This window comes from Notolepis coatsorum (assembly GCF_963971535.1).
Source record: "Notolepis coatsorum genome assembly, chromosome: 18".
NCBI lineage: Eukaryota > Metazoa > Chordata > Actinopteri > Aulopiformes > Paralepididae > Notolepis > Notolepis coatsorum.
The window spans coordinates 45219903-45364081 of NC_140182.1; the positions used below are offsets into that span (position 1 = coordinate 45219903).

Below are 144179 nucleotides of genomic sequence, written 5' to 3' on the forward strand. Positions count from 1 at the left end.
TGGTATCCTAATTCATAAATTATGAATTGGCACTGAGATCAGCCAATCAGCTGCTGCTGGTTGTCTCTAGGACTAGGCTGAAGACTAGAGGCGACCGATCCTTTGGATCGGCTGCCCCTAGGCTCTAGAATAGCCTGCCCTGGCACATTAGATCTGCTCAGACGCTAGTCTTCCTCTCCCTGGCTTTCAACTCCGGTTGAGCTGGGCACCCAATTTTAACATGTATCTATTGTTGTATTGTGCTGTATACCATGGTATTTATTTGTGCCACATTGCATTGCCTGTGTTAGCCTTGTATTGGCCTGTACAGCACTTTGGTCAACTGCAGTTGTTTTAAATGTGCTTCATAAATAAGCTTTGAGTTGAGTAAATAAATAGATGGTGTCAATAAGTGGATGGCTCAATAATAGGCAAAATTTTTTACATTTGTCTATAAGGCGAGCACACGATTCTCTGTGTGTGGTTCAGTGATATAATGTAAGTCAACGTTCTCAAGTACTGCAACAGAAACATGTCTGTGTGTCCGTCCCCCAGTTCTTCAGATGAGGGAGAAGATCAACACCAACTGTTACAAGTTCAAGATCAAAGACGGCTCCTTCATCACGCTGAGGAGCCGCTGGTTCAGCTTCATGAACCCCTGGACCAAGGAGGTGGAGTACATCGTCTCCACCAACACTGTCGTCTCGTGAGTCTCTCTCCTCCTAATGAAACTGTCTGGAATAAACTTGTTACACTTTTAACTCATTCAGCGCCAGGGATTAGCTGTGTCCTGTTGTAGCTATGCCACGCTTTAAAGTTAGGAGTATGTCACTTTGTTTGTAGAGCTATATATCTATATTATAGCTATGGGGACAATACTATGGTCATTTGACACTGACTTTCTTCTGTCCAAGATGCAAAAAAGAGATAATTTTTTCATGCATACGTTCACGCGTTATCCCGTGGTGAATATAAGTATAATTTTGGAGTGATCCGGGATCATTCCTGGGAAGCGAGTAATAGGGCGCAACGTGAATTCTACTATAAGCATTGGCGTTTCTTGCCTGGACACGCTACTATTTCCAAATCAAATGTATATAATGGGTATTATGTTTCATCATGAATGCATGAAAGGGGCGGGGGGGGTAGTTTTTTTACTCTTTGATGGCCAGTAACGGCATTCGTGTTGAACACTACAGAAGCTGATCAGCTGGATAGATATGAAAACATTGTTGGATCAAGCTGAAATTGATGTCAGATAGTCCTTACCTGTGGTCAGGGGTATTCCAAAAAGAATATTCCAATTGTCTGATCGCGATTTCCAGTATTGGTGTCCATCTGGTCCCGGACATAATTTGGCACAACTTATGGATAGAGTGTGCCAGATGCGTTTCAAAGTGCTCGGATGAAGCGACTTACTTGGCTCCGTCTAAATATAGAGCCCGGAGACATTTGAGTGTAACACAGAGTTGGATATTAGGTTTCAAAGGGTGGGCGACACTGCCATCTGGCAGGATGCGGCCGGTATTGCACTTTGGCAATCTCAAAATCCCTTCCTATGGCAACACCAAGGTCAATGGATGAATAATGAATAAAAATAGCGAATAAAAGAAAAAGCGACCAAAACCCGAGATATCTCTGGTCTGGCAATTAACTCAATGGACGCCAACCACGTTTATATACATGTTTGGCAAACAACCGTTGAACGCCAACCACGTATATATACGTTATTAGATCGTTTTTCCTTTTTTCCGATTTTAATATCCTATTCAATGTCAGGGACCCGCATGTTGCCGGTAGAAGGCATACTGCGACGCTGAGGGTGCAGTACCGGCCAGATCCTCTCAGGCGCCGGTATCGAGCACCCTTTGAAACATTGTATCTTGGCCTGTGGGTCGATCTAATGGGTCCGGGTCGTTTTAATTTTTTTGCTCAAGCTCAGCGTTTATAACGGTCGGATTGAGAAGAATCAAATACTCCCGATGCATGATGTGTGGTGGATTATGTTGGCGACACGATGGACATCAATACTTGGAATGGCGATCAGATAATTGGAATATTCTTTTTGGGGTACATCCTAGTCAAGGTGTAAGGGCTATATGATATCAATCTTGCGTTGATCCAAGCATGTATTCAATGCGATCCGACCGTGTGAGTGTAACGTTAGTCCACAACGTATGCCATTGGTGGCGATCAAAGCATAACCCCCCCCCCCCCTTTCATGCATTCATGATTAAACATAATACCTATGATATAGATTTGATTTGAGAATAATAGCGGGTCCAGGCAAGAAACGGAAACGGTTTTAGTGTAATACACGCATAAGGCTATTGCTCAGCATTTCGGGAATTACCCCAGACCAATCTAAAACCATACTCATATTCACCACGGTATAAAACGGGAATGTATGGATGAATCTTTTTTTCTTTTTCACATATTGAACGATAGACTCGATGTCAAATGGGCCATAGTATTGTATCCATAGCTATAATATAGAATATAGTTATAGCTCTACAAACAAGGTGACTCACTCCTATCTTTTAAAGCGTGGCAGTGCTACCAGTGCCTACCACAGGGCCAAGGAGTTAAAGTGAGTTAAAGAGTTAAAGTGAGTTGATGGGGGGTGTTGTTGTTGTTGTTGTGGTTATTGTTTGGAAAATGTTGGTCCCCCGTAGGGGCTGGACGATGCAAGTAACCCAAGATACTGTGTTTGGCCCTCGATAGCGATAATATTACGATAATATCTGTGATAATCGATATATTGCAAGAAATGGAATCTATGATACATCACTATCTGTAACTGAAGAAGAAGAAATGCCCATAAAAAGGCAAAAAGCAGGAATTGTGTATTTATTCACAGAATTCACATGAAAGCTTATCAGATTATTTAGTGTGCATCACAAACTGGACAATTGTACATGAAACAATGTACAACAAATTGCATAGTGGCTCTTTAATACACACTGACTACAACTTGATTATTAACTGGGTTGGAACTTGATATTGATTATTAACTAGTAATTATGTCCCCAACAGAAATCTTTGTTACCATCTGCAATAATAATATATATATATACATCACCTGCTTTATCTAATAAGACAACGTTTTCAGTCTGTTCACATCATTCAAAAAAATAAAAATAAAATAAATGTATATCGATACACTGGCACCAAGTGTCGCAAGAGGAAGTATGACAATATACTGTATCACAGTATCAACTTTTTGTCCCACCCCTAGTCTCCCACAGAAATGTCGCCTAATATGATGTCATGTGTCTGGTCGTGTCTGCAGGTGTCCTATGATGGAAGGTTCAGAATACCCCCAGTCAGCCGCCTCGCCTCAAAGCATGGACAGCGCTCTTAATTCAGAAGGTAAAACCCCATCAAATACATCCCAGCCCTCCACCTTTTTATTATTATCATTTCTTTGGTTGAATAGGAAAATAGTTTCCCAGGCAGTTTGTCTCCGTTTGTCCTAACCTGAGAGATATCTATGTCGTCTGCGTGTTGATTGGTCGGTAGGGGGCGGAAGGCGGGCGCTTCAGACGGTGCCTGGCATCCCCGGCGGCACGAGGGCGGGAGCCGGCAAGATTGGACGCATGATAGCAGAGGAGGTGATGGAGATCCAGAGGTAGGGAGCAGAACCCATCTTTGCCATAATATGTAACGTATGTAAAGTGCAATGGAACGTGGGCTTCTCCACTCACTCCCACTGCATGGAAGAATCAGCCGGTCACATTAAAGGTGATGCAAGTGGTGTTTTCTTTGTTAAAATAAGTGTTAAATAGCGCTACATTCCGACAGCCATCACTGATATAGTGTTTGGTCGGTAACATCCAAAGCGACTTACAAGTTCATGTAACAGGGGTCTCCCAGTCCCTCCGCTCTGCGGTAAACAGGAAATACATTCCCACTGCATCCAATCAGGAGAGAGAACCCTAGTTATTTTTACTTATTTCAAGAAATCTTGCAAAGACAGGTTTGCTTACTGCACTGGCAGATTATGCGACTTGTTTCAAGCACATGTTTGCTTAAAACTAGTTCTTATTTATTATCATTTCTGCAGTGTAGAGTTCTCTCTCCTGATTGGATAAAGTGGGAAGGGATAACGGAACATTTATTTTCTGTTTACTGCAGAGCGGAGGGACTGGGAGACCCATGTTACTGACAAACACTCTATATCAGTGGTGGCTGTTGGAATGTAGAGCTATTATCTTAACACTTAATCACTTATTTTAACAAACAAAAATCCACGTACAGCAAATGTTTTACTTACATTTTTTAAGTACCACACCTAAAGCCTGCAATGCTTGGTGTCTATGACACCATGTGTCCTTGTTCCTTTCAGGATCCGAGGCTCATCTCCCTCTAGCTGCGGGTCCAGCCCACTGAACATCACTAGCACCCCTCCCCGAGACACCTGCTCCCCAGGGGGCAAGAAGGTAACACACACACACACCGGCGCGCCGGTCTAAACAACATTGCATGCGTGCACGATGAAGGACAATAATGATGATCTAGCGTTGATTTCAGGAAGATTCGATAATCAGCCGGAAAATGACAACGTGTTGTGTATTCCACTAAAGGGCTATTATCGCGTCTTTCTCTGGAATTACTAGAAATCACCATAACTATACTCGTATTCAAAGCGGTAAAAAAACGGAAATGTACAGATGAAAAAAACAATACGTTTTGTACATGTTGACTGCAAGCAATAATCGACGAGTGTATTAGACCCATAGCCATAATTTAAGATATATTTTAAGCACTCGCAAATCTCCCACTCCTCCCATTGATTAAAGCGGTGGCGCTCTACCGCCCTCTGGCGCACTTAAGCGGTGGCGTCCAATGAGTTAAGCGATGGCGCAGAATGAGTTAACATCATAAATGCCTTTGTTTCAATTAACATGTTTGTTTACCCATGATAGTACACAGAGAAGACCTTTTTTATGTGCATACAAAGAAGTGAAAGACTTTTGGCATGCAGATAAATGTAAATGCAGTGAAGGTGGAATGACCCTAGCTTTGTGCCTCCCCTTTCAAGATCCTGACTCGACTATTTTTATAAATGTTTTATTCATTGGCAATCTTCTCTTAAGAGAAAGACGATTTCTGATTTAAGAGGCTGTACTATCTATCTATTAAATGCCATGCACACAGTGACAACACAATTTCTCTCACAATACCCGCAAGTTACTAGTGGTATGACACAGATTATTCCTTTTTGGTACGGATCTACTCGCGTTTCTCATGGAAAGATAAAACTGGAAACTGATGTGTGTCTAGATCCAGAACGGAGGGACACCTGAGCTACCGACAGCTGGTATCATCCCTGGACCTGACTCCATAGGATACCCCTACTCCAACCAGTCTATTATGAGTGAGTATAACACACACATTTGAATACTTTATTTGGTTCCACAAATTATATTACTTAAACGGGGAATCAAATATATCTGGGCCAAGCAGCACTGAACACTTAAGGGTACACATAGCACCTCCTTCTCTATAGCTGAGACAGCAATATTTGGCAATTTGTTTGGCTTTTCTCTTTGAGATTTCAAGCAATTCTCAGACTGCTCATGGTGCATTTATATACATGGCCAAGACTTCCGAATATAAGTATACTATATCTACACTTGTACCCAAGGCTGGTTATTACATCGAGCAATGGTTGGTATTTTATATACTTGTCCTGGAAAGCCTGGTCCATGTACAGGTCAAAGGCACAGCCTACTTCTAAGATTAGCACCTCCTTGTGGCTGGTGTCAACAAAAACAACATCAGGTGTATTTGGGATGTTAGCAAAGACATCATTGGTAAAACCAAACCATTCTGGTAGCACTCTAGTATGCTTGTACATTGCTGCACTAGATGGTAAGAGGTTTTGTACCGCATCAGACACAATGTCCACAATATGGTCATGACGAGCTATGTACAGGTGTTTGTATGCATTACATCCATTTGTTATGTGTGCAATGGATTCTAGGTGTTGTTGTGAATCCTGATGGTTTAAACAGAATGGACTGTGAATGTGAGGCTACCAGGTGGACAGCTTGTACTTAGTAGGTAATACCTGCAGTCTTGCTTTGATGGTAAATTTCAAAACATCCTCACCAACAGCGGCGTTCTTAAACACTGAGTGTGAGACTGAATAGTCAGCTAACTCTAAACAGGCTAGCTTTCCCTGTAATCTGAGTCCACACCAGTGCTGCCTGATCTCAGACTGCTTCATGCTAAGCAGAACCCTCCTTGCAGGGTCTGTGATAAGTTAATCAGAGACAGGGACTTCAGTCTGTGTGTTGAGTCTTGTCCATTTCAGCTGAACTCCAGTCTGGTTGCAGAGGTCATTGAGATCTGGCCAGTCAGACCAGACCACGAAGCCTGAGAGTCCAGTTTCCCAGAGTCTTTCCTCCTGAAGCCGAGGAAGTTATTCTGGTCTGCGCTGGCCAGGGGGATCTTCCTTCTGCGTAGATCCAGCAGGAGAGAGGCCCTGGCCATTTTTCTGACGGTGACATCATCATTATTAAGCATGTAGAGCAGGTGGGCTAGTCTTGTGACTATGTAGGTCCACTTGACATTGGGGACTCCCAACCATCCCTCTCCACATGGGAGAAAGACACACACACACACACACTAAATGCTTCATCTGACTCAATACATAGGATTCAAATATGGATTTTATTGAATAAATGAAGGATTTAAGTGTATATGTGTAAATGACTAACTTATCTCTTGTCCAGGTGACAACTCTCACCTGAGTATAGACATCATGGATGAGGCTGGCTCCAGCAGCCCCAGTAATGACGAGGCGGCCATGGCTGTCATCATGTCCCTGCTGGAGGCTGACGCGGGCCTGGGGGGACCCGTTGACTTCAGCGACCTGCCTTGGCCCTTGTGAAGGACAACTACAGAAGGATCTCCCTCTTGGGTTTCCACAGAGCCGTTGGCTGCATTTATACAGGAGCATAAAATCAGTTTTTAACCATCTAGATTGCATGTTTTATCCCCATGCTCAGTCTGCAATGGGAAGATGAGATCTGGTGACCTACCTGTTGGGTTAAAAACACGCTTTTCTGTCCCTGGGTGAATCCAGCCTCTGAAGGGAAGAGTTTGGCCAGATCGCTGCCTCTCTGGGACGAAGAAGCATTGGCTGCAAATATCTTAACGGTACCTCCATAACATAACCATGGTTAGGCCCAGTATTCTGTCACCCGGCCGACGTAGAATAACAAGTTACTTAGCGATTCCCACGGAGGAAGATTTTGGAACCAACATGGCCGCCACTGAAAACTTCAGTGACCAAACTGTCTATCAGCGGCTCTGCCCCCCCCCAGACACACACGCGCGCGCACACACACACACACACACACACACACACACACACACACACACACACACACACACACACGCACAGACTGGCTCAACTGACTCAACAGACACCTTGAAGCTTCTGTTTCCTGGACACTCCAACAACATGGCATGGTGGCTATGTTGATTTCGTGGGGGACCCAGTTGACTTTGCCGACTTGCCGTCGTCGTGGTGAGACCTGGGACCTGATATATGTATCTCGTCAGAGCTGAGGCGAAGACTGTTTTACATGAACATTGCTGCAGCTCCTGTGTTGTCCGGCTGGTCTCCTGAGGGAAGCACACGAGAAGGTCATGCCTTAGGTAGTCCATTCCCTTTTACAGGATGTATTGGATGAAAGATTGACTTCTTGATTCAAAGAACTCACAAGTACTGTAGTTCTCAAAATACAAAGGAACAGTAGAGCGCTCACTTATAGTCACAGACTGATGTTGGCAACATGGATAGATGAAAGACGTAATATTTTGTAAGCACATTAAACTGCCATATCCACCGTTTAAAACATTTATTGTGGCTCATAGGAGGGATTTCACACTGCGTTCTAAGTTCTCTGGCTTGATTTGATGAAATCTTGTAAATCCTTTATGGTGGTGCTTTCCGGGAAGAGGGGTAAATGTCAGCTTGAACACTGATCCCAGAGCAGCTTTCAGGACGCAAATGATCAGAAGATCGGGTCACCCTTAGCAGGTGGAACTGGCAGCTTAAAGTGCAGGTGGTTTCGTCTGGGCCTCTGGTTGTGTTCAGAACTCTCTGCTGGGGGTCCACACGCCTCATTGTTCATTTGCGGTGCTGACCACGGGAAACTTTGTCAATCAATCCACAACGGATCCCATGCTCTCTTGATCAAGGCCAAGGACATGAAGGTGTTTGGACCTAGTAGCGCCGAAACTATAACCCCCCACCCACAGACCCGGGACTGAACTACATTCAAAATGCTTTCACATTGTACAACGTACTTGGATTTTCCAAACCCTCAGCCTCAAAGCGGAACATGTCACTTGTAAGATATGATACATCAAGCACCTCGTATTGCCCAGGCCTGCCCTTCCAGCAAAGCCTCATACCCAGTGGTGTAGTTGATGCTGTTCACAGGCCCCTCTTCCTCTGGTGGTGAAGAGGCTCCCAAGCAGCTTCCAGTACCTGCTAACAGAAGACTCCTCCTTCACACCACGGCTCAGACCTGTGCACAACTGTCTGGAACGTTTCTGGACACACATTTAACTTTTTATTTTATATATTTATTTTTTCCCCTTTTGTGGCACAGATCTACCTGCTATCTGAGGTTCCTGTTAAGACTGCCTCAAGAAATTCAGATCTGTGCCTCAAGAGTTAAGAATGAAATCCTCTGTGCCTGTGTTAATCCAGCCTAGAGCTTCACCAAGTAGTAATGGCACTAATCTTGTATCACTCATGATCAATCTTACTTAATTAAAAAATGAAATTGTATCCCAGATCAGCACTTAGTGTCTGCAGACCCTGAGCTAGATGTGTTGCACTGCTTCTGAGACCTGAAATAAGGCTAGATAGAACAGACGTGCTAGAGTTCCAATATTATGTCTTGGGCTTGGATTCAGTCAGCTGCCCAGGGAGCCTTTAGACTGTAATGGATACTCCTTCGCTTTGCTAGGCCAGGATTAAAAAGACGAAATAACAATAATAATAACTTACCCATTACAGAACACTTAAGAGCTTTTAAGTTGATTCTAGTTCTTGTTGAACCCAGAGCCATTGATAGAAAACTGCAATGTCCAAACTATTTTAATCACTGGCTCAGATTGCCCATCATGTACTGTGTATATGACATTTTAACCACCAATGGAAATTACCTTTTTAAGGTGAGAGGGCTACATGTGATCTAGAGGGGAGTGGGGATGACGTGTATAGAAGCGGACTGACCAATTTTGGAGTCATGGAATCAACGCAACAATAATCAGCTGGAAGATCCTGAATTTGCGATGGGTTTAGGTCTGATCTAGTTGCTCAAATTGCCTCCCATGGGAACACAGGGTCCAAGAGTTCCCATGAGAACACAGGGTCCAGAGTTCCCATGAGAACACAGGGTCCAAGTGTTCCCATGAGAACACAGGGTCCCAAGAGTTCCCATGAGAACACAGGGTCCAAGAGTTCCCATGAGAACACAGGGTCCAAGAGTTCCCATGAGAACACAGGGTCCAGAGTTCCCATGAGAACACAGGGTCCCAAGAGTTCCCATGAGAACACAGGGTCCAAGAGTTCCCATGAAAACACAGGGTCTGGAGTTCCCATGAGAACACAGGGTCCCAAGAGTTCCCATGAGAACACAGGGTCCAAGAGTTCCCATGAGAACACAGGGTCCCAAGAGTTCCCATGAGAACACAGGGTCCCAAGAGTTCCCATGAGAACACAGGGTCCCAAGAGTTCCCATGAGAACACATGGTCCCAAGAGTTCCCATGAGAACACAGGGTCCCAAGAGTTCCCATGAGAACACAGGGTCCAGAGTTCCCATGAGAACACAGGGTCCCAAGAGTTCCCATGAGAACACAGGGTCCCAAGAGTTCCCATGAGAACACAGGGTCCCAAGAGTTCCCATGAGAACACAGGGTCCAGAGTTCCCATGAGAACACAGGGTCCCAAGAGTTCCCATGAGAACACAGGGTCTGGAGTTCCCATGAGAACACAGGGTCTGGAGTTCCCATGAGAACACAGGGTCCCAAGAGTTCCCATGAGGTCCCAAGAGTTCCCATGAGAACACAGGGTCCAAGAGTTCCCATGAGGTCCCAAGAGTTCCCATGAGAACACAGGGTCCCAAGAGTTCCCATGAGAACACAGGGTCCAAGAGTTCCCATGAGAACACAGGGTCCCAAGAGTTCCCATGAGAACACAGGGTCCCAAGAGTTCCCATGAGAACACAGGTCCAGAGGGTTATTGTTGTTGTATCTGAATGCAGTTCTTGGGTCAGCAGCTCAGTCTGGCAGGCTGTCGTTAGAGGAGGCCATTTTAATCAGAATCCCAGGCTGAAGGCTTTTCTTTCACCAATCCAATTGCATTGGAACAATTTAAAGGTCCCCTATCTTATAAATGGCATTTTCCAGTGGTTTGCATTGTTTTCTAGCAATGTGGGGTTGTACCAACACTGACTAGATGTGAAATCTCTACCCAGTCCCATTTCTCCAGTTCAGCTGAGACAAGAACCTCTCCCACTAAACCAAGCCATTCTGAATTTACGCGGATATGTGATGTGAGAATTCTGATCTGCCACCACCCGCCCACAATCAACTGTGATTGGAGGATTAGCGTAACGTTGAAAGTATGAGCAAAACCAAGCGAGTGGAAATAATGTGGAAGCGGTTTCCCTGTCAGCACTTCCTCAAAAGTGTTCGACAATGTTCCTAATAGTTTCCTAATGATATCGTGCTCCACAAGCAATGAACCAGGGCAGTGGCAGTTTTTGGACTACACACTGTTGTTCTCTCCCTCTCTCTCAGAATGCAGTGAGCTCCGAGACTTGCGCCGCGCGTGTATGAGCCTCTCTCTGTCTCTCGAACGCAGTGAGCGCTCCGTAGTATGATCATGATCATTATGATCGACTGGAATAAGAAAAAATAGGTTTACTACTTACATACTGTATTTGTCTTCTTTGTTCAATAATGTTACCTAAATGTCATAAGTGAATTGTATAGAAACAACTCACCAAAATGGACTATTGCACAACTGATTTGACAACAAAAATCCACCAAGGTATCTGCCAGTGCAGGTGGGTGACTGTCACTCAAAGCGCATTGCGAGTATGGGCGGAGCCCAGCCTAAAACAGCTTGGATTTTGTAAGGGGAAAAACTGGTGCACCGAAGTACTTGATTAAAAATACAAAACAATGAATCTTATTGAAAAAAAACCTTACAGATGTGTTCCATAGACTCACAGGAATTGTGTAAAATCGCCCAAATAGTGAAAAATAGGGGACCTTTAACACTTTGAGTGCCACAGACGTGTTATGTCGTCATTTCATGCCCCCCGTTGAGTGCCACCGACGCAAATTGTCGTTTGATTTTTTTATTAGCGATCTGAATTCATATTTCATCAACCGAGTCTCCCGTTGGTACAGCAGCCCCTCTAGGAGCTCCGATGGGAAAATACCGCCCCCTATCGTCTATCCCTGTGTAACTGCAGGCCATTCGATTATACTGGTGGATCTGTGGAGGGGGAGCCTCCTTGCTCCACTATGCTGGCGAGGGATCTGATGAACATGGAAGTGATCGCGAGATGGAAAGCAGCCTGGAATATATATTTACAGCAGCCAATAATCAATCAATAAACGCGATCGATATTTGGAATGGCGATCAGGAATTGGAATAATCTTTTTAGAGAACATCTGATCTAAGGTAAGGTATGTTACCAGTTTTAGGAGAATCAGAGCTGTATTCACTGAGATAACAGCGTGTCCCGTATGTGTATATGTGTGTGTGTGTGCTGTTGAGGAAATTAGATAATCGATTTCTCAGCTCGCTTCTATAGCGTGCATAAGTACACATATACTATCTATAATCTAGCGTTTATTTGAAAACTATTTATAAATAGGCCGACAAATGACAACGTGTCTAGTGTATTCGAGAATATTCCAATAAATGCCGTTTGAGAGAATCTTTCTATTTTCCGGAAATTTGAGAAAACGATAGCTTTTCGGAATGCTATAAAAAGGATATGAACCGATTTTTTAAAAAAAACAATCCGTTTCGACAATGTTTACTGCAAACAAGTCATTGATAAGCGACGGGCAGATTAGACAATTTAAAACATAGATTATGCGTTTTTAACGCTATCATTGAAGTGGATGATGGCACTCAAGGACATTAAGCAACGTTATGGCTGGCACTGAAAGTGTTAATAATATTCCTAATACTCTTGATATTCTAACCCCGCCTGGCTGGCAGCAATTCCTGTGCCACAAAGTACATTTGTAAGAAATACACACAGTTGGAAGGGATGGAAGTCCAGTTGACCTATCTCATACCATACCATATTTAAAAAAAGGGCAGGGCTTGATATAGGTCAATTGAGACTTGCAGTATTGAGACGGGAAAATGTGAGGGACATTTAGTGTACATGCTTTTTCCTGCACTGGCATACAGTGTGGAGAGAAGGTCTGGCAGACTGGCACACAGTGCTAACATAGTGTGGGGAGAAGGTCTGGCAGACTGGCACACAGTGCTAACATAGTGTGGAGAGAAGGTCTGGCAGACTGGCACACAGTGCTAACATAGTGTGGAGAGAAGGTCTGGCAGACTGGCACACAGTGCTAACATAGTGTGGAGAGAAGGTCTGGCAGACTGGCACACAATGCTAACATAGTGTGGCGAGAAGGTCTGGCAGACTGGCACACAGTGCTAACATAGTGTGGAGAGAAGGTCTGGCAGACTGCGACACCTTTCTCTGCATCTCATCCTCGACCGGCATTATCCGGCTTTCAATTGAAACATATTAGCCAACGCAAAAGCTGCCCCCAGCTTGCTAAAGAGAACTCTTTTGATCACGTCGGGATTTGCCTGAGGCAGCACAATTAACCCTTTTCAACCTTTCCTTTTGTTATTCGTGTGCGTCAGTGATTTAAGATGAGAATCTACTTGTGTCTCTTTAACTGTAGAACATACATACCTTTTGTGTATTTCCCAGTTTGTGTTTATAAAACAAATTGATGAGCCGAGGTGCGCTAGCTTACATTGCGAGTAAACGGTTGTTTACTTGTAAGTTAACAACCTCTGTTCTCTGAATACCACCTGTACTAAGGGGGGGGGGGTCTTATAATGGTACAAGTATCGACCATGCCCAGCAATCGGGGCCATCTACGCAGAAGAAATGATAATTTTCCCCTTTAAGCATCGTGGTGGGTCCTTCGCAAATAGACAGATATTATATATATAATTATATATAGGCCTACCACCATATTTCCCTTTGTGTAACACTTGGTTTGAAGTCATATTATTTGATGTATTTTTGTTTGTCATTACTGAAATGTTACAAAACTACATATTTGATTAAAAATCCATGTTTTCTACCCACCACCTAAATTTGTTGCATTGATCTCAAAAGCTACAGAGAAGAAAGGCTCCCTGGGATGGGGAATTGCCACCTGTCATTTGTGAAAACGTACGTAGAGGTCAAGTTTATTTTCAACGTTTTAGCAAGGAGCAAGTTGTCTTGAGCAAATGGATAATAAGTCAGCAGCATTATGTTCAGCTCAACCCAAACACAAGAGGAGGAAGGAGCGAGAGGAGTGAGTGTACAGCTGCCAAATCCACAAAATTTTGATTTATTAAAAATGTTTCTACTCAAACCGCTGTTACTTCATTGAATGCACTGTGGATGTGCAGCCGGGGGCAAAGGTTAACGTTAGCTCACCATCGCCATCATCTAGAGCCACAAGTGAAGTTGTATCGACTCGTACGCCTATCCTGGCCGCGTGTAGGTTTTTACCAATGCACTTTCAGTTCCACGTTCGGGTTCCGCGATCTGATTGGCCACTGACGTTTCTCTCGCCGCCAATCGCGTTATGCCTAGTTCTATCACTGGTTAAGCTTGGCGACTCTTTCGAAGTTGGTTAAGGTTAGAGTTTGTCTTAGAGCAGGGCGATAGACCACCAGCCCTTATTCCAAACTCTAACCTTAACCAACTTCGAAAGAGTCGCCAAGCTTAACCAGTGATAGAACTAGGCGTTATCTAGCTAGCAGGCTGTTAGAGGCAGAACTAGGCGTAACGCGATTGGCACTGAGAGAAACATCAGTGGCCAATCAGATTGCGGAACCCGAACGCGGAACTGAAAGTGCGTTGGTAAAAACCTACACGCATCCTGGCCAGTAGCTCTACTTCTGAAGAGGACAACAGAACACAGATCAGCTGTGCTTCCCGCGCTCACGTGGTCCGATAGGACCGGTCCACAGATAGACTCTATGATGGTACTGTCATCCTCTCAATAGAGAACAGCAGGAGTATTGTTCATCTGTAATGCCGTCAAACAGCGACCTCTAAGCGAAAGAGCCCCGCTTGGTATTGCGCTTTGTTTACTTTTTTTTTTTTGGTCTGACATGTGATTTGGGAATTGAGTAACTTATTATACTGTGAATTTCTCCAGACCTCTCTTGGCAGAGCCTGATGTGTGACCAGCAGTGGCACCCCCCCCCCTCCCTATCCCTGCTGAAATCCAACCCACACAACAAACAAGAACTAAACGAAGCACAGTACCATTGTCATCTTTTGCCTAGAAGTCGCTGTAATTATATCTCATAGGCTATGTCAGAAAAATGCGCATCTACTGTAATCTGCCAATGATTCATGATTCATGATAATTATATAAATGCGAATGATTGTGGGATTAGATGCCGTCATCTTTCATACTGGCGTTACCTGTGCTTCTTTTGGTGGCTATTTGTTCTATTGGTCCATACAAATCTCCCCACCCTCTAGCAGCCACAGGTTTCACCCTAGGAGGCTGAAATTGAGCTTGGAGGTCAAGCGTGTGTGTTAACCAATTCATGCCAATTGGTCAAAAGAGGGCCTGGCAATGGGAGTGCCTATGACAAAAAAGTTGCAGTGAATTCCACCTGTTAAAGGAACACGCCAACTTTTTGGGAAATTCGCTTATTTGCCATTGGCATCTACCCTGGAGTTAGACAAGCAGATACATACCCTTTTCTTCTCTGTGCATGCATTAGGCTTAGGGAACAGCCGCACGTTAGCCTAGCTTAGCATCATTCACTGGAAGTATGTGTGCCAGTGTAGCCTAGACACAAAATACACTCCAAATACAACTCCAAAACTTTCCTGTAAACATGTAAACACAATTTTTTGCCAAACCACTGCTGCCTGGTGGACACAGTGATTTCATCACCTCAAAACCCTGTTGCTTTTTTGAAAAATTACGTGGTAAATAAATACAGAGGTCACAACATGTTTAAAGGAACGTTTTGGAGTGTATTTCGTGACTGTTCGGAACCAGGCTACACTGGCACACCTACTTCCAGTGAATGACGCTAAGCTAGGCTAACGGTGCGGCTGTTCCCTAAGCCTAATGCATGCACAGAGAAGAAAAGGGTATGTATCTGCTTGTCTAACTCCAGGGTAGATGGCTAATTTCCCAAAAAGTTGGCGTGTTCCTTTAAGCTACATTTGTGTTTATCTTGATTTGATTGCTGTGTTTATTTGTATTTGTTAGTGTATGCTGGCTAAAGCTATTCCTGAGATAAGATAATGAGGCTGTGGTTGTTTGAGTCCAGGGCTGTTGAATGTGGTGCTTGGCTACTGTCCATGGTGCTGATCTACGGATGGTCACTGTTTGCAGGATGGGAGTTCCATGGTTGGTCTCCATGGTGACAATAATAAGCAGTTGTCTGCTTTTGCAATTGTCTGGAGTGGTTGTGTGTGTCAGTCAGTGTGTGTGCGTGCACGCTCGTCTTTTATGGGGAGGGCCCATGGAAAATATTTGCTAGTGGCTCTAAGGTTTGGAGGTGTCCCAGTAAAGACACCATTACTTTGGAGCTATATTTAGCCCATTTCCTGCGCTAGCTTAAAAACTGGTACGGCTTTCCAAAAGACGGCAAAGGCGCAAGATTGGGTGATATTATGGGCTGCTAGCATTAGCAAGTATGTGTAACTTTAACCAAACAACTTTCACATTCCACACCTGGCAGCGCCAACACATTGTTAATTGCGCCGTGGGATGGTTTCGTGCTTGTTACACTACACACTACAATAAAATGGTCTCCTTGTTGATATACCCCACCCCCAACAATAATGTATCAAATCTTTCAATATTATCATGTTAAGAGTATACTTTATGCAAATATATATGAGTATGATGAGTGTATTGTATGTATCTTATAAGCAGTGAAATATTTTTAAAATAAAATGATTTGTTTCCGTCATTGTCGACTTAATGGTTTGGAACCCCCCACACACAGGTCAGTGGGCACAGCCTACTACACCATCAGTGTACATTTTACATTGTGAAGAATTGCACTGATGTCCTGCATGATTTAGGCACTGAGGAAGATTAAGGGAATTCAAAGAAAACCTTGTACACAATGTAACGGAACATAAATCAAATGCTGGCTCATCATGCAGAGGTCCATGTGGGTTTCAAGTTTGGTTTAAAGCTGTGTGCACATCCAGCCTCCTCTTTTAGGCCAGGTGCAGGATCAAGACATCTGTGAAGACTGAAGGAAAGCTGCCAACACTTCCTAGTGGATGACCCCGTTGGGTTGAAATTTAGCTTTTATTTGGTCAAAAGTATTGCAAACTAATCCAGTGTGTTAGATACTTCAGTTTTCACCTTTAGTTTCCCACAGACCCACCAGTCTCACCTGCAGTGTTGAGGAATAGTTAACTAGTTGAACTACAGTAGTTGTTGACTTTCACAGTAGTTGGGGCAGGAGTTAAACTAAATAGAAATGTCTACTTTTTCCCCCATTAACACTTTCAGCGCCAGGGGTCCCTATGGGCGTTGGGCCGTTGTTTGCCAGCGCTCTGTTCAATGCGAATATATTCCGGTGTTTGCAGTGCTAAAACTATATTAAATATTATACCTATGGATCTAATAACATTGTCGATTGTCAGTGAGTTTCTTCTGGTCAACATGCAAAAAACAGAATTTTTTCATCCATGCATTGCCGTTTTATACCGTGGTGAATATGAGTATAGTTTTTTAGAGTGATTATGTGTAATCCCGGGAAACAACACGAAACAGTGTTTTACTGCATCTCATTATAAATCGTGCCATTTCTCGACTGGATCAATAATCAATCTGAAATCAACGCTAGATTATCGGTATTATGTTTCATCATGCATGCACGAAAGGGTGGGGGGTGGGGAGGTCGTTTTTCTATGCCTCGATCGCCACCAACGGCATACTGTACACCGTACATTACAGACACATGCTGCGATCGCGGGGAAAGAATTATCGGATCAACGCAAGATTGATATCATATAGTCCTTACCTTGTCTATGATGTACTGCAAAAAGAATAATACAATTATCTGATCGGCATTCTAAATACTGATCGCGATCGTGTGTCCAACGTTATGCAGCATTGCACATGAACGGGGGGGCGGGGACCCTCGTCGATGCCATCCCTATAAGCGCTTGTCTTGCCGGAGTATTTAGACCCCACCCGCCCGCACCAGCTCGGCCCAGAAAACAAACCACATTGTTTCAAATGGAGTGCAATAGCGGCCGTTAGGCGGCGGTATTGGCCGTTTGCGATCTCAGAGCCATTCCCAATGATAACATCAGGCTGGATGGATGAATTATGAATGGATATAGCAAATAAAAGAAATAACGATTAAAACCGGGTTTGGCGCTCAAGCGATGGCGTTAACCAGACTTATCTCGGGTCTGGCGTCCGTTGTTTAAAGGTGCTATATTCTGCATCTTTCTAAAAGCTCTGTGGATGCGTCTTTTTGTTTGTTTGAAATGATTACTCCTCAATATTTGTTCTTTGTCTCTCACACCCTCAGCCATGGTCACTAAATCAAACACACCCACACTTGGCGTCAGTTTAGTTGTTGCTCCTTGTACATGTCATTGCAGAATTGGATTTGATTATTCTCTGCATATTGTTTGGATGTAGTTGACAAAGTCGTGTTTTTAACTTGTGTCATTGAGAAGTAGTTTGGTCAACTACAGCTTCAGAGTTGTTTCAGCAACAGTGTCACCTGTACCTTACTTGGCTACCTACCCTGATCTCAAATGTGCCTGAATGAATGAGCAAAAGCACCTGCTTATATTAAAGTAAGCCTATCCAACCATACATAAATGACTTAAGACATGAAAATAAGGAAGAACACTGAAGAGATGAAGAGCAAGTGCGCTTCAAAATGCTCAAAAATGCTTTGTATTTCAGTCAACCTTCAAAAGGTTAGGGAGTCAAAGAATCGGGGGCCACATTTATAAAAGGTTATTACACACAAATGCGTAATAACCATAAACTATAGGACCAAATCCAAGCTGAAGTTGTGATTTAGTTGTCAGAATAAATCTGTCTGATTTAGTCATCCTGATTTGGTTTATTTGAACTTTCAAATTTCTATCATTACCAAAATGATACATGATAAAGGCATAATTCTAGCATATTCTACACATATTCTTTTAAAGTCTGGGGAAAGCAAAATCTGACATTTGTTTCAAATTCCAACACATTCTACATGTTTAGAAAATAGTTGCTGAAAACATGTGAAAAGACTTTGGCCGTGCCTAACATCTTGGCTTGTTGACACACTGGAGCCATCCTTAGCATAACCCCTCCCCTAACACTATACAAACTAGCCCTTTCCTAATGCAATAATGGAAGGCAAGCAGCAGCAGCCCTGTAACCAAAATGAGCTCTATGTAAAAAATATACCGTGGCAGTGGCAGCTTTACCAACATCGGGGTGTTGCTCCCTCAAGTGCTCGGGAACGAAACAAGATTGGTAGTGTGAAAGCTGACCAGCGGGGGAGTGGGGACTATCGTTCTCGGGAACGGAACGGAGGCAACCGTTCCTAATGTGAAAACGCCCAGCGTTAGCGATCCGTTCTGCATGTTTTCCATTGGATTTATCTCTTTGTTGGTGGGGGACCCTTGCGAGCATGGGGAGAACATGCAAACTCCACACAGAATTGGCCCGGGCCGGGAGATACCCCACCTGGGTACCTGGCAAACCGGCAACCTGGTCCCCAAGCGGGAATCTAACTGAGGCAACAGTGTTAACCACTACACCACCGTGCCGCAGCCCGCAGTATCATTCTGAATCAATGGGCTAAAATGTTCTTAGTGCTAAGACACTTTTGGGAAACTAAGGACACATTTATTTATATTATGCAAGTAATTTATATTGCAGATAGTTGCTAGAACTCACATCTTTGCCACAAAAGGTGAACCATCATATTAAGTGGCTTTTGTATTCTCATTAACATCCAAAAAGGGATTAACCCAAATTGACACATTCTTCCCTGTGGGCATTTATGAGAAGATTAGATGTCAAAAAAGGTTAACAAATGCATAAACTAAAACATATTCTACTCTCTGATCCTTAGTAAGTACAACCCTATAGAGCCAGATAGATTTCAATCTACTGCAGTGACTAGAAACCACATGAGCCATCCATTCAACCTATCACTGCAACTCGGGATATTTTTACACCATGTTGCCATCCTGCAGCAGAGAGTCTGCCGGAGAGATAAAAGAGTGAGGCTTGATAAAAGTGATTTGCACTCAAAGGAGGAGAGCGAGTTAAGTGCACAAGGTGCTGCTGCCACTAAACGGAGAACCCAGAATAAAATCCTCAATAGCAAATGGAAATGTGTTTCTCAGAGGCGGTCAGATTGGGCACATTATCTGGTGTCAAAGGCTTGTGGCTATATTACCAGATATAACCACAGCCTTTACAAGTCCGTGCAATGCAGACCACATTGAAATCTGTCGGTTAGTACTTTATTATTAACTTATTATGTTAGTAGCCTAAGATTTATAAACTATACCCTGTTAGCCTGCGCATTAAAGCAGCTGTAAGTGGTATTTTGTTCAAATAAGTGTTAAATAGCTCTACATTCTGACAGCCATCGCTCATATAGAGTGTTTGGTCAGTAACATGGGTCCCAGTCCCTCCGCTCTGCAGTAATAGTCTATGAGCCAGGACCCCACATTTGGGCCACCGGTACCATCTGGGAGGATTAAGTCTCAGTGATTTTTGGTAAGGTATATACCCCTAGTACTAGAACATATTTTGATAGCATTGCAGTGGTGGTAGCTAAATGTGTGTTATCACTCAATTTATAACCCCATGCCAAAACATACCTTTCAAAACGATACATAGAATAGAATAAAGCATTTGTCTTCAAACTGATTGTTCTCTCTTATTATTGACTTTCTCTTTGAGACTTAGTATAAATATAGCTCAGACTATATATATTTTTAGAGAAGTTGTTAAAGTCAGCATTTTGTGACGGTACAGTTACTACCCAATAGGCTACATACGATGCATTTCTGTTTTCATGACGGATAACAAAAGGGTTTCTCCTGTACATACTTTTAAGCAATGTTTTGCTGCAACAACACATTCCAACTGTGCCAGAGGCTGTGACAGCTGTTTAGGAGGTAAGTGACAGAACATTTGAGTTCGTATTAGCGTACTTTCTCATTTAATTTAAGCCTTCTAAAATGTGCTAACTAATGTTAGCTGACATTGCCCATACCATCAATATTGAATACAAAACCTTTTTAAAAGCTAACTAACGTAATGCCCACTGGTTATATTGTCAAAGCATTATAATTATATTGTTATTGGCTATGCTATTAGCTGTTATTGGCTAGCTATGCTCCAAATTGAAGAAACCATTACATTGATATCAGAAATAATATTTAAGCATTACATCACGCGCAGGAGTGGTTTGTGAACAATAAACCATGCCTAGGGGTGGTCGTTAGACCCCCCTAGGCATGGTTTATTGTTCACAAATCACGACTGCAAGTGGTGTAAAGCTTTTATACAACTGCCAGATTCATCCAAACTTATTTCTATACAATAAACACACATTAATCGAAGATTTATTGAAAAAACCATCCGCCAGAAAAAGTAGTTCCCACAACTACAAAAAAGACAAGTTGCCTCCATGTGGAAGCAGCTTGAAGTGCATCCAACCAAACTAACACATCCAACTGTGTATTATTGGAATGATTGAGAGAAGTTGCCTCATGTGGAAGCAGCTTGAAGTGCATCCAACCAACTAACACATCCAACTGTGTATTATTGGAATGATTGATTGAACATTTTATTACCAGATGCAGAATGGGTACAATACAGTACGGCTCAATACACACAATTGTTAAGGGAATGCAGACCTACTTTCCATAGAACTTCATTCTTAGATGCTTCTATATAAAGTAGGTAAAACAAATTAAAAAGTTTTCTTTGCCCTATAGGAAAAAAACGTTTTCTTCGCCCTATTCTTTTATTTATTTTTTTTAAACCTACTGTAGAGGGCCTAAACATAACCAGTTGGAAACCAAGTGTACAGTAATAAAATTAGCAATCAATCAATCAATCAACTCAATAGGCCATGCTCACTTAGAACAGCGCAGCACCCAGCTCTCTCAGTCTGACTATCCCCCGCGTTGCAGGCAGAGTGTGTGTGTGTGTGTGTGCGTGTGTGTGCGTGCGTGTGTGTGTGTGTGTGTGTGTGGGGGGGTGTGTGGCGGTGGGTGGAGACTAGAGCGAGCGCTGACAGTCGAACGGAAAAATAAATTGAAAATAAATTGAAAATTAATCAATCAATCAAACCGCGATTTTTCTTTTGTTACAGAATGATTCAAGACCCATCAATTACATCATCCAACATTGTTTAAATGACTAAGACATTCGCTGTGACAGAATCGCTTGATATTTAGTCGTTTAGTCGCTATCAACATATCCATTTGTAAAGATTATTGTCCACCTTGTGATCCGGCGGAGTGATGTGATGTGGGTCGGTTGTGGGCGGGTCCTGGGCCAGCAGCGTGGAATTGTTGCCAATAAAGACGTGTAAAATGACTGTTTCAGCCAATCAGAATCGAGAAATTTGCATGCCGTTGTATAAATTACATTATTACTATTACATTTTTAACATGCTTGCTCATAAACCTGTAATGTTTACATCACCACCTGGGTGTGATTTATTTCTTCTGTTTTACGTACTGTGTGATGGTGGGATAGTTATTTAGATCTGGGGTATCTGAATCACTTTGCTTCAGAATGGAGAGCCTTAAACACAAATAATCTAAAGAGTGCATCATACACCAGAAAACAACAAAAGAAGACGATGACCTCATTAGTCCTCAAGACTGAATCCTGGAAAACATTGCTTGAAGCAGTCAAAGTGAGAAACTAAGCCCCTATAGTAGATGTTGCTAAAGAAAAAAAGAAACACACAGGAAACTCTGCCACAGTGGTTGGTGGAATGAACTTAGTCCAAAGGGTGAAAGGTGATCAAGTTACTTTCAGGGATGTGGCCACAACAATCCTGGGTATGGCTCTCTGAGGGAAGGCAGTCAGAGTAGCAGAATATTTGTTGTGTTCGACACATACAAGGAGAACTCTATCAAGAATAGTGAAAGATCTCTACGGGGTGAAGAGACTGGCCATGAGTTGCAAGGTATCAAAGGCTCACAGATGGTGAGGCAGTGGAGGAGCTTCCTGACCAAAGTCAGTAACAAAACTAGTCTCATTAGCTTCATTGTCCATGAATGGAGGAAGCCAGAGTACAGAGCAAAGCTACAGGAGAAGATTCTATGCAACTGTGAATGACAAATGTTACAGAATCACATCTCAAGACTGTGAGCAGGTGGGTAGCACTTTATAATAACACCCTGTTATAATACATTTATAAGGTATTTGTAGATAATGAACTAATCATGAACAAACCATTTATATACATTCATAAATTATTATTAAATCATTTATAACTTTGTATAACATTTACAAAGTATTTATAACGCATTAGTGGATAATGAACTAATCATGAACAAACCATTTATATACATTCATAAATGATTATTAAATCATTTATAACTATATTTGTATAACATTTACAAATGAGTTCTACATTATTTATAACTCATCAACATTGTTTGTACTTGATTTGTTCATCATTAAATAATGTTGTTTAATGTGTAGTAACACATTTGTAGACTCTTTGAAAAATGGATATGAAAAAACGACTATACTGTATCTCCATTTATTTGTTCATGTTTAACAAATAATTTGTTAAGACATTCATAAAACATCTATAAATCATTTGCAGATGCTATTGTGTGCCCTAATCTGAAGTGAAGCCTATTAATCATTAACAAATGTCTAATACAGTTAATTATTTGTTTACTTTTTCATCACATGTTACAAATGTTGTAGACAGCTTTCGGATACACCCTTCTGTGTGACATCAAACAGTGACAGAATTAGGACTAAAGATAAATGCAATTTTATTAACAAATAAAATACTTGTGCATGACATATAGTGTAAAATGGGGGCACTAGGACCCAGGAGTACGCACCCTGGCCAGGCTTGCTTGTCATTAAGCAACAGGCGGCCAGCCTGAGTATCTAGAGAGGAAGTCTCACGCGAGTGAGACTTGACTTCACGTGTGTTGATGTCTGTTTGAATGGAAGCACGATACATGTAGGCTAGATGGAAATAGGGGTCCACGCGCACCCCCCGGAACTTTTTATGCCACCTGATTTTTCTTAATCCTTAAAGTGTCTACTTTCAGAATCTGCCAGGTGCCAAGCTGAAATAATGTCCGAAAGGCTCCATTTTTAACCCTTTATTGCACCTAACCCAAAACCGAAACATTAAAATTTGATGTAGTAAGAGGCATAACCTTTGAAGTAAACAACATACAGAGACAAATGAAAACATTTTTCCATACAATTCTGACCCTAGGAATTCAATGGAATGGTTATTTTTTACATTTGACAACATTTTGACTGTATTTCTGGACAAAAACAGCAAACAAATGCAAAAAACGTGTGTCTGACCAACTACTTTTTTATTTTATTTAACGCATAGAGTGAATATTTGTTGACAAACAAATTTTTTTTCAATCCTCCAACTGTTTATTTTGAGATTATATTGGGTACCAAGCTGAAATAATGTCCCAAAGGCTAGTTTTAACCCTTTATAGCACCTAACCCAAAAATCTAAAAATGAAAATATAATGTAGAAGAGGCATAACTTTTGAAGTAGACAATTTACAGAGCGAAATTAATAAAATTTCCCACACAATTTTGATCCTAGGAATTCAATGGGATGGTTATTGTTGACATTTGACAACAGTTTGACTGTATTTCTGGACAAAAACAGCTAGAAATGGCAAATAATTTGTGTATGACCAACTACCTTTTCAACACCTACCTTTTTGAATATAATGTTCACAATCAGTTTTTCTCTAATCCTTAAATGAAATGAAATTATTAAATACAATCTTGTTGGGTTTATTTTTAACTCTTTATTGCACCAAAATCAAACATGAAAGATTATGTAAAGTGTGATATAATTACAACTTGAACAATGAATACATTTACCTTTTCATGTCACTACCAACTTGCTGACCTAAACTACTCATCAACCTCATTGTCACTGAAGAGATCTTCTAATTCAATTTCTTCCATCTCCAGCTCTTCATCCTCATGCTCGTACTCTCCATCCACTTCACCCACAGACAAGTTATTGTTGGCGTAATCGGTCACCTTGTCAAGGGCTGCATGCTCTTCTGACTCTGCTCTCTGAGCCAGTACCTCAACAAGAGAAGGAGGGAGGATGGGTCCAATTGCCCAGACCGGTTCCAACACCTCCTCTTCTTCTGTCTTCTCCCAGCCCATGCCTGGATCATGTGGTTTTGGGCTCTCGATTATTGCCTTGTCTGCTCTCTTATAGAAGGCGACTGTAGTTGGCTTGCTCGACATGTGGAATGAGACAGACCTTGGGGGGAGGCAGGCGTTCCAGATAGAGTCCAGGGCCCTCATTCATCAAGTTTTCTTGAAAAATTTTCTATTTCCACACGTAAGCACAGAATTTTGAATGTGTGCACGCACAAAAAAAATGGGATTTATCACACGTGCGTACACAGGTCCTACGCACACCTGTCATGATAAATATCACCTTGGTCCTACGCCGAGGCTCGTGCACACTTTCACGTATTTGCATACCAAAACCGCCCCGATTAACCATATACGGTAATGGAACACCCCCATGAAATGTGGAAAAATGGACTAAACCGAGGGAAGCGTGTTATGAGACAGGCTGACAGACGTGTACACGTACGGTGATGTGGGATATGATATCTATTAACCATTGCTGCCTGGGCAGCGCAAACACTAATAAAGACCGTGCTGGAATATGACTGCCTTTTTCCGTTTTGTTTGATTAATACCCAGGGATTAAAGTTCTCCTCAATTTTATTCCAAATCGCGACGGATTTTCCGTCAATTTTCTACCTGCTGCATATGATTTCTAGAGGCATACAATCTATTTTGATGTCAGTATTGGGTAGCCTATATAAACAATAATACGAGAGCATATACAAGAACAATGAATCTCACTGCCATGTATGATGTAGCCTGCCTATGTGATCAATACAAACTGAATTCCATCATGTTTGTGTGCGGGAGCTCACAAGGCTGTTGTCACAATGGGTGGTACAGTAATAACAGTCTACACAATATCACGATGGACCATGCCATGTAGCCTATGTTCTATTATGACATGATCTGTGACGACAAATGTTCTAGAATGTTTGATTATGAGTCGTAATTTATGACATCATACTCTGACAGCATGCCTATGATCAATAAAAACGCTGGTACAGTCCTCCCCAGTAAAGACGTAGAATCCCAGCAGTGTGCTACAGTAGTCAGGGCCCAGTAATTCCTCAGCAGCAGGGGTAAAGTTGGCATTCTTGGGGAATTTGGGGCCAACTCTTTTGAATGCCAGTTCTCTGTCATCTTGGATGACCTGTCATAGAGAGGAAGGGTCCTTTTCTTGGTGCTCACATGGCTCTCCTTCACTTCTTGAATCATGATTCCCCCCGCGCTGTTTACCACATTTGAACCATAAACGTTGGTGGTGATTCTGTTCAGGTTGTCCCACTCGCCGTGAAAAACAGTGTCCCTCGCCAGTGAGGATTTGAGGGGTCAGGTTGGTGGACATCTCATCAAAAGCATTGGCCATGGCTGTCTCAAGTTACATACTGAAGTCATATGTCTCCTAGTCGTGAAAGGATGGTTGTACGCTGTAAAGATAAACAAATGTTTTTTTGTATCAATATCAAATACCTGTATGAAGCATAGTTGAGCAATGACAATGTAGGACCTCATAAGCAATAAGTTAGCTGATCACTCACCTGTTTGCTTCGATAGAGGTGCCGAAGTGTGGCACACAGGAGGATGTGCTTTGGTAGTTTACACTTGCTGTTAGTTGCTGCTCGACACACATCTTGTGTAATTGAATAGACCAGCCTCTGCATCTTCTCACACTTTTCTTCATCAAGTGTCCCAGTCACCACTGAGCTCAGAAATTGTACAAGATGCTCTGGGAGCAGTTCATCCATTTTCACAGCATCCAGTTCCTGTGCAGTTGGGGGCCATGGTAGCTCCTTTGACTCTTTGAATGCCTCTTTTTTTTAATTTTTTTTTTAGCATTTTTACAGCTTTATTGGTCACGCAGGACCAACAGAGGAGAGGGCGAACGGGAGGAGAGGTGAGGGAGACATGCGACAAATAACGACGGGAGCTGGGATCGAACCCGGGTCGGCCGCGTAGGTGCGCGAGGCACTATGGTATGCGCCACAAGGGCGCCCCTTTGAATGCCTTTTTAATGTGAGAATTGAGGGTGAGTGCTGCTTCTTGTAGTTAATCAGATGTTCCAAGTTTGTACGCACATTTAACTGCTTCATCTACAGTAATGCTTGAGCTGTATATAAGGTTCAACTCAAGACAACCATGGTGTGGTACCTTTGAGAATGTGAGTTCATGAGATATGTCTTTGTCTCCTTGTAAACGTCTTGCCAATTTCTCACTGCGATATTCAGGATTAGGAAAACCTTCACCTTCCAGTGTCTTCCTGTACAAGTTGCACATGGATCTTAGCTGGACGACTTCTTTGTGTTCAATCACATTCCTAAGAATGTAATCCTTTACTACACAATAGGACTTGTCATGTGCTGCCATTTTCCGGGCCTGCGGGCTGTCAATGTTGTCTGCTGCCTTTTTTCCTCTCTTCCTTCCATGCTCATGGTTTTGGTACTAATTTTTTAAGTTATTTCTGCATATTGGATGATACTGAGCTGCCATAGCAAAGAGGTCCTTGCCCTGCACCTTGTGATAAAGATCCTCTTTCTTCAATTCCTGTGCCCTAGGTTCGATAACTTTCCAGGCTGGTTCTTTGTGTTTCCAACTCTGAAACTTTTTTAGCTCTTCAGTATTCCCCTTGAACTTGGTTGTTGTTTTGTCACAGAAGATACACTGATTTGGGAACAAGAAGGAACACCGAGCCCCTTCAGTTTGACTTGAGAGACATTTGAGATGGCGTAGGGAGTCCTTTATCGATGACGATGATTCACCAGATGTAGAAGCCTTTGACACTTGTAAATGATCCAATTTCCCTGTGAAGGTTTTGTAGCAGTTTTGATGATAGCCAGTTTTATCCAAAGGCAAGCCTTCTAACGTCAATGGTATTTGGTCACAAATATCCTTCATGCGGTATGGTGAGGTGGCTGTTTCGCAGAGTCTCATATCACGAACACTGTGTAGATACGATAGCTTCTTGCTTGCCCCCCCTTGCATTTGCAGAGCGTGATAAAATTACCATACTTAGATGTTGAGACATGTAAAATACATGTTATCGATCTAATCCTCTTTGAAGGCACTTCAGCTGTGTTACAATGTTTCCTTTTTCCCATTGTCAGCAGTTTATGAAGTAATCAGCCTGAATAAAGAAATTAGAAACATTAGATAGCTACCAACACTCTGAGGAGGACCAAATGATGAAGTATACAATGTTTCCTTTTTCCTATGGTTAGTATGAGTAATCAAACTGAAAATAAAGACAAACATTATCTAGCTACTAACTTAGCTAGCTACCAACACTATAGTCAAGAATGCAATGTTTTTTCCTTTTCCCTATTGTTAGTAGTGAGTAATCAGCCTGAAAATGCTGAAAAACATTAGCTAGCTATCAACTCAGCTAGCTACCAACTTAGCTAGCTACCAATTTAGCTAGCTACCAACACTACTTAGTCAAGATTACAGATGTGATTTCTGTAGACCTTTTGTTGAAGAATTACTTATAATAATTATTAATAATACTTACTAAGAAAATCCTTGAGATTGTTCCCAAAGAAAGCAGTAGGAGACCATCTGCAGGTAGCCAGGTACCAGGTAACCAACGGCAACCAACTGTCAACCAACTGCCGAGCCATCATCAGCTTGGTACCCAATATTATGCAAAAATTAACACTTCTAAAGTATTAGAAAAAAACTGATTGTGAACGAATATTCACTATGCGCTTTAAAAAATGAAAAGGTAGTTGGTCATACACAAATTTTTGGCAATTTCTTGCTGTTTTTGTCCAGAAATACAGTCAAAATGTTGTCAAATGTCAACAATAACCATCCCCTTGAATTCCTAGTATCAAAATTGTGTGATAAAATGTATTAATTTCGCTCTGTAAGTTGTCTACTTCAAAAGTTATGACTCTTCTACATTATATTAAAATTTTAACATTTTTGGGTTAGGTGCTATAAAGGGTTAAAAGTAACTAGCCTTTGAGACATTATTTCACTTTGGTACCCAATATAATCTCAAAATAAACACTTGGAGGATTGAAAGAAAAACTGACTGTCAACAAATATTCACTCTATGCGTTTGAAAAAAGAAAAAAGTAATTGGTCAGACACACGTTTTGCATTTTTTTGCAGTTTTTGTCCAGAAATATAGTCAAAATGTTGTCAAATGTAAAAAATAACCATCCCATTGAATTCCTAGGGTCAGAATTGTATGGAAAAATGTATTCATTTGTCTCTGTATGTTGTTTACTTCAAAGGTTATGCCTCTTACTACATCAAATTTTAATGTTTCGGTTTTGGGTTAGGTGCAATAAAGGGTTAAAAATGGAGCCTTTCGGACATTATTTCAGCTTGGCACCTGGCAGATTCTGAAAGTAGACACTTTAAGGATTAAGAAAAATCAGGTGGCATAAAAAGTTCCGGGGGGTGCGCGTGGACCCCTATTTCCATCTAGACTAATGCAGAACCAAGTTATCTGTGCTGCTCCTGCCCCACGCTTTTAATAAGGTATGAGCAGTGTTGTGAAGGGCCAGATTAAACTGAATATATATATGTATCGTTTGATATACTTTGTATATTATTTATATATATATACGGAATATCCCTTTACCTGCGTTCAGACCAGAGTAATATTCGCTCTCCTATTGGACAGCGCCCCCAGGCGCCAGCGCGCAAGCCCCCAACGGCAAGTTCAAAGACAACTGCAGGCATGTCAGAACATGCCCAGAGTCAGCGTAGTAATACGAGACAAGGACTGAGGTTGGGACTAGATATTCACTTAAGTATAAATACAGCGCAAGGTGCGCACACCGTGCTTAGTCACTTAGTTCAATTCAGTTACGTTCAGTACCTTACCCACCTTCACCACGAGTCAACGTGCAGTGAAGTGAGCAACCTTGCGTCTAAATAGAGCATTGAGAACCGCGTGCGAATAGAATGTTAAAGTGTCAGAGTTTAATGAAGTAACGTTGAGTTCGACTTAATCTAATGTGAAGTAAATAGTCGATCATTTATTGTATATCGTGCGGCCACAGTTCTTCCGTGTGTAGCATTACCCATCGGTTCGTCGTGTCTTTAGCTAGTGCACTTAACCAGGCTGTGTGGCCTAAATACGTCGCCCACACCCGAGGAGTCCTAGGCGGAGAACCGTTGGACATGTACACAGGAGAATCGGCGTCGGCGATTGCAGAACCATTCCTGGTTGGATTATATTGCTTTGGGACGTGACTACCGGAGAAGAGCATCGTTGATTTCCACTATCGTTTGGGATTTAACCTCGTGAGGATTACCACTCGGGCCTGCCTCGTGGACGGGGCTGGCTAGCTGTCATCAATGCTGTCGAGCATTTTGGATTACAACTATTGCTTTTGCTGCTGATCAAGGGAGTTTACAAGCACCGACTCCTGTACCTGGAGTCTCTTTATTCCCCATTGAATCAGACGGAGTACCCGAACATTCCTCTACCCTCCAGGCCTTACACCCCGGAGGGAACCCATTGTCTCCAGTTGGTACCAGTGTTGCCCTATATAATTGCTACTATACAACAGGTGGCGTCAGCTTAGACCCATCGTAGGATTCCTGCTATTCTTAGTGACTTATGCTCTTGACTGACTTTACGTATATTCTTCGCCATACAAGCGCGACCCTAATTCTCATTCTGTAACCTAACGTTGCCTAATAATAATAAATTACCCTCCAATAGTATTTCTGTGTCAATGCCGTGTTCTTGTGGGTGTTCACCATCTATATTTGATGTACTGTCTGGCCAGTAATTAAAGTACATAACTAGCAGTGGTTTAATCTATCACAATCTTTAATACAGTCAGGGTTTTGTAACCCCTCAGTTACAAGCAGGTTAAACACCTTTTTTGTTGGTAAATCTATTCCATCATTTCCGACCTACAAACAACTCTTATATGTTGTGTAGACGTACTTGATGTGGTGGGTGCTAACGTTACATTTGTTCCTAATGTGTGCTCAGTATATTGCGGTATGTGATGATGACACGACAAACAAGAGTAATAATTATTTGTATTTTCAGGCTGTATCGGCGCTTATACAGTCTGAAAATACAAATAATTATTACCATTGTGTTCATCACATACCGCAAATTGCGGTCCGCAATATACTGAGCACTGAGCACACATTCGGAACAAATGTAACGTTAGCACCCACCACATCAAGTACGTCTACACAACATATAAGAGTTGTTTGTAGGTCGGAAATGATGGAATAGATTTACCAACAAAAAAGGTGTTTAACCTGCTCATACCTTAATAAAAGTGTGGGGCAGGAGCAGCACGGATAACTTGGTTCTGCATGTATCGTGCTTCCATTCAAACAGACGGCAACACACGTGACGTCAAGTCTCACTCGCGTGAGACTTCCCCTCTAGATACTCTACCTGACCAGGGTACTCCTGGGTCCTAGTGCCCCCCCATGTTACACTATATGTCATGCACATGTTAATATGTTAATAAAATTGCATTTATCTTTAGTCCTAATTCTGTCACTGTTTGATGTCACAAAGAAGGGTGTATCCGAAAGCTGTCTACAACATTTGTAACATGTGATGAAAAAGTAAACATTATTAACTGTATTAGACATTTGTTAATGATTAATAGGCTTCACTTCAGATTAGGGCACACAATAGCATCTGCAAATGATTTATAGATGTTTTATGAATGTCTTAGCAAATCATTTGTTGAACATGAAAAATAAATGGAGATACAGTATAGTCGTTTTTTCATATCCATTTTTCAAAGCATCTACAAATGTAAACAACATTATTTAATGATGAACAAATCAAGTACAAACAATGTTGATAATGAGTTATAAATAATGTAGAACTAATTTGTAAATGTTATACAAATATAGTTGTAAATGATTTAATAATAATTTATGAATGTATATAAATGATTTGTTCATGATTAGTTCATTATCTACAAATACCTTATAAATGTATTATAACAGGGTGTTATTATAAAGTGCTACCAGCAGGTGTCAACTCTTCAATGTGAACAAGAAGAAGCAGATGGCTGACTACTTCTCCATGCTGCCCATCACACAAGAGAGGGATTCAAATCTGCAGTTATCTGCTCAGAAGACACAGATGTCTTTGTCATGTCTTTAGCCTTCTGTGACAAGATTGAGGCCCCATTGTTCCTGAAGTGTGGCACAAGAACCCGTACAACTTGACTTGACTTAATCCTCTTTACCCCGTTTGGGGGCATAGGGCGGCCACCAGAGCTCTCCATCTCACTCTCTTCTGGGCCAGGGCCTTTGCTTCTTGCCAGCTCACTCTGATGTTCTTTAGGTCTTGGAGTGTGGAACATCTCCAGGTGTTTCTCGGCCTACCGGCTTTCCTGTTCCCCTGCGGGTTGTTTGGTTTGAGTCCTTCCTAAGGGTATGCCCTATCCAGTTCCACTTTCTCCTATGCTGTCCTGGTTTGTTATCCTCCACAGCTCTTCATTTGTGGTTTTGATGGGCCACCACAGCTTGAGGATGTAGCGCAGGCATTTGTTGACAAACACCTGGATCTTGCTTGTGAGGCCCTCTGTAGTCTTCCACGTTCCAGAGCCGTAGAGCAGGACAGTCTTCACATTGGTATTGAAGATCCGTAGCTTGGTGTTGTTGGAGAGTTGCTTGGACAACCAGATTGGCATGAGTATCTTGAATGCTACCTGTGCTTTGCTGATGCGTGCCTCTACTGTATGTCCCTGTCTGCTCCTCCATCCCTGCTGATGTTACTCCCTAGGTAGGTGAAGTGCTCCACGTCCTCTATGTGTTTTCGGATTTAACCTCATGGTGTTGGTTTTTCCGGTGTTGATCTTGAGTCCAAGCTGGTCACTGTTAGTCTGTAACCTATCTGTCTTCAGTTGCATGTGTGTGGTTTTCAGAGACTAGTGCAATGTCGTCTCCGAAATCCAGGTCCTCGAGCTGGGTAAACAAGGTCCACTGGATTCCTGTCCGTTGAATTTCAGTTGTTCTTCTCATGATCAATGAGGAAAATCAAAGGAGAATGAAGACAACCCTGCCGCACCCCTGTTGTGATGGCAAAGGTGTCTGAGAGTTTGCCCTTGCAGATCACCCGGCCATTGAAATCCTGGTACATGTTCTTTATTAGGTTGATGATCTTAGAGGGTAGGCCATAGTGACCTAGGAGTTTCCAAAGCACTTCCCTATCTAGGCTGTCAAAGGCTTTTTCAAAGTCTACAAAATTCATGTACAGGGAGTTTTGCCACTCACCACACTGCTTGATGATAATTCTTAAAATAAGAATATGGTCTGTGCATGACTTATACTTCCTAAAACATGCTTGCTCTTTCCTCAACTGACCATCTAAGGCTGCTTGTATCCTATCTAGGATAATCCTACAAAGAATAATAATTATAATTATAATAATAATAATTAATAATAATAATAATAATTTAGGACCTGCTCAGAGGTCATCAATCGGCACACATGCGATGCATGCATGCAATTCGTATCTGCGATTAACCCATCCCGTCGTCCTTCCCCCCCAAGGGCAGCCGGGAGCAGACAGGCGTCAACGTGAGCCGCGCCGGGGGACCAATCCAAGTGCTCCTGTCCGTCTTCGTCAAGGACGCCACAGCGTTAGCGATCTATTGTTGTGCATGTTTTTCCATTGGGTTTATCTTATCGGGGGGGAAACCCTTGCGAGCACGGGGAGAACATGCAAACTCCACACAGAAAGGCCTGGGAGATACCCCACCTGGGTAACTGGCATCATGGAAACCTGGTCCCCAAGCGGGAATCGAACCCTGGACCTTCTTGCTGTGAGGCGACAGTGTTAACCACTACACCACCACAAAGAACCTTGCTAGGGACGGATAGGGGCATTATGCCTCTCCTGTTGTTGCATTCACTGAGGTTTCCTCTTTTAGGAATGGTGACCATTAAGTTTTCCATTATATTGGGATTACCTCTGTATCCCAGATCATGTTGAGGAGGTGGCATAGAACATCTGTGGTCGCTTTGGGATCAGCTTTCAGAATATCAGGGGGGATGTTGTCAACTCCTGGTGCTTTTCAAGCCTTCATCTTTTGATGGCTCTGGTTATTTCATCCTTAGATATCCTCCCACAGTTGACCTTCAAGGTTTATGATGGTACACTGCTGATCTCTGGTGTTATGTCTGGGGGAGGTCTATTTGTGAGGGCTGTGGGTGTGTGTGTGGGTCATGAGCAGATAATAGGGATTCTTAAAGTTATACGTAAAACGAATAACCACTAACTGCTTACGCAGGCGTTTTAGGAGAAGAGGGGAAAATAAACAACACAAAACAACCTTTACAGGTGGAAGCCTCAAAGTGAGTGTTCAAGAAAATAAGTAATGTCCAAAAAAACAGGACGACACTCATTAAAGAGGTATTGTAGAGAAAATAAATAAGCCACAAAGGCAACTCCTAAAAACAGAGTTTATATTGCAAACATAAAACAATAAACCTCCACCAAGGGAGTTTATGTGCAAAGGGCAGTTCCAAAAGAACAAAAGAAAACACTACCATAAAGGACTCAGCCTTTATAAAATAAAGTGTAAACTAAGCCAGTAGATGAAAACGAGTATAGCTACAAAAGAAGGCTAAATGCTGAATAGGGCAGCACTACACTTAAATATAAGAAGCCTGACAAAGTATAGCCAGCACAAGGAAAATGAAAAAGCAGTTGACACTGCAATCTCCAAACTTAGTTAGACTCCACATGGCCATAGGCACAGCTGCACTGCATCAGGTGCAATCAAGCCCACACACCTGCCGACCCATGAGGCAATTAACCACAGGGAACAGGGATTAACGATAGGTTATGTAGATAACCTAGTTATATTAGTATTGGCTGAGCGTCCCGCTCTGAGCCTTATGAGATACCCCTTATCTCCTATGATACCTATTGTATCTCCAACGAAAACAACTACATGCACCCCACCTGTATGGGGCCCCGCCCCTATGGTGGCACCGCCCATATAACCGTGACTCTGGTCACCAAAACACCCTTCCTCGCCAAATCCCGTCCGAGGAAAAGATCCCTCAAGAGGGAACTCAGGGCCGCGCAGAGCGGGACGCTCAGCCAATACTAATATAACTAGGTTATCTACATAACCTATCGTTATATATCGTATTTGCTTTCGCGTCCCGCTCTGAGCCTTATGAGATATGGGGAAGAGCGGACGCAAGACCCGACAAATGTACCCCCTGAGGACCCGTAAGCCCACATCAAGGGGTGCGGGTAGCCCTGTCACCCCATCCTTCCTAATGAAGGGGGGGCGCAGTCAACTCCACCTGAATGTGAACAAGAGGGAACTAGAACCCCTTGAACACACCGTACAGGCGGAACCACGTGTGACTCAACACACTGTGGCCCATACCCATACACTCCTGCTACCCGACCAAAGGACGGGAAGCAGGAAAGGCCACAGACCACAGAACCGCCTGGGAGACAGAACCCCCGGTCATGTCCATGAGGTAAAACCTTACAAAGGGACCCAGGGAGGACCATGAAGCTGCAGCACAGATGTCCTCCACCGAGGCCCCACCCAGGAGAGCGGCAGAAGCAGCCACCCCACGAGTGGAGTGCGCCCTGACGCCCCCAGGGGGATCCTGCCCAGCCAACGTGTAGCAGAGGGTAATGCCCTCGCACAACCAATGGGACAGGCGCTGCTCCGACAGTGCCTTACCAGCACGAGCCCCACCGTAACAGACAAAAAGCTGGTCGGTAACCCTGAAGTCCTGAGTACGGCTGAGGTAAATCCCCAAGCACGGACTGGACATGACAGGTGAAGGCCCGCATCTAACTCACTAGTGTGAGGAGGAGGACAAAATGCCTGAACCACAATATCCCGGGAGCGGAAGGAACTCCGGATATTCTTAGGCACGAAAGCAGGATTAGGTCGCAGAGTGGCACCGCAATCGGTCCGAAAAGACAGGCACTCTGGACGTACCGAGAGAGCACAGAGCTCACCTACGCGTTTAGCGGAAGTGACAGCCAGTAGGAACGCGGTCTTGAAGGACAGCTGTCCCAACGGCGCCTGCTCGAGCGGCTCAAACGGGGCCAAGGACAACCGACCGAGGACCAATTGAAGATCCCAAGTCGGAGCCAAGGAGCGTTGCACCGGCTTAGCGCGTCGAGCGCCAAGCAGGAAACGCTTCACAAGAGGGTGGCTGAACAAGACATCCCCTCAAACCCCTCATGATATAGCTGCTGCATATACCCTCACCGTCGAAACCGACAGTCTATCAAGGAGAGACTGGAGGTAACTAAGGACAGCATCCAGGGGGCAGGAGACTGAGTCCCGGCCCCCCGCCTTACACCACACTTGGAACATACGTCATCTGCCCGCGTAAGCGCGACAGTGGAGGGAGCATGCGCATTCCAGATGGTAACACCATCAGTATCAAGAACCTGCGCCCCTCAACGTACCCGTCCCAACAACTGACCTAACAGATGTATGGGGAAGAATCCCTGGCGGCACGGCATCGGTCCCAGACCCGCCTGGCCATGTCCAGACGTAATCCTCACCCGTCAGGATGAGGACTGCCCCGCGACAGTACACCTGCACCCACATTCTCCCTGCCGGGGACGTGGGGAGCCCTCAGGCCGCGCAGATGGAGGACGCCCATAGCCAGCCGCCCGCCGCCTGGTGCAGACAGGGGAAGCGTACTCCTCCCTGTCTGTCGATACACGACACTGACGTCGTATCGTCCGTCCTGATCAACACCATTTGTGGACCAGAAGGACCGCTTTCAACACCAACACATTGAACGTAGCGCAGACCGGGCAGCATGGTTTGCCAGCTGCCCCCTACTGCGTTGGCCCGACCCGTCACCAGCGAGGGAGGCGTCGGTGAAAACGCGACGTGAGACAGCGCCGTAACCGTCCTAGGACGGAACCTCCCGAGCGTGTTGACAACACGCTCTGAGATGGATGCCCATAGCCCTCCAACCGTTGACTGGGAAGAGGAGTACTCTACATCCAGTCTACAGCAACCCCAGGCTGGTAGAGACCTGACGATCCACCTTGACCGCGAAGGACCAGAACGTCATCAGGGCAGAACACTCCGTAACCCCTGACGACGCAGAGGCCCCAGTGCGGCCTCCACGCACTTGGTGAAGATGCGGGGAGCCAGAGAAAACCGAACGGCAGCCTCTGGTACTCATACGCTAACCCTGCAAAGGAAGCGTAGGTAAGCCCTAGGATGGAAGATCGGAGATGCGCATACGCATCCTACAGGTCTATGGAGGAGAACCAGACCCTCACCTGACAGTGTTCAACAGGTAGGAGATGATCCAAAAAATGCTGAACCTTCCCATGGGACAGGTCCAGCCTGGGTCTTACACCCCTCCCTTCCGACTTCTCAGGCAGAGAACACCGGGAGGAGAACGCCACGACGATGGCTTGCTTCGTCCACAGAGATTGGATCTCGTTGACCAGAGCTGTCACTGCTGGAGACCCTGACAATAGGGTCTGTACCAAACCTGAAAACGGGTGGGGTTGTGTAAACACAAGTCCCCGCCTCAGCGTTCTCTCCATCCACCTCGACATATGGTACTGCCGTAGTCATATGTGACAACACTCCCAACGCACCCGCCGTCACGTGGCGCAGGTCCGCCAGGAACTGTAGATAGTTGGCCTGGTCCCCCCGCTGTGCGTAGCCAACCCTGGAACCGTGCGATCAGCGCGTTCCGTGTCGGAACATCTGACCCTGACACCACCCACGAGGCAATCGCACCCAAGGGGGAACCCCGACAGAAAGGGCCGGTCTGATACGGGGGGCTTCCGATGAAAAAAGCCCCCCCACTGAACACCCCTCCAGAACATGCTGAGGAGTTGTTCTGCAGCCGGACATGCAAGGTGTAAGGCCCCCATGGGTTCCTACACACCGTAGCCCTGCAGTGATATTACTACCACCCCAAATCATGTGAGCTGCGACCACTTGCCAATATTTCAGGAGTGGGAGGCACCAACATGATACCTGGCCTGGCGAAGGCGAGGCCGGGGAAGCCCGCACTGTGTGCCTCAAAAGGTTTCGAGCCCCCCTGCTGACAACACTTAAGTTGACAGACATAACACCAGGCTCAACCAACACAGTTCAAGGTGTGGGAGCCGCTTGACAGCACAACATTCTCACGGACAGACCCAGGCTCAGCCATCAACTGGGTGTCAGCCCCTGTCCCCATGAGAAGCGAAAGGGGGGCTGCCCGTGCATCAACGAAGGCACGCGGCCCGCAGCCAAAGGAAACAATCAGAGCCCACTTTTTCCGCTGGTGTTGGGGAAGGGAGTGATCGGAGAGCGGGCTGCTCGCGGCAGGACGGTGACGACTTGTTTGTTCAAGCCGAACCCATCCTACATGGCCGATCCCTCGGCCGCCAAGGCTGTCGGCCTTGTGGACACCTGTCGAATCAACACCCAGGATACCTCCGGCGGGGGAAAACATGGCCGCCTGTCGAGGGCCTCGTCATCGCCGCTGACGAGGCCGTGCTCTCTCCTCTTCTGGCTGCGCGGTGTGAGGCGGTGTAGGGCCTAGGACAATTGAGAGGAGAGAAAACTGTAGCAAGACAGACCTTCTCATAGCAGAGTGACAGAACGAAACAATAGCCCACTACACAGGGCCGCCTCATGGGGTGGGGGGCCTCGCGTTTAAATTCGCCCAGGGCCTCACATTTCTCCCAGGCGGCCCTGCCCCTATACTACTACAGCCTAGCGTGAGGCGATGTGGGACCCAGATCGACAACGCCTGCGCACAGACACGCAACATGTTTACCATGTCGGCTGGACCCATAGCCCCACTACCCGACGCCAATGTGGATAGGAACTAGCCAGCTGAGCCATAACCCGCCGTTATGTCCCATCCTGCAGTAATATAGCTCTACGGCTACACCGCCGAGCTCACGCATCGCCCCAGATGGGGACACCGTTCCATAGACCCCGCCGGAACACAAGGTAACATACCTGGCTAGGAAACCTAGCCACGGCCTACCCTGTTGTCAACCCATTTACCCGAAAAAAGGTAAATAGGACTCAGCAAAAAAACCCACAACAGCTACCGACTGACCTTCATTGATGAACCGGGCAAGAGGAGGGAGAAGTGACAACATCTCACGGCGGAGACATTAGAACAGCGTAGCAGTTAGCAGTAGCAATAGCATGTGGCATTAGCGATAGCATGTAGCATAGCATTAGATGTTTAGTAGCACGCCCAAGACAGCTTGGAAACCGTTCCCTGCAGTGAACGTTCACCAAACCATCCTGCCCCCGGCGCCAACACACAACATGGTTGTGTAACAAAACAAACCAGCATTACTAACACTAATACCCATGCCTGAAGACACAGGGCCTACCTGAGTACAAGCTGGCCCGACAGCCAATCTTGTACAGCTGAACCTCGATCTGCTGTCATTAGACGAGGAACATCAACATAGGCCCGTCGTGTCGCCGAAAACATGCGTCGAAGATGCCAGGGGCCAGCAACCTCCGGTAAGCTTCCAACATTATGACTCTGATCTTTTTCATCCTGCTAGTTAACATATGGTGCACGCAGCCAGCACGCTGGGACGAAAATAGAGGAAGGGTGTTTTGGTGACCAGAGTCACGGTTATATGGGCGGTGCCACCATAGGGGCGGGGCCCCATACAGGTGGGGTGCATGTAGTTGTTTTCGTTGGAGATACAATAGGTATCATAGGAGATAAGGGGTATCTCATAAGGCTCAGAGCGGGACGCGAAAGCAAATACGATATATAACAGCTATCCCTCACAGAGGTGAAATAAAGCAAAAATAGACAGCTGTCCCTCACAGAAAGGTGAAATAAGGCAAAAACCATGACACTATTTAGGAGTTCCTGGAAGTGTTCCCTCCAGCGGTCCAGCTGTTGGGCTTCCTGTGTGATGAGTTGTCCCTGTTTATTCTTCACTGGTCGGCTAATGGTTCTGTTCTTCCCCACTAGTTGAACCCGTACAAGGCTTAGCTTACCCCCTAAGCAAAAAATTTATATTTTAATAGATATCACTATGAAACTTTCCCAGTTTGTTATGTACATAATAACTAAGAAAAATTTATTGCAAGTTTTCTGAGATTTTATGTGTACATGCAAATGAGGGTTACCTAATTAAATATGCGCTAATTTGCATATAGTCAGGATAGACATCACACATTGGATGATGCCAGATTCAAAATGTTTGTTTCATTATGTTGATAACACAATGAACGTTTGGGATTGTGGCTATGTCTTTTTATCATCCCATAAAACAGGAAATGCTGTCGTCATAATTATTTTTTATTATATATATATAAATCAGGCTGTGAATGATATAACAAACCCCTTTGTAAAAAGATGCAGGGTATAGATAGGAAGACATTGGAAAGTGTGTGTGCTAGGGAAATGGGACATTTCATCTATTGTGTGTAAGAAAACTCATTTTTGGGAAAACGCCCTCAAAGTTCTGTATTGTAATTGTGATGAAGTAAAATAAACAACTATTGTGTGTTTTCGATATTTTATTGCCACAAAAATGCGATTTCGGGGGTAATGCCTCGCCTTAATGGCAGCAAAACTGAGGCCCTGCTCATCGGCTCCAAATCCACCCTCACCAAATCACAAAACACCCTAGTTCCGAACATCACCATCGACGGCTTCCCTGTACCCTTCTCTTTCTCCCCCCAAGTTAAAAGCCTCGGTGTCACTCATTCTGGACGGCTCCCTCTCATTTGTACCACACATTGAAAACATCACCAGGACCTTTCTTTCACCTCCGTAACATCTCCAGACTCCGCCCATCTCTGTCCCGATCAAACACTGAAACAAAACAATACCACTTACAGCCAGGGGTGTAGCTCCATATTCTGGGCCCCATGAAAGAATGTATTTGTAGGCCCCCAGTGAATGCGAGCGCGCGTAAGCGGATTTTTTTTTGGCAATTTTTTTATTGATGAAAACGCATAATATGGTTTTCACCTATACATTCGGATCAGCAGTTCAGCACCTGCACTGTTGGTGGGTGAGCCTAGTAAAGGATGTCGCATTGCGTTCATCTTCAATGAATGGACCAATGCAATAGTCTACCAAAGCCCCCCTCTCTCTCTATATATCTCACACACACACACACACACACTTCAGAAAGAAACATAGTATCAATGAGAGCATCAATAATACACCTGAGTGATGTCTATTAAATTTTTTTTTTTTTTGGGCCCCCCCCTCCCAGTGCTGGGCCCTTGGAATCATCCTAAGCTACCCCCCCCCCCAGCTACGCCCCTGCTTACAGCACCTAAGTGTGCAGAAATATGCGTCTGTTTCCCATTGTGTTCTTGTACATTAGATATCCTCATATCTGTTTCCCCATTGTCTTCTTGTACATTAGATATCCTCATATCTGTTTCCCATTGTGTTCTTGTACATTAGATATCCTCATATGTTTCCCCATTGTGTTCTTGTACATTAGATATCCTGTTTCCCATTGTGTTCTTGTACATTAGATATCCTCATATATGTTTCCCCATTGTGTTCTTGTACATTAGATATCCTGTTTCCCATTGTGTTCTTGTACATTAGATATCCTCATATCTGTTTCCCCATTGTGTTCTTGTACATTAGATATCCTCATGTTTCCCCATTGTGTTCTTGTACATTAGATAATATCCTCATATCTGTTTCACCATTGTATTCTTGTACATTAGATATCCTCATATCTGTTTCCCCATTGTGTTCTTGTACATTAGATATCCTCATATCTGTTTCACATTGTGTTCTTGTACATTAGATATCTTCAGATCTGTTTCCCATTGTGTTCTTGTACATTATATATCCTCATGTTTCCCATTGTGTTCTTGTACATTAGATATCCTCATATCTGTTTCCCCATTGTGTTCTTGTACATTAGATATCTTCATGTTTCCCATTGTGTTCTTGTACATTATATATCCTCATGTTTCCCATTGTGTTCTTGTACATTAGACATCTTCATATCTGTTTCCCATTGTGTTCTTGTACATTATATATCCTCATATCTGTTTCACATTGTATTCTTGTACATTAGATATCCTCATATCTGTTTTCCATGGTGGTCTTGTACATTGGATTTTGCTCTGAGTGAGGGGATGCTCATTCCAGTGAGACCTCTTTTTACTCTATTAGACTGGCTCTGGGTTTCCTCAGAGGACGTGTCACACAAGTCTTCTAGGTCATCAAAGGAAGGCTGGGAGAGCTGCATTGAGAGGTTTCAGACTCAGAATCAGGACCAAGGATTGCCTCCTCGTCTTCCTCATCCTGTTTTTCATGCAGCATAACTGACCATTTCAGCAGTAAATCTGCAACGACTGGGACCAGCCATACTAACACCCTGGATAATCTTAAACACAAGAATATTTTCAAATGCACATCAATATATTGTTATTTAAGTGTGCAGAATTGTTTTACGGTCACAAGGAAAATGGTTTAAAAACTGTGTCCCCAAACAATGAACCAGTAGGCCTACTACTCACCATTACACGATTTACAAAGTGATTTGTTTCAGTACACATTATGGTGCATCTATTTCAAATGAAAGAAGGAGAGCCATCAGAGAGGAAAGTGTAGTGAATCATATTTATTATAAAAAGGATGCGTTTATCACGACGCCCTGCACAGTGGCAATAGCAGGCCCCTCAGTGTGCGTGGTAACCCTTGCATTTCCACTGCCGGTCAGCAGGGGGGGCAAGCAGGAGTTAAAAAAAAAAAAAAAAAAAAAAAAAAATGGTAAAACATGATGATAACTGTTACACAGGAAACACTTTTGAGGCAATGGAGGACGATACACGATAAAGCCTTCTATTGCAGGCATGTGCACAGGTAGGGTTCAGACAGGGCTCAGGCCTGCCCCCTGGTGCTGCCAAACAAAAAGTGCCCTCTTAGAAAGTGTTTATTCATGTTTTTATTTTTTTATTTACCATACTCTTCCCTTAAAACAGATCAGGACCATCCATCAAAAAGGACAGATAATGTAATAATGGAAAAAAGGGCTCCTTGTAAAGATATTCTGTGGGAATGCCCTTTATTGATTTGAGCTTGAACCGCTACTCCACAAAGCCATTTTAACTGGCGCAAAAATTATTCAAACTTGCCCATCTACACTGCCTGAAAACATTGTCCCGTGTATCATTGCCTTTATTTATGCAGGGAAAGTGAATGTTGGACGTCTTTTAATCTGCTCCTCATCCCACTGAACTGAACCCAGAAGGATCTCTTGCTGGACCGTCATGTGCAACGAAACATTACTTGACAGATTTGTATTCAGATAGTTGCTGTGGTGATTCACTTTCTGAAGGTTGAGTATGAAGAGGGACTGTTCAAATGAACCTTCCCGGCACAGTGAGGTACAGTACTGCACAGCAGAAACACACACACACCCTGTCAACCACACATACAACCTGTCAACCACACACAACCTGTCAACCACACACACACACACACACACAACCTGTCAACCACACGCACACACACAACCTGTCAACCACACGCACACACACAACCTGTCAACCACACGCACACAATCTGTCAACCACACACACACAACATGTCAATCACACACAACCTGTCAACCACACACAATCTGTGAACCACACACACACACACACACACAACCTGTCAACCACACACAATCTGTGAACCACACACACAACCTGTCATACTTCAATATAACTCCATTATGATACAATCTACAGTACTTTTTTCATTCTTGTTTTTTAAGTAAACAGAATACTGATAAAGTGAAAAAAAACAACCTTTGGTAAAAAAAATAAACGAAACAATAGAAGGACAAAGGAATCAGTGAATAGAGTTGAACAAGGAGGCGTAGTGCTTTACTCTGTGTGCTTCGTACATACTGGCTTCTGTTAAACTAGTCGATTTTACCAGTACGTTTTCTCTTTCTGAGGCTGTAGACTGAAGGCTGTAGCAGAGGTGCAAAGAAAGGCAAAGTGGTCTGTCTGCTTCTCAGGACTGTGTTCTGGAACGAGGAGGAGGAGAGAGGAGTGTAAGGAGGTTTTAGGGAGATGGAATAATGCTGCGGAAGGAGCTTAGAATGAGAAGAGGAGGAGGAGCAATGGAGTCAAAGGTGAAAGAAGAGGAGAGAAGAGGGAGGGGGTGAGAGGAAGAAGGGGACAGGACAGAGAAGAGAGAGAGGGCAGTAGAGCGATGGAGGGGGGAGAGGGCAGTAGAGCGATGGAGGGGGAGAGGGCAGTAGAGCGATGGAGGAGGAGAGGGCAATAGAGTGATGGAGGGGGAGAGGGCAGTAGAGCGATGGAGGGGGAGAGGGCAGTAGAGCGATGGAGGGGGAGAGGGCAATAGAGTGATGGAGGGGGAGAGGGCAGTAGAGCGATGGAGGGGGGAGAGGGCAGTAGAGCGATGGAGGGGGAGAGGGCAATAGAGTGATGGAGGGGGAGAGGGCAATAGAGTGATGGAGGGGGAGAGGGCAGTAGAGAGATGGAGGAGGGAGAGGGCAATAGAGACGGAGGGGGAGAGGGGGGTCAGGTCTCATGCAGAGGGTGATGGTGTATCTGGGTCTGGCTCATAGTGGTAACTGGGTGGGCTGGGCAGAGGGGGGGTGCTGGGCTGTTGCTGCTGGTTACTGTGGGCCTGGCTGAGGGGGTGGAGCTCGTGACCCTGTGGTTGGTGGTGGAGGCCTCCCTCGTGTGTCGGCTGTTGGTTAACGACATTGTGTCCCTGACCAACATTCTCCTGCCCCTGGTGACGGTTACCACCATCGAGCCCTGGTGACAGCTGGTGACCAACATTCTCCTGCCCCTGAAGATCGAGCCCTGGTGACAGCTGGTGACCAACATTCTCCTGCCCCTGAAGATGGTTACCACCATCGAGCCCCGGCGACAGCTGGTGACCAACATTCTCCTGCCCCTGATGAAGAATACCACCATCAAGCCCCGGCGACAGCTGGTGACCAACATTCTCCTGCCCCTGATGAAGAATACCACCATCAAGCCCCGGCGACAGCTGGTGACCAACATTCTCCTGCCCCTGATGAAGAATACCACCATCGAGCCCCGGCGACAGCTGGTGACCAACATTCTCCTGCCCCTGATGAAGAATACCACCATCGAGCCCCGGTGACAGCTGGTGGCCGGCGTTCTCTTGGCCTTGTGCTGGTTGGTGGGCGTCGCCCTGCTGGGGCAGAGTGTCTAACTCGTCCACCTGAGGTCCAGGAGGCTGCAGGACCACCAGCTGGTCCTGAGGTATGTCTGCGGCGGCGGCCGCCAGGTTGGTGGTGGACTTGGACTTGACACACTGGAAGTCCACGTGGCGGCTCTTCCCCTCCTCCTTCTCCCAGGACATGCGGATGAACGGACGCTGGACGTAGTTGTAGATGACCTCCGGACGTCCGCCGGGCCGCCTCTTCACCTTCTCCTTGTACGTGGGGTAGCCTGGACGGGGGCAAAGGTCGGAGGATAAAGGGACGTCCAGGTTCAATGATGAGGAAACACATCTACAGTCTTAGGGTTGGAGTTACTACTTTATTGATTATATTTAGCTGTTTTAGGAGAAGAGGTCTTTCTCAGTTCATACCTTTACTACAATAACGTTACTGAAATACTTGGTTGAAGATGAAAGTGAGCCAGACGGTACCTTCTATTCCCAGACGGATCTTCTTCAGTCCTCTGTCTTTCAGCACAGACTTGGCCACATCTCTGTTCTCGATGTACTTGAAGAAGCGGTACAGCTTGGTGCTGTAGATGACTGTTGACAAAAAGAGGAGGTAGTATTCAAATCCATCTACCTCAAGCCAACATACAGTACAGTGGGTAACTTTTAATGTAAGGACACACACACACACACCGTGTCACAGATGGGGAGGCATTTTCGCATAGATTGAACTGATCTTACACATGATGCCATCCATGTGAGCCGCCACTAGGGGCAGAGTGGCTAAGTGAGAGTGAATTAATGACATTGCTACACTAAGGGCGGGATCCACAAAGGGTTTGCTAGGCTTTTTCCGACAGAAAGCTGGTGCAAACAGAAACTCTGTTTGGTATCCACAGAGGATGTGCAATGGGTGAAATGAGGTGGCGCATGCGTTCCGTCACGTATTTAAATGAGGTAATATGGGTGGAACATGTCCCCTTTCTATGTAAATGAGCCTCGTCGGAATCTGCTCGGTATCCAGAAAGGCCGGCGTCAATTGCACTGACCAGTTAACGCGATGCACCAACCGTCTTCACAGACATGGTGGTAAATAAGTGCAGATCCCTAAGCGCTATAATAAGAGGCATCATGCCAGCGTTACAGGTGATCATGGCAGCAGTAATTGTTGCCAGACGCAGGCATCGTAATGCCAGGCGTGCCCGTGAAAGAATATGTCGAAGGAGAATATCACCTTTTTTATTTAAAGGTCCCATATTTTGCTTTATTTTTCACTTTTTGGGCAATTTTACACAATTCCAGTGAGTCTATGGAACACATCTGTAAGATTTTCTTAAATACATTTCATTGTTTTGTATTTTTAATCAAGTACTGTGGAGCACCACTTTCTGCCCTTCCAATGTCCAAGCTGTTTTTGGCTGGGCTCCGCCATACTCGCAATGCGCTTTGAGTGACAGTCACCCACCTGCACTAGCAGATACGAGAGAGAGAGAGATCGAGAGAGAGAGCCCCCTATGTTGTCAACACTTTTGAGGAAGTGCTAAGAGTGGAACAGCTGAAGGTCTCTGCTGTCGAAACTGCTTCCGCATTATTTCCACTCGCTGCTCATATAAACGTATCACAGTTGATTGTGGGAGGGCGGTGGCAGATCAGAATTCATAATCAATGTCATAGATCCGAGTAAATTCAGAATGGCTTAATTCAGTGGGGGAGGTTCCTGCCTCAGCTATACTGAAGAAACGGGACTGGGTAGAGATTTCACATCTAGTCAGTGTTGGTACAACCCCACATTGCTAGAAAACAATGCAAACCACTGGAAAATGCCATTTATAAGATAGGGGACCTTTAATTGAGACCGAAATCATCCGGAGACACACAGGTTGCCAGCTCAATCAACCTTGATCTACTGGATGAAATAAAGGATGACATTGAAGAGTATAGACGCTGGAAGCAGGCCAATGAAACGTTTATTCTGGAGGATAATGCTGAGGTTCTATTATCCTAACTAAACACTAAATACAACTTGCTCCCTCAAAATATTCATCAATTATAAAATATCTTCACTGGCACAGTGCCTAAATTGTCAAGAGGGGTGTGTTGTCACGGGAAAGGTTACAGTAATACAGTAATTATGCAATAAGGACGCTCCCTTACATTTCGTCCTGTACAGCCAGAATCTATGGACGGATTTTGTTGATTGAGGTTTCGTTGGAAGTGGCGTATAAATATAATAATTATGAAATCAAATAGGCCAGGGCTTTACAACTTAATAAAGAGATTGAATACAATTAAATGGGATATAAACTAAATTAAATATAGCACAATAGAATACAATTATAAGTGACAAATGTAATTGGAATAGGACATTACAAACATGCAATGAGGAAAGATAGTGACAAAAACACAGGACGCAATGTGTCATGAAAATACAAATTAAGCAAGCTCTATACATTACGAAGTAAACGAAATACAATACGAAATGAACGGAATACTAATGGTGAAAAATACAACGTATAAAATACATCGTATTTGATAATGATGATCATATTATCCCCCCGGGGCCAGCTCCTCCTCTCTTCTAACGTAGGGTGCCTTCTTCTCTCCACACACCTCATCACCCCTGAACATCCCTATCTTTACCCTGTGCCTCCTGCCATTCACTCTCAGCTCCCTGCCCTTCCCTAGCTGCCTGCGCCAGCTCCACAGCAATCACATTTCCTGGGTTCACTGGGAATCTAGACAGTGCGTCGGCATTAGCATTGTTCTTGTCCGGTCGATACTTAACACATTGGGTGCCACGCCCCTTTACCCAGATAACCCCTTGAGTGCCAGCGCTTTACTCAATGGGAGGTCGGGGATATTCGCGAACGCTTAAACTATATCTTAAATTATGGCTATGGGTCTAAAACACCCCTCACTTATCAATGACTTGCTTGCAGTCAACATGTACGAAACGGATTGTTTTTTCATTGTTACATTTCCGTTTTATACCGTTTTGAATACGAGTATAGTTTCGGAGAGTTCTAGTAATTTCAGAAAAATTCTGCGATAATAGCCCTTTAGTGGAATACACAAAACACGTTGTCATTTTTCGTCTGATTTATGAATCGTTTTCAAATAAACGCTAGATTATCGATAGTATATGTGTACTTATGCACGCTAGAGAAGCGGGCTGAAAAATCTATTATCCATGACCTGGTCAGCGCTAACGTCATACACGCACACACACACACACGTTGTGATCGCTATGAAAAAAAACATCTGATTAACCCAATACTGGTAAAATAGAGTCCTTACCTCACATCAGATGTTCTGCAAAAAGATTAATCCAATTCCTGATCGCCATTCCAAATATTGATCGCGTTTATTGATCCAACGTTATAGTCCGAAACACATAATCGACGCTGCTCTGAGGGTCCTCAGTCAATCTGGTAACACAACACTGCTTGCCAGAGATGGGAAAACCCTGGACCGGACTTTTTTTCTGATGCACATGGCCACTCAATCCAATCCAATTATGTGCATTACCATCCGGGAGACGATAGGCGGCGGTATTTGCCATTTTCGAGCTCAGAGCCATTCCCGATGATAACGTCAGGCTGGATGGATGAAAAATGAATGGATATCGCTAATAAAAGAAATAACGATTAAATAACTCGTCATCGGCACTCAACGCATGGCGAGTTAGGACGAGAAATCTCGTCGTTGGCACTCAAAGTGTTAATATGATAATACAATATTAACGTATTTTTCACCATTACTATTCCGTTAATTTCCTATTGTATTTAGTTTACTTCATAATGTATAGAGCTTGCTTAATTTGTATTTGTCCATGCCTCATTTCAGGCTTATTTTCCACTTCCTGATATCTGCCAACAGCGCCGTCAGGAGTGCAGACTGGTCCGCGAGCCAAATGCACACGGTGTGTCTGTGCTGGTATCTCATCCACACAATGTCCTTAGTGGATAGCTCGCAAAGACGGAGCAGAACCCGCATGCAAACCATGTGCAGTTAAGGGTGCAATTCCCACCTCGCAATCTGTTCTTAGTGGATCCCGCCCTAAGTGTTTCGCATCTAAAAACGTAATTTAATATCTTACTATGGTAACAGTTAGTGGTGGGAATGAACCAGAATGATTCACAGATCTCCGTTTCGATTCTGTTTAATACATTGTGGCTTTAATTGTTTTTACACTGCATAATAGCTCCAAGTATTGTTAGACTTCATGTTTAGTAGAATTGACTTCAGTTACTGATAGAGGGTTTAAATGATCTAACTAACTAACTATTCATTATTCTGGGAGTAGTGTACTTCTCTCCCATCTGCGGTGGATAGTATATAAAAGGACCATACCACCCCTTCCTGACAGGCAGCGACGCGAGCGAGCGTGATTGCGAAAATGATAAAAATGTATTCGTTTCAATCAGACTATCCTGACCTGCCGCGAGCGACAGCGAACTGAGCCGCGATGTCGTCCCCCCCTCAAATATTCGCTTGCTGTGTCTCTAGTTGAGCAATTACGCGGCCGAGTCCCGCCCCTAAACACTTTTTATTGGTCAAGAATCGCAGGCTGCTTTCCCCCCGTGTGCTTCCAGGTAAACACACACACAGACACACTCGGACACACGCCGCGTCATATCAGGACAGTGCGATTTAATCTCCAGTTCGCTCGCTCGCTGCCTGTCAGGAACCGGTGTACCAGTCTAAAGAACTTGACTTCTTGCCATTAACAGAGATCGCTCCTGGTAAACAAATGTTGGGTTCATGTGTATTTCAGCTTACCTTACTAAACACTTTCCTAGTAGCCCCGCACGTCAAATTTCCACATTCAGTTGGGTGGGCTTGTTATTAACTCATTCACTCATTCCATTGGGTGCGCTTGTTATCAACTTCTGGGTGCTCCCAGTTGCTGAGTGAATTTGAATAGCTTGTAGTAGAGTAATACCATAACAATAGCGAAAATAAACTATACAGCAATTTTCACAAGGGTAAATTGTATGCCTGGTAACAGGTCGCACTTGTAAATGAGACCTCGGTCTCAATGTGATTTTACCTGTTTAAATAAAGGCTACAATTTTTTTTTACTTTCAACGGAGCATAATAAGTTTAATGGAGCATATATTCATCAAAGGCAGTTTGAAAGGTAAGCAGAGTTCTACCAAAATATACACTTTATACTCCTATGCACACACAATGTGTTAACACTTTTGCAGCCAACCACGTATATATACGTTATTGGGCACCAACGGTTAACACTTTGAATGCCCATCACGAGATATCTCAGGTTATCAGCCCGCGGGTTGAATGCCCATCACAAGAATTCTTGTTTATTTTTTATTAGCGATCTGAATTTTTTATATTTCATCAACAGAGTCTACCGTTGGTAACCGTGCCCCGCCAGGCGCTCAGATGTGGAAAAAAGCGCCCCCTATGTCTCCCAGATGGTAATGCACCCTTTTGGATTGGACTCAATGAAAATGGATGAGAAAAACAAACTCCGGAATCCACATTTTACTTCTCACGCATGTAACCGGAGCCAATCAGATTCATTCTGGACCCTCAGCACAGCGTGTAATATGTGTTTTACAGTATACACGTTGGATCAATAAAAGGATCGATTTTTGGAATGGCGATCAGGAATTGGAATAATCCATTTGGATACCATCTGATCTCAGGTAAGGAATCTATTTGACCAGTCTTAGGATAATCAGACCTGTTTTCACGGAGATATAAGCTTTTCCCCTATATGTTGATATGGCTGTTTGACTGTAAGAGCGATCAGGAACTGAGAGAATCGATGTTCAGCTCGCGGCACCAGCGCGCACACGTACACATATACTATCGATAATCTAGCGTTTATTTGAAAACGATTCATAAATAGGCCGAAAAATGACAACGTTCTAGAATATTACAGTACAGGGCGATTATCATGGAATCTTTTTTTTTCTTCTTGAAAACGAGGGCTTTTCAAAATGCTATAAAACGGAAATTAACAGATAAAAAAACAATCCGCTTCGACAATGTTGACTGGAAATGAGTCATTGATAAGCGACGGGCAGATTAGACACATAGCCATAATTTAAAACATAGATTAGGCGATATTAATGCTAACATTGAAATGGATGGTGGGCATTCAAGCACTAAATGTGCGCCCCCTGCTGGGCACTGAAAGTGTTAACGGCCAAAAACGTATACAAATTTATATATACGTTTTTGGATCGTTTTCCCTTTTTTATTTTAATATCCTATTCAATGTCAGGGACCTGTATGTTGCCGTTAAAAGGCATACTGGGACTCCGAAGGTGCAGTACTGGCCAGATCCTGCTAGTAGGCAGTATCGAGAGTGCAGTAAACCCAGACCGGGTGGTACGTTTAAACCGCTCCAGACGGACTTTTCTAGTAATGGCCCCCAATCCATATGTTGTGGTGGGTTATGTCGTGGACCAGATGGACATAGGATGGACCAGATGGCGATCAAATGGTTTTAGTAGAATTCACGTTGCGCCCTATAGCCGGCCTCCCAGGAATTAGCCCGGATCATTCCGAAATTATACTTATATTCACCACGAGATAACGCGTGAACGTATTTATGAAAACATTTATTCTTTTTTGCATCTTGAACGGAAGATAGTTACTGTCAAATGACCATGGTATTGTATCCATAGCTATAATATAAAATATAGATTTAGGTCTACAAACAAGGTGACGCACAGTGAAACTATGTAATGGAACGCTGGCCCAGCTATAGCTAGATGGGGAAATCGAATGGCCGCAAATGTGTTAAAGATGGGGACAATCTCTGGTCAAATTAATAATAATAATACATCATATTTATATAGCGCTTTTCTAAATGCTCAAAGATGCTTAAATTAGACTGGTATGGTCCTTTAAAAAAAGAAAATAATAGTAAATTAATATCTCAGGACGGTAACAGTGGCAGTAGGCGGCAATAGTCTCACTCCGAGAGTACTAACTAAGTGGTAATAGTCTCACTCTGAGAGTACTAAGCTGTAATAGTCTCACTCTGAGAGCACTAAGCTGTAATAGTCTCACTCTGAGAGTACTAAGTGGTAATAGTCTCACTCTGAGAGTACTAAGTGGTAATAGTCTCACTCTGAGAGCACTAAGTGGTAATAGTCTCACTCTGAGAGTACTAAGCTGTAATAGTCTCACTCTGAGAGCACTAAGTGGTAATAGTCTCACTCTGAGAGTACTAAGTGGTAATAGTCTCACTCTGAGAGTACTAAGCTGTAATAGTCTCACTCTGAGAGTACTAAGCTGTAATAGTCTCACTCTGAGAGCACTAAGTGGTAATAGTCTCACTGAGAGTACTAAGTGGTAATAGTCTCACTCTGAGAGTACTAAGCTGTAATAGTCTCACTCTGAGAGTACTAAGCTGTAATAGTCTCACTCTGAGAGTACTAAGTGGTAATAGTCTCACTCTGAGAGTACTAAGTGGTAATAGTCTCACTATGAGAGTACTAAGCTGTAATAGTCTCACTCTGAGAGTACTAAGTGGTAATAGTCTCACTCTGAGAGTACTAAGTGGTAATAGTCTCACTCTGAGAGCACTAAGTGGTAATAGTCTCACTCTGAGAGTACTAAGTGGTAATAGTCTCACTCTGAGAGTACTAAGCTGTAATAGTCTCACTCTGAGAGCACTAAGTGGTAATAGTCTCACTCTGAGAGTACTAAGTGGTAATAGTCTCACTCTGAGAGCACTAAGTGGTAATAGTCTCACTCTGAGAGCACTAAGTGGTAATAGTCTCACTCTGAGAGTACTAAGTGGTAATAGTCTCACTCTGAGAGCACTAAGTGGTAATAGTCTCACTCTGAGAGTACTAAGTGGTAATAGTCTCACTCTGAGAGCACTAAGTGGTAATAGTCTCACTCTGAGAGTACTAAGCTGTAATAGTCTCACTCTGAGAGCACTAAGCTGTAATAGTCTCACTCTGAGAGCACTAAGCTGTAATAGTCTCACTCTGAGAGTACTAAGTTGTAATAGTCTCACTCTGAGAGCACTAAGCTGTAATAGTCTCACTCTGAGAGTACTAAGCTGTAATAGTCTCACTCTGAGAGCACTAAGCTGTAATAGTCTCACTCTGAGAGTACTAAGCTGTAATAGTCTCACTCTGAGAGCACTAAGTGGTAATAGTCTCACCCTGAGAGTACTAAGTGGTAATAGTCTCACTCTGAGAGCACTAAGTGGTAATAGTCTCACTCTGAGAGTACTAAGTGGTAATAGTCTCACTCTGAGAGCACTAAGCTGTAATAGTCTCACTCTGAGAGTACTAAGTGGTAATAGTCTCACTCTGAGAGTACTAAGTGGTAATAGTCTCACCCTGAGAGTACTAAGTGGTAATAGTCTCACTCTGAGAGTACTAAGTGGTAATAGTCTCACTCTGAGAGTACTAAGTGGTAATAGTCTCACTCTGAGAGTACTAAGCTGTAATAGTCTCACTCTGAGAGTACTAAGTGGTAATAGTCTCACTCTGAGAGTACTAAGCTGTAATAGTCTCACTCTGAGAGCACTAAGTGGTAATAGTCTCACTCTGAGAGTACTAAGCTGTAATAGTCTCACTCTGAGAGCACTAAGTGGTAATAGTCTCACTCTGAGAGTACTCCTCTCCCATCTGCGGTGGGTACTCCTCGTCCCAGTCCACCACGTCGTCGTCGGTAAGGACCACCACGTGACACTCCCTCTCCCCGCTCTGGGCGCTGGCCACCATCAGAGGCAGCACCATCTCCTCCAGGTAGCACTCGAACTGACGCCTCGCCCCATCGTTGGACAGCTCGTGCATCAGGGCGCCTGAGGAGAGGAGGAGAGAGAGAGGGTATGAGATATGCCTATGAATCTGACTAAATGAACTGATGAACAGAAAGACCTACCGTTGGTGCCTGAGGGACAGAGGGGTTAGAGGGAGGGAACAGACAAACCCACACTTATCTATTCACAACGTTCACCATAGCAGCTCCAACACTCCTGAACTCATAAGCTCAGATATTTAACCCTTTCACTACCACACTACAAAAGGTTAACGCTTTCACTACCACACTATTGATTGAAAACTTTATTAACAGATTGCAGAATGGGTACAATACAGTACGGCTCAATACAAACGACTGCCAAGAGGATGCAGACCAGAAAAATACTTTTGTCTTGTTTACATCAGGGTCCTCCATCTCCGTCTGTAGTGTGGTAGTGAAAGGGTTAACCTTCTTTAGTATGGTAGTGAAGGGGTTAACCTTCTATAGTATGGTAGTGAAAGAGTTCATCTTTATTTTTCTTCTTTCTTTTAGGCATATTCTTTAAAAGGCTGCAAATGTTGTGCTATATTATTATCATTATTATTATTATTAGAACAGCCCTCTGGTAATCCGGTGGTTCCCGGTTCGATTCTCGCTCCTCCTGGGCAGCGTGTCCTTGAGCAAGACACTTAACCCCTAACTGCTCCCGATGAGCAGGTTGGCACCTTGTATGGTTGTCTCTGCCATCGGTGTGTGAATGTGTGAGTGAATGGATAAAATGTGAGGAACAAATTGTAAAGCGCTTTGGATAAAAGCGCTATATAAATGCACACATTTACCATTTAACAATGTACTACTGAACTCAATTGAATCATGTCTAAACTAGAACGGCAGAGAGATGCCACGCTGACCTGTTGATATGCCCTCCAGTTCTGACCATCTAGGAGAAAACCTCATTGTAAACGCATTGTAAACACTGAGTAGACCTTGTCAGACTTGACACTTTCAAAGCATCATTCTAGGTTGTGCATCGGGGTGCCTGGAGGACAAAGTGGAACTGATTCTTGTCCTAGTTGCTGCAGTCATTACTGCCCATTATAGTCTCAAAGTGTTGCCCTTGTGCTTATTTCAAACAGAAACATCTTTGTCCTTTATCGCTTCATTTCCACCATATTTCTCTCAGACAGCTATCGTCACACAGTTTAGCACACTGTAGGTGCTGCTGCAGCAATGACACAAAATACTTTAACAAACACATGTGTTTTCACCGTCATGGAGACAACGGGAAGGGAAGCAGGAATAGTTGTTCTACATTGTCACTAGGGCGCTCGGTGTCCAAAAACCCTGAAATCCCGGAGAAAAGCAGAAAGCTGAAACTCCTGCTGTCTGGAGAAAATATGAGCTGCTCGCCGTTTCGCTGAGTGGCCTAGATTGAGCTGCTGCTGCCATGCAACCAGCATCAGATCTCACAGCTAATCATGACCTACTTAAAGCCTAGCATACACACACGCAAAGGCACACAGTTGTACATATACACAGGCAGGCAGGCACACACACATGCACTCTCATACAGATAAACAGGCAAGGAAATATATCCACCCACCGTCAGAAACACAAACAAAGTTGTACACATACAATGACATGCACGCACGCACAGGCAAAACATATACAGTCACACACACAAACATGTAGCCTAGTAACAGACTGGTGTTTACATGCAACAGAACACTGTTGCTGCTGTCTTTGGTCTTGTATGCAAATGCAGGAAGATCTATGAGTGCTGCCCACCTTCACTCTGTACTGCAGTCTGTAGGTACATTAACAATGAGAGCAGCTGTGTTCAGACTCAGAGGTCCCTACCTTCACTCTGTAGGTACATTAACAATGAGAGCAGCTGTGTTCAGACTCAGAGGTCCCTACCTTCACTCTGTAGGTACATTAACAATGAGAGCAGCTGTGTGAAGACTCAAACCTCCCTACCTTCACTCTGTAGGTACATCAACATTAACAATGAGAGCAGCAGTGTGAAGACTCAGAGCTCCCAGAGGAGGGTAAGAGGCACGGCTGTCAGAACGTATTCATAAAAAAAGATAAAATTATATTAATAATTAAAGAAAAATTATATTAATAATAATTTCACTACCATACTACCACTCGAATGTAAATAATAATAATAATAATAATAATAATAATAATAAATAATAATAATAATAATAATAATAATAATAATAATAATAATAATAATAATAATAATAATAATAATAATAATAATAATAATAATAATAAGAAGAAAATAAGAAAATATATTATTGATATGAGTTGAACTGAAAACGCATCACTGGTTCTTCAGATTTGCCTGCAATGCAAGCCAATACATGGCTGTTACAAAGCATCAGAGCAAATACAACACATTATAACAAACTTGTTAATTGTAAAACATTTTATGCCCGCTTGGATGTGGCAATAATATATAAATGTTATCATTATTATTACAATTTCATTCAGATCTTGCCTCATTTAAATCTTTTCATAGTCAAATGATACTGCGAGTGAAACAGGTAAACGTACAGGTAAACATGGATCTATTTACAGTACTCACTGATTCCACTGATTGATGACAATAGGGGCACATGGGCGATGTGTTTGCTGTACCCACAAATATCCCTATAGTAAAACCATGCAGTACTACATAATAGTTTAAAGGTCTATTTGCTGTAGCCACTAATATCCCTATAGTAAAACTATGCATTACTACAGATAGACTATTTGCTGTACCCACTAATATCCATATAGAAAAACCATGCAGTACTACATATAGTTTAAAGGTCTATTAGCTGTATCCACTAATATCCCTATAGTAAAACTATGCAGTACTACAGATAGTTTAAAGGTATATTAGCTGTACCCACTAATATCCCTAGAGTAAAACCATGCAGTACTACATATGGTTTAAAGGTATATTAGCTGTACCCACTAATATCCCTATAGTAAAACCATGCAGTACTACAGATGGTTTAAAAGTCTATTTGCTATACCCACTAATATCCCTATAGTAAAACCATGCAGTACTATAGATGGTTTAAAGGTCTATTTGCTATACCCACTAATATCCCTATAGTAGAACCATGCTGTCCTACAACACTACAGTTAAATGGTATGATAGCAGTACTCACTTGTTTCGCCATGGCCAGACTGTGCAGTACTACAGTATAGGAGCAGTACTCACTGAGGTCTCTGCACTTGACAGTGCTGTAGTTGAAGGAGATGCAGAGGTAGTCACATGCCTCCCTCAGCTCTGGTATGGAGACGCCATCAGGGCAGCGGATTATCCCCGACTTGTAGTAATCCTGCCATTTCAAGTGCGCACACACACACGCACACATACACGCACACAAAAGAGACAGACACAAGCGGTCACACGCACACCGCGCAGGCATGGGAAAACAAACAAGCCGCCATTATTGAAGCAGCTCCGCTCACACAGGCAGAGGAGAGAGATGGAGAGAGAGAGAGGGAGAGAGTGGGAGTAATGATGAAAGCAAACGTCACTTCCCCCCTCCCTTCACTTTTCATCCTTTTCAGACTCTACTCGAATCCTCTCCTCCTCCCTCTCTATATCTCTCTACCTCCTCTCCCACAGCTCCATCTACAGCCAGTGGAAGATGAAAGCAGCTCATACAGAGTGGAGAAAAGAGGAGGCGCTCACAGGAGGAGCTTTGCTATTCCCTAGCCAGGCCAGGCTTCATTGTGGATTCACATTGTAAGCCTCGCTACGGTAGCTCTCGCTGCACTGTGTGTGTGTGTGTCTCTGTCTGTGTGTGTGTGTGTGTGTGTGTGTGTGTGTTCTGCTCAATGCTGTAAGGCCAGCTGCTCTGCTCATACAGACAGTATAAGCGCAGGGGTTGATATAAAAGCCCTGATAAGCTTTGATATTAAAACACAAACAGAAGTCTTGTCTGGCTGGATCACCATGTTCTCTCTCTCTCTCTAGCTTTTTGCTTATGTATATTTAGGCATCTAGGCGGGGATGTAGGGGTGGGTGATACTGATATGACGACTTTAAAATTGCCACCAGTTAAAATAGTCAAGATTTGCATGGACAGGGAGATTGTGTATTGTGACATTTTCTCTGATACTGTGGTCGTGTCACACACCCCTACAAGGACATGACTCTGGCTTCCTCCACTAAAACCATGTCTGGCCTCAATATAGAGCACAGGACTCACACATGTAGTCTAGCCAAAGAGTAATAATCATTTTATTCAACCACTTGAGAATTCTCTTCCAACAACTTGAGCTACAAAACAGCAACAACTTGGCCTTCAGAAACGGACTCATGACCGTGTGGATAATACCATTTTATGTTCCTTTTGCCAGCAAGTAGTTGGTTATGAGAGCCTGTTGAGACAGTAACCTCCTTCATGAGAGTGGGGGTGGGGTAACTTCTCATAAGACTGATGGGCTACATTTAAAAAATAGGAACAGTGTTAATCCAATCAAATTCCATTGTACCATCAAATGTTTTTATTACATTAACCCTTAGATACCCACCATAGAAAAAAGATTAGTCTCAGCAGGTCAACGGTAGATGCCACATATAAATGGTATAAATCATCTGAAGGCTGGGAACCTGAAGATTAATTTGAGATGCAGTTCAGCACTGTGTGTCAAGTTTTTCTAGTCATAAATCTGTAATAAACATTGGTCCTCATTCTCGAACGTGTTCGCAAGTACCTTTGTAAATATCTTGGTAAAAATGTCGTACCAACATGAACACGTGAAACGGTCTCCGTAAGTGGCCAAAGTCTTCGCAGCTGGGTTCCCATGAATTAAATACATCACTCATTCTTAAACTGAAATGCACATTCTCGTTCATAGAATTTTCATACAGACACACCCCGCCAGCTCCTTATAAGGTGAATGAGGCGTGTGCAAAACAGAGAGGGCTGTATGCAAAACAGCAGAGTTTCGGCATTGCACTGCACCATGCTGATCCATTCAACAGGTAGTGTGGAAGCGATTTGCGACTGATCTCAAAATGAGTTCTAGCTATAGAACTATAAAGCAACAATAAATAATATCATAGAGAAGAAGACAGTATATGGCATATTAATACAGTATATTCCACTATACAATATATATATACGGCGGCGATCGGTTTAGTTCTTATTTATTTAGTTTGCAGTGTGTGTGTAATGGTCACAATGCCTCATTGAGTCAGGACTATAAATGCAAAACATAATTGTTAATGATACAAATATTGTCGTATTTATTATCATTATAATTATTTTATTCCACGGATGTCTAATATCGGCAATCCCCAATGACTTGTCCCAGAGAAAGCTGTTAAAAACACGGGTGGACACGGGTCTGCCTTTTCGAGTTCGTAAATCCTACATAAATCCTACATTTGCAATACAAAGCCGTTTGAGAATGCCGAATAAGTGCATAAATCGAGTTACGAAGGAATTCCTTGGTAATTTTTACGTATGTCAGTTCGAGAATGAGGTGTTTTGGTCAGGGCCTATTAAAATGTTGAAAGTTTAGAGTATATAAGGGCTTAGAATAAGTTGATAAAAAAGTATAGAAATCCCTCCACAAAACCACATTATCCACCAAGACTTGAGTAATGACAGAAGAATGCTGTGATTTGGTATAAAAAACATTGGGCATTTGGAAAATTGAGCGATTGGATGGCAAGCACTTCTGTTGTGGAAACTGCTCAGAAACCCCTTGTTGTCAAGATAGATACCAATATACCTTTTTTTGCACGTAGTATAAATGTGTTATTTTCATCCATTATAAAAATGGTGTATTTGAATATTGGAATTGCATGAATTGGGTATGAATGGAAAGCTGAGACTCTTGTGGATTCAAAGTGATGGTGTTGGTGCCCATAGTAGCCATTTCATTGTAGTGAGACCATTTATCTTATTTTAACTTGACCTCACTGTATAAAATGACCTATTGTGACCTCCAAGACATTCACAGCCTCATGAAACTTGACAACCACAAACTAGAGACCTAAGGCATTCTGAGGATGTATGACTTTGGTATATTCATGAAGAAGGGCTCGTAACTCTGGTCTAACACTCCCAAAAATAGTTGATGTCAGTGCACAACGTCTAGATTCATATCAGATCTTCGTCAGGGTATAAAGACATCTTAAAAAGTGCCTATATACAGTATATACACACACGCACACACACACAAAATTGCATTAAAAGTATATCAATGCCATATATATGTTATGTATATATTTAGACACTATTAATTGTGCTCGTAGCTAAGAGCAGGATTGACGAGTGTGGAAGAGCAGTCGTAAGTCGGACAGACTGGTGTGCGGTTTCATTCAGGAGAAATCATGGTGATTGCGTTCATGTCGATTCTACAGACATCCTTGGATTTGAATAATTATAATAAATATGTCAATCATTAAAAATTACGTTTTACATTTATAGTCATGACTCTATGAGGCATCGTGATTGCAGGCATTGATATACTCTGCTTTTAATGCAATACATTTTTGGTCCAACCCCTATCACCAGGTGGCGCTGATTGCCCCATGTGTGTGTGTGTCTGTGTGTATATAGGCACTTTTTAAGATGTCTTTATAGTTTATACCCTGACGCAGATCTGATATGAATCAAGATGTTGTGCACCGACATCAACTATCTTTGAGAGTGTTAGACCAGAGTTACGAGCCCTTCTTCATGAATCCTCAGAATGCCTTAGGTCTCTAGTTTGTGGTTGTCAAGTTTCATGAGGCTGTGAATGTCTTGGAGGTCACAATAGGTCATTTTATACAGTGAGGTAAAGTTTCAAAAAAGAAAAAAGAAAAAATGGTCTCACTACAATGAAATGGCTACTATGGGCACTAACATCCACAAGAGTCTTAGTTTTCCACCCAATTCCAAGACTGTTTAGGGACCCCATTACGCAGAAATATTCAAATACACCATTTTTAGAATAGGTGAAAATAACACATTTATTTTAGACCCCTGGCCACCCCTTTGAAAATGACCATGCCAGTTTTTCCCCTCACCAAAACCTTGCCTAACCTTGGAGTGTTATTTAGCCTACTCGATGACCAGATAGCATGGCTGGTACCAATGTGTGCCTGAGGTGGTCTAGTTTCATACGACACTGGTATCTTCACTCTAGCTTTAAGACTGAGCTACAGCCTCTGGAACACAGCCGACGCCCCCCGCGGGTCTCTGATTGTTAACAGATAAGCATCTTTTCAGCATAATCAAATAGTCAGGCCAATGTCCCCACAAGAGAACGGACGGATGGACGGATGCATGGATGGATAAGAGGAGTTATGTGAAATTAAAGCGTGAGCATGCTGTACAGTATTAGTGGCTTATCCCTGGAAATCTGCCTCCTGCAACACTGCCATAGATTTGAAAGATCCGTCCGCACGTGTTTTTAACTAATGGAGAGCATTTCCTCCAAAGCCGGTTAACCTTCTCTTTTTCCACCTCCTAGACGGTTCGCCAAAAAAATCTGTTTCACCCAAACACAACACTTCTTAGCTACACAATCACGTTATAACAGATATCTGCTGGAAAACATTATTGTTTCCGTGCATCATCATTAGATGCATCAACTTATAATACGAGTTTCACGTTAGCAGTTAGCATTTCCTGGATGACAGTGTGGCGATAGCGAGCATAGATATATATAAAGACTAGATGGCGCAAGGCGGAGTCTCCCGCGTAGTTCACTGGTGGCCATCTTGGTACAGTTAACTACTGCTTTAAGGTGAGTGATCTGTATTCTGTACAAACAAAAATACTCTTAACTCACTGAACAAGCATTGCAGGGCCAAGGCTAAGAGAATAACCAAAGACTCTAGTCACCCAAACAACTGCCTCTTTGAACTGTTACGGTCAGGAGAGCGCTACCGAAGTCTCATGGCCAGTACAGAGAGACTCAGAAGGAGCTTCTATCCCCAGGCCATCAGGATGCTCAATGACTCCATGTAACAACCCATCATCTACACTCATTGCACACACTCACTTTTAAACAAACACTCACCTTAAGATTAACTTTTAGACACTTTAACACTACATTATATTCATCTATTATTAAAGAGATTTGCACTATTCAAACCTCATTTGCAATTGCACCTTACCTCAGTTTTGTACCTCATTTTCTGCATTGTACCTCACCGTTTACTCATTTTTACTACTTTAGAAATATGTATATTCATCAAGTATATTCCTCTTTACTTACTTTTTTTAAACTTACTTACTTTTTTTTTACTGTATGAAGCACACTCAGGGGCTCATACAGAACCAAGCATTTCACCGTAAAGTATGTGTATTTTATTGTGATATTTAATAAACAAACTTGAAATCTTGACGGATTTACAAATGGTTTGGTTTATTACAAACGTTATTAACGTGGCTATGATTCTAGCTTGGAAGAATTTTTATTAAATGTTTTAAATTTTCATATGAAAATCCATTATAATATATCATATGCAGTATGATAACTACATCTGACGTTTTTAACAAACCAAACGGTTGAAAATTTAGCAAGCTATTGTTATTTCAATAGTACATGCACTATAGACATTCATGTTATGAGTGGGCGTGCTACCCTGTAGCAAGATGGCCACCATGTGGCAACGTCGGTCTCCATTGGCCAGGAGCGCGGGTGAGTCATCTAGTCTTTATATATATCTATGATAGCGAGCATGAGAGGTTTGCAGGGTTAGTTGCGTCACACAGGCGGCTTAGATTTAGATGAAGTACAGAGACGCCTTTTGCTTAACTCTGTATGTACACTCGACGTGACTGTAAAGGAGGGAAAGCTCAGTTGCCTTTCGAGTTTAAATAAAGGTTTGAAATGTAATTAAATGAGGGGGCGTGGCCTTCTGTTCACTGAAAGGAGATGGCAAGTTGGTATCATAATACATGAAGCTTTCAAATATAAGACAAATTCATGGGACTAGGAATATCTTAGTGTAATTGGTGTCTATGGGAGCTTAACATTGCTAACATGTGCTAGCAGGTGATACATAAAATTAGAGTTGCTGTGATGTTTTGGACCACTACAATTAACAAAATTGTAGCAAGCTAGTTTCATTACTTGTTTGTAGACTAGCTAGCTGATGTCCTTTACAACTACTGACAACTGGCAGACTGGCTGATAAGGCTGAGCCCGAATGTTCGAACGTTCGTTCGTTATGTTAACATTCGAATTCTAAATCAAAATTCGAATTCTTTATTTTTAATTAAAATTTTTATTTTGTCTATTCATTCTGTTTAAACCAATGGGGGTTTTCTTCACAGTTGCAGATAAAGATGAGGCTACACTAATATTATAGTATTAAAAAAACTGCTAAGTTATATACATTAAAGAAAGTTGATTTAATAAAAAAGAAAGACAAGGGGCGGCTACGTGGTGCAGTGGGCAAGGCGCTCACCACGAATACTGGAGACGCTGGGTTCGCCTGTTCGAGCCCAGTGCTCCACATTGCTTTCAGTTTAGCTGGTCGTCCGTACTAATACACATTGGCAGGTGGGAAACTGATGGGTGGGGATCGGGCGTTGTGGACAGCGACTCCTACAGGTCGGTTGGTGCGCCTGCGCAGTAGAATCAGGAAGCGATGGGGGCGGCGCCCCTCCAAAGCGCAGACCCCTGACGCTGAAAGATCGCGCCGCGCAGGTGAAAAGATGCGACTGCTGTTACCTCGAGTATCGGAGGGAACTCGTGCTATGTATGACTTAGTCCACATTGCAGCCGGCTTGTGGGAGGCAAGAAACAGCGTTCGAGACAGGGGAGGGTTGAATTGGATGATACGAAATTGGGATGGGAGAAAAATAGAAAATGGGAGAAAAAGTGGATAAAAAAATAAAATAAAATAAAGACTAATTTAATCAGATTAATCACTTTATTCAAATTGAGCTGAACGCTCGGGCAACCATGGTACTGAGGCGTGAGCTGGGGATGGATAAGAGTCCAGTAGAGGATGAGCGGAGGGTGCGGGAGGGGGTGTAATCTTGGAGGAGGTCAGTGATATAGGTGGGGGCTAGATTGTGGAGGGCTTTGAAGGTGAGTAAGATTTTTTTTTTTTTTTTTTTTTTTTTTTAATCAATCCGGTAGTGCACAGGGAGCCAGTGTAGTTGAATGAGGACGGGGCGATGTGGTGGGATGAGTTTGTGCGGGTGATAATCCTAGCAGCAGAGTTTTGGATGATTTGGAGTCTGTTGATGAGTTTGGTGGGAAGGCCGGTGAGGAGAGCGTTACAGTAATCGATCCGGGATGTGACAAATGAGTGGACCAGGGTTTCTGTATTTGATTGGGACAGGGATGGGCGGAGTCTGGAGATATTACGGAGGTGAAAGAAGGCAGACCGGGTGGTGTATTTGATGTGTGGTGCAAAGGAGAGGGAACCGTCCAGAATGACACTGAATCTTTTGACTTGGGGGGAGAAGGGTACAGGGAAGCCGTCGATGGTGATGTTTGGATTTTGGTCCACTCTACCCTGTCCCATCTGGAAAGAGCGGGGGGCTACGCACGGCTGCTCTTCGTGGACTTTAGTTCTGCATTTAACACCATCCTGCCTGACATACTAGTGCCCAAACTCATGGACCTTGGACTAAACCATCCCCTCTGCCGGTGGTCTAAGGACTTCCTCTCTGACCGCCCCCAGAGGGTCAGAATAGGCCCCCACACCTCCACAGCCATCAGCCTCAGCACCGGATCCCCCCAGGGCTGCGTGCTGAGTCCCCTTTTTTACTCTATTTATACACACGACTTCACCGCAGTCCACCCCAGCAACACCATCATCAAGTTCGCTGACGACACCACCGTGGTGGGCTGCATCACAAAAGGTGACAAGACCGCGTATCGCGATGAAATAGAGCAGCTTTCAGCCCTGTGCAAGGATAACAACCTACAGCTGAACAAGCTAAAGACCCAGGAGATGATCGTGGACTACAGGAGGAAGAAGACAGACATACAGCCCCTGTATATCGACGGGGGATGTGTGGAGAGAGTCTCTGTCATCAAGTTCCTGGGTGTCCACCTGGAGGATGACCTGACCTGGAGAATCAACACCACGGCGATAGTGAAAAAGGCACAGCAGAGACTCTACTTCCTGAGAGTACTGAGAAACTACCACCTCAGACAAGACCTGCTTGTGTCTTTTTACCGCTGCTCCGTGGAAAGCATCCTCACCTACTGCATAAATGTGTGGTTCCTCAGCTGCACAGCCGCAGAGAGGAAGGCGCTCCAGAGGGTCGTCAACTCGGCCCAGAAGATCATCGGCTGCCCCCTCCCCTCACTGGAGGGACTATACAACTCCCGCTGCCTCAAAAAAGCAGTAAAAATACTGAAGGACCCACACCACCCGGGCAACAAGCACCTCGTGCGGCTGCGCTCGGGCAAGCGTTTCGGCGTCATGCCCACCCGGACTAACAGACTGAAGTTTAGTTTTTATCCCAGGGCCATATGTGCACTAAACTCAGCTAAATTTTAAAACAACAGTCTCCTTGCACCCCCCCCCCCCCCCCCACACACACACAACATTAAGAGATAGTGCAATTATATTTTATACCCCCCTGTTTTATTAATGTTATTTACGCCCCACCCCTGTTTTATATTTAACACTGTGTTTAGGACTGTTTTTATATTTTTACTAGCACCTAGGGTTGCATTTTTACATTTCGTTGTAACAACTGTAACAATGACAATAAAGATCTATTCTATTCTATACTATTCTATGATGAGGCCAGCTGTAGGTGAATGGTATCGATTTTGGAATAAAAAAATTGCTGAAATGCAGTGCACTGCTCAGCTGAGATTTCTGGAGGGAGGGTTTGAGGGGGGTGGAGTAGGTGGCTGACTGTGGAGAAGAGGACTCTGTTGTTCCCTTTAACAGTGCTGATGAGGTTGGAGTAGTAGGAAGATTTGGCAGTGTAGAGAGCGTTCTTGTAATGGTGGAGGTGGTCAGAATACATTTGGGTGTGAACTGAACTGACTTGTAATTCCTCATCCCTTCCTTTCTTTTGTACTTCCTCATCCCTTCCTTTTTTTGTAAGTAAGAATAGACTTGTAATTCCTCGTCCCTTCCTTTTTTTTGTAAGTAAGAATGGACTTGTAATTCCTCGTCCATTCCTTTATTTTGTAAGTAAGAATAGACTTGTAATTCCTTGTCCCTTCCTTTCTTTTGTAAGTAAGAATGGACTTGTAATTCCTCATCCCTTCGTTTCTTTCTTTTGTAAGTAAGAATGGACTTGTAATTCCTCGTCCCTTCCTTTGTAAGTAAGACTGGACTTGTAATTCCTCATCCCTTCCTTTCTTTTGTAAGTAAGAATGGACAGAAAGCCATCATCTTAACCATCACCTGCCAACGTCAAGCCAGTGCGTTTTAGTTGTGCTGTTGCTGTTTGCAAAAGATCAGGCGTTGGCGAATATTTTAATAATTATCGCACAGAATTAGGCTGCCGGACTGGCTCACGTGTCTCCTCTCTCATCAGGATGTTACTACTGTGGATATAATCATATTCATCACAACTATTTGCATCACGGGTCCAAGAGTCTATTTTCTTACAAAAGAAATTACATTCTTACATTCCCCAACTGATTTGTGAGCCAAATAATATTGGGTGTGGGGGGGGGGGGGGGGGGGGGGGCAGAATTGGTGATTGATGTGCGGATTTGAATGGCTTGTAGTAGAATTCAGTAGCGTTAGCGAAAATATATGACTTAGTGTGTTTTCATGAGGATGAATTACCCACACCTAGCGACCTTTAAACAATGGTCAAGTCTCACAGTATTTCCCACTCCTCGTCAACACCGATGGCAGTGTGGCATTCAGTAAAGTAAGCCTCAGCTGAAACACACACCCAGGGATTAAAGCTACCCGGCTCTGAGACGGATTTCTGTCATTTGGTGCGAGGAGGAACAGAGAGAGCAGGGAAGGTGTTGAGAGAGAGAGCGAGGGATAAAGAGGAAGTGAGAGGGGGAGAGAGGAGAGAGAAAAGAGGGGAGAGAGAAAAGAGAGGGGGGGGGGAAGAGGGAGAGAGATAAAGGGGAGAGAAAAGGGGGGAGAGAGGGGGTAGAGAGAGAGAAGAGATAGAGAGAAGAGAGAGGGGGATGGAGATAGAGAGAGAAAGGGGGTAGAGAGAGAAGAGAGATAGAGAGAGAAAAGAGAGAAAACTTCCCATTCATTCTCTATCTCATTTGTGGACTTTGGTGACAGTGAGAGCTGCATGTGGAGCTGCATCCAATCAGCTAATTGTCACACGCATTAGCCAATGGGATTGTTGCGTGACGCTCAACACAGACCAGTGCGGAATAATAACACAAGTTTAACGTGGTGAATAGTTCAGAGTGACAACAGATCAAACATTGGAATTCAATGTGGCAGAATAACAACGGTAAGATTTGTATTATTTTTGATGAACGTTCAATCTATGAAGACAAGTTAACGTAAACAATGCAGATGGATAACGGTTTGCTGGTTAGTTATCTCTGTAGCCTATGCTATTAAAGGGACACTTGAGGCATTTGAATTGCCAGGGGAAACCATTAATGACAATAAGTATACACTGCTTGTGATTTTGCCATACGTATCAATAGTTAAGGTTGCTATGGTAATGGTAATATATTTTAGTAGCCTACTGGTACAGCATGCAGTACATCGGTGCTTCTCAAACTTTTTCTGTCAGGCCCCCCTTTGGTGGACCAAAATATTTTGGGCCCCCCCCCCCCCCCCAACAAAATAGTCATGAAATGGGCCATGTTTAAATTTATTGAAATAACACCAATATCGTGACCTTTCAAATTGGCCCTATATTTTGTTTTCAGAGCTGTCATGGAAGAAAAGCCAGCTTCACACAGATACTGTATGTGGTGCTGAATGGTATCAACATCTTAACTGCTGCATCATGAGATACTTGGTGGGCCATGAGATGAGATACTTGGTACTCAGCACCACACTCTGAAACGAGCTCTCCAGGTGGTATCAGATGAGATTTCAAAGAGTTCTTCCAAGAGTTTGGATGGAGATGTGTCAGGAAGCTTTGTCTCAATGTTGTCTGTAAAGGTTTTTTTTATCCAGAGTAACTTGGTGATCCTTTTCTGTGTTTTATTAAATAATGATTTTCAGATTTTGAGAAATGGTATTTTCATGGAGAACAGTGCAGCTGCAACAGATAGCACTTTAGTGATACTTTTCTGGAACCCATTTTTTTTTTTTTTTTTTATAAATAAATCTAAAGGCCCCCCCTGTCATGCCTCTGCGCCCCCCACTTTGAGAAACACTGCAGTACATGATCATGCTTTTTCACAGCTTGTAAATCACCCATTACTAGCCTGGTGTTGGTTTAGTTGAAGAACGGGGTGTTTTTGTAACGTGGCTCCTGAGTTGGCCACTAGTCTAGACTAGAGCAGGGGTTCCCAAAGGTTTCAGGCCGCGACCCCCAAAATAACGGTGTCAGAGAGCCGCGACCCCCACTATTATAGGCGTGGGGGGGGGGGGGGGGGGGTGTAAGTAAAAAGAAAATCAAAATTATTTTTTAAATGTATGATTGAAACATGCAAATATTCAAACGCACACGCACTAATAAGCATTGGAGGCTTTTAACCAGGGCCGGACTGGGAAAATCATTCAGGCCAGGAAATATAGCCACAGTGGATTTTTTCTTTTTTCTGTGTGTGTGCGTGTGCGTGCGTGTGAGTGAGTGAGATCTCCAACTTTTGTGAGTTTAGACTGCGTTACCCTCTGTTGCAGTGATCTCCTGGTTTCCCACCTAGGTTATCTAACTATCATGCCGCTGCAACTAGAAACACTGGCCTGGCCTGCTTCTAAGTTCAGTGGCCTGACTGCATGACTTTTTAATTCTTTTTAATGAAATCAATACATTCTGGAAATCATCTTGCGACCCCTAGAGGGGGAGATGATTTCCAGAATGTATTGATTTATAAAAAATTCAATAAATAAAAAGTAGAGGTAGGTGTGTTATGGTTATGTATGGCGTGATGCTGAAATCTCATAATTACATAGTCATTTTCATTAAATAAAATTGTACTTTAATAGAATAGAATAGAAATACCGTACTTTTCGGACTATAAGCCGCGGCTTTTCCCCCCATTTTTCGACCCTGCGGCTTATATAACGGTGCGGCTTATATGTGACTCGACGTGACCAAACCCGAAAATGTTAAAATCAAAATATTGCTTTTTTGACTGCATTGAAATGTTATTTATCTGTTCCCTTATTTGCTAAACTTAATACAACTTGTAAATGAGTTAATTCTTGTTATTTGTCCGACAGTATTGTGTCCCAATGGTAATTACATATGGTAATTAAACATTAAAACACCTGCGGCTTATAGTCCAGTGCGGCTTATATATGTACACATCATTCAATTTAGCTGCTGCGGCTTATGGTCAGGTGCGGCTTATAGTGCGAAAAGTACGGTACTTTTATTATCCCGAGGGTAATTTGACACTGCAAATTGCTCAACATTTAAACATTTAGACAGAACAGGTCACGAATAAGAATAACAAAACAAATCAAATTGCCTAAGATAAGAGTAGAATAAAAATAGAATAAAAATGGAATAAAATATACAGTAAATAAATACAGTTAAAATATACTGAGGTCTACAGTAGGTGTAATATTGCACAGTGCTGTTTCAAAAGTAAGAGTCCAGGAAGATGGTAACTGTCACTCTGTGCTCAGTGATGCACAGTGATGTGTTTCCCCTAGGATTTTTTTCAGGGTGGTAGGCCCACAAAACGACTAGTGTTTTCACGGGGCGCGCGACTCGCGCGTGTCACGGATACGTGGTGTCAACAGTGTTGTCATAGACGCGCGCAGTAAGGCGGTTGTTAGTATCGGTGCATTTCTCTACACTGAGCTTAAATGAAACGATTGCACATAAATTAGGTAAATAAATATTAACAAGGTGATTGATTGAATGAAAATGTTATTAACAGATTGCAGAATGGGTACAATACACAGTACAGCTCAATACACACAATTGTTAAGGGGATGCAGACCAGAGAAAGACTTTCATCTTGTTTACATCAGGGCCCCCGATTTTCAATTCATAATGAAGTAAGGGTGCAATTAGCACCGTGCAATCCATTCTTTGTGGATCTAGCCCTGAGACTTGTTACGTGCGATGCTAGTCAGTCTCGGAGTTGTCTCGGAATGGATTTGGTAGCTTTTTTCTGCGTCTCCGTAGACCGTGCCGCACCACCGTTTTTAATGTCTTAGTGAAGATTGATTTATATGAAAACCGATTTATGTATAATTTAGCTAGCTCGCCAACATTACTGTGATTAAAGCAAACTTTAACACTTTCAGAGCCCAAGCTTAATCTTGATTTACCGCTTGAATGCCCACCATCCACTTCAATGTTAGCGTTAATAACGCCTAATCTATGTTTTAAATTATGGCTGTGTGTCTAATCTGCCCGTCGCTTATCAATTACTCGTTTTAGAATAGAATAGAAATACCCTTTTTTTTTGGGACATTGTCGAAGCGGATTGTTTTTTTATCGGTTCATTTTCGTTTTATAACATTTTGAAAAGCCCTCGTTTTCAAGGGAAATGTCTGGTGAAAAGATGCGACAGGCTGCCTCCTCGTGTACTGGAGGGGACACGTGATGCAAGGCTTCTATCCTCACTACGAGCGACCAGTGGGAGGCATAGTCTAGCAACGTACCAAAAAGGGGAGGGGAGAATTGGCTACATGAAATTGGGATGGGAGAAAAATGGAAAAATAAGGAGAAAAAGTGGATAAAAAAAAATTATAAAAAAAAAAAAAAAAATTATATAATCTTTTCTGGAGGGGTGGGGCGTCCCGTTGGCTGTTGGAATGAAGGACTTCCTGTGCCGTTCAGTGCTGCATTTAGGTAGTGTGAGCCTGGCACTGAACATGCTCCTCCTGTCAGCCAAGTCTGTGTATAGTGGGTGGGAGGGGTTTTCCCTGATGGCCTGGATCTTAGCAAGGCTCCTCCTCTCCACCACCCTCGCTAGGGAGTCCAGCTCCACCCCAACCACGCTACTGGCCTTCCTGACCAGCTTATCCAGCCTGTTTGTGTCCCCTGCTCTCAGTCCGCTGCCCCAGCAGGTCACAGCGTACAAGAAGGTGCCCGCCACCACCGACTCATAGAACATCCTCAACATCCTTGTACAGACATTGAAGGATCTCAGCCTTCTGAGGAATTAATCCCTATACACTGTATAAAGTACACCTACAAACACAACATTAGTTAAAGAGAAGGACAATCTCTGGTAATGGCAGGAAGTCAAATTAGACTGGTATGGTCCTTTAACTCATTCATCGATTTTAATATTCTATACAGTCTCACGGACCTCTGTTTTATCATTGGGACTCATTCTGAGACCTCGAGAGTGCAATGCTGGTCGAATCCTGCTAGGTGGCAGTATCGCCTACCATTTGAAACCTTATTTCACACTGTGTGTTACATTTTATATGGTCTGGGCGGAGAATTTCGACCCGGGCAAGTGAAACGCTTCATTCGAGCAACTTGGAACGCGTCCACCACACTTGATGCATAGTTTGTCCCATTTCATGTCAGGGACCTGATGGACATCAATACTGGAAATTGCGATCAGACAATTGGAATAATCATTTTGGAATACCTCCAAGCAAAGGTAAGGACTATATGACGTCAATCGTACTTTGATCCTACAATGATTTCACATCGATCGCAACGATCAATGTATGTAGTATTCAAAACTTATGCCGTTGTCGACGATCAGAGCATCACAAAACGACCCCACCCCCCTTTGATGCCTTCATGATGAAACATGATACCTATTATATACCTTTGATTTGGAAATAGTATCGTGTACAGGCGAGCAATGCAAACGACTTTTCACAAAATGCACATAGCGCTCCATAACTCAGCTTCCAGGAATTAGCCCGGATCACTCTGAAACTATACAATATTCACCACGGGATAACACGCGAACATATACATGAAAAAAATTCACAATTTTTTACATATTGGACTACAAATAGTGTCTGTGAAATGAGCCGGACTAGTTTCTCCATAGCTATAATATAGAATATACAATAGAATCGCAGAGATCGTGGCCCTAGAGAGCAGAGATGGGCGCTGGCTATGGTGCTGAATGAGTTAAAGTTACAATGTGTACGAATTCTGATCAGTTTATTTTTATTTTTTACTTTAGCTCCAAAACACATCTTAGGCTTTGTGTCCACCGGGGACGTTTTTTTCAAGGCAGACCGCTTTGAAAAGCAAAAATATGCATGCTCAGAGCGTTTTCCTGAGTCTCACGACTGCCGTGGCTCCGCCACTTGCTCGATGTTGATTGCTCGGTCGAAAAAAGTTACCTTGATGAGCGGCGCTCCTCTCCAAAAGTTTAACTAGTTTCAACTTTAGGCGCTGGGAGCGCTCCGCCCTAAAACGCCAGCCGCCGAGAGCGCTAAAACGCGAGGCGCGGCACTGGGAAAAGGAGCGCGTCTGTCGCGTCTGTAGCATAGAAATGAATTACAGAAAGGAGCTGACAACTCATAAAACGTCCCTGGTCGACACGGGCCCTTAATGTGAGTAGGGTTGGGTACCTTTCACATTTGAACCGATACCGGTATCCAATGGTACCCTTTTTCTGTACTTTAGTCTCTAAAAATGTAATCTACATTTGTAAAAAAAAATAAAATAAAAAAAATAACATAATCCAAACTCCAAATAATTATCATTATAATTTATTTAGAACAATTTGTTAATATATATATAATATATAATATTGCAGCGAGCGTTGTCTGCATCTAGCTTTGTAAAGTGTAACAACACTTGAGACTGTTTTCGCCTTGCCATTGCCGAATAACCTTCAAGATATCCGGATATCTCTGTACATCATATCTATAAATCAAATGATGTACATCAATGATCCACTTGTTCTGGCTACTCTCCTACTCTAATGTACATATATATCTCGATAATAATGTATACTTATGAGAAGGCTGTGTGTGTGTGTAGAAGTTGAGGGTCATGTGTAGAGAGAGAGAGAGGGATAGTGTGTGTGTTAGAAAGAGAGAGAAGTGTGTTGGTAAATAGAGTTACTATTCTCACCTGATCATATCTCCTCAACTACTGTATAGACAGTTATGGAATAATTTCTAACAATAAGAATCTTCTCAGACGGGCGTCCATGTGACAAAGTCATATTAAATATCTAATGATCAATCCGAGGGTCCTTGGCATGAAAAAGGCCGATATAGAGGAAGAAAACGAGGTAAGATGGTGACTCATCTGGCTCCCCGGGACGGCAAAGAACAAAAGTAGAGGCAGAGACAGACAGACTGATGGATAAAGTGATTTGCTTCGCTCAACAGAAATGCCTTGAACAAAAGAGAAAAGCAGAGGTGGCGAAAGACAGAAAGACGGACCAATGGAAGAGACTAGAAGATGAAGGAATATAGAGTCTTACCAGGATGGCTCTGAACACGGTGGAGCTGATGCCGTCCGCCACCTCAAACTCTCCCTTCTCGTTGGGTCTCGTGAAGTTGTAGTCCCGCCCCGAACCGAACATCCTGCACCACACACCGGATCAGAGGAGTTTAAGATTAGATTAAATATCATCAAGCAAAATCACGCCATTGAGGGTGTTTCTTTTTATCCTTTGATTACGAGTACTGAGACAAATTCAGAGCAGCTTTGAGTCTCTAAGTGCTATAGAGACAAAGACTCATCCTCTGAAAACCACGACCAGACACCACAGGGGGAAGGAAAAGTAGCGTTTATGGATTTTTTTTTTTTTTTTTACTAAAATGAAGATGGGGCAAGTTAGCTGTTAGCAAGCTAATGTTAGTTATGTGTTAGCAAGCTAGTTAACTAAGTAACTTGCAAACATAATATGGACCACTAGCTTAGCATAAAACTCCAGGGCCCTTATTTATCAACGTTGCGTAGAAAGTGTTCTATTTCCGTTCCTACGCACGGATTTAGAATGTGTGTACGCACAGAAATATCGGGATTTATCAACCGTGCGTACACGGGTCCTACGCACACTCTGTATTGATAAATACCATTTGTTCTTACCGTCATTTGCTCGTGCATGATTATCCATATATGGTAATGAAACACCCCCCATGGGATGTGCAATAATGGACTATCCCGAGCAAACTCTGAGAAACTCCACGAGCGAGATTGTTCACGGAGGCGCTGTCGAACCAAGAAGACAACGTGTGTTATGGGATCATTAAAAGGCTGGCGGACTTGTACACAGTGATGTCAGATATCAACGACTCCCTAAGACCATTGCTGCAATTCTGCCTGGACAGCTCAAAATACTAATAAAGACCGTTAACCACTGTTTGGCGTTGGTGTGTCATTATAACCATGCTGGAATATGAATGCCTTTATTAGTTTTGTTCGATTGGCTACCGGGTATAATATGATTTGTAGAGGCATACAATCTATTTTGTTGTCGGTATTAGGTAGCCTATATGAATTACATATAATAGCAGCCATAGCCTACATTATGCAACAGTAACTTGCGCATATATAATAGCACATGGCACAGCCCTGCAAAGCCTGCACAGTAAACTAACTTAATCGTTAATCTAGCTGTTGTATCTTTACGCTTATGAAAACATTAAATAATATGTAAGGCTATAGGCCGTCGTTTTGCATTAATAGCCTATATTCTCAAATGGCATTTAATGGCTATCCGCTGTGGGCTATCTCCTCGCTGACGGACCAGTATACCTTATATCATATCATAATCCTATATGTCTCCAAGGAATCGTGGGGCTCTGGGGAATAGAGGTTGGGAAGACCCTGCTATTATAGCCTATCCTTTATAATGATATAGGCTATTTCATTTACAGTTTACTCTATCAGCCTACCCAGCATGTAATACGTTCTTTGTTAGAACTCAACTCGTTATTATTTTGCACATAGATTGCAGAAATACGGGAACGTTTTGATTTATATTTAAAAGGCTTTGACATTGTAAAACGAAATAAGTGGAATTTCGAAGTTATGTAAGCAGAATACAAGTCATATCCCACACGATATATGCTACCTGTATATCCAGAGCATGTATGCTTTTCATTCATTTAAGACACATTTATTGCAAGGGTTTTGTAATACACATACTCGACAAATAACCTCTGTTCTCATTGCAATGCGTTTTTAATTCTTTCTTATACAGTAGGAAGAGGGAAGAACACTATATTGTGCGTGTTCATATGACTTGTATTCTGCTTACAGCTTCGAAATTCCACTTATTTCGTTTAACAATGGCAAAGCCTTTTAAATATAATCAAAACGTTCCCGTATTTCTGCAATCTATGCGCAAAATAATAACGAGTTGAGTTACGCGGAGCGCAGTCAGTACACCCCCTATATTCCGATAACGCTATATATAAACCATGCTGCATTCATTCAGAAAGAAAGACCTATTATTCCAAATGCTATTTATAGGGTTTTGACCATAATTACACTACTGTCGCTATTTTACAATTAACTATAATGAATTACGGGGGTCATACAGAACACGTCAGTCAAACTAATGAACGAAAGCTTATTTCCGCGTTGAAACTAATGCATGAAACTGATGAAAGCATATGCCGTCCGTATGCAGTATCCATATTCTACCACCGGGCGCCAGGTACGCACGGTCAGAGCTGAGCGTAGATATACGCACAAAGTCAAGCACACGTTCAAATTGATAAGTCCCACACTTTGCTTAGAAATGATCGTACGCACGGGTTACGCACATATCTGTGCGTACGCAACGTTGATAAATGAGGGCCCTGGAGAGGTGTTTTTAATTTGTGCTAAGCTAGTCTAGTTTGCAGCCTTTCTACTGAAGACATGGAGGAAATTGGCATCCATCTTCTTGTCCGACTCTGGCATTTCCGATCATGTTGGCGTGTTCCTTTAAATGGATTATCATGTGAGGTGATCAGTGATCATTATGTCAGCACAATTTAGATGCTTCATACAAATGATTGCCATGGCATCACCTGGTAACTCCAACTGTGGCCTTTTCCATTTCTCTTATTACTTTTTATACTTAAATTGAAAGCTTCTATATTCCTTTATGTGCAGAATAACATGCAACCCATTCAAACAATATCGCAGAATTCCAAACCTGTTTTTCTTCATTCCTGAAGGCTGAAGCGGGGACCGCTTTCTTTTATAATAATTATTTTTTATATGGGCCATGCTGATTTGGACAAAAAGAAAAATCCTCCTTACCTGCCCAGCATGGTATTAGGCTGAGCTGTGAAGATGGCGGGGTCCACCACGAACCGTGTATTATCCACAATGAGGGTCACTCTCTCGCCCGCCCGCACCACGCTGCGTGAGCCCTCTTTGGTACTGAGCTCGTACACATAGATCATTTCACAGGGTCCGTGGCCCAGTCCCAGCGCCTTAGAGTGAGGGTCACCACCGGGCAAGCCCAGCGGCCTGGTGATGTGTCCCCCCATCAGGACTCCTCCACTGGAGGAGTAGGGCAGCGAGACCCTGGGGCGAGGGCTGGAAGACCTGGAGGAGGACCCTCCGTCGCCTCGCTCACGGTCTGGTAAGAGATGATGAAGAGAAAACACAGACACAAGCTAAAGTAAGAACACATGGACACAAGCAAGCATACATGAACAGACAGACAGTCTGCATGTAGGAGATCAAGGCTCAAGCAACACTAGGAATGACAAATACACATTTGACTTTCTCCCTCTTCTTGTCTCATCAGAAAACGTAAAATAAAGTACTAACCGACCACAGGAAAAAAGGTACACAATGTACGTTATGTTATAGCCGTTAGGGTTGTACGACACACCGATACTAGAAAAGTATCATGATACCCAGCTGCTAAAAAACGGTTCAATACTCCATTTTATTAGTATTGATACTTTTAGAATAATAGCCTGATGCGTCCAAGTCTGCTATAAGCCATTCTCCTTCTCTCTCTCTCATGTGTGTGTGTGTGTGTGTGTGTGTGTGTGTGTGTGTGTGTGTGTGTGTAATAGGCTACTCTTTTTGACATGAATTAGGCTAACAACCCTGATTCCTAAGCCTATTTTGTTCAAAAGGAAGATATTGATTTACATAATGTATACCGGTATATATATATACACAATCTTATCTCATGTGCTGGCACAAACACTAACATAGTGTGGAGTGGAGAGATAACACATAATAACAAATGGAGAATAGCTACAGTATATAGCTCAGCAGCTGTATCAATCATTCTACTATTTTTGATTATTAAAGTTTCAACAGAGTCAAATATTATTAATTAAAATAATTTTATAAAGAATTTTCCATGTTCTGTCATCTAATATTACATTCCATTACTTTTCCTGATATTTAATGTTTTTGCTGTGGTATCGTTTTAGAACCGGTATACTTAGACTGGTATCGGTATCGAAGTCAAAGTTTTGGTATTGTGACAACACTAATAGACAGTAATAATTTACATTTCATATCGGCAAATATATATATGTACTTGTATGTAATACGTACACATTGTTAAAAAGATTATATATATATAATAAAAAATACATAAGTAGAGAAGAAAAGAGGGATACACCTGCTGAGGTCCAAGCCACCACCACCATCTTTATCTCAATTTATAATGGTTTCAACTGTAATGCCAGACCGCTCCACATTGCAATTGTTGCCTCCTTCACACTTAATTAAGTTTAGCCGTTTGGTGGACTGAATCGAACATCTCTACTCCTAAATAAGTGAAATGCTTTACTACAGGAATGATCGGAGGGACAGATGACCTCTTCCATCTATTCACTCAGGGGTAGTAGCACAGACTTCTGCCAATACATTTTTAAACCATAACATAACATACAATTATGTAGGCGGCTAGGTGGTGCAGTGGGCAAGGCGCTCACCACCAATGCAGGAGACGCTGGGTTCGAGCCCAGCTCTCCGCATTGCTATCAGCTTGGCTGGTCGTTCATACTACGGTAATACATTTGGAAGTATTAGGGGGTGGGAAGCTGATGGGTGGGGATCGGACGTTGTGGACAGCGACTCCTACAGGTCGGTTGGTGCGCCTGCGCAGTAGAATCAGGAAGCGACGGGGGCGGCGTGCCCTCCAAACGCAGACCCCCGACGCTGAAAGATCGCGCTGTGCAGGTGACAAGATGCGACGGCTGCTACCTCGAGTACCGGAGGGGACACGTGCAATGTATGGCTTCGTCCACATTACAGCCGGCTTGTGGGAGGCATGGCCTAACAGCGTTCGAGACAGGGGAGGGTAGAATTGGACGATACGAAATTGGGATGAGAGAAAAATAGAAAATGGGAGAAAAAGTAGATCCAAAAAAAAACATACAATTACGTATGTACCTTTTTCCTGTGGTCGATTAGTACTTTATTTACATACTTTAAGCGAGATTGGGCTGCTTATAGGCAGGTGTAGTCTGACGTCACTGGTTGTTCCACCCGTATAGGGATTTATCATTGGGAAAATGGATTATCGGCTATTGTAACAATTCTGCCGCATGGAAATTGAAAAGCTTTCCATTTTTGCATAACATGAGTTCCCTTCTATCACTAACATTATTTTTTAAGCATTTTTGGTTGAAATTAAATGTGGCTTTTTTATGATTAATTGCGAATATTTTCATGTTGAGCTATAGCGTGTGGATGAATAAGCACAAAAAGGCACCATGCAAATGTTAATGCTTTATTTGTTTTAAACAAGACTATTTATAAATGGGCAATGGGGAAATGCATTGGGTTGGACAGAGGGTGGAACACAAAAAACAGCAATGACGTAACCACTACACCTCCCTATTATTAGTCAGTATTAAAATTTAAAAATGTATATTGCGGAAACGTTCTCAACTATCGCTTTGTTTCACACAGTCTCACTCACACACTATCGCCACTCACCTTGTTGCCGTGTAGGGGAGGTCACATTTCTGATGCAGGGGGTCAGCTGGCCTTCCCCTCTCTCGTGGGAGGAGTCACGAGAGGAGCGGTCAGAGGAGCGGCGCCGTTGCTCCCTGTAATGTTCTCCTCCTCCTCCTCCGGTCCCGGCACCGTACAGACTCATGGTATTGACACGCTGCTGCTGGTGATGCAGATGGCCACAGTCCAACACAGACACACCACACCGCTGCTCACTGGAGGGAGGCAGAAGAATCACCAAATACTTCATTTACATTCTCAATAATACAGCATCACTAATATCCCATAGGGGTCACTGCATTCAGGTAAGACGACACAATTCTACAATGAGATATAGGTAACTTGTACAAAAAGATCTAGGTATAGACTATGTCCACACAAACGCACCTCTGCAGAAAAAGGAGAGAATGTCTGCAGTCAACCCATTTGAACCCTCTGTGGAGCTGAGTGCTGCAGAAAGCAAGCCAACACCAAACCACCACCACCACTCCCTGCTTGCCTCAAGCTAGACACACTGTCTCTCTCTCTCACACGATACAACACACACACACACACACACACACATGACTACTACATCCATTAGAGAGTGTATTCATGTGAAATGATCCAAGTGAACCGAACTCACTCACTTAACTATAGGACAACAAATAGACAGGTCTCCTATAGAATGAAGGTAGAGTAGGAAAACCACTCCACTTAGCTTCCAAAGACATTTAGTTTGATTGAGACGGCCAGGCACAGGTAAGCAGGCCTAAGAGAGTTGCTGCCCTGTTATTCCATCTCTGAAGTGTTTAAAAAACACACACAAATGAACACACGTGCGCACGAAACAGCGGTTGCAAACAATATTGGTTTCTATTATTCCACTATGAACTGCAACAGAATTAGGCTACTTTGTTTTCTGTTCTCTGCTCTCAAGATAGTACAGTATGTTTATGAATTCAATTATTAAAATAAATGAAATCTATCGAGGCAAACAATTGTTGGAATGAGTCTAGTGTGCTTTCTGGGTATGTATGTATTTGAGAACCTATGGGGTAGGACTGTACTGGATTTAGAATGTCTTTATTTGCCAAGTAGGCTACATTTATGTACAATTTTTACACTGCGTTTAACCCATCCCATAACTATTTAGGAACAGTGGATGTCCATAGTTTGACACCTGGCTCCCAGGGACCAAAGTTCTCCAGTTCTAATGCCAGTAGGGCTGGGTAACGTTTGAACATTCTCCATATAAGTACCAATACTAATACCTGGGATTCGATACCAATACCAAAAACAATCCTTTTGTCGACACCGATACGATACCCTTGCCGGGTTATGTGTGTTGCATGTGCTGTGTGAGCCAATTGGAGGCGTTGTTACATTTTGCATGATTTTGGTTTTGCGATTAATCAGAAGAAATGTATGTTATATCTAGGAAACAAACATGCTTATTATGTCACCGATGAGATTAACTACTTGGGTAAATGACACAGCTTCATTCAATACCAAATTTCGATATCACAGCATTTTCTTGATACTCGATAGTATTGAATCAGATTTTGATACACAGCCCTAAATGCCAGTGTCTTGGTCAAGGGCAATGGCAGAAGTCATCTATGTAGCTACCGGTTTTGTTCCACTTGTCAAAACAAAAACATCTGGTTACTAAAATTAGTAATCATTTTAACTTAGGCCAACTTGGTAAAACGGCCACTGGGAATGCTTTGTAATTGTAACCCATGCATTTAAACATCGTTGCAACGACCAGTACTCTGGCAAACCCCGGTGAACACTGCCAACCGTGTTCGCAGGGACGACCGACCAAGCCGGAAGTACCGCCACTGGGAACTGAACTCGGGGTCTCTGCGGTGGCAGGCGAGTGCCTTGCCTCCACACCACCCAGACGCCACCTGCTCCATATTCAATGCGACAATGTGGCTAGGTATTGCAGGCTGGATCGATACGGCTCAGCTTACTCAAATTGCACAAACACATGCAGGTCTCGGTAATGAAGAGAGTCTAGCTCTCCTGGGGGGAGACTATTAGAAGAAATGATGATGACTATCCGGTCTCTGAAGACAGAGGGGGAATAGAGGGAGATCTAGTGAAGCATGACATCCCTCCTTCTCTTCATCTGAATGCACTACAGGCTACAGCAGCGGTTCTCAACCTACGGGTCACGACCCAAAGTTGGGTCATGGGTAGGCATTGGCAAGTAAAAAATATAGAAATTTAAATAAATAAAAAATAAAATAAATTGTTCTGGCAACATATTTAGACTAAATATGCCTCATTTTATGAATGTGTATTGATAACAGTGCTGTAATAAATGTTTCTAATAAATATGCATGATCAAGTTCAACAATGTGCAAAAAATATCCTAAATAAAATGGGGTCGTGGTATAAAAAAGTTTGAGAACCCCTGCACTACAGACATGACACAAAGTACTGCTGACACAGATCTACAGTAGCACACTATGCACTGTTTTTTTGTACAATATAGTGATCTCATGAGGACAGGGTTACAACACGCAGATCAAACAATGCACACAACCATGTCAATTAAAAAAGGGAAATTAACATACGTAAAAGGTAATAAAAGTCCTTGTCATTTGTCACTGTTCTTATGTTATTCACTTGCTGCTTGTATTGACTATATTCACACACAGTGGCCATTTTTGTCTTATTTAATGTTCAAGGTTGGGTTCCTCTCCCCCGAGCTTTAGTCATAAGGAAAACAGAAAATGTTGTAAAAAATGCCAATTCTACAAAAGGCCAACAATCGTACAATTGAGCTGATTCAGGCTGTGCTTCTTCTTAAAGCCTATATATCTGCAAATAGTGATTTGTCTGAAAATATATCAAAGCAGTCCTAATAAATATATCCAAAAGATCTCCATTCCCCATAAAATGAAAGTCAATAATGAAAAGTGAAGCCATTGCTGAACTGTAATCACTGACTCCAGCAGAATATTTTCATTCAGTGCATGAACATCCCCTGGAAGGCGGGCTGAGCTGTGTATTACTGAATTATTAAATCCTAGACTTGTGTTTCTGTGCTGCCAGCCCAATCATTAGGCTGTGTATGTTTTGGCAGAGCTTCAAAGGCTGGTAATGAGACGTTCTGCTGAATATAGGCTGGCTTCTAACAGGCTTGCTGGATAGATGGCTGATTGATTGATTGATTGATTGATTGATTGATTGATTGATTGGCTGGCTGCCAAAGAACAGACACCTATCCTATACAGTAACCAAGCAATTATTTAAAAGTTAAAACAGAACATTTAATAACATTCTTCCTATTATTGAAGATGGATGAAGGCTAAGGAAGGAGGGTACCATTTCAATGCAAAAGAAAACTCTTGTATGCCCTTTTAGTTCATGGTAAATTTTAGCATTGGTAATTCAACAAGCACAACAATGATGAAAAAGCCATTGTAAAAAGTGAGACATCCTCTTGGAAAGTACTGTCTGATGTCTCATCCTTGCAGCGATGCTGCAGTCTATGTCCTTGAAGATGAGGGTCACCATAGCAGCTATGGGGATAGGAGGAGCACTACCACACACATGCATACCAACCCAGAGAACACACACACATACATACCAAATTACCAACCCAGAGAACACACACACACACACCAACCCAGAGAACACACACACACACACACACACACACATCACACACATATCAATACCAACCCAGAGAACACACACACACACATATCAATACCAACCCAGAGAACACACACACACACACACACACACACACACACACACACACACACACACACACACACACACACACACACACACACACACACACACACACACACACACACACACACACACACACACACACACACACACACACACACACACACACACACACACACACACACACACACACACACACACACACACACACACACACACACACACACACACACACACACACACACACACACACACACACTCTATAACACACAAACCCAGATAACACACACACACACAGAGAATCACTGCACCCAGGAGGCATTTCAGGTGAACCGTGAAGTGACACACAGGGAGATCAGAATACAACTCATATAGCCCTTAAACAATAATACTAATTATATATATATTTAAAAAAGAATACTAGTATATCATAAACAGTTATGTAGATATCGCTGTATCACATAATCACATGTGGAGGAGTTCTAATTGAAGCAGCCTATTGCTTCGTTTAAAACACTGGTTTAAAATGCACCTGATAACGACTGGAATCTATAGACCTCCGTTATTGTTGGGGAAAATCTGTTACATCTTCTCTTTGTTTAAACTTTTTAGATGTGGCTACATGATCTCACACACAATCTAAAATGCATCTTGCATGCATTAATAAACGTGTTTAAATGGTGCAGCAGCACAACCCTATATCGCTGGTCTCAATAATATAGGGTCTAGATTCAGCATCTGTTAATATCTGCATCATAGGGATGATGTGAAGGCCAGGCAGAAAGGAGCTGACAGAAACAAAAGCGTGTCTTCCAGCAGAGCAGCCCACTGCAAGCTGCTGCCGGCGGGGCTGCAGGGAACAAAGGAGCCGCTGCTCCTCTGAGGGGGGAGCTCTGCTCATCTTTCACACCGCGAGGCTAATCTCGCCAAGATATGGCAAAAGAAATTGGCAAAAGAAATTGGCTAAATAAATACATATATGTGAGGCTATATTTTTCCACACATTTCAAATGTCCTCATTTCGGAAAACAGTACCACTTCCTTCATCATATCGCGTTTTCCACCATCTAAAAAAAATAGGTCAATACTAGCCCATCATCACTAGAAGTCATCAACTCTAAAATGTAGGATTTATTTCTAGGGAACATAACGCCGTGGAGGACACAAAGGAGGCAGGGGAAGACGCTGAATGTACTTGTAGTCTATTAAAAGCATGATGGGCGAGAGTCCCATTACTTAAAGAAGAGGGTCCCATCTATTATTCAGGCTTTGCTGACACCGCTCCTCTGATGGACACGGCGCGTTTCCCAACATCACTGGAACCCAGAATGAAACGCTTTACTAAATTGCCCCCCTTGACATTAAAAGACAAATCTGTAAACAGTTTCAATGGGCTCGTCGTTTTACCATTATAGAATAATGATACACTATACCGGTTATTAAACCGCTGACACTGTGCACGTATTAAAACAGACCGTGTGTATGTAGCGGGGATAGAGAGCCCACCTACCCGTCGCTGTCCGCGGGCAGCGTGAAGACGAAGCAGCACGGGACGAGCTGCGGGAGGACCGCGGCACAGAAGGACTGCGCCCCGCCGAACAAAGCAGGCTTGCTGCCCGCCGCCGGTTCAGCATCCTCGCTCATTACTTTCCAACTTCAGCATTATTCCATTACAGACCGCCGGCACGAAACTTGCTGCTTCGCTGTTATTAAAAACACAGCTTTAGAGAAAGAACATCCCGACGGTCTCAACACTTGATACCGATTGAGAGGAGGGGGGGGGGGGGGCGACGTAAAAGGACGCGCGGCGCACGAGAGTCACCGAGCGAGTCACGGTGACCCGAAACAGTGAATGGCCGCCTGGTTGAGTGAAGACATGCAGCACGGTACAGAGAGAGCAGCCCCTCTGACGCTGCCCCATGCCCGCCGACCCCCCAGACTGTCTCAAAAGATGTCTTGGTTCGGCACGACCCTCTCATCAGCACCACCCCACTATCCTCTCACACGTTTAGATCGTCCATGCCTAATCCACGCTTTACTGATCATTTGCTTGTTGACAATGAGGATAAACTGGTGGTTCAGAATAAGCTAATGGTATACTTTTTCTTTCTTTTTCTTTTTACTAAACACATCATGTAAATTAGGCATGACAAATTGTCAAGGTCTATTACATGGTTATTGGATTAAAGTGACAATGTGTCTTTTTTTCTATTCATAAATCAAGTATGGAGTGTGGCTATAGCTACCAAATGCAGTTGGAGTTTTATGGGTGGTCCCTGTGCTGTTCTTCCTGGAACACTAGTGCCTAAATGTAATTAAATTAAATTGAATAAAGCAATAGTTTCTGGTCTATCATCTCCATGCTGTGTGAGCGAATCTGACATACCAGATTAAAAACCCATCGGAATAGTATAAACAAACGTGCATCACTGAGGCTATTGATGAAGTGCGATAGGGTGTTTGGTTCAGTCAAAGAGATACATTTCTACTGCCTACATTTAATTTAATTTAATAAAGTGTCATTTTGGTGTCTGGTCTATTTTCTCCAAACAAATGTGTCACATACCAGATTAAAAAACATTAATCATTGAAGCATTGGTTTGTCAGCGAAAGATATACATTTTATAGTTCAGCACCTTGCTCATTCTATGTTCCAAAAATATTTCTGGGACTCCAAATGGGAAAACACATGGCTTCCCTTTAGGTAACTTTCGATGACATGATGGTGGTGTCTGAAGCAAAATGGCATTGGAGGGAAATTACTTTTTTCCTAATTAAATACGGTAAATTAAATCTGCGTTTTCAGCCGCTATAAGAGCTGCTCAATTATGGAAAAATCTAAATCACAATTAGTAAACATGATTACTCATTGATCTGAGAACATCATATGATGACTGAATTTGTTTTATTTTTCTTCTGCCTCTCTGTCATCTTCTACAAGTTACCAAAGACGTTTAAAAATAACTGGAGAAACATGCCATGGCTCCCTCCTCCCTCTCAACACGAGCCGACACGAGCCGACACTACTATTTGGGCTTGAGGAGGGGGGGGGGGGGGGGTAGAATGCACCGCCGTGAAGATTTACAATGAAAGACAAAACAAGAGCAACACGGCATGCAGTACAATATACATTTTATCTAAATTATTTTGTTTTCATGATTGTGGGAAGCCAAAATTGAAACTTTCATTAACTCATTCACTGCCAACGACGGTGCCCGATCCATATGTTATGGTGGATTATGCCGTCGAGCAAATAGACATTGGATGTACCAGATGGCGATCAAGAAATTGGAATATTGTTTTTGGAATACTCCCGGTCGCAGGTAAGGACGATTTGACGTAAATTTTTGCTTGATCCTGCAAGGCTTTTGTACCGATCGGGCTGATAAGCGATTTTACTGTTGAATACGAATGCTGTTACAGACAATCAAATAATCAGAAACGACCCCCCCCCCCCTTTCATGCATTCATGATGGAACATAATACCTATGATGTGGATTTGATTCCGGAACAATAGCAGGTTCAGGCAAGAAACGGCAACGTCTACAATGGAATCAACGTATACTGCCATAACTAAGCATTTCATGAATTACCCTAGACCGCTCTAAAACCATACTTATATTCACCACGGTATAACACTGGAACTAGGGATGCCCCGATCGATCGGCCACCGATCGTTATCGGCCGATAATCGGTATAAATATGCGATCTGTGAATTCCGATAATGAGTCATATTCGCCGATCGCGGAAACCGATCAAGCAAAGATCTCACTCGCTGTCTGTCTCAGACACACAGGACCTGCAAACTGCCGCTGCTCCTCCTCCATAGCCCCGCCCGCACCCGTGTACAGTTTGTAAACACAGAGGACTGAGAGGCGGCTCCTCTGCTCGAGTCTATAGTGCATTCGACCTGAGCTAACGTTAGCTACCTAGCTATCGTTACTGTTTAAACAAAATTACCCAGTCAACTATTCACTTTTAGTAGGTGTTGTGAAGGGCCAGATTAAAACTGAGAATCTACCTTTATTGTTTTATATACATTGTATATTATTTATATATACACGGAATATCCCTTTACCTGCGTTCGAACCAGAGTAATATTCACTTTCCTTATGGATAATGCCCCCTGACGGCGGCGCCAGGCAGTCTCGCACTCAGACAGGTGCAAGGGGCGAGTTTGGGGGCAAGTCAGGACATGCCCTTGGCACTGTATTGATTCAGACCAAAGTGGTTAGGTTTGGAACTAGAAAGCCACTTAAGTATATATGCTGGCGCAGGTGCGCACAGCAGCAGTTCGTCTAAGCAAGCAGTGTGACAAGTTCGTCTAAAGTCTGTCTGTGTTCGGTAACAGAAGTGAGCAACCGTGCGTTGAGAACATGTGCGAATAGAATAGTAAAGTGTCAGAGTTTAATGCAGTAACGGCAAGTTCGACCTAGTTTAATGTGAAGGAAATAGTCGTTCATTTATTGTATATCGTGCAACCACAGTTCGTTCGTGTGTAGCATTGGACATGTGCACAGGAGAACCAGCGGCGGCGATTGCAGAACCATTACTGGTTGGATTATATTGATTTGGAACGTGTTACCCGGAGAAGAGCCTCGTTGATTTCCACTATCGTTTGGGATTTAACCTCGTGAGGATTACACTTGGGCTGGCCTCATGGACAGAGGCTGGCTAGCTATCATCGTTTGCTATCGAGCATTTGGATTACAGTTATTGCTTTGCTGCTGATCGTTGGATTTACAAGGACTGGCTTCTGTACGTGGCGTCTCTTTATTCTTCATTGAATCAGACTGAGTATCCGAACATTCCTCTACCCTCCAGGCCTTACACCCCGGAGGGAACCCATTGTCTCCAGGCGGTACCAGCGTTGCCTTCTATAGTTGCTATTATACGACAGGTGGTGTCAACTTAGACCCATCGTAGGATTCCTGCTATTCTTAGTGACTCATGCTATTGACTGACTTTACGCATATTCTTCGCCATACAAGCGCGACCCTAATTCTCATTCTGTAACCTAATGTTGCATAATAATAAAATACCCTCAAATACTATTTCTTTGTCAATGCCGTGTTCTTGTGGGTGTTCACCATCTATATTTGATGTACTGTCTGGCCAGTAATTAAAGTACATAACTAGCAGTGGTTTAATCTATCACAATCTTTAATACAGTCAGGGTTTTGTAACCCCTCAGTTACAATTGGTCCTTCGAGCAGGAGGGTATCAGTGTAATATTTAATATAATATTAATATTGACATGGCCAGCGGTGAACACTCTCAAATAGAGCTGCCGCGATTACCGCATTACCGCGGTATCGCTGTTACATCACGGCCACCGCAGAGTAGGCTGAATACCGCGTCACCGCTGTTTTTTTATAATAATAATAATAAATTACCCTCCTCTCGTTGGGCTTGCGGCTCTGCAGATATACCCTACTTCTCTATCGAGGTTCCAAGCGACCCTATTGGGTACCAGAAAAGTCACGTGAAACATTGCAGACCACTGATTGGTCAGAAGAGAGACGCGTCACACGTTTTTTACGTCCTGAATGTCAGCTCATCACAACACGGCTAATAACGTTAGCTTTAACTCTCCGCCGGAGTGGACTACCATCGCTCTTCAGGAGTACTAAACGAGACATAATGATTTTACTGTCTGCAACGAATGTTATAATAAAAGCCCTTCGTTCTATACACTTGTCTGATTGAAAACTTTATTAACAGACCGCAGAATGGGACAACTCAGCACGCTCTGAGCAAAGAAAGGAACTGAGATATGAATAGAGTATTGCTTGTCTTGCTATGGTCCGGTAAATACGCTGATGTTATTGAACGTATAACTATATAATGTTAATGCCACAAAACGAATGCCTTTATTATAAAGTAGTAACTTTATAGTAATAATAATAAGAAAGGGTCGGGGGGGTTTCAATAACTAATGCGTGCTTGCCGAATCCCAAACAATATTCATGCTGCAAAGTCATCCTCTAAAGATAGACATTTAGACTAGAGGCAGGCTATATGCTATAAAGAGTAGACTACTACTAAAAAAAAAATGCATTCAAACTTTTTTTTTAAATTTTTTGGTGTGCGTGCGGTAATAACCGCGGCGGTAGGAAATATTTTGCAAATTAGTGCGGTAAGGAAAACATCAATACCGCGGCAGCTCTACTCTCAAAACGGCTCCCCCAAGCTAGAACGCCCGCAGCGCAAACGTCAGCCACCTCCATATCTAGAGGACTTCGCTTTCGTTTTACCCCCTAGCTTATCTAAACGGACGTTAAATACGGATAAAACTGATAGTTTAAGCATGCCCACTCCTATCGACTTGGCGGCCCTGCCAGTAGAGACCCCAGAGGGTTCAAACAAAACTGACTTAGCTCACGGGGGGGACCAAGCGGGACATGACGTGACTATACCTCCAGACAGCGTCACCGGGATAGACCCCGGAGCGCTCCAGGATAAAGAAAGCGCTCCAGGGATAGACCCCGGTGCACAACCAACCCAAGAGCGCGCACCCGAGACAGCCCTCGGCGCGCAACCACGAGAAGAGTACCGCGCTCAAGAGATAGACCTCGGAGCGCGCCAGGAGAACAGGTCTCCACCAAGCCCTGTCGGCGCTCGATCACCTCCATCAGTGTCATCCCCCAGCGAGGCTGACCAGAGACTGGCGCAAGCCTTGATCGCCACGCTGACAGCTTCAACCGAAAGAGACCGACTCCAGGGTGAGCGCGACCGTCTTCAAGCACAGACGCTTAGTGAGCGCGAACACTCTGCAGCGGAACGAGAGCGCCTCCACACGCAACTCCAAGCACAAGCCCTTATCGCGCGCGAACAGTCGGCAGTGGAGCGCGAGCGCCTTCAAGCGCAACAACAGAGTGAGCGCGAACATTCTGCAGTGGAAAGAGAACGCATCCGACTAGAAGAGAGTCGCCTCCAGGCTGACACAGCGATGACCATCAGACTGGAAGAGAGGCGCCTCCAGGTTGAAGAAAACATTCAGCGAGACCGCACCAACGCGCAACGCGATGCACAGCGCGACGCCGCCAACGCGATGCACAGCGCGACGCCGCCAATGCACAGCGCGAGATGGAAAGAGACCGGCTGCAGGCGCAGATGGTGGAGCAACTACTCCAGAGGGTGACCCCTCACTCCTCCACCCGGAGCTCCCGGAGATCATCACGACACGGGTCGAGGGCACCTTCCCCTCCCCGACAAATCTACACGGGACCCAGCCAGCAGGAAGAACCTGCCTACGTCGCCGAGCCCCCTCCGCAACCAGTCTACACGGGACCCAGCCAGCAGGAAGAACCTGCCTACGTCGCCGAGCCCCCTCCCCGACCGGTCTATACGAGACCCAGCCAACGGGAAGATCCCGCCTACGTCGCCGAGAAACTAACTAGAAGACTCCAGGACCTAGCGGAGGAAGAGGAGGGATATCAAGCCCACCAGCACGAACCTACTTTGGACCAGGAGGCCCAGTACAGCCCCGACCTCAGCCCTGAGTCACTGCGCTACAAACCCCCGACCCAATCCAGGGTTGAGTTTAATACACAGTCAGCAACGAGGAGCAGCACCTGGGGGCCCGGCCTCTGGTACCCACCCAGCACTAACCCACGACCACCCGTACGGGGAGACTCGCCCAGGAGGCCTCTCCCCCTACGCTCATCGGTGTCCCAGCCACCCATGGCGTCTTACCTTGGAACACCGACGTTCCCAGACTTTACGCGCGAGGACAGAGCACAGTACACAGAATTACGCATGTGTTTAGAGACTATAATGTCCGATGCCCACGACGAGTCTTATAAATATGCCATCCTCCTCAAGCATCTTAAAGTGCCCAGAGCGCATAACATAGCGCTGGCATATTCGACCTCAAGAACCCCCTACTCAGATGCTCTGGTGGCCCTCGACGTGCGCTATGGACGCATATGGGATTACGTGATCCAAGAAATACGAGATATCGACCGCCTCCCCCCAGCCAAAGACAATAGAGCACTAGATGACCTCTCTATCAAGGTACAATCCCTCGTGGGGATGCTGGGGTCACAAAAGGAGAAGGGGAGACATGAACTGTATGCAAATTCTAACGTGGAGCGGATACTGGAGAAGCTCCCTCCAGCCCGTCAAGAGCGTTTTCGGCGGCAGAGAGACCACAGTGACCCCAACGGCCCAGAACCATCCCTCCTAGACCTGGCTGATTTCCTCGCCAGGGAGGTCAGCAGTCTACGATTGGACACATTCGTGTGGAGTGGCTCTGACCCTAGAGATGGACCGAGAAGGTTCAACGACAACCGCCGGTCCGTGACCGTGATGCACCAGGCCGAGGTTGTGTCACGGCACACAAGCCACAACCCCCACAAGGAGAAGTGGAAGGCTGTCTGTCAGTACTGTGACAGTGAACACCAGCTGTCACAGTGCGACGCCTTCAAAGACTTAACCACAGCCGAAATAGGTCAGTGGCTTAAGGACAAACGCCGCTGCTTCCGCTGCCACATGGCAGCCGACTGCCGCCTGAAGAAAAGATGCAGCAAGTGTGACGGCGCCCACTTAGATGTCCTGCATGAGAGCAACAAGCGTCCGCCAGGACCACAAAGTAGGCCCGTCACGGTGATGTACCAGGCCGAGGCGGTGTCACCACAAACCAGTCCTGGACCCCCCCCCCTGGTGTCCTGACTGCTACAGCAGACACTGGGAGTCACGGTGCTACTCGGACTACCGCGAGTCGGCGTCACTACAGATGATTCCCAACTCCCCCGCCACAGAGGAAGGGCATATTGACCCACCACTACAGAAGATCCATTGGCCCCCCCCCTGGTGTACTTACTGCCACAGCGGACACTCCATGTCACGGTGTGAAGCATACCAGAAACTGACCCCCGCCGAAATGGATCAGTGGAGTAGGACGAACACACAGGACCACGCTCGCTGCGATACACTGCGCGAGGCCCACAAGAAAAGACTAGCCCTACAAGGCAACCCACCAACAGGAGTGCTCCACATAGACCCCAAGCATAGCGGGAGCCCCCGAGTGCTCATCAAAGTGGTCAGAGTGCTCCTGAGCTACGAGGACAAGGTCCTGGACACTTACGCCGTCCTCGATGATGGGTCTGAAAAGACTCTCCTCCTCGCTTCCGCCGCAGCCCAGTTGGGCCTGCGGGGTACCAAAGAAACAATGACAACCCGCACTATTCAGAGACCTAAAAACCATAAAGGGCAAGAACGTCTCCTTCACAATAGCAGCGGTCGGGCAGCCCGAGAAGCGGTACAGCATCACTAAGGCATTTACAGGCCATGACATAGGTCTGTCAAGCTACAACTACCCCATCCCACAGCTGATGGCAAAGTATGCGCACCTACGCAGACTACCTATACCGCTTATCGACGGCGCCACACCGACCCTGCTCATAGGCTCCGACCACGCGGACCTCCTTGTCCCAATCGAGGCGGCCCACATCGGACCTAAAGGATGCCCAGTCGCGGTTCAGACCCGACTGGGGTGGACGCTCCAGGGCCCCCTCTACGGACTTGCCAGTCAACCCACGTCTACACGCTGCCTGCACACAAAGGTGAGCGACACAGGCCACTGTCTCGTACAGCCCGTTGAGAGGCTATTGACATTAGACGAGAGGCCTGTGAGAGAACAGTGGGCCCAAGAAGAGGGAGTTCCGAACTCCACCCCCCTCAGCTGCACGCCAAGCGACGTAGCTGACCTCGAACCCAGCACCCCAAGCTACCTCTTGATGGGGCGGCCGGAACCGGCCCCTCCTCAGACGGGGTACAGACCGAACAAGAGAAACAGACGGAGGATGTGGAGACACAGCCAAGCACAGATCGACCAGTCTCGGGCCCGCTTCCTCCTAAGCTCCCTACCATCCCTTCCAGCCCGTCAGAAGTGGGCAAAGGACAGGGACAACCTGAAGGTGGACACAGTCGTTATGATCATGGACCAGTCACTACCCCGAGCTGCGTGGCCGGCCGGCCGCGTCAGCAAAGTGATTACTGGTGCCGACGGGAAGGTCAGAGCGGCAGAAGTTATTGTCCAAGGGCGGACCTACACCCGACCCGTGGCGAGGCTGATAGAGTTGCCGGAGATCCCCGACTCCCCTGATGACGACCATGACCCACTGACTTTGTAGATTGCCCTACTCCTCACAACAGACATTGAGCAGTTGACTGGACTATTAATCTGTCTCCCTTAACTAATTAGGTGCGGACTAATTAGGAGGCGGCTGTTGTGAAGGGCCAGATTAAAACTGAGAATCTACCTTTATTGTTTTATATACATTGTATATTATTTATATATACACGGAATATCCCTTTACCTGCGTTCGAACCAGAGTAATATTCACTTTCCTTATGGATAATGCCCCCTGACGGCGGCGCCAGGCAGTCTCGCACTCAGACAGGTGCAAGGGGCGAATTTGGGGGCAAGTCAGGACATGCCCTTGGCACTGTATTGATTCAGACCAAAGTGGTTAGGTTTGGAACTAGAAAGCCACTTAAGTATATATGCTGGCGCAGGTGCGCACAGCAGCAGTTCGTCTAAGCAAGCAGTGTGACAAGTTCGTCTAAAGTCTGTCTGTGTTCGGTAACAGAAGTGAGCAGCCGTGCGTTGAGAACATGTGCGAATAGAATAGTAAAGTGTCAGAGTTTAATGCAGTAACGGCAAGTTCGACCTAGTTTAATGTGAAGGAAATAGTCGTTCATTTATTGTATATCGTGCAACCACAGTTCGTTCGTGTGTAGCATTGGACATGTGCACAGGAGAACCAGCGGCGGCGATTGCAGAACCATTACTGGTTGGATTATATTGATTTGGAACGTGTTACCCGGAGAAGAGCCTTGTTGATTTCCACTATCGTTTGGGATTTAACCTCGTGAGGATTACACTCGGGCAGACCTCATGGACAGAGGCTGGCTAGCTATCATCGTTTGCTATCGAGCATTTGGATTACAGTTATTGCTTTGCTGCTGATCGTTGGATTTACAAGGACTGGCTTCTGTACGTGGCGTCTCTTTATTCTTCATTGAATCAGACTGAGTATCCGAACATTCCTCTACCCTCCAGGCCTTACACCCCGGAGGGAACCCATTGTCTCCAGGCGGTACCAGCGTTGCCTTCTATAGTTGCTATTATACGACAGGTGGTGTCAACTTAGACCCATCGTAGGATTCCGGCTATTCTTAGTGACTCATGCTATTGACTGACTTTACACATATTCTTCGCCATACAAGCGCGACCCTAATTCTCATTCTGTAACCTAATGTTGCATAATAATAAAATACCCTCAAATACTATTTCTTTGTCAATGCCGTGTTCTTGTGGGTGTTCACCATCTATATTTGATGTACTGTCTGGCCAGTAATTAAAGTACATAACTAGCAGTGGTTTAATCTATCACAATCTTTAATACAGTCAGGGTTTTGTAACCCCTCAGTTACAGTAGGCATTGTCTAACGGTATTTAGCCGGCTAGATACTGATAGCTCCTGATATTAACAAATGCTCCAGCAAGTCTATTAGTCCATGTTGATACCTCCGTTAGCTTGCGTTAGCTGATGTTAGTTCACTGTTCAAAACGAAATGTCCCATTGAACTAAAAAGTTCTATCTTAACGTCATCTAGCCGGCTAGCAGTAGCTACAGATAGCTCTTGATATCAATGTCTTATAACATTGATTAAATGCGTATTCGAGCTGAGGGCTTGCTGAATGTGATATGACCAAAGCACAGTAACGTTATATCAATAGGATCCATCTGCAGCGCAGGAGAATCCTTGCCGTAGCTCGAGGCTACTCGAGTATAGGGTCCAGGTGCAGCTCCGGAGAATCCTTTTTGGAGCTGGAGGCTACTAGAGTACACACAGACAGTGGAGCTGTTTGCAGATAGCGAGCATTTTGACTTGTTGCGTGGTGGCGATGTCTCGCAGATAATACAAGTACAAGTCTAATTATATAATATATATATTTTATAACAAAAAAAAAGATTTATATAAAATAATTTTTAATTTCTTTTTAATCAAAAACGATCGGTATCGGATCGGTATCGGCCGATATGGCTCATGACGATCGGTGATCGGTGGCAAAAAACGTGATCGGGGCATCCCTAACTGAAACGTATGGATGGAAAAATTATCTCTTTTTTGCATCTTGACTGGAAGAAACTCAATGTCAAATGACTATAGTATTGTATCAATGGCTATAATATAGAATATAGATTTAGCTCTACAAACAAGGTGAATAACTCCCATCGTTTACAGTGTGGCAATACTACCACAGGATAAGGCTAATCCCCAGCGGTCAATGAGTTAATTGCCCAGCCCCAGCCCTTAGCTGCAATGCATGTACAATTATACCTTTAGTGAAAACAATATCGGCCACCATCTACAAGCTGGTATGCGTATATCCCAGCTTTATGGGATTGTGAATCGGACGTTCCTAACTTGAGATACGTAAACACAAAGATCCTGGAGGTCTGTGCCTGTGTGAAGACCTGTGCAGAGAAATGCTCTGGTGTGAACAGCCAGGCTGGTGTGAGCGGCGAGCCTGGTTCAACCAGGCTGGTGTGAGCCTGGTTCAAGCAGGCTGGTGTGAGACTGGTTCAAGGAGGTCGATGTGAGCCTGGTTGAGCCAGGTTGATGTGAGCCTGGTTCAACCAGGCTGGTGTGAGCTTGGTTCAGCCAGGTTGATGTGAGCCTGGTTGAGCCAGGCTGGTGTGAGCTTGGTTCAGCGAGGTTGATGTGAGCCTGGTTCAGCCAGGCTGGTGTGAGCTTTTGGCAGGTCCAAATTGTATGTTGTTTTGCGTGCACATATTCCCTCCCTACATCCCATTTCCCCATGTGGAATGCACCTGATTGGATAAAGGACATGCTGGTGCGCTATAGTGCGACATCTAGTGGCTGAATAGCACCTTTAAAATAATAACGTTAAAATAAAAACACTGGCGGCTGGGTAGCGCAGCGGACTAAGCGTCTGTCTATCACCACAGAGACAGTGGGATCGAATCCAGCTGTGGTGCTTCCGGGTTGGCCGACCGTCCATACTAACACAATTAGCAGTGTTAGCGGGTGGGAAACCCGGCGAGGGTGGGTCCTGGTCGCGTGAATATTAAAGGCAACCAACTTGTGTTCAGCTTTTCGTTCAGCGTTTCTCTGATTGGCCACGTGACCGCCCTAGCACACGCCCTTATCCGCGCTGTGTGTTGTCAGTAACAGAGAGAGACGCGGCAGAGAGTGACCGCGGCCGCGCATGAGCATGAGGCTCCCCCAGGTGCTCTGAGAGGTGCTCGAGAGGTGCTCGTTGGTTAATGCCTCGTTGTGTTTGCGTTGTTGGTTAATGCCCGTTGTTGTTGGTTAATGCCATATCGCTATCGCCGCATCACTTAACGCCATAACGAACTGCCTAACTAACTAACTAACTAACTAACTATTTCGCGATGGACCCTGCCGCCAACGTGCAAGCTTTTGTGCCAGCACAGAGCAATTTGCATGTTTCATTGATTAACGCCATTACCTGCTGTGCTGTAGGCGCAAGCAGAGGTACAGTAAGGTACAGTAGGTGTAGGTTACATGTTTCATTGATTAACGCCATTACCTGCTGTGCTGTAGGCGCAAGCAGAGGTACAGTAAGGTACAGTAGGTGTAGGTTACATGTTTCATTGATTAACGCCATTACCTGCTGTGCTGTAGGCGCAAGCAGAGGTACAGTAAGGTACAGTAGGTGTAGGTTACATGTTTCATTGATTAACGCCATTACCTGCTGTGCTGTAGGCACAAGCAGAGGTACAGTAAGGTACAGTAGGTGTAGGTTACATGTTTCATTGATTAACGCCATTACCTGCTGTGCTGTAGGCGCAGCTACAGTAAGGTACATAATTGTAAGGTGAATTCTACACATCTGACAACGCCATCTGACAATATCATAATGATGTGTTTTCTATATTATATCCACAATCATTCATCTAAAAAATTGTATGGGCGTAAATACATGTTAAGATATTCAAAATCGTCACAGCAGTATAGTTTGTTTATACTTCAGAAGTGATGTACAGTGACGCGTGAATCTGGTATTTTGCGCCATCTGACAATATCATAATGATGTGTTTTCTATATTATATCCACAATCATTCATCTAAAAAATTGTATGGGCGTAAATACATGTTAAGATATTCAAAATCGTCACAGCAGTATAGTTTGTTTATACTTCAGAAGTGATGTACAGTGACGAGTGAATCTGGTAGTTGGTTGTTAAAAACGCGAAACATAATAACGTTACGCTTTCTAGTTCAGTCAGCTAGTTTGTTTATACTTCAGAAGTGATGTACAGTGACGAGTGAATCTGCCTCAACATTATGCTCCACGCATTTCATAATCAGTCAGCGTTAAAAACGCGAAACATAATAACCTAGTTTGTTTATACTTCAGAAGTGATGTACAGTGACGCGTGAATCTGCCTCAACATTATGCTCTGTGCATTTCATAATCAGTCAGCGTTAAAAACGCGAAACATAATAACCTAGTTTGTTTATACTTCAGAAGTGATGTACAGTGACGCGTGAATCTGCCTCAACATTATGCTCCGCGCATTTCATAATCAGTCAGCAGCCTGCGTCCTCCACTGCTGCCGCTTGCTCCTTGGATTTCATTTGGGATGTGGGACGGCTGCCGCTTGCCTGCCGCGTGGGGGCGGGGGGTCGCGGCCAATCAGAGAAAAGCTGAACACAAGTTGGTTGCCTTTAATATTCACGCATCCTGCGTGTTGTAAACAGTGACTCCTACAGTTCGGTCGGGGCGCCTGCACAGCAAGGGAAGGATCTGGGAGAGGTAGTGTGACCTTCCACACGTTACACTCTCCCAGTGAGAGTCCGCGCTGCCAGGTGAAAAGAAGCGGTGGGCTGGGTACACATGTGTCGGAGGAAGCATGTGATAGTCTCCGCCCTCCCAGACCGACGGTAGGGGGTAGAGTGTGCAACGACCAGGAAGGGGATTGGGAATTGGCATAACGACTAACATTGGGAGGGGAAAAAAACGGAAAAAAGGAGGAAAAAGATCATTAAAAAAAGATATATATAATAAACACTGTGTGACTACACTTGAGAAACACTGTTGCTGCTAACAACCGTATTGCACATTGCACTGCTAAAAAAATTGCACATTGCTCATTACACACTTTTTTTGGAACTGTACATAGCTATTTAAATTGTACATAGTATAATATCTACATCCTCTGCACTGCACATTTTAGAACTGTATATCTTAATTTTAGTCATCTTATTTTATTCTATGCTAAATTTATTGTATTTTTATTAATGAATGTCACTCTTCTTGCTGTAAAGTACTGAAATAAGTGACAATAAAGGAATCTGAATCTGCATTCACTATAAAGTAGTGGTGGTGTTTATGAAGATGACTCAATACGATTTTAAATGTTGCCCCCTTTCACAGAGATTTTCTTTCTGTATGTTCTGCAGACATGGTGACCATCTATGATCAAGTTTCCCTCAGCACTCTTAAAAAAAGTGTTTGTACGACAATGAAAGGATTTTGGATTTCAATCTGTGGAGTGAAACTGTCTGAATGTGGAGCTAAAGCAAAATGCCCAAACATAAACCTGATTAAAAAGAGCTATAAGGACATGATTGTTACGAGGTACAGGGGGCTTTGACAATCACCAGATGTTTATATAGAGTAATATTTATTTACTTTATTATTGTGGGTACATATATTTAAATGTATAAAGAATAGTGCAATTATGTGTAGATATTATGTGTACCGTATATATGTATTTAGACTGTACAATCACAATCACTAGTAGAGAAGGGGTTAAAGGATTCAATAAATGTATACTTCTTCCTACTCCTTTTTGGACATGTTAAGTTAATATTGTTTATTTGTTTTGTTGTTGCTTTTCTTTTTTGTATATAGGCGTATTTTTTCACATGTTTGAAATTATTTTATTAAATTTAAATTAAAAAACCTAAATGTGACCACACTTCAGACTTAAGCTTCACTGCCCCCTGTCATGTTTACATTGAAAAACAAAACCCAATCCCCCTATTTATAATAAAACACAAGATTGTGCCCCTAATCATGATAAGGATAAGAAACCCAATCCCCCTAAAACGTATGCTACTCATATAGTGGTCAAATAAAAAGGCCATATGTATATGTGTGTATGGTATGGGTGTAGGAAATGGTTCAAATGTGAGCTCCAGGTGTTGACAATGCCGATGCAGTACATACCCTACCACATGGCCCCAATGGCCACCACAATCCAACATGTCCATAGCTAGGTAGCGAGAGCCAGCATATCACCAGGGTTATTAATTGGGCATGGGCACCTCTGGTGTTTGGTGTTTCTTCAAGTTAGGCCCACGACAGGGGGCTCAATGGTTAGTTCCTGCGTCCCAGAACCACCCCCTTCATGCTAGCTTTAACTTTTCCATGATATATCCACACGCTAAACCTCCCTGTTATCCTATGTTAACAATAGAACAATTCCTGATACCAATATCACACATGAAACAGAAACAACAGACAGAAAGAAAAGGAATACTATGCTCATTGAGGATGCTCAATGTGGACTCTATGCAACACTAACAACCCATTCATTCTACATTAATTGCACACACATCCACAGACTCATTTAAACATTCATCTTTAACATTCACTTTAGATACTTTAAACACTTAACACTACACCATATTTTTATCTATTTATTACTAAAATAATTGCACTACCTCTCTACCTCCTTTTTGCATATTGTACTTGCATTTTGAATGCCAGTTTCTGCTGCCAAGTCTGCACATACCTAAGCTTTTTTCTTTCATATGCCTCCTCCATTGAATCCTCCCAAGGCACAGTCATTTCTAATAAATTAATTAATCGTTGACTACCAGACCATAATACTAAGTTAGGCGTCAAGTTAGTACCAACAAACTCTTGTGGAACAACAACTTTCCCTCCCAACTCTACCTGCATCTCCCAATCAGTAGCTCCATTTAGGTGGCCTGACTCGTGCCTGCCTAAAAACCTACCTCCTACATTTCTCTCCCTCACGGACAAATTGAATGGCTGCACTGTCCATCCGATTACATCCTGAATTCACCTGTACTCTTCTACTTTCAATTCCTGCCGCTAAGCTCTTCGAAATGGTTATATCTCCATGTACCGGCCTTGAGAAAGACTAGTCTTACAGCCTGACATAATATGCCTCAACGTTGCAGTCTCTGAACAGAGTGGACACGACGGGTCCCCATCTACCAACTGTTTTAGGTTCTGTGGTGATGGCAGCACATCATAACTTAAGTAGCTCCTATTAGGAATTGTATACGATTGTCCCCCATACTCCACAGGTCCTTCCATCTAATCTTCCTCTTCTCTACACTTTCCCAGTTCATCCACTGTCCCTGCTTAGCGTGGGCCACAGCCTTTGTATACCTCACTACTTCCTCTTGTCGCCGTACCTGCTCCACTACCATCTTCCTCCTTTCTGTGGGGACTGGCTTCCCTGAGCTGAGCCCCAGGCCCCCCCGGCCTTGTTGCACCTGGCCTACAATGTCTGTATGCCTAAGAGCTGTCTCGGCTTCCTGTACTGCCCGTCTTGGGCTCCATTTCCTCCCGCTAGTTGGATTTGGGACCAAATGACTAAGTACTGTATCTTTGCTCCCTGATAGCAATAACTCTGTTCTCACCTTCACACACTTAAACTCCCATGTTAGGCTTGTGGGAGACTATTGCTAACTTTGCTTATGCTGGACAGTATATACCGTGAGTTCAAATTATAATATTTTAATGATAATTACAATTTGAAATGGTAATATTAAACTGTCTGGAATTTGACCACTCTTATCATTAAAACCAGTAAGTAACCATTTCATCCCTTGAGGGTTAACTTAGACGGTTGCTACAGGGGTTAAGCCGCCGGATTACTCCGGTTGACAGGCAGACTCTTGGGTTAAAAGATGGTCTGGAAGTCTTGTGTGAAGTGCTGTCACACAGAAAATGTCACAACCATCATGGGAGAAACGTAGTGATGCACCGATGTGAAAATTGTGGCCGATACCGATAACCGATATTAATATTGCTGTTCTGGCCGATACCGATATTTACCGATGTCGATATCTCTGTATAGAAAACACTTTTTTATGATAATCAAATGAGCTATTTTCCAAAACGCATAAATTTTTTTACTTTTGTAACTTATTTTCAGAAATGACTGATATTTTGAAACTATTTAAGGCCAAAACATGTAAAAAGAAGAAAAAAAAAATTACATTTTTTTTTTTTTTAATATCGGCCCTATCTTGATATCGGACCGATACCGATGTGTAAAAAAACGGCCATATCGGCCGATATTATATCGGCGGCCGATATATCGTGCATCACTAGAGAAACGTGTTGATATTTCGCAGTTGTAGCAATTTCTCAACACAAATTGATGTAAGTGAACCTCTCAAGATGGAGACCGGCGTCTGTAACTGCCCGCCCATTTGACACCCTCTATGAACAAGAGTTTATTCCAGCACAGAACACAGGGTACTTTTTGCAACAATGGAAAACAAACATGAAAGCCACCTTGAATATCGGGAAACAAGAATTCTCTCTGCAAGTGTAAAAAAATAAATGTATGTCTGAATGTAAAAAAATAAAAAGCACATAAAGGCAACAGAGCAAAGAAGCTCATGGGAAATGTATTGAAAACACACAGTACTGCGTGCGGCCAGCAGGTGCCAGAAATAGACATGGTCGCTTTAAAAGTGGCACCCTCACCCAAAATTCAATATATATATCTATCTATATATCTATCAATCCAGATTGGAGCTATCTGCTGTCACTCCAATACAATGGAGCTGAATGGCACTCGGTTTGTGGCTCAAAGCACCAACTAAATACACTAATCCACACAATAATCCACAGACCTTGTTGTGAGCCGTTTCATATAGGAACTATTTTTTCTACCGAACTACACCCCCCATAATGGTAAAAAATAGTCAATTGACTGTATTCTTATATGGCGATTTTTATCCAAAGCCCTTTACAACTTATGCCTCACATTCACTCATCCACACACACCAACGGCGGAGGCAACCATGCAAGGTGTCAACCTGCTCATCGGGAGCAGTTAGGGCCCGGGGTTAAGTGTCTTGCTCAAGGACACTTGGACACGCTGCCGGGAGGAGCCGGAATTGAACCAGGAACCTTCTGATTACCAGACGATCATTCTACCTCCTCACTGTCGCCCCATGATAATAATGAATGGGTACTTCGGTATAGTTCCTGCATGAAACTGCTCACAACAAGGTATGTGGATTATGATGTCTGGAAAGAGACATTGCTCTGAGTTTTTCAAATGTATTTACTATTTTGTGAAAATTCCAGTTCCATTACATTACAGTGACGGCAGACATTATTATTACAGTGACAGCCGACATCTCCACAGCAGATATCTCCAAAACTAGGAAAATCACACCGAATCTATCTGGATAGATAGATAGCACTACGGGGTCCATTTAAGAACTGTCCATATGAGAGGAACTGGAGGTAATGTCTCCTTCATGACACTAGGGGACCCTTTTGTACAGTGTATTATGTGGTCTATCCCCAGATAGCCTGATACAGTACCTCTGAAGCAAATGTAGGGTATTGAGATTCATAGCTACACTGTAGGGGTGTAACGATGCATCGATTAATCAAAATGCATCGATTCTAATGTGTTCGATTCATCGATTTGAATATGTTAGAATCGAAATTTAAAAAAAGAAAAAATATTTTGATGTTTTTATTGACCTATATAGTCCATTCATGCTGAGTGAATCAGTTCCCCCAGCCACATTTGTGTATTCAAAAATTTTGGGGGAATTAACTGATAGAAAATTAATCAAATCGAGGTCAAATGAAGAGATTTCATGATGCATTGAATCGTTGCCTGAAGAATCGTAATTGAATCGAATCGTTGTGAGGTCGAATCGTTACACCCCTACTACACTGACATCTATATAAATAAATATAGAAAACAGCACAATTTCTGTGATTAAAGATAACATTTTAACTGTTAAAATGAGGCTAGATTCAATTAGGCTACAACAACAACAACTAGAATCAACATTCTACCTGCCCTGGAAAGCTGTTTGTGGAGTGAATGAGCATGGACCTACCTGCCTTGCTATAATAATAACTTGGTAGCTGAATAGATAACTGAAAATTAAAGCATGAGAGATGTATTGACAGGTTGTCAATAAATGCAGATAGATACTGACTAAATTAAACAGTAAGATAACAAATATAAACTTGATACTCTGTAATTATCCAACAACATACAGAGCATATCTCTACCGGTAGGCTAATAGTTATAATTGGCTAGTTACAGTAGTGTTGATTGATTGATTGAAAAGTTTATTAACAGATTGCAGAATGGGTACAGTACAGCTCAATACATACAATTGTTAAGGGGATGAATGAATGAATGAATGAAAACTTTATTTAACAGATTGCAGAATGGGTACAATACAGTACGGCTCAATACATACAATTGTTAAGGGGATGCAGACCTGAGAAAGACGTTTGTCTTGTTTCCATCAGGGTCCCCCATTTTCAATTCATATAGACATTTATGACATACACAACATACATGACATTTATGGCATAGGGACATATAGGTATTTAGTACTGATACATTTGTGACATAAACGGTATTCAAATATACAGTACTGTTACCCCTAGATCCTGACAGAGTATATACATATGATGGGGAGGGGACTGTACATTAGGAGGGGGTGGGTGGGTGGGAGAGAAATCCAGAAATTCTCTGGATGCAGACCAGAGAAAGACTTTCGTCTTGTTTACATCAGGGTCCCCCATTTTCAATTCATCATAACATATATGACATACAAAACATGCAGATAGACAGTACTGCTACATCTATACATTTATGACATACCAGATTTGCAAATACAGTACTGTTTGTGATACAAAAAGTGTCCAGAAAAAGAGTATATACATTTGACATAGAAACTGTACATTGGAGGAGGTTGGGTAGGTGGGGTGGGTGGGGGGCTGTACATTGGAGGTGGGGGGGGGGGGGGGGGGACACTGTACACTGTACATTGGAATACTGACAAAGCCATACTTGGTCATTTACTGTACAGCTGAATGATTCACTCTTCACTGTTTCTTTTTGAGGCACAAGAGCCAATAGCAATGTAATACCATAGATATTGAACGGCCAGAAGGGTCCCTTTCTAAGTATGTTGTGGTAAATTGACAGTGCACGTCTGCGCGAGATTGCAGTGGAAGACATCAACTTTTTATTTCGTCTCATGCACCAATGACAATGATTTCCATGACAAATTGACAACATTCTATGGCCACCATTTTTAAAGTGTGGGCCATAATGAACACTCAAGAATTCTGAATGGGGACGGCCCTTCTATCGATTCAAGTTGTACAAATTCTTGTTTACAGAATAACGTTGAGCTGGGGTCAGATAAAGCATGATAGGATTACACGTCAGAACATCTGTCAAAGAGATGACCGATTACACCCCGCACTGTACCAGTAGTCCACTGTGGCATACAGCCCTATATGGTGTGCTGTGATGCTGTAATTTCACAATACACATACAGGTGGGTTAACGGAGGTTATTTCGACTAAATGGGCTTTGATGTATGTATACTACATTTTGTTTCACGTTTCACATGATGTATTTCAAGAAAATACAAAAATGGGAATTGTGGGAGGAAAAACATCTTCCAAATCTCCAACTCATCAATAATGTATTTTAGGAGGCCTATATGATGTATTGTAGCTGGCCTTCTGATAACAAACAAACACGAATAACCTAATCTATTTGGAATATATCGTGCACAGAGTGAAGCAACGTTTAGTTGGTCCAGTATTCTACATGGGATGTGTTGTTATCAGGCTGTGCTTGTTGTCCGCGCGGATTGGGTTTCCTAGATTAACTGACACAGTTTATGAATTAAGTAATTGTCATTTTGACTACATGTTCACGGGTTGCTTCCTAAACCTGTCGCATATTCATGTTCGTTGTTCATTGACACACCACCACGCAATCACCTAACGCTAGTTAAATAAAAGTTTAAACAATGTTAGCTTATTCCTTCGCTAATGTAGGTTAGCTAACGATCGCTAGCCAGATAACGTTAGATAAACAAGTTGTCCTTACCTCTTTGCATTACATATATGGATTTGAAATTGTATCCAAAATCTAGAATTAAACAATATCTTGAGTGATATAACCACAACGTCGAGGACTGACAAATAACTATTAGTATTTTCCAGAGAAACTCGTAGGTGAGCTAGCTTGGCTGGGATCCTTTGTTTTGGTTTTGAAAGCTGACGGAACATCTCGCGAGAGAATTCCCCTTCCTATAGGGGCGGGAACATCTCGCGAGAGAATTCCCCTTCCTATAGGGGCGGGCTAGAATGGTGCTCTAGCAGCGACCAATCACAACGCCCCTCACTCGAATTTCTTATTACATTTAAAACTTGTGACTGTTGTATTAAAACAAATAGGACAGGTCATATAAATCTCACAAACATGGGAAGTTTCTCATTTGCAGTCTCATTTATCAATCAGTGTAAAACCACCTCATTCATTCGTGAAGGGAATATTTGTTTCTGATCATTAGAAAGACATTTCTGAATGCATAAAATCGTTTTTCAAAACTTTTAATTGTCGGTTCATTCAGGCCTAGGCCTACAAGGCCACTTGTCTAAGCAATGTTAAATATAAAAAATAGATAGCATATATATCGTTAAAGTGCATGTAATTAAAAGCCCCATCGTCATTAACATGAACTATTCCTTATAGGGTTAGGCCACCAACATTTGATTTGCCAACTCATTAAGTAAGCTACCAAGAGGCCTATATAACACATATGTAGAAAAAATAATAATAAAAAGTTAATAAAAACAAAGGCTGATTACAGAAAACTCACTTTCTTTTGTGGAAAAGGCTATGTAAAACAAATTATATTTTCTGATAATATATAAAATGGACTATCACAACACATTTTTGGTCCTATACTGCTCTTAATGTTCATTCAGATATGTTAAAAAATAAATACAATTTATCAACGGTGGATACACCTTGTAGGCTAAATAAATAAAAGTGCTTAAAGCGTATAGAAGCTTCGCTTCCCCACAAGGTGATTTCACCAATACATGTTCAACATGCCCTATACAGGCGAAATAAATAAAATGCAGACATTCACAGACAATTACAAACAAAGATATACAATTCTTGAAATAGAATAACGGTATAACAGTTACTGGCCTATTAATATATATATATATACTATATGTTTAAATATATATATATATATAGTTTCAAATATTTGGACTTGTTGATGTATACAAGACTGATTGTATCTTGCCAAACAATTAAACCTGCGACATATTCAAGGTTTCAAACGTTTCTCCCCTTTCAAGGAGGCTATTATTAAAAATTAAATGGCTCTCAATTACTATTTCGTCAGGTCTCCCTCGCACACTATACCTGATGAAAAAGATTCACGCACATCAAGAAAATCAAGATGTCACTGCTTTTTCGAGGTGAGTAGCTTGTCCAAATGGTTGATAACGTATTCGAGTTCGCTCTCTGTCAGGTCCTTGAACTCAGGCAGCTCCTCCAGACTCCGTGTGCGCACCCGGTCCCCCTGGTGCTCCCCGCCGGTGCGGCTCGCCGCTGTGTGGATGTCCCGGAGCTTCATCTGGAGCCAGTCCTGCCGCTCCTGCACGTGCTTATGCACGCCGACGTTGTGCATGAGTTGAGCCTCACTCACTGACCTCTTTCTATGAAAGGAAAAAGAGACAATTAGTACTTGAAATTTAAATGTTGCTTTAATTATATATATTTTTTTCTATCATTGTGTGTGTGTGTGTGTGTGTGTGTGTGTGTGTGTGCCGTGTGCGTGCGTGGCGTGCGTGTGTGTGTGTGTGTGTGATATAGAGAGAGATTATGCATATTGCTTAGCCAAGCCTATGAACTATATGAATGCTGAGTGAAAAAAAAACTTACCTTAGAGGTCGTCCTTCAGTGAGTGTTGAGACGTGTAGAATGCAGAGTGAGATGAATACAATTTTATAGTCCAAACTTCTGATGGTGAACATGGTGGCCTGTCAAATTAATAATATTGATTATTTATTTACATATAAAATAGTACATGTGCAAAACGTTCACTACAAAACCACGTTATTGAAAATGATGTGTATAAGTGTATTGAAATTGGATTAAAAGTATTGTGTAAAAGGCATGACAACTTATTAATGACAAATTGGGCTTACCTCTGGTGGGTATTCTGCTCTGTCTTGTAAAAAAAAGTTATTAAGTCCAGTTAGGATATAGCTGGGGTCCACAGAAGTCTCAAGTCAACCTGGTTCCTATCAGTTATGATAAGTAGTGGACTCCTCAAGTCCCTTTTATAGCCCAGGCTGCTCTGGACCATTGATGAGCCGCCTTCATTATTGCTGTTGATGTCACCACGCGAGGGCTGATGGAGCTGGGGATAGGCATGCGTATGACAACACCTCCGCTTTCATCACCCTCACGCTGGCCTAAATTGCTGTCAATTTGAACCTCTGTGCCCCTGCCAAGACCCAAGACTAAATCTCGGATATAATATGGAAGGAACATTTTCATGCAGGGTAGGCTATATGCACGAATAGGCCTAAAACATAATACATAAATAAAACGCCTATAGCATTTTATTTCACTACGTCTAGAAACATAGCATATTTATCACTTTTTATTAAAAAGTTAATACATGAGAACTGAATTAATCTGTTTAGCCCACTGATTTACATTTATTCTGCACGTTGGCCCAATGTGCATCTTGCATTTGTTTGTTATAGCTTCTGCTTTATTCTTATTTTTAGCCTATTCGTATATTAAGAATCGCCAGATTTTACCTTTTCATGTGCCCAATTTGTTTGCCGCGAAGCTTTTAAAACCGATGTTCACTTTCCTCTAAAAGATAGCGCCAAAAATTTGGACAGATTTATGACCCTCATTGACCCCGATTTAAATCTCCGTGGTTACAAACAAATATCCATTCACTAAGACTTTACATTGTTTTAATTAGTCCCCAGAAAAGACCTCTAACGTCAGAGAAAACATCTTGACTGAAAGGGTAAAGAGGAGAATGAGAGATATGTCAGAGGTGATGCCGTCACTCTTTCTTGGCCATCTCTCGCATTGTTTTAGAATGATTTTGTGCGTGCGTGTGTCAGCTGAGGACCGTGGGGAAGCCTTTTATAAAGTGGAATATGTCGCAAATCACAACTTTACTCCCGTTTTTTTCCTTCAGCTAAAATCATCAAATTGGCCACAGTTAAATCTTTATGATAATGTTTGTATATGGATACAATTTAAACATCACGTACCCTTACTGTAAATATCACTTAATTAATAACAATACCACTTATACCCTTAGCTGAGTTGTATACCCTTCCTGTTGACTTGTTGTACAGAACTTGTAAGTCGCTTTGGATAAAAGTGTCAGCTAAATGTAAATGTAAATGTGAATGTGAATGTGAATGTGAATGTAAATGTAAATAAAATAAATACAAATAAAGTAATAGCCTACAAAATAAAATTTTATTAAAGAATCAAAATGGTCATAAACCTGATGAAATATAAAATAGAAGTCACCTCTCCACATGAATCCCCCCTATAGCATTGCCCTCTATGTCCACATTTCTGTAAGCCAGGAGAAAACAACACCATGCAATTCATGTGGCTGAAAAAATAACCTTCAAAGGGATCTTAAGCATTACAAACCTGTAGAGACATTTCAAGAAGGCCAGGCAAACACACACACACACGCACGCACGCATGCACGCACGCACGCACGCACGCACGCACGCACACACACACACACACACACACACGCACACATGCACATACACACACATGGTAAACTAATTTGCCTCCTTTCAAATCACATTGCACCTTTTTGATTGATAATCCACAAACGGACACCATTAACACAAGTCCTGATAATCAGAGAGGTCAAAGCCTCTCCATCTTTCTCTGCCAATTGCCAAGCCTTTCTGCCACCCCCCTACCCCCTACCCACCCTCTACTCCCTTTCTAATAAGCCCTAGGGGTCAACCCCTAAGTGGTCACTCACATGTCTCTTTCTCTCTCTCTCTCTCTCTCACTCACTCTCTCCCTTTCACTCTCTCCCTTTCACTCTCTCTCCCCCTCTCTCTATCCCATGTCTCTCTCTCTCTCTCTGAGCCATTAGTCAAACCGCTTTCAGTTGAGTCCAGCCATGGGGTCATGCTCTCTCTCCCACACTCAGCCACAGGTGTCCTGAGGGTGATCCATCCTCAGGTCCAAACGACCCACGTGTGCTAGAAGTGTCCTACTTATTATGGTTGGGACACCACACCCATTAGGTAACCATGAGGGCACGAGTATTCTAAATGTAGCAGAAGCTAGGAATGGCTGTGTAATGACACAAAGGACCTGTTTCCACCAGGGCTTTGTATTGGTTGTGAAATTTGTTTTAGGATTATAAGCGGACCAAGCGGTAGGGAAATACTTTATATATTGATGTTGCATCCAACAGTTGCAGAGCGTTAAATCTGACTAGAGAAATTGGATGGTTTGATATACTTCTGGCTGGCAAGATGGATTAAAATTACAAATAGATTTCTCAACTGCTGCAGAAAAATTGGCTATGGAACTCAGTGTGAATGTTATGCATCTCAAGGCAGGCGGGCAAATAGGCTTGACCCTATAGATCTTCCTCCTCGTGGACTGGTTAGGGTTTCGGAGCTCCGCCTGTCACTCACACAAGTTAAAAGAACATGACGACATCGGTTGAGAAGGCAGCAGGGGATGACGTTATGCCAGGCAGCCGAAGGATTTAAAAGCAAATTTCTAGTTCCATCTGTGAGCAGAAGGTGGGAGAAGGGTCCTAGAAATGTCCACTCTTTGTAGGATTGACAATGAGACATAGTGCCAATCAGAAAACTGCAGTGCATCTACGTGAAACGGCATCTCCATTGGCGGCCTACAGTTTCTTTAATAGTTATTGCATAGTAGGCTAAATACTTTGTTTATAAGGGCCTTAGTAAGTGCTTTGCAATTCGTTCAACATTCAACATTTTAATGAGGAGATATCAGGAGAAGAAACACTATTATTGATTATCTGTGCATGTTGAAACTGAACTAGACTGATGCACCTGTTGATACATAAACAAACTTCACAGGTGGCGAGCAATTAAAGTTGTTTACATACCATGGTTTACAAGATTTATGGCCGTTGGGGGGGCCCTGTGCCTTAAAGCTGGTGACCTCCCCTTGCTTTCCCGTGATACTATTACGGACTATGGTGGCCACGGCCTGTTTAGATGACACCCACCAAACGCGACGACCTCTGACCTTAGCTTGGTATCCTAAACCGTGTCGTTCTCATTACCTCATGCTGCCTCAATGCGAGCCATGTCACCTACGGTATGCAGAAGCAGCAAGGTGCATGGGATTACAAGAGATGAAAGACCTAATCCTTGATCCAAATACAAATGCAAACAGAAGGGATAGTCCTATTGCCAGAAAGTCAAAAGATTGGATAGGAGTCATTTATTTTGTATCATAAAACTGATGGTACATAAGCTCTTGGTACAGTTAAAGTTCGATAGTTATCAATAACCATCTCTTAGCATGAACATAAAGCCATAATCGATGTGAGTTAAAAATTCCAGATTGGGGCTTTAAGAGAGAAAGAATGTTATTATTAACTTTATGATTAGCTTAACATCCACAACAATAGCAAGTCAGGTGCATCGGTAAGTGAAGCGGTCCGGTGGTTTCAAGAATAGTTACAAGAGAGTAAATGGGGAACATTCCAGCTCTATTCAAAGATCTCCTTTGGTTTTTATAGAGGATGACAGCATGGTAGGAGGTGGACAGCAGAGAAGATAAATACCATAGATGCTCCTCGTATAAAGCCGTCAAAATAGACCAGGAACTAAAAGCACATTTCATTACAGATGTTTGATCAAAGGAATTATCCTTAACACACTTAATTGGAAAACCAAGAAGTACGGGTGACTGAAAATCGACTTGTTTGATTGGTCGATTGTTTGATTGTTTGATTGGTTGATTAGTTGATTGGTTTATCAACCTCTGTGGAACCATTTCTTTGCAAGTTAGCACACAGAGTAATTAATTATGCGATTATGTAAAATCGCAAAGCACTGCTAAGTGCCCTCACACTGATATGTCCTCATTGCCAGACTGAATACAACCAAATCACTACCTGGAGATTTAAACACTTGAAGTATGTTAGAAAGCCGCAGGAGTCATTTGAACTCGCCTGGACCTCTCCAGCGTGGGTGTGTGTTTCTGTCCTTGTCCTCTAGTGAGCCAGTAACATCTATTACTACGACACGAGTGCTAGTATGTTTAAATTAGCCTCGTTCCAAGGGTGAGACCCAAGATCACCCCTAAAACCTCTTACGTTCCGGCCCTTAGGTGAACAAGATTTTACTTTCTATGCAAATTGATTTAGATTTTTTGATTGATCATCATGCAACAACATTTATGAGGATTTTAAAAAGTTCGACAATGACTATTAGTGCCGTACAGCCCAGTGGTCAGATTTACGTGGCGGGGTCAAGGGGCAGACAGGAGAACCTTTAACAGTGAGTGAGCTCATGCACGCCCCCTTCGTTTTCTCTGACACTACAGGCAGCACATTACTGTTGCCCCTGAAGCCTGCGCCTCTTTTCCCAGAACTGTCCAAGTGACTTTTCTAGTCTCCTATAAAGGCAATGTGCCACGATGCGGTGCTGCTACTGCCACCAGACCTGGAGACCTCAGGCCCTTATCCACTCTGCTGATAGAAGCCTTTTTTATTGAAACTCATAGCATAGGTTACTGTAAGTATCAGTGAGTCAGGCGAGTAGTTAACTAGTTACTAGTTTAATTAAATTACGCAGTGGCTGGGTGGTAGTTTAACTACATTACTCAAATCGGAGTCATTATGTCAGTAGTTAACTACTTTGGGTCACATAGTTAAAGGAACACGCCAACATAAATGAGCTTACCGTCTTCTCCAAAGAGAGACAAGAAGATAGATAGCAGTTTCCTCTCTGTGCGTTCAGTAGAAAGCTATCTGGCTTCATGTTAGCCTAGCTTAGCACAATGAATGGAAGCGGACAGTGCCGGTTAGCCTAGGCATTGTCCAACTAACACCTCTCCCGAAGGCTAACCGGCACTGTCCGCTTCCATTCATTGTGCTAAGCTAGGCTAACGGTGCAGCCAGCCATTGTCTCTCTCTAGAGAAGACGATAAGCTAATTTCCCCAAATGTTGGCATGTTCCTTTAACTCAATCAGCGCCAGACCCGAGGATAGTCGGGTTAACTCACCAACCGTTCAGCGCCAGACCCGAGTATAGTCAGGTTTTCATCGTTATTTCTTTGATTCGATATTTTTATAAATTTCTCTCACACAGACCTCAGGGTTACCATAAGGAATCACTCTGAGATCGCTAGAGTGCAATACCGGCCGCATCCTGGTAGGTGGCAGTATCTCCCACCCATCGAAACCTTTTTTTCACACCTGATGTTACATTTAATTCACTCCGGGCGCAGTTTTCTTGGTCAGGCGAGTCTAGCGGTTCACTCGATGACATTGAAACGCGTCCAATGCCCGCGATACATGTGTTGTAGTGGATTATGTTGGCGACACGATGGACATCAATACTGGAAATCGCGATCAGACAATTGGAATATTCTTTTTTGGGTACCTCCTAGTGAAGGTAAGGACTATATGACATCAATCCTGCTTTGATCCAACCATGATTTCACATCGATCGCAACGACCATGTGTAACATACTCCAGAACGTATGCCGTTGGTGACGATCAAAGCATAAAAAAAACGTAGTAGCGTGTCCAGGCGAGCAACGCCAACGCTTTTAGTAAAATTCACGTATTGCTCCATAGCGCAGTTTTCTGGAATTAGCCAGGATCACTCTGAAACTATACTTATATTCACCATGGTATAACACGCGAACGTATACATGAAACAATTTATTATTTTTCACATATTGAACGATGGATAGTTGATGTCAAATGAGCCATAGTATTGTATCCATAATATAGAATATAGATATAGCCCTTCAAACACCGCCACGCATCCCCATCTTTTAGAGCGGTGGCGCAGTAGGAACAAAGATGGGCTAGGCCCACGGCGCTGAAAGAGTTAAGGTACACCTCACGCACAGTCACCCGCTCTGTTAAAATAGTCAACGACCCCTCTCACCCAGCACACCACTTATTCCAGCACATGCCCTCAGGTCGCTACAGGTCCATCCTAACCAGACACACACGTTTCACAAACAGTTTTTTCCCCACAGCAGTCCGAACACTGAACACCCTGGCCCGCCCCGCTTTGCACAAACGGGCAAGCATCTGTCATCTGTCACCGACTGACACTGTTACCTTGACTGTCCTATATGTATTTATGTATATATGTTTTGACGTTTTTGATGTTTGATGTCTGTTTCATGTTTGATATAACCAGTGCTCAACATCTGTACCAAAAACAATTACCACCAACCATCGTTGTGTGGCATTAAAGTATCTTGTATCTTGTATCTTGTAGTAGTTAATTACAAACAACATTATTTCCCATTATTTTCTAACTCCACCTCAACAACTGCAACCTGTCCTCTCCTTAAAGCCCACCAGGCATGCCTGCTTGCCCCCGTCACTAAATCAAACACACCTTGCTCCAGAGTTTAATTATTTCTTACCAGTAACGTATAGGTATATGTGTATAATCTAAAACAAACAACTACAGAAATGTCTTGGGGCATTTTGGCCATCCTGAGGGGAGCTATACCACCCTCAAGCTCCGCTCCTTAGCACCTTGTCAGTTCAGTTATTACTCCATGTACCTACTACCTATATGACATTCCAGAATCAGACTGCCATCATTTTCTGCAATGTAGTTTGTATATAGTTGAACTACGTTTTCTAAGTAGTGTTAGGTTAACTTCTTTCTTGTGAAGTATATAGTAGTTTTCCCAACACTGGGAATCAGACTGAAGTTACATGAAAACATTTAGTTGAGGAAATAAAATAGAATAAAAGAATACTATTCTGAAGAAGAAGGAGAAAAAAACAGAGACACATACACAGTTATTGGCATTACTGTAATCATCAACTGGAGTTCATAGTTTACCCAAATTCTTCAAGTCTTACCAACAGATGATTGATTAGGCATACTAATTTGAATTCAGTTCCTTTGAGCATTTTATTATCTACCTGAACTGAAGATTGCAACGGTTTTGGACACATGGAGCAATTCAAATGTGTTTGTTTTGCAATAGTAATTGAAATCTAGTCTAACTGCCACACTGTACAGTAAATTACTGCAACCACACCAAACATGGTGATGGTGGTGGCGGTGGCATTCACACCTTCTCAACTTCGCACAGCTTGCTTTCGAGCAATAACTCAGTCCTGAGTCTAAAATGTATAAACCATCTGCCTCGCGTGTTTCGGCCTCGTAAATTTTCATCACTAGATTTCATCGCCACATTCTCACAGACGCTAATGGTTCTCAAACGTATCAACCCGCAACGTGAATTAGTTAAATCGGGCCTCACTTACATTGTTATATTAAATGATTTAGCGCCCAAGTGAAACAGGATTGTGATCTGCAGGAACCTTCGTCAGAGCTCTCCTTTGCGCTGCTCAAACATTTCCCATTACTGGTGTTGTGCTAAAGTCTGGGTGTGACTATTCTTGTCCAACATTTCACCTACTGCTGCGGCCAGTTTGCTCAGAAATAAAACAATGACTCCAGCATCTGAATCACAGTCAAAGGCCTTTATCTCAGGAAGTCATTCTCAATGAAAGCGGGGGCACACTGTGCTGTGTGTGTCTCTCTCTCTGTGCGTGTGTGTGTCTCTCTCTGTGCGTGTGTGTGTGTCTCTCTCTCTCTCTGTGCGTGTGTGTGTGTGTCTCTCTCGCTGTGCGCGTGTGTGTCTGTGTCTCTCTCTCTGTGTGTGTGTCTCTCTCTGTGCGTGTGTGTGTCTCTCTCTTTATGCGTGTGTGTCTCTCTCTCTCTGTGCGTGTGTGTGTCTCTCTCTGTGTGCGTGTGTGTGTCTCTCTCTCTCTGCGCGCGTGTGTGTGTCTCTCTCTGTGCACGCATGTGTGTGTCTCTCTCTCTCTGTGCGCGCGCGCGCCTCTCTCTCTGTGCGTGCGCGCGCGTGTGTGTCTCTCTCTCTGTGCGTGTGTGTCGCTCTCTCTGTGCGTGTGTGTGTCTCTCTGTGTGCGTGTGTGTGTCTCTCTCTCTCTGCGCGCGTGTGTGTGTCTCTCTCTGTGCACGCATGTGTGTGTCTCTCTCTCTCTGTGCGCGCGCACGTCTCTCTCTCTGTGCGTGCGCACGCGCGCGTGTGTCTCTCTCTCTGTGCGTGTGTGTCGCTCTCTCTGTGTGCGTGTGTGTGTATTCCTGACCATCTGCCCTCAGATGTGTGTGTTCCTGACCATGGCCGTGCGCGTGTGTGTCGCTCTCTCTGTGCGTGTGTGTCGCTCTCTCTGTGTGCGTGTGTGTGTATTCCTGACCATCTGCCCTCAGATGTGTGTGTTCCATGGCCGTGCCTGTGTGTTTCTATCTCTCCATCTGACTGTGTGTATCTACACATCCGACAGGTCTCTGCACTATATCCCCGCTGCTAGCTCTCCGCGGGGTTGGACGCGTGACGGGAAAGAGAGACCGTTATTCTTGACAGAATATTAGACACGGTTTTGGACCTCAGCACTTCCCCTATGAGTCACACAGGGACTGAAGCGTTGTCCAACGACTGGAGAGGAAGTCTGGGTTTGACCGTTTAGAACGTCCGCTTACGTTGACCCAGAGAAAAAACAGGACACCACCAAACTGGGTGGCTCCGAGTCCACATCTGGGCGTGTGTCGGGTCGTGAGACACCGCATTGTGCTGCCCATGCTCCTAAGATGATGTGAAAACCCTCAGAGGTGCCATCTTTCAGGGAGCCTCTTTCCCTGTCCTGATTCATCACTTCACTTCACTTCACTTCACTTCACGCACACACACACACGCACACACACACACACACACACACACACACACACACACACACACACACACACACACACACACACACACACACACACACACACACACACACACACACACACACACACACACACACACACACACACACACGCCACACATTCAGACACATGTTCAGGGAGATTGATGCTCTTAGAACAACATTGGCGTGTGGCCGTTCAAAGGCAGTTCCGGGGGGGAAGCACATGCTGGGCTGCTGTCCATCGTTCCAGTACAGCAAGGCGTTCAAGCGCTCGCTCGCTCACACACACACACACACACACACACACACACACACACACACACACACACACACACACACACACACACACACACACACACACACACACACACACACACACGCACACACACACGCACACACACACGCACATGCACACGCACACGCACACACACGCACAGGGTCATGGCCAAGTGAGTTGTCAGGTGGAGTGTTAAAATGGGAAACAGGGAGTGTTCAGGCCATTTGATTTGATTCTCCACCTTCACGCGTGAGGGGAGATGCAAAAAGATCATGCCCACTCACCTTCGAAGACCTTGCACTGTGCCTTCCACAAGGTCGCCATGGCAACAAAACATTTCCCCAGATGTGAATGAAAAGCGTGATCGGGGACCGAGACAGAGTTGAGTAACATTTGAAATCCTTCTCGATTCCGTTACCTATACTTGAACGCGACACATTTACATTACATTTTACATTTTGTCATTTAGCTGAAGCTTTTATCCAATGCGACTTACAAGTTATGTACAACAGGTCAGCAGGAAGGGTACAACTCTAGTAACAATGTCCGTCAAACAGTGTTGAAACTTGGCTGCTACAGTCTTGAATGCATAGTAGTAAATACATATTAGTACAGTAGGTAGTAATATAGGCAAGGAAGATTATTTAGTGGCAAAGTGCATGACAGTAAAAGACAGTATGAAGGTTATTATTTTTTAAATTTAATTCTATTAATATAATTTCAGATATCGATTGAAGAAGTGTGCTTTTAGTCAATGGCAGAAAATTGGTCGGGTTTCGGCTGTCCTGACTGTGGTGGGAAGTTCGTTCCACTCACCTATGGAGCAAGGACCGAGAATAGCCAGCTTCTCTTTGATGAACCCCCCCCCCCCCCCCCCCCCCCCCCCCCCGGAGATCGGATAGGAGTGGGTCTGAGGCGGCCAGAAGATGTAGAGCAGAGGGGTCTTGAGGATGTGTAGTTAGAGACCATTGACGGGAGGTAGGTTCCCTTCGCTGCACAATATGCCAGGTCAAGGACCTTGAAGTGGATTAGTGCGGTGATGAGTGGGTAAAATGTGAGGAACGAATTGTAAAGCGCTTTGGATAAAAGCGCTATATAAATGCAGCCATTTACCATTTAACATCTCTTCTTCTATCTGAGAAGCGTAGATACATCTGTAACATCTCTTCTTCTTCTATCTGAGAGGCGTAGATACATCTGTAACATTTCTTCTTCTTCTATCTGTGAGGCGTAGATACATCTGTAACATCTCTTCTTCTATCTGAGAGGCGTAGATACATCTGTAACATCTCTTCTTCTTCTATATGAGAAGCGTAGGTACATCTGTAACATTTCTTCTTCTATATGAGAGTCAAGTCAAGAGTTTTATTTATCACGGCATACGAGTATACAATGAAATGCGGGTGGTCTTGCCCGCAACGATGTGCATAATACAATAGTAATAACATATAATAGAATCCAATAGAACGACATTGTGCAATAAAACAAGTAAACAGAGTAGGGCATATCGGTATATGTACATAAGTTATTTACAGAGCATGGTAGGACATGCTAGGTCCTGTGGTAGTGCAATACACTGTTAGCTACGGATGAGGCACTGGGTCTTTATGTACATGCTATATTATACAATCTCAAGTTATACTATACTATTCTTAAAGTGACCTTTCCTTAGTGGCCATAAGTGTGGGCGTGTGCAGCATGAGTGTGTGCTTGCTCATGTTAAAGTGGCTGCTAGTGTGTGAGCGTGTACAGTGTGTGTGTCGTGTGTGTGCTCATTGTGTGTGGAGAGTTCAGTGTTCAAGGCTCTGATGGCCTGGGGGAAGAAGCTGAGCCGAAGTCTCTCTGTCCTAGTAGCTGGTGTAGATACATCTGTAACATCTCTTCTTCTTCTATCTGAGAAGTGTAGATACATCTGTAACATCTCTTCTTCTTCTATCTGAGAAGCGTAGATACATCTGTAACATTTCTTCTTCTTCTATATGAGAGGCGTAGATACATCTGTAACATCTCTTCTTCTTCTATCTGAGAGGCGTAGATACATCTGTAACATCTCTTCTTCTTCTAACTGAGAAGCGTAGATACATCTGTAACATCTCTTCTTCTATCTGAGAGGCGTAGATACATCTGTAACCCCCTGTTCCCCCTGACCCACAACCAGAGGGACAGCCTCTCCGATTGTATGGCACCACGCTGCTTACAGTATATAAGTGCATTTTATTAGTTTCATTATTGCACTTGAAGATTAATGATTTAGTAGAAGTAGAAGTATAATTTTAGACGTCTTTATTGATCAAATTAGACAGCATTTCAATTCATTATGGATCTTCCTCATGTCCATCTAAAGCCACCCGTTCTGGTCATCATTCAATATATTGAATCACTACAGGTCAATACATCATTGAATCACTACAGGTAGGAGTAGGGGAAGCTCATCACAAACAGGCCTATACACCATACAAGATACCTGGGGAAAATCCATAGAATAAAACAAACATATATACAGTATATACTATAGATATCAGGAAAAAAAGAAATATATATATTTCCATACCATAGGACCATGCAATCTATTTAAAAAATCATATGACAGTATATGGGCTGGACATGGTTCAACAATCACAAGTAAGACAAATATGTGCAAGACTCGAATTACATAGGATGATTTACATGCAAATGGTAACCTTTTTAAAATAAGCTAAAAAGTGTCTAATTGTCTTGATTCAAACCTTTTGGAAACATGGTTTACAAAGTGTGTATGTAAACCAAACACAAAAGTATTATGCTAAATCAAACATTTGTTAGGCGGTATTTCTGTTCTGATTCAGGGGCGGACGAGAGCTTCATTGACGCCCAGTTGGCCCACTCTGCAGCTGTTCCTCTCATCAGTCAGGACTCTCCTCTCGCCGTGTCAGCCTTAGACGGCTCGAGCTCCACGTTCCCCATATCAGCTACGGCGAGGGACGTATCCTCAGCTGGAGTACCGCCTGCTACGCACGTTGTCTGCGCACGGCCCACACCCCGTCTGTATCTCCACAACCGCTCCCTGCTCCTCCCAACTTCTCCTCTGTACCGGAGGTCAACCACAACCTGGGAGAGGCCTTCAGCAAGGAGAGAGCCCGTACCCTGCCTCCCCACCGGCCTTACGACTGCACCATTGAGCTCCGCCCCGACAGCAAGCTCCTGACCTACATCGCTGAGTGCTTGGCCGAAGGTCTCATCCGCCCCTCTCGTTCCCCGGTGGCAGCGGGGTTCTTCTTCATCAAGAAGAAGGATGGATCCTTCCGGCCATGCATCGATTACAGAGAGCTCAACACCACACCTACCCTCTCCCCCTCATAAGCTCCAACTTCTAACCCCTCCTCGGAGCCACGGTGTTCAAGACCCCCCGTGGCCACTACGAATACCGGGTGATGCCTTTTGGACTCACCAACGCTCCATCTGTTTTCCAGGCGCTCATGAACGACCTGCTGAGGGACATGCTGGACATCTTTGTGGTCCTCTACCTCGATGACATCCTGGTGTTCTCCAAGAGCGCTGAGGAGCCCATCCAGCATGTTCGCCTCGTCATCCAACGGCTCCTGGAAACCGCCTCTTCATCAAGGCCAAGAAGTGTACCTTCCACGTCTCCTCCGTGGAGTTCCTGGGGTTTATCGTGGAGGGTGGACAGACTCTGCCTGATCCCGAGAAGATCCAGGCTGTCGTCGAGTGGAATCAACCTACCACATTTGCATGTTCTTGGTATCTAGATGATCTAATTCTAATGCATTCCCAGTGTCGGAAATATTGTGTCTGTTACTAGGCTTGAGTAAATTGTGATGAAACAAAGGAGAATATAAATTATGATTTTTCTTTGCATCTTTGATGGTGAATAACACCATGCTAAAAATGACCAGACATGGAAAACCGCCACTGAGTTCGTTCAGCACCTTCTTGAGATCACGTGTAGTAGAGTTCAATTTGGATTTAGTATCATCAGGCATGCAGCAAGAACCGTGAATGAAATCTACTGTAAATACAGTCAGTTCTTTATTATGAAGACCGGTCCGGCATTTTTTATCGGATTGCAACAGGGATCTTTGCTAAACGTTCACAGAAAGGTAGATAAACTAACTGCGTTCTAATTTATGCCAATAACGTTCAGTTTTGTGGTAGATAATCCCGAAAAATAAGAGAAATAAAAATAATTCAGCCACAAGTCATTTGCTTGAAGGAAGCTGGCATGAGCTGTGTAATTTCAACGCTCATTGAGAGCTCTGGATGTCCTCTCCTCATATGACTACAAACCAAATTGTGACGCGAATTCAAAATGGCGGATAATAAATGCATTTCAAAAACTGATATTTCATTAATTACACTTTAACCTATTGGTAAACAAACGTATTGTTGAAAATATACACTATGACTGCTGTTTTGACAGGATTAGGGTCTTTACTCTTGGCTACATTCGGAAAAAAAACGCAACTTTTATTCATACCGTCTGGAGAGATTGATTTATGACGTGATGTCATCTGCGGTCTGCCGGCGGACCGCTCAGGCTAAAGATGTAGCTATACAGATAATGTAGAAGCTAAGTGCAGTACAGTGTTTTCCCCCCCATCTTTCTTTGTGTTTTCAGTGTAACAAAAACTATTTAGACTATTTGAATACTTTGTAATTGTATTTAATAACTTTGTTTATTAAATAGGGAGCAGGTAGGCTAAGTTAATAGGTTAAGCAGTCAATCATTTGTTTTAATGTGTGAGGGGTATGCGGCGCGCTAGTCATAAGCTAACATTAGCTAGCTGGCTTGAGGGTCACATTAGCTAGCTTAGCATCGGTGTGTTTAACTGGAGGTTTAGTACATTCAGGTTTGGCTGAATGGTTGGGTGTGAGAACAGATGTGTGAGATGACGTAGAGGGGTGATCAATGAGCGTGATCTAAGGGCTGTTATACAATGGCATGCAAATTTATTGATTCTGATTGGCTGAAACAGTCAAGTTAGATGTTGTTATTTCTCATAACACACTCCACGTGATCCCAAAACCCGCCCACAACCGAATTACAATCACTCCGCCGTTCGTGGTTTTAGGAATGAAACCAAGATGGCGGACAATAATCTTTATGAATGAATGTATTGATAGCGTCATAACGACTCATTCAAAAATGATTCTGTCACGTGGAATGTGTTAGTTGCTTACACAATGTTGGATTATGTAATTGGTTGGTCATGACTCATTGTGAAACAAAATATAAATCGTGCGAAGTGTGTTGTTAGATTCCATTCGTTATAGAACCTCCCTCTCCTTCAAAAGGACACTCTCATTTCACTGTTAATACAATTTTCAATCAATAATTCAATCAAACCAATAACAACCGCTCACTTCACTGTTAGACGGCATGCTTTGAAGCAACCTATTGCTTCCAAGTGGTTATGCTTTGGCCCTCTTTCGAAGTGGGTTATGCTTAGAGTTTATCTTTAGAGCAGGGTGATAGACCACCTGCCCTGATTCCAAACTCTAAGCATAACCCACTTCGAAAGAGGGCCAAAGCATAACCACTTCGAAGCACAAGGCGGACATTAATAACATTTTCAATCAATCAATCAATCAATCAATCAATCAATCAATCAATCAATCCAATAACAACCGCTCACTTCATTCTTAGATGGCATGCTTTGAAACAGCGCACCTCTGAGCTGCTTCTACACACGGAGGCAACTTCTCTTCTTTTTTTTGGACCTACTTTTTCTGCGGATGGTTTTGTGAATAAATCTTCCATTAATGTGTGTTTATTGTATAGCAATAAGGTTGGATGAATTCGGCAATTGTATAAAAGACATTACACCACTTGTAGTCGTGTGTTATGAGAATTAGAGCATGCCTAGGGGTGGTCGTTAGACTTCCCATCCCGTCGTCCTTCCCCCCAAGGGCAGTCAGGAGCAGACAAGGGCTGAAGCATGCACTGCGCCCGGGGACCAGTCCAAGTGCTCCTGTCCATCTTCGTCAGGGATGCGACAGCGTTAGCGATCTGTTGTGCATGTTTTTCCATTGGGTTTATCTTATCGGGAGGGGAAACCCTTGCGAGCACGGGGAGAACATGCAATCTCCACACAGAAGGGCCCGGGTGATACCCCACCTGGGTAACTGGCAACACGGCAACCTGGTCCCCAAGCGGGAATCGAACCCAGAACCTTCTAACTGTGAGGCGACAGTGTTAACCACTACACCACCACCAGAGGGTGTGTGAGTGGCTTAGTGGCTTAGTCTAGTGGTGAGAGCACTCGCCCTGCAACCACAATATTTTTGGTTCAACTCCCTGTCGCAGTGATTTGTTTTGGATTTTTGCCAATACGAACCATAAATATAATACTTATACAATATGTAAATATAGCTATAACATAACGTACATTATGTTCCTTTTTTCCTGTGGTCGATTAGTGCTTTATTTACGTTTTGTGATGAGACCGTGTGTCGGTGGATGAGGGTGGTCAGTGTAAAACTGTGAATGGCTGTGGCTATGATTGTGCAAGTGTTTAAACACTTAAGGGGTGCCTCCAAAAATAAGCAGTAGGACTGAGGCAGACGGTTTGCCCCATTTTTCACTGAGACCTCCACAGACAAAACTACATCCTGGGGGTTCGGCTGCTGAACGTTTGCATGCAGAAGTAATGTAGCGCCCCGGGCGAATGGAGCATCAAGAGGAGTGGAAAACAGATGAGGAAGATCCTGAGCTGGAATACGTCCACACAATGTTAGTCATCACCTCCATCATATGGACTGACCCGACGCTGACTAAATATGTCCAATACTTCAGAATCTCCACCACGGCTAAATATTGTTATGAGAACCGTGTGGGATTGTTTTGGATGAGGAAATGGGATTGCGTGGATGAGGAAATGGCTGAATAATGGCTAAAGAATAAACCATATTGATGTATGTCAAAAGTAGGTTAAAAAGACTGACATAGCTGTGAAATGTATATTCAAGAAAGTTTTCCCTGACCAAATAATAGTGCAGCCATTAGTCAAAGATCTGATCAAAGAAATTGGCTTAAAACAGGAAACTGGCCAAAAGCAAAGTGTGACCAAAGGCCAGGAGCCTTACATGGTCTATCCATCCATTAATGTTAGTGTTAATGTGTGTTATCCATCACAGCCTGTTAGTTAATAAACATCTCAGCCAACTATGTCTGTTTACTGATATAAATACTCTGTCTTCCCTGTCATAAGGGTCATGGATGTTTCAGTGTTTGAGGAGCAGGTGGTACAGAGAGAGAGAGAGAGAGAGAGAGAGAGAGAGAGAGAGAGAAAGAGAGTCACTTTCTAGGTCACATTCTTTAAGAAAATATAAAAAGAAAAATATTATTATATATATACATACACGCACATATATACTGTATATATATATACATTTCTTTATATATTTTTTATTTATTAAATTAATGTATTAATTTATTCATTTATAGTGTTGACTATATATATTAACACATCAAATGACAATGTGGGTTTCCTTTGAAAAAGTTTGAAAACCACTGTATACCTATAGGATACTCTGTAGCATTGATAAATATTGGAATGAAGGAATGTAATCGATAGATGAATGATAGACAGGTGGAAGATTTTACAATTCTGCAACTTATATTAGTATAATTAGAAAATAGAGTAATAGGCTGGGTGGCGTAGCGGAGATTGTGCTTGTCACCAGGTCTCGAATCCCGGTGTCAGCATTGCCTGCGGCTTGAGCCAGTCGTCATACTATCTCAATTGACAGAGGTAGCGGGTGGAAGTCGATGGGTGGGGATTGGACGTTGTGGACAGCGACTCCTACAGGTCGGTTGGGTGACGCCTGCACAGTAGAGACAGGAAGTATCGGGGGCAGCGTGAGCCTCCCACGCGTTACTCCTCGCCACTGAGAGTCCGCGCTGTCTGGTGAAAAGATGCGACAGGCTGCCTCCTCGTGTACCGGAGGGTAGTAAAAACAACACAAGCAGTGTAAACAAATAGGTCAATATAATTTACTATCTAACTAACTGAAAAATATATTCACAGTATTCACAGTGTCATAAGGTGCAGTATGCATAATGTAGTGTTATAATTTACTACCTACTGAAATGTACATTATTCACAGTATCACAGTATCCACTGAAATATACATTATTCACAGTATCACAGTATCCACATAAGGTGCAGTATGCCTAAGGTAGTGTTATTGTCCTCCTTGGGTTCCTATTAGTCCTAGGTCAATGTCTGGCAGCAGTCGCTGCCCCCTGTTGTGGAGCCTGGAGGCCGCTAGTCGCTGCCCACTGTTGTGGAGCCTGATGGCCGCTGGTATGAAGGACTGTCCGAGGTGGTTAGTTGAGTGCCGGGGGGGTATGAGTCTGTGGCTGAACAAGCTTCTCATCTTGACTAGCTCGTCGTAGAGGGGGTGGTCGGGGTTCTCCATGATGGCAGCCAGCTTCCTTCTCATCCCCCTCTCTGCCATCACCTCTAGTCTAGGTAGCTCGACTCCCACCACGGAGCTAGCCTTCCTCACCAGCTTGTTGAGCTTGTTGGTGTCCCTTGAGTTGATGTAGCCTCCCCAGCATGCCACAGCATAGAAGAGGACACTGGCCACTACAGACTGGTAAAATGACTGCAGCAGTCTATTGCACACGTTGAAGGACCTGAGTCTCCTCAGGAAGAACAGCCTGCTCTGTCCCTTCCTGTAGAGGGCCTCTGTGTTATCCGACCAGTCCAGTTTATTGTTCAGGTGTACCCCAAGGAACTTATATGAGTCCACCACCTCCACCTCCACCCCTCGGATGGTGATGGGAATCGGGGGGGGGGGGGCCTCTTCTTGCCCCTCCGGAAGTCCACCACCAGCTCCTTGGTCTTACTGGTGTTGAGTTGGAGGTGGTTGCTGTCGCTCCACCCCACAAAGCTCTCCACCAGGGCTCTGTACTCCTCCTCATCATCGTCGGTGATGTAGCTTACAATGGAGGAGTCGTCTGAGAACTTCTGCAGGTGGCACCCGCTTGAGTTGCGGCAGAAGTCTGAGGTATAGAGGGTGAAGAGGAAGGGTGACAGCACAGTTCCTTGGGGGGCGCCGGTGTTGCTCACCAGTACGTCAGACTGACTGTCCTTTAGTCTGACGTACTGCGGTCTCTCAGTGAGGTAGTCCTTGATCCAGGCCACCAAGCCGTGCTCCAGCTGCATCGCAGAGAGCTTCTCCGCTAGCAGTGACGGCTGGATGGTTATTTAGTCCATTGTTCTCTGACCGTGCCTAACCCTTTATTGTCCTCCTTTGCCCGCAGTCCGATACCTGGCTCTTCACATCTACATTTACATTTACATTTAGTCATTTAGCTGACGCTTTTATCCAAAGCGACTTACAAGTTCTGTACGACAAGACAGCAAGAAGGGTACAACTCTATCAGCTGAGTAAAAATGTTCATCAAAGTGTTGCGTGTTACAGTGTAGGTTAGTTTATTAGGACAAGTGCATGACAGTAAGGTTAGTCAGGGTTAGATTTTTCATTTTTATTTTTTTATTATCATTTCAGATAATGGTTGAAGAAGTGAGTCTTTAGTCGACGGTGAAAGATTGGACGGGATTCGGCTGTCCTAACTGGGATGGGTAGTTCATTCCACCATTGTGGGGCAAGGACTGAGAATAGGCGGCTTCTCTTTGATGACCCTCCGGGAGCTTGGATAGGAGTAGGTCTGAGGCGTCCAGAAGATGCAGAGCGTAGGGGTCTTGAGGGTGTGTAGTTAGAGACCATTGACCGGAGGTAGGCGGGAGCGGTTCCCTTTGCCGCACGGTATGCTAGGTCGAGGGCCTTGAAGGGGATACGTGTAGCAATGGGGAGCCAGTGCAGGTCCCTAAGAAGTGGGGTGACATGGGCCGACTTCGGTAGGTTTGAGATCAGGCGGGCCGCTGCGTTTTGAATGAGTTGAAGAGGCTTGGTGGCAGTGGCCGGGAGGCCAGCTAGCAGTGCGTTGCAGTAGTCGAGGCGGGAGATGACTGTTGATTGGACGAGGAGTTGGGTGGCTTCTTTTGTCAGGAAGGGGCGTATCCTTCTGACGTTGCTCAGGAGGAATCAGCAGGTTCTGGTTGTCGCTGCGATGTGAGCAGAGAAGTTCAACTGGTCGTCGAGGACAACACCAAGGTTCTTGGCGGTCGGGGACGCGGTCACAGCTGCATTCTCGACTGTGATGGAGAGGTCGGTCAGGGGGGAGGATTTGGCCGGCAGGTGGAGCAATTCTGTTTTGCTGATCTCTGGCTCTGGATAATGTGTTCTGACCTCCGCCTGCCTTTTCCAGGAACGTATGAGGACCTGAACTCGTGTTTGACCCCTGCCTGGCTGACTATCCTGTAATCCGTTTATCAACCCCTGCTTGTCAGACTACCCTGCCCCACACACGCTCCCTGGACTGTATGAAATTATCCCTGTGTAATTCAACCTCTGCCTGGATACTCTATTGCTGTTGTATTAAATATACCCATACCGGGTTTTAACAAGACCTGTCTGCCGTTTCTCTTTGTCTGCATATTGGGTTCCATACGCCCGTGCCTAGCATTGACACTTATCCAGAGTCCAACAAAAAGATAGATCCAATGTCCTCTCTGTGTGCTAGCAGTTGCTAGCCTAGCTTAGCACCAATGAATGGAAGCGGACACGAATCAGCTAACCTAGCTGTTGGTCAAAACACCTCTCCCTTGCAGCCAGATAGCTTCTTACTGAACGCATAGAGAGGAAATTGGTATCTATCTTTTTGTCTGACTCTGTAAAAGACAAGTAGGGGAAGAAGGTAAGCGCATTTCCTTACAGTTTGTTGTATGTTACAGTATGTTGACGTGCTCCTTTAAGTTAATCACTGTGTCGACTTGATAACAGTAAAATCAAACCCATTCTGTGTAGCTGTACAATATACTCGGAACACTGATATACTGCAATTATAATGCAATATCCTATAGAGTCAGAAGGAACCTAATCTGCCTTTATTAAGACATACAAGAGACCTCTCGTCAGACCGTTTACGTAATTTTGACACGCCTCCTATGGTGAAAATGAACAGTGGTTTCCTTCCCCGTTTACCAGTAATGAATTTGTCCTTGATACTTACTGCATGTGGGGTTAATGGGATAATTGCATTTCACCAAAGGATTTTATGTTTCGTTAACATTCCACATTTTCAAAAGCCAAATTGCTAAACACTAAATTACCGTACAGTATGCCGCAGAGAATGCACTGAGGCTGGTGACCCGGGGTGACAGTGATTGATTTTGGTTAGCGATTTTAACTGCCGCTTCGAAAGTCAAAATCCCCTGCCTTATCAGAGAGAGGAATGTATATTAGAAGGCCTTGTTCACGGGACCACAGCCTGCATGAACAACGGACGAAGCTAGGAGCGGTCTATTAATAGTCCCTTTGTTTTCCTATAGCTGCAGGAGATACAGGAGAAATACATCACCCGTGAGAGGTCTAGGCTGGCACAAAGAAATTATGTTAAGTCCATGTAATATGTTTTGCCACCTGACGTTTCTATTTCCTTCTCGCTCTTCTACACCCACACTGGCACACTCACTTGTTCTCCGGAAAGAGGAAAATCCTGAAAAACAACGAGGACAGTTTTTTCAAAGGTCTTTCTCACATGAGTAACGGCCCTTTAGTGGAAAGGCAGTATATTAGTCTACTGTACAAACCTGATGAACAAAGGGTGGTCCTCCGTCATACAAAAGGGCCAGACCTTGCTTTATTTTCACTGGCAATATAATATTATCACAGCCAAGCCTGGGGTGGGAATCAAACCCCATTCTGCTTAGTGACATCACAGGAGCTTCGTCTTCAGACGATTGCTTCCTTCCCATCGTTAAAAGACGAGAAGGGAGTGATACATGCATACGTAAGGCCTACGTATTCGTCTACAGTAAGACGTCAAGGTGACTTAATGGCCTAATAAGAGAGATGTGACACCAGACTGATGATTCATAAACAAGGACACACAGTGTCTGATGCAAAGGATCAGAAAGCAGCCTATGCCTATGAACCGCCACTAGGGGCAGAGTGAGTGAGTAACATTGTGGGTCTCTAAGGTGCTTCGCGTCTAAAAAGAACGAGCATCTAAGGTTACAAACGATCACACTCTATCCAACCTTTATTTAGCTAAGTATGTTTTTGAAGAATAACTTTACATTAACTGGGCCTGCATTCATTATGTATTGTGGAATAAAGATTGCTGATCTGACACCAGCTTGTCCGATCCGATTTTTTTTTGCTTGGCTGTTCACATTCTTTTTCAAATGTGGCCAACATCAGATTCCAGTGTGAACTGCTCACGCTCCTGAACTGACCCGCAAGCGCAAATGAACAATAAAAAAGATGGAACGTAAACATGTTGCATTCATTCTGATATGAATGTTCAGACTGATGTTGCGTTGCAAAATATCTGACCTGTATCTGATTTAGGACCACATATGAAAGTGGCCCAAAGATCAGATTCCATGTGATTTGTGCTTTTCACACTGCCATGAAAACCCCCTAGATCAGAGTCACTAGACCACAGTCCGAACGTACTGTAGCCTAAGCGTGGTTTTTTAACGTAGCCTCTGTGAGCGAAGACGCTCTTTGATTGCAGTGTGAGACTGGTTTGCTTCTACAACACATGAAACCCAGTTTATATAACTGGGGACCCCAAAGTTGAGAAACCCTGGAGTGGTTTATATGGTGATGTAGGCCTAACATCACCTAACATCACGTAACATCATCTAACAACACTTAACATCACCTAACATCACGTAAGATCATCTAACAACACTTAACATCACGTAACATCACCTAACAACACTTAACATCACCTAACATCACGTAAGATCATCTAACAACACTTAACATCACGTAACATGCTTGCCTGTTCGAGCCCAGCGCTCCACATTGCTTTCAGTTTAGCTGGTCGTTCATACTAATACACATTGGCCGTATTAGGGGGTGGGAAACTGATGGGTGGGGATCGGGCGTTGTGGACAGCGACTCCTACAGGTCGGTTGGTGCGCCTGCGCAGTAGAATCAGGAAGTGTCGGGGGCAGCGTGAGCCTCCCACGCGTTACTCCTCGCCACTGAGAGATCGAGCTGCGCAGGTGAAAAGATGCGACTGCTGTTACCTCAAGTACCGGAGGGGACTTGTGCTATGTATGACTTAGTCCACATTGCAGCCGGCTTGTGGGAGGCAAGAAACAGCGTTCGTGACAGGGGAGGGTTGAATTGGATGATACGAAATTGGGATGGGAGAAAATATAGAAAATGGGAGAAAAAGTGGATCAAAAACAAGTTTCAAGTTTCAAGTTTCAAGTTTCTTTAATAGTTGTCATACAGAAGTACAGAATACTTTTATACAAAATGCTTCTTACTGTTGCGCTCCAGAGACTGTGCAAGACAAGATAAGTATGAAATAAAAAACATAGTAAAATTAGAAGTAAAAAAAATGAGGTCACAGTGTTCAGTTTAGACATATGTACAATGTTCGATGCAGAATAGACGTAGTTACCATACAATATACAATACTGTGCAGTGTACTAATATACAATACTATATAGTGCAAGGCAGAAATGGAGAAATGGAGAAATGGGACGAGGTGCAATTTAGGTACAATTCACAGTAGGTGTACGAGTTGTAGTGCAAATCCTTTATCAATAAATATAAAGTGTAAGTGTGTTTGTGTGATCTAAAGTGTGGAGAGTGGGTGCTGCAGTGTGTTGTTTGTTTGAGTGAGTGTGTGCGTGTGGGTGTGTGTGCTGTGTGCATTTGATGGTTGTTGCATAGTGATTATTGTTCGTTTAGCAGCCTGATGGCCTGGGGATAGAAGCTTCTTCTGAGTCTTTCTGTGCTCGCCTTAAGACTCCGGTATCGCTTGCCTGACCGCAGCAGTTCAAAGAGGCAGTTGTTCGGGTGGCTCGAGTCCTTAATAATTCTCTTAGCCTTCCCCTTGCACCGCTTGTTGTAAATGTTCTGGAGGGTGGGAAGCCCCCCTCCAATTGTGCGTTCGGCTGAACGTGTCACTCTTTGTAGTCTGCTACGGTCTTGTGCAGTGCTATTCCCAAACCAGGAGGTGATGTTGCCGGTCAGGATGCTCTCTATTGTACATGAGTAGAAGTTCCTAAGGATCTTCTGACTGACTTGGAACTTCCTTAGGCGCCTGAGGAAGTAGAGGCGTTGTCGTGCCTTCTTCACAACACTGTCAATGTGTGTGGTCCATGTCAAGTCCTCGGATATGTGGGCTCCGAGGTACTTGAAACTGTTCACTCTCTCAACCGGTGCCCCGTCGATGCTGAGGGGGCTGTAGTCCTTGACCCCCGACCTCCTGAAGTCCACAATCATCTCTTTTGTTTTGCTGACGTTCAGGGAGAGGCAGTTCTCCTGACACCACTGTGACAGGTTCTCTACCTCTTCCAGGTAGGCCCTTTCGTCGTTGGCAGAGATCAGGCCCACCACTACTGTGTCATCAGCAAATTTGATGATGGTGTTGTTGTTCCGCTGTGCTACGCAGTCATGTGTGTACAGGGAGTAGAGGAGGGGGCTCAGAACACAGCCCTGGGGGGCCCCTATGTTGAGCGTGATGGATGAGGAGGTGCAGTTGCCGGCTCTTACCACCTGGGGTCTGCCCGTCAGGAAGTCCAAGACCCACTGGCAGAGGTCATAGTTCAAGCCCAGGTCCCTGAGCTTGGCTATGAGTTTGGAGGGGACTATGGTATTGAATGCTGAGCTGTAGTCGATGAACAGCATTCTCACATAGTTCCCCTGCATCACGTAACAATGCGTAATTTTCATCACTTAACATCATGTAACATCACCTAACAACACGTAACATCACCTAACAAGACTTAACATCACGTAACATCACCTAACAATGCGTAATTTTCATCACTTAACATCATGTAACATCACCTAACAACACGTAACATCACCTAACAACACTTAACATCACCTAACATCACCTAACAAGTAACATAACCTAACAACACTTAACATCACCTAACATCACGTAAGATCATCTAACAACACTTAACATCATGTAACATCAACTAACAACACGTAACATCACCTAACAACATGTACTTTTCATAACTTAACATCATGTAACATCACCTATCAACACGTAACATCACCTAACATCATTTAACATCACCTAACAACACGTAACATCACCTAACAACACCTAACATCACCTAACAACACATAACATCACCTAACATCATGTAACATCACCTAACAACACGTAACACCACCTAACATCACCTAGCAACACCTAACATTACCTGACAACACGTAGCATCACGTAATATCACCTAACATCACCTATACTCCAGCTTCACACATGCCAAAAAGCTTGATGAATATAAGCCTTATTTCATTTAGCCTACAGGGTGTAAAGTACTTGAGTAATTGTACTTCGTTACAATACTTAAGTACTGTTTTGGGGGATTTGTACTTTACTCAAGTATTATTAGGTTTGTATACTTTGTACTTTTACTCCATTACATTTCAGAGGAAAAAAACATACTTTTTACTCCTTACATTTAAAATGCAGACCTACAATGTACAAAGTACAAATCTCACAGGTTCAACCATTTTAATTAGTATATTTTAATTGTTTATCTGGCCGAACTAACGTTAACGTTATTAATCCTGCAACCACAGGTAAACAGCCAATCAAATCCCCATCAATGGAAAATGAACCCGCCCATACCCATGCTGATTGATCCTTGTGCAACACTAGAAAGCGGGGATCTTTGATTAAACACCTGCTATCAGAAGAATAGACAGTCAGATCCGCATTATGCGGTGGTTAATATTGTGATATTATTCAGGGTACTCCAGTATTCTGTCTTTAATATTATGATATTATTCAGGGTACTCCAGTATTCTGCCTTTAATATTGTGATATTATTCAGGATAATCCAGTATGCTGTGGTTAATATTGTGATATTATTCAGGATACACCATTCTGTTTTTAATATTATGATATTATTCATGCTGTGATGTGAATGCCGTCCATGTTAGTTTACCTTCAATGGAGAAGTGCATTAAATAATTTTAATGCAAAAAAAAGTGTCCTCTGTTCTTTCATTTCAGCATTGTCTATCGCAGAACACATTCCATTGTAGGCAGAGTGTATGCTTGGTTTCATTCCAGCCTTGCCTAAACACCAGCTGATGATTTCACTAATTGGCTCACCTCTTCAACTAACTAACTCACCTGGTGCAATGTATAGTTAAAATGAAAACTTGGCCCACGATGGAATGAGTTTGAGACCCCTGGTGTATCCCTTTAAAAAAAATTACTTTTGCTTTTTAGTACTTAAGTACATTTAAAAGTAGGACTTTTTTACTTTTACTCAAGTGTGTTTTTAGCCAGATAACTTTGACTTTTACTTGAGTCAGATTTTGAGACGGTACCCATACTTTCACTTAAGTATAATTTCTGGGTACTTTTTACACCCCTGAGCCTATGTAGTATCCACATATCCCATGTTCTGAAATGTACTGTACCTTGTGGATATTAAGTCAAGTAGTCAAGTAATTTATTTATATAGCACGTTTAAAAGCACAAGAGCCAACCAAAGTGCTGTACAATCAAAGCTTAAAATCAATGTCCTAATATAAAATACACAAATACAAAAATACAAAAATACAAAAAGGCACAGCAGGACAAGACAGTACATTCAGAGAATAGGACAGTAGGACAACACACTGATAGGGGAACACAAAGTACAGTAGCACACAGGGGACAGTGGAGCATAAGAAGAGATACAAGAGGGAGGGGGCAGGATAAAATTGCATGGGAGTGTGTGAGTTAGGGTGTGGGAGAATCAGGGTTTATTGAAGGCCAGGGAATAGAAGTGGGTTTTTAGACGGGCCTTAAATGTCTTCAGCGAGGGGGCAGATCGGATCTCCAGGGGAAGCTGGTTCCATAGCTTGGGGGCCACGGCCTTGAAGGAGCAATCGCCTCTCTTTTTGAGTCTGGTGCGGGGGGGGGGACCAGCCGAGCCTGGTTGGAGGATCTTAGTGACCTGGGTGCTGCGTAGGGGGTGATGAGCTCGGTGATGTATAGGGGTGCTGCACCCGATAGTGCCTTAAAGGTGAGGAGGAGGATTTTGAAGTATATTCTAAGTGGGACTGGGAGCCAGTGTAGGGAGGCTAGGACTGGTGTGATGTGCTCTCTCTTTCTGGTGCCGGTAAGGAACCTAGCTGCAGAGTGCTGGACCATTTTGAGGCGGGACATGGCTGCCTGACTGATGCCGGTGTAGAGGGCATTGCAGTAGTCAAGGCGTGAAGTGATGAATGCATTGACTACCATTTCCAGGTCGACGGGTGAAAGGATTGGCTTTATTTTACTGATGTTGCGGAGTTGGAAGAAGCATGACTTGACTACGGCATTTACCTGCCGGTCGAATTTGAGCTCTGGGTCAAAGATTACACCCAGGCTCTTGACGTGGGGTTTGAGGTGGGTGGAGAGTTGTCCTAGGCTGTTGGAGAGTGTTTTGGTGGAAGAGGGGGGGCCAAACAAAATTATATAGTCCCAATTGTGCAATCAAAATGTTCTTGTATTGCCCATGATATTCTCTTATTTGTGAGGTACTTACACCATCTTTGTTGATATTGTCCCATTTTGTATTGGGAACTGTAAATTTGACTATTGTCATGCAAACCATTTTACTGTAATACCAAGGTGGTTGTACTAGCAAGCTACTTAAATTAGAGGGTTGTAACTTTTTTCTAATTTCTAATGATATGTCTTGATAACGACAACAACAAAAACAGCAACTTGTTTTATTGTAGGTGTTGACAGAACTGGCTATGGGGCGACAATAATATGTTCATGAGGCATGGTTTCTACCTTTAGCCTTTAATCGGCGTGGTTTATTATTTACATTTCACAACAGCAGCACATGAGATCTCCTCTCCGTGAGAGGTAGGTGGGAAGAGACAGAGGGGGAGTCGGCATCAGCTTATATACCCTCTACCTGGCGGTAACATTAACAGCTCCGCCTATAGCGCCCTCCAGTGGAAACAGTTATGCATAGTTAGACAGTTACTCAGTTACTAGCAGTCATATATAACCTCTAACTTTAACAGTAGGTATTTATCATTATGGTACAACGCATACATTGATAGGCTGGGGGACATTTGATTTTCACAAGTTATTCTATAATGTGAGAAAATTACCATGTCTCTGACCAAAGCACTAGCGCAGTAGTATTATTGCCAACAATAATAATAGTAATAATAATAATAATAATAATAATAATAGGTACAGTACTATATACCTGTATGTCACGTATGTCCCTATACCATAAATGTCATGATGTCATATATGTTGCCTTCGACACTGTCAATCACTCCATTCTGACTGACAAGCTAAAAGAAATGGGTTTTGATAGTCTATCAGTGAGATGGATGCAATCCTACCTAGAGGGGAGAGAACAGATGGTGGAGGTAAACAGTACCCTATCCCCCCCCTCACAGTGAGCTGTGGTGTTTCACAAGGAAGCATACTAGGACCGCTACTGTTCCTAATTTATGCAAATGACATTTCGTCAGCTTGTGACTGCAACTTGTTCTTGTTCGCAGACGACTCAGCCCTGCTAGTCTCTGACAAGAACAAGTTACAGGTTGAAAAAAACCTCAGCTCGGAACTAGGCAAAATCTGCATATGGCTCGCTGATAACAAACTATCATTACACATGGGCAAAACAGAGTCCATTCTCTTCGCTTCAAATAACAAACTCAGCAAGACCGACGGCTTCTCAGTTACAGTGGGTGACAATTATTGTCACAAGGAAAGATGAAATTACCTACCTGGGCTCCATCCTAGAGGCTAATCTTTCCTGTGACAAAATGGCATCCAATGTAATAAAAAAAGTCAACCAACGAACTCGATTCTTGTACCGGATCTCCTCTCTGGTAAACAAGAACACCCTGAAGACTCTGGCAGGAGCACTCATACAAGGGTACTACGACTATGCTTGCACCTCATGGTACCAAAGCACCTCAAAGGCGCTAAAAACTAAATTACAAACATCTCAAAACAGACTGGTCAGACTACTGCTTGACCTTACTCCTAGAACCCACCTCACCCCTGCCCACTTTGACAACCTAGGATGGCTTAGAGTAGACGACAGAGTACAGCAACTTGCAATGGGCCTGGTCTACAAGATACACTACACGACCAAGGTACCCATGTACATGTCAAAATACTTCCCAAAGGTCAGTGAATACCACGATCACAACACCAGAGGGAGCTCCACAAATCATGTTAAACCCAGATTCGGCTCAAACAAGGGACTAAACACGTTTCGCAATTATGCCACATCAATGTGGAACGCCCTACCCAAAGCTGTAAAGGAATGTGAATCACTACCCACTTTCAAAAACACTCTCAAAGAACACCTACGGGAGACTGCAATTCGAAACTGGCCCATGTAAATGTCCTAACCCAACCCCCTCCAATGTACAGTAAATGACCAAGTATGGTTGTCAATATTCCAATGTACAGTTTTGCTTGTACAGTTGTATAGTGTCGTCCCCCCCTCCTGCCCAACCCCCCCCCCCCCCCCCCCCCACCGAACCACCTCCAATGTACAGCCCCCCCCCCCCCCCCCACCCCACCTACCCAACCTCCCCCAATGTACAGTTTTTACGTCAAATGTATATACTCTTTTCTGGACTCTTTTTGTATCACAAACAGTACTGTATTTGCAAATCTGGTATGTCATAAATGTATAGATGTAGCAGTACTGTATATCTGTATGTCATGTATGTCATAATTGTCCTGATGAATTGAAAATGGGGGACCCTGATGTAAACAAGACGAAAGTCTTTCTCTGGTCTGCATCCCCTTAACAATTGTGTGTATTGAGCTGTACTGTATTGTACCCATTCTGCAATCTGTTAATAAAGTTTTCAATCAATCAATCAATCAATCAATCAATCAATCAATCAATCAATCAATCAATCAATCAATCAATCAATCAATCAATATGTCATAAATGTCACTATGAATTGAAAATGTGGGACCCTGATGTAAACAAGACGAAAGTCTTTCTCCGGTCTGCATCACTTAACAATTGTGTGTAATGAGCCGTACTGTATTGCACCCATTCTGCAATCTGTTAATAAAGTTTTCATTCATTCATTCATTCAACTTCTTGGCGCGATCGAGACGCATGACGCACGCACAGAGGGCGTGACCTCTACGTCCCGGCGGCACCTTTGATGTCAAGTCTGAGGTTGACCTGGACTTAGTGGGTGAAGATTTATTTCGCAAGGTAATTGATCATCGATAATATCTTATCAAAAACATTGCTTGATAAACATATCTGCAGTATTTGCTTAGGGGCTCTCGCTGAAACGGTTCCGTGTTCATGGTTGATCCACGAACGGCTACATTTCACCGCCTTATATTAGCCAAATGCTACTAATGTTTCTATTCATCAGTTCCTCGTTCATTCAATCGTCTTTTAACTTGAGTTTTTTTAAGATTCGATCAGTGGCCAAGAGTTGCAGGCTACGTTGTAACTATTAAATGATCTATCCTTGCTATATAAAAATATATATAGTTGCAACAATGTAGTCTCAAGTCTGGCTGATGACAAGACCAGCCTACAAGTCATGCGGCCCTTTGCGGTCAATGGAGTCATACAGTATCATACTCCATCATGTCACTGTTGTAGTAGGGTGAATTATGTGACAAAAACACGGTTTGCTAACCGACAGGAAATTGATCTGCGTGAGTCAGTTAGTGAGAATATCTATTTATATCCTTGCCATAGCCAATAGAGAACATTGCATAATGTGTCGTTGTTATACGGTCCCTACCTTAGGGCTTAATATCCAGCATTCAGGGGCAGCATCAAAGCTCCTGAGCCCTGGCGAATATAGGTCTAATGAATGTAGCCTATAATTCATTTGCAATAGCCGTGACTAAAAATATGCAATGGCAATTACTCTAACTCGAAGTCTCTCTATATCGACCATCCTCGATGACATAATGTAGGCTGCCTAAGTTATATATATGTATAATATATGGCCTCCATTACACGTTTTAAGCTCCTGATAAGTTATGTTGTGACTTCATCATAGCTGTCGTATATATATTTATCCACATCTGTCTGTTTATACCTGCATATAATCCTTTAATCCATTTTACATAGCTGTAGACACTAGCCTGGCTATATCTATATCTGTACATATCCTCTACCGACTCTTACTAGTCATACCTTTATCACCTTTATCATCCAAAATACTGCTGCAAGACTGCTGACCAGATCAAGCAGAAGGTGTCACATTACTCCAGTTCTGGCCTCCTTGCACTGGCTTCCTATACATTTTAGAATTAATTTCAAAGTCCTGGTGCTCACTTTCAGAGCTCTGCACGGCCAGGCACCAGAATATTTAACTGACCTGCTGGAACCATATGTGCCCAGCAGGACCTTGAGGACAGCTGACCAGGATCTGTTGGTCATTCCGCGCACCAGGCTGATCACCAAAGGTGACAGAGCCTTTCAGTCTGTAGCGCCTAGACTCTGGAATGCCCTTCCTCGTGGCCTAAGAGCTGTATCGTCTGTTGAAATTTTTAAAAATCAGCTAAAAACATTACTGTTTAAACAGGCCTTTGGGTAATGTTTGAGCTTCTCCTTCAGGTATAGAATATGTCTTTTGTTTTGTTTTGTTTATCTGTGATGCATTGTGTTTTGTTCTATCTTATCTCTTGAATGGTTTCTTGCTTTTTATTTTATTTTAATTTTATTTCTGCTGTATGTAAAGCACTTTGTGAGCTGTCTCTGTGAAAAGTGCTATATAAATAAACTTTACTTACTTACTTACACTGTATGACTGTACATAATAATACTATAACACTGTACATACATCTGATTAGCACTATTACAATACTCAGTAGTGCACTTTATATATTTTATATCCAGTTTAATCACCCACATTGTAAGTTTGTCTAATTCTAACAGAATCATTTTAGAAAACTCATGCTTCCTATTCATTACATCATCATCATCACCACAGATATCGTGGAAGGCAAACAACAGATGGGTGTCATTAAAGGTCCACTGTGTAGTTTCGGAAGAGTCTGAGAAGTGAAAATAATTTAAAGATATATTTTCATAACTGAATAAACATTCTGTCCCGTTTGAGGTTCGAGGCTGTTAAGCCACCTAAAAAGTTATCAAATGTTCCTTTATTAATCCCCTTGGGGAAGTTCAGGTGTCATAGCAGCGTGTTTTATAAACGTAGCCTATGTGTGCGAAGACGCTCTCTGATTGGCTAGCCGCGTACAGCGAAGACCCTTTCTGATTGGTTTAGCGCCGAAGGGTCTCCTCCGCCTAACCCTAACCTTAACCTTAACCCTGACCCTAACAACCTTAACCCTAACCCTAACTCTAAGCATAACCCACTTCGAAAGAGGGCCAAAGCATAACCACTTTGAAGCAGAATATTATGTACAAGGCGGAAGAGACCCTTCGGCGCTAAACCTTCGGTTGGTGCGCCTGTACAGCAGAATCAGGAAGTATCTGGGGCAGCGTGAGCCTCCCACGCGTTACTCCTCGCCGCTGAGAGATCGCGCTGTACAGGTGAAAAGATGCAACGGCTGCCTCCTAGTGTACCGGAGGGGACACGTGATGCAAGGCTTCGTCCACATTGCAGCCGACCAGTGGGAGGCATGGTCTAGCAACGTTCGAGACAGGGGAGGGAAGAATTGGATAATACGAAATTGGGATGGGAGAAAAATAGAAAAATGGGGAGAAAAAAGTAGATAAAAAAAAAACATAGGTTGGTTTGCTATGGGCACTCGGTGCATCACAGTCACGAAAGGGGCTAGGTCCAAACCGTAGTAACACGCTGCACCAGAGTCCGTGCAGTGTTTATTATTAAGATTCAGATAGTCCCAACTGTTTTAACAGAGCCGTTAGCTCTCCAGCAATTGGCAGCAGTCCGTGCCCACGTTGTGGAGTGTGATGGCTACTGGCATGTCGTGGGGGATACGTCTATGGCTGAATGTGCTCCTCATCTTGGCTAGCTCCTCATAGAGGGGTTTTCCAGTATAGCATCCAGCTTTTTCCTCATCCTCCTCTCAGCCACCACCTCTAGTTTGACCAGTTCGACTCACACTACAGAGCTAGCCTTCCTCACTTCCTCACTCTAGGCTTATGTCTCGTTCACAACGCCTCACATTTCTTTTGTTTTGATTTATGATACAAGAGAATAATTCTAAGAATTGACATGTATATTAGATAATGCTTTGTGAACTAATTGCATGCTCCGTACATGTAAACAAACGTATCTTCCCAAACAGTGAAATGAGCCATGTCTGGCACTGCGCCATATTGGTACGAAATGTGATGCGTTAAGAGAATACTATGAATACAGTCACACAACTTAGAATACATGAAGGAAATGAATAAGAATCAGAATTTTAAAAGTCTGTATTGCCAATGCCAACGTAAGCTTGCACATACAAGGACGTTGTCTTGGTCATTTGGTGCATCAACATTAACAGAATAACATAAAGTAGAATAAAATAAAATGGAATATATGAACTAAATTAGAATAAGAATACAATATAATATAGGACAGGGTTGTACAATTGTGCAGGATTGTAGTAGGATATACACTAACTTAGATTATACAACGGCATGCAAATTTCTCGATTCTGATTGGCCATTCACACGTCTTTATTGGTAACAATCCACGGTCCTGGGCTCAGGACCCGCCCACAACCAAATCACATAACCCTCCCCGGCTCACTCCGGGAGAAAACAGGATCGCGGAGAACAAATGGTTATGTTGAAAGCACCATAACGACTAAATATGAAGCGATTCTGTCAAGGGGAATGTGTTAGTATTTTAAACAATGTTGGATGATGTAATTGATGGGTCTTGACTCAATCTAGAACAAAAGAAAAATCGCGGATTGATTGATAGATTAATTGATTGATTTAAATTTCTTCCTTCCTACTTTCCGACTGCAGCGTTCTCTCTCACACTGTCCGACGCTGGCGTACCCACAAACACACACATACACACACACACACACACACACACACACACACACACACACACACACACACATACACACACACACACACACACGCACACACACACTGTGACACACACACACACACACACACACACACACGCACACACACACACACACACTCCTGTCTGCAACAGCGGGGGAGTCAGACTGAGAGAGAAGCAGCGCTGTTTTAAGTGAGCATGGTCTATTGAATTGATTGATTGGTTGATTGCTAATTTTATTACTGTACCCCTGGTTTCCAACTGGTTAAGTTTAGGCTAAAAGAAATAAATAAAAAAATAGGGCGAAGAAAACGTTTTTTTCCTATAGGGCAAAGAAAACGTTTTAATAAATTTTCAATCAATCATTCCAATAATACACAGTTGGATGTGTTAGTTGGTTGGATGCACTTCAAGCTGCTTCCACATGAGGCAACTTCTCTCAATCATTCCAATAATACACAGTTGGATGTGTTAGTTTGGTTGGATGCACTTCAAGCTGCTTCCACATGGAGTTGTGGGAACTACTTTTTCTGGCGGATGGTTTTTTCAATAAATCTTCGATTAATGTGTGTTTATTGTATAGAAATAAGGTTGGATGAATCTGGCAGTTGTATAAAAGCTTTACACCACGTGCAGTCGTGATTTGTGACCAATAAACCATGCCTAGGGGGGTCTAACGACCCTCGGCTGCGCCTCGGGCCTAACAACCACCCCTAGGCATGGTTTATTGGTCACAAACCACTCCTGCGTGTGATGTAATGCTTAAATACGTGACAGTAATGAGCTTGACAGTCTTCCTGAATAAAATGTTATAAGTAGGTGTAGGTAAATCATTTTGATGCTGATTCTGGGCAAATTAAAAGCATGAAGTGAAGTATGTATCTAGTATGTAATAAACTATGTAATATGTGTATAGTTAAGAGAGTAATTTCTCTGTGTTTTACAGAACTATGGCGCATCCTTTGGAGGAATACTTCAACTTCTTCATGGAGAGAATCCATGAGGAATCCAAGAAGAAGAAGAAGAAGAAGGCAAAAAAGAGCAAAAGCGACACAACCTTGACACAAAACGATGTCGTTCATCAGAAAGACAACCTCAAGTCCAAAGAGGCATTGGAAAAAAGGAAGAAAAAGAAGAAGAGAGTGATGTTGGGAATCGATGACAGCTTCACACAACCCAGTGCTACATCGAGCCCTCTGGCACAGTGGGTGAGTCCTGGGCAGAAAAGCGACACAACCTTGACACAAAACGATGACGTTCATCAGAAAAACAATCCCAAGTTCAAAGGTAAAAAGGTAAAAAGTAAAGAAAAGAAATGTAAGAAGAAATGTAAGAAGAAATGTAAGAAGAGAGTGGCATTAGGAATCGATGCTGTCCAGAGTCCTGGGAAGATACCAGCCGCCACACCTGCAGTATCTAATCAGCGAAGCCCTCTTCAGCCAGAAACCCATCAGGTAACCAGTGAGTCCATGCCCCGGACGAAAAAAAGAAAGAAAAGCCAATCAACAAAGAAAGTGTCATTTGAATTATCCCAAGGTTACGATTGTGTCCAAAATACTCTTAAAGTCATCTCGCCATTCACTCAGTCAGCACCGGCCAAAGACCTTTCACCCCTACAGAAGCAAGGGCTAGGAGACCACGACATCCCATCACAGGCCACCGAGATAGAGGGACGTTCGGCTCAAGTGCAGGACAGCGACTCTCAACACACTGGAGAAGATCCATACAGCCAGGATCTCTTCATCACTCAGAAGAGATTCAGACCACCGTCCTCTTCAGAACCATCGAGTGGAGAAAACAATGATGGGAAAGAGGTCGCCATTACGACACGGAAGGACACAGAGTCATGCGAAAACGTCCCGCCCAGACAGAAGCAGAGGGCGAACTTCACACAGCAGGAGGAAGAACGAAACACTCCACCGACACAACATCAGAAAGAGTCACGTGCACATCTACATGACCCACTGGGGGAGGCCTATAATAAACTAACACACTTCTCTCAGCAGCCCAGAAAGGCACATCCTTTCATGTCGGAGCCCATGGTGATACACTCAAGAGGGTCACACACTCCACGCTTGGAGCCCGAGAAGGCAAACTCAAATCTACGAGAGCTGACGGCATTGATTACCTTTGGCACACAGGAGTCAAAAGAGTCACATGCCGCACACCTGAAACACAAGGAGGTAAAAACACTCACAAAGCAACCCAAGGAGTCTCCCATACGAGGGCTCATGGCTACAAGGCCGACCTACAGCCCACACACCCCCAAGCAGCCCACGTCCAAGCCAACCCTGTTCCCCTCACACACCCCCAAGCAGCCCACGTCCAAGCCAACCCTGTTCCCCTCACACACTCCCAAGCAGCCCACGTCCAAGCCAACCCTGTTCCCCTCACACACCCCCAAGCAGCCCACGTCCAAGCCAACCCTGTTCCCCACGAGGATAACAATTGACGCGTTCACGCAAACCCTGTTCCCCTCATACACCCCCAAGCAGCCCACCTCCAAGCCAACCCTGTTCCCCACGAGGATAACAATTGACGCGTTCACGCAAACGGAGAACCATTTTAACATTGAGCTCTCCTCTTACCTAAGGTACCAACAGAGTAGAGCTGCTGTGAGCTTTGTGGATCTGGAACCACTGGACCTGAGTCTAGAGCATAGAACGAGAGCAGAACTCGGTAGAATTTTGTCACGTTCTGCAAAGTCTTCTGTCGTTGAGGACGGAGACGGCAAGCCCGGTGAACAGCGTCCATCGTCCTTCCCTATAGTAATCAGTGGTGACGATGAACACTCTAGCCAGCGACTGCTGTCTTCTTCAGAAGGGAAAATAAAGAAAGAATCCGGTGTCTGTCGGCACCCGTTGTCTTCAACCCCCAGCGTGAGAGGAGAAACGACCCCTACTAGCCTCCAGTCAGAGGCGGAGACCAAGTCCACAGACACCACCTCTTCCAGCGAGGATACTGAGCTGAGCATGCGCAGTGGCAGACTGGACCTGATCAAGGTGAGTAGATACTCTTAACCGCCATTGGATGGGTTCGCATTCGACAGAATAAATGGGTTTTTAACCCTTTCAGGTTGTTCGGTCTAACATTGGAACTTTGAGAACCGAACATTCTAATGACAATGTTACAATGGCTACGAACTGGCCATTGAAATAATTTGTTCTACAATTCCAAAATAGAATTGAGAGAGAACATTCCAAGAAAACGTACACCTGAAAGAGTTAAGACCATTTAACAATTGACACACAGTTGTCTTAATTTCACACTTGTGAGAAATGTAAAGTGAACCATTTCTGGGCACATGAGGTTACAATTCAGAAATCAACCCTCTTTTACATAATTTGTGATAATGAGCATGTTCCCCATCTGCTGATCTACTTGACCATGTGTTACTGTTACCTTTATTCCCTTAATCTGGCATTCCTTTTCAATAAACGAACAAAAACATATTCTTCAATCAACTACAGGTCAGAGCCATCCAGACAAGACTCAACGAGAACTTCTTCTTCAAGGTGAAGAGAGACGCCCCTTCCCCCAGACCAGAGTCCCCGTTGATGAAACTCGCACAGGGCAGGCAGATGATAAGTAGAAAGAGACGCTGATGTTTTGGTGTTACTCAGCGTTGTCATTTAAGGACTTTGGACTATCCTGGAAGTTAATATGGCTGATCGTTTCCATTAGACGTCATTTAAATAGTATAATTTATATCCCACCTCCTATATCTCTGAACATGATCCTTGAAATGGGGAAAGGTTTGAGGTGATGATGTACATGAACAGTACAAGCACTGACTTCCTAAATGTTTGCATTATATTGAGTTCATATAGTTGTTGTGAAGTTTAGAGTTCCTGTATAAGTACAAGTGGTATCACTTTCAAAATAGGAGGTACATTTTCCTCCCTTGTTTGTTCATGAGTATGTTACCTTGTGAAGATTAAATTAAACCAATTCAACCACGTCGTTCAAATTTTTAAATGCTATTCATGTAACCCTGACATCATTATATACAGCACATCTGCATTATCAAGTTTGTTTATTTGTCACAACAAAATACAGAATACTTTATGATGAAATGCTTGTTTCTGTATGAGCCCGAGAGTGTGCTACATACAGTAAAAAAAATAAAGAAGTAAAAAGTAAGTAAAGGAATGTTCACTCAATATATACAATAGAGTAAAATGAGTAACAGTGAGGTACAATGCAGAAATGAGACTCCGGTAGCGCTTGGCTGACCGCAGCAGTTCAAAGAGGCAGTTATTTGGGTGACTAGTCTTTGATTATTCTCATAGCCTTGGCCCTGCAACGCTTGTTATAAATGTCCGGAGAGTGGGAATCCCACCTCCAATTGTGCGTTCGGCTGAACGGGCCACTCTGTAGTCTGTTGCGGTCCTGTGCGGTGCTATTCCCAAACCAGGAGGTGATGTTACCAGTCAGGATGCTCTCTATTGTGCACGAGTAGAAGTTCTTGAGGATCTTCTGACTCACTTTGAACTTCCCTAGGCACCTAAGGAAGTAGAGGCGTTGCAGTGCCTTCTTCACTACACTGTCGATGTGTGTGGTCCGTGTCAA

At 43.5% G+C, this 144179-nt stretch overlaps 2 protein-coding genes across 4 annotated transcripts in view; one reads left to right on the plus strand and one right to left on the minus strand.

Annotated features, from left to right (window-relative positions):
- bmal1a (basic helix-loop-helix ARNT like 1a) overlaps positions 1–9461 on the plus strand; it is a 100541-nt gene extending 91080 nt beyond the window's left edge. For both annotated transcript variants that reach the window (XM_084334402.1, XM_084334403.1), the window contains 6 exons: positions 535–685; positions 3272–3351; positions 3502–3610; positions 4328–4421; positions 5266–5359; positions 6723–9461. In XM_084334402.1, coding sequence (XP_084190528.1) covers positions 535–685; positions 3272–3351; positions 3502–3610; positions 4328–4421; positions 5266–5359; positions 6723–6880 — 686 coding nt within the window. In that variant the 3' untranslated portion in view covers positions 6881–9461. The remainder of the gene's footprint in view (positions 1–534; positions 686–3271; positions 3352–3501; positions 3611–4327; positions 4422–5265; positions 5360–6722) is intronic.
- A 32812-nt stretch (positions 9462–42273) lies between these two features.
- On the minus strand, positions 42274–104520 carry LOC311245218 (BTB/POZ domain-containing protein 10-like; the record flags this gene model as incomplete). Of its 2 annotated transcripts, none has more annotated exons than XM_084335038.1 (8): positions 42274–45096; positions 45299–45409; positions 53427–53624; positions 56790–56910; positions 73022–73124; positions 75802–76126; positions 78463–78695; positions 104366–104520. In XM_084335038.1, the coding sequence occupies 7 exons, from the start codon at positions 78623–78625 to the stop codon at positions 44195–44197; spliced, it is 1923 nt and encodes a 640-aa protein (XP_084191164.1). In that variant the 3' UTR covers positions 42274–44194. The 2 variants fall into 2 exon arrangements, with proteins under 2 accessions (XP_084191164.1, XP_084191163.1); XM_084335037.1 differs by lacking the exon at positions 104366–104520 and adding an exon at positions 83690–83823.
- Between the last annotated feature and the right edge of the window lie 39659 nt (positions 104521–144179).